Genomic DNA, 144,179 nt, shown 5'->3' with positions numbered 1-144,179 from the left:
GTGGTGCCAATAGAGATGTTTTCACTGGGCTCATTCTGGACCATGATTTTGTGTGTGGATTTGGCCCTATGGCCAACAAGCCTAATTCTCTAACCTTCCCAGAAATTCTGTGAGATACCCAATATCCTTCCTTCCTACAAATTCCTTTATCTACAGGCCCTAACTGTTGCATTTATCTTTCTGATTCTGTGTTCTTTCAGATGTTGGCCCCATAATCCTTATTATATTATTAGACTTTTAATATTTTAGAAGAACTATTCTTTAATGTTTTAAAGTAGCAGTTTTATTTCTCTTTAGTGGGAAGGATAATCCTCCATTATCAAAAGTGGAAGTCTCAACTTTTTTACTCTGATTTCCCCATCATGGATGGGTAGCCATGAGCCAGGGATTCACCTAGCCTCTACTACAGTTCTTATCAATTTCTTTTTCATTGTCCATTTATCATTGTAATGGGAACTTTTGGGGTAAATGAACAGGGTCTAATTTATTAATTTATCTCTACATCCTCAACACTTATCACAGTGCCTGGCTCACAACAAATACTTAGGAAATACTATTAGAATGAGTGGAATACTTAGGCTGTGGTTCTTAGAAGAGAGGAGCCTTGTGTGGGACCCCAAAGGATGATTGGGTTTTAGAGAGAATAAGGAAGAATATATTCCAGGTTCTCAACAAGGGCTTATAGGTCCTCTGTCATTCAGAGTTTTTAGTTGTAAGCAACAGAAACTAGCTCTATATGATTTTCTGAAGAAAGAATTAGGTAACTGGAAAATAGGTTAGAATAAAATAGAATATGCACAGAGAAACAATTGAGCAGAAAGGGACACAGAGGACAGAATGAGAAGTTCTAACCTATGTGTAATTGGCATCCAAGGAGGACACTGAAAAGGAAAGAGAAAATGGGAACATAGGAAATATTTGAAGAGCTAGTGGTTAAGGACATTATAAAACTGATAAAACTGCAGATTCAAGAGGCCTACAAACCTCAACAAGGACGAATTCAGAGAAAACCACACTAAGGTACATGACAGTAAGACTGCTGAAATAAAAGAGAAAAAGAAAATATCAACACATCCAGAATTAAATTACATGATGTTTGGGGTTTACTTTGGAATGATATAATAATACTGGAATAAGTTGGTGGGGTTAGATGAAAAAATATAGGGAACTTCCACTTCCAGAAGTAATGGAATAACTGGTACCAGAGTAGCACTCCCATAGTAAACAACCATAAAACTGGACAAAAGATATGAAACAATTGCCTTCAGGCATTAGAAACTAGACATTAGACTTTAGGCAACAGGTAGCACAAGATTTCAGTCCCTGAGAGCAAGGGAAGAGATCCACAATTGCTCTGGTTCTCTGTGTGGGGAAAATTTCCTAACTGCAGGCAAGCAAGCTGGAATCCAAATGGAGAATGGTGGTCATACTGAGGTTGGCAGGCAGAGATCAGAGTTGGGGGAAGATAAAATGGCTGTGATCTGTGGGATAGGGTACTGGACAGGAGACAGCTACAAGTTGGAGGAAGCACAAAAAGTCCATGTATTGGTGTGCTAGAGTTGTCATAATAAATTTACTATCACAAATTGGGTGGCTTAAAAAATATTGTTTCCTAGTTATGGAGGCTAGAAGTCCAAAGTTGAGGTGTTGGCAGGTTTTTTCTGAGGGCAGTAAGGGAAGGATCTGTTCTAGCCCTCTCTCCTTGGTTTGTGGATGGCTCTCTTCTTATATATCTTCAAGTCACCTTCCATCTACAGGCATCTCTGTGTCCCAATTTCCTCTTCATGTAAGGATACCAGTCATATTGGATTAGTGCCCACCTTAATGACCTCACTTTAATTTGATTACTTCTATAAAGACCTTATCTCCAAATAAGGTCACACTCTGAGGTACTGAGGGTTGGGACTTTAACCTATGAATTTGGAGGAAACACAATTCAATGGGTAAGAGTCCATGTGGGGTCCCCTGAAAGTCTCTGGCTAAGCATGGGCTATAAATAGGCAGGGTAAGATACCATCTGTAATGTCAAGTATATAATAAAAAATTACTAAACACACAAGGAACCTTGCAATTGTGAAACAAGCAGTCAGTTGAAATCATTCCTGAGATGGTCAAGATGTTGGATTAGCAAAGACTTTAAAGCAACTATGAGGGGTGCCTGGGTGGCTCAGTTGGTTAAGCATCTGACTTCAGCTCAGGTCATGATCTCATGGTTTATGACTTCAAGCCCCACACCAGGCTGCATGCGGACAGTGCGAAGCCTGCTTGGGATTTGCTCTTTCTCCCTCTCTCTCTGCCCCTCACCCACTCACACACTCTCTCTCTCTGAAAGTAAATAAACTTTATAAAAAAATAAAGCAACTATGAAAAAAAATATTCTAAGAATAAAAGGCAAATATGGTACTGATGAGTAAACAGACAGATAATCTAAGCAGAGAAATGGAAACTGTCCAGATAATCAAATGAAACTCTAGGATTGAAAAGGATAAAAACTGAAATGAATAATTCACTGCATGTGCTTAATAGTAGTTTGAAGAAAGCAGAAGACAGATCCAGTAACTTTGAAGACAAATTAACAGAATTTATCCAATATGAAGAATAGAGAAAACAAATTTGAAAAAAATGAACAGAACCTCAGGGACCTGTGGGACATCAAATACAATAATATGCTTGCAATTGTAGTCTCAGACAGAGAAGAGAGTAAGAATTGGAAGAAATAATATGTTAAGAAATAATGGCCACAATTCTCCTAAAGTTTGAGGAAAATTATGACTTATAGAATCATGGGGCTCAGTGAACCTCAAGCAGAATAAATACAAAGAAAATCATGATGAACTACATTATAGTCAAACCATTAAAAACCAAAGATAAGAGAAAATCTCAAAAGAAGTCAGAAGGAAAAATATACATAACATACATGGGAACCATGATACAAATAGTGCTGGAGCAATTGAATATCCATAACCACCCCCTCCAATTTCCACATGGATCTCTCATGTTGCCCTTTTACAGCTACTTCCACTTCCTTCCTTCCCCCACTGTTTATTAACCCTTGTAATCACCAATATGTTCTCCATTTCTATAATTTTGTCATTTCTAGAATGTTATACACATTGAATCATACCCATTTTAAAAGGCCAATCATAAATGAGATTAGCAGTTTCACTTGGGATAATTTATTCTTGTTGCATGCATTGATAATTCTTGCCATTTATTACTAAACAGTATTTCATGGTATGGATGTATCACAGTTTGTTTAACCATTCACTTGTTGAAGGACATCTGGATCATTTCCAATTTGGGGCTATTATGAATAAAGCTGCTGTAACATTCATATACAGGTTTTATATGGACATACATCTTTATTTCTCTGGGATACATGCCAAGAGGGCAATTGCTAGGTTGTATGGAAGTTGTATGTTCAGTTTTTTAGGAAACTGCCAAACTATTTTTCCAGAATGTTTGCACCATTTTATGTTCCCACAAACAATGTATGAGTGATTCAGTTTCTCTGTATCCTCCCAGCATTGATGTTGTCCTCATTTTTTTTATTTTAGCTATTTGGACAGGTTTATAGCAATATCTTGGCTTTTAATTTGTGTTTCCTTGATGGCTAATGATACTGAACATCCATTTTGATTCACCTGTACTATCTGAGTGTATCTTTTTGTATAGCTTTTTCAGTGGTTGCTCTAGGTGTAATTATATATTAATGCAATTTAATTTAAATATGCAAATTATAACTACATATATATAAAATTTATCAGAGTCTGCAGGTGTCAATATTTAACAGTTTGAAGTGTAGAAACCTACTTCCCTCTACAACCCTTTACCCTCTCCTATTTATAACGTCTTGAATATTTCTTCCACATACATTTAGAACCCTATCAGACTGTTATAATTGTTGCTTTAACTATCAAATATAATTTAGAAAACTCAAGAAAAGGAAAATATATATCCATACTTTTGCTCTTTCCATTGTTCTTTCTTTCTTGGTGATGTCTAGGATTCCTTCTTTTATCATTTCCTTTCTGTTTGGAAAACTTTCTTTAGCCACTCACTTAGGATAAGTCTGTTGGTGAAAAAATCTCTTCAGTTTTCCTTCATTTGAGAATGTCTTGATATTCGCCTTCATTCCTCAAAGGTAATTTTGCTAGACATGGGATTTGGGGTTGGCTGTTGAGCAACCTCCTTTGACCTCTATGGCTTCTTGTGAGAAATCTGCTGTCATTCAAATCGTCTTTTCCTTATAGTTAACGTGTCATTTCTCTCTTGCTGCTTTCAAGGTGTTTTCTTTGTCTACAAAGAAGTTTAATTGTGATATGTCTTGGCATGGATTTCTTTGGGTTTATACTGTTTGGGTTTTGTGTAGCTTCTTGGTAGGTTTATGCCTTTTGCCAAATTTGGTGAGTTTTCAGCCATTATTTCTTTGAGTACTTTTTCAGTCCACCCCCTTTCTCTGTCCTTCCAGCATTCCTAAGACACAAATGTTATATCTTTTGTTATAGTCCCACAGGTCTCTGAGGCTCTGCTAATTTTTTTCAGTCTATTTTTTTTATCTGTTGCTCAGATTGAATATCTACTGTATCTTCAGGTTCACTGATTCTTTCCTCTGTCCCCTCCATTCTCCTGTTGGATCCATCCATTGAGTTCTTTATTTTGGTTATTGTATTTTTCAGTTCTAAAATAACTATTTGGTTCTTCTTTTTTAAAATTTTTTTAATGTTTATTTTTGAGAGAGAGAGAGACAGAGCATGAGCAGGGGAAGGGCAGACGGAGAGGGAGACACAGAATCTGAAGAAGGCTCCAGGCTCTGAGCTGTCAGCACAGAGTCTGACATGGGGCTTGAATCACAAACCACGAAATCATTACCTGAGCCGAAGTCAGATGTTTAACTGACTAAGCCACCCAGGTGCCCCTCTATTTGGTTCTTCTTGATATCTTTAATTTTTTTTTAATTTTATTCATTTTTGAGAGAGAGAGAGAGAGACAGAGTGCGAGCAGGATAGGGGCAGAGAGAGAGGGAGACACAGACTCTGAAGCAGGCTCCAGGCTCTGAGCTGTCGGCACAGAGCCTGATATGGGGCTCAAACCCATCAACTGCAAGATCATGACCTGAGCCAAAGTTGCACACTTAACTAACTGAGCCACCCAGGCGCCCCTGGTTCTTCTTGATATCTTTTACTGTTGGCATCAATTGACTGTCTTTTTCATTCAGTTTAAGATCCTTCTAGTTCTTGGTAAGATGAGTGGTTTTGAACTGAAACCTGGATATTTTGGGTTCTATGTTATGAGACTCTAGATCTGATTTACACCTCCTGTTTTATCTGGCTTATTCTGATACCAATTCAGCAGGGGAAGAGGGAATTTATACCATCTCTTTATTGCCAGAAGGGAAAAGTTCAGGTTCCCTATTCAATCTCTATTGGTGTTGAAGGTTGGGGGCTCCTTGTTATTGCTGACCAGGGGTGGGAGTTCCAGCTCCCAGCCAGGCTTCCACCAATACCTCCATGGCTAGAAGGTGCTTTGTTACTGCTCTACATGTGGTTTCCACTCACTCCACAGAGTGGAGCAGTGGCCTTGTTACTTCTGGGTGGTGATGAATGTCCTGAATCTCCACTAGACTTCCTAGGCCACAGCAGGGAGCCTATGGGGGCCCTTATTACTTCCTTAAGAGGCTGGAAGTTCAGGCTCCCCAGGTGGTTTCCACTGACACTACAGTGGGAGGAAGTAGTTTACTACTGGCTGAAGTGAATGTAAATCCTAGCTACCCACTCAGCCTTCTCTGAGCCTCATTAGAGCCTGGAAAGGGTGGAAATCTAGGCTCCCCATTCAATCTATCTATGATGGTGTGAGTATGGGTGGCGTCATAGTTTTTTCCTGTGATATTTGGCTAAAGTAGAAATGTCATTGTCTAAAAGTTTTCTGTCTTGCTGGGCTACCCCTATACGGGATTATTTTGTATTTTGATTGTGGGGTTAGTTATACCAATTTATACTTGTGTTAAAATTCACAGAACTATATACAAAAATGTTAATTTACAAATAAAATGTTTAAAAATGAAGAGCAAAATTGAAGGACTTATGCTAACAGACCTTAAAGACTATAGTGAAGATTGAATAATCAGGAAATTGTGGTATTGTTGTAAGGATAGACAAACAGATCAATGGAAAAGAATAGAAAGTCCAGAAATAGCCTCTCACACATTGGCCAATTGATTTTCAACAAGGGAGCCAAGGTAATTCAATAGATGATGGCACAGATTTTTAAAAAATGGTGTGATTACAACTGAATATTCATATAGGAAAAAATAAACCTCAACCTTCATCATACACCATCTACAAAAATTACTTAAAATGGACCATAAATCTAAACATAAAAGCTAAAACTATAAACATTTCAAGGGAAAAACAGGAAAAATATTTCCAAGTTTGGGATAGGCAAATATTTTCTCTATAGGACACAAAAAGGATGAACCATATAAGAAAAAAATGATACATTGGAATAACTGGATCTCTTCAACTTTGCATTGTGGGAATGCAAAATGGTATGATCAAATGGAAAACTCTGGCAGTTTCTTTAAGAGTTTAACATAATATCTGGGGCTTCTGAGTAGTTCAGTTGGTTAAGCATCCAACTTCGACTCAGGTCATGATCTCGTGGTCTGTGAGTTCGAGCCCCACGTCGGACTCTGTGCTGACAGCTCAGAGCCTGGAGCCTGCTTCGGATTCTGTGTCTCCCTCTCTCTCTGTTCCTCCCCCACTCACTCTCTCTCTCTCAAAAATAAATAAAGATAAAGATTAAAAAAAATTTTAAGTTTAACGTATACTAACCATACAGCCCAACAGTTCCATTACTAAATATTACCCAAGAGAAATGAAAATATATGTTCATACAGATATTTGTACACAAATGTTCATAGCAGGCTCTTTTGTAATAGTCAAAAACTGGAAATAACCCAAATGTCATAAATAGGCAAATGGATAAACAAGTGTTCCATGATATGGAATACTACACAGCAAAAAACCCTGCTTATTCATGCAACAACGTGAATGGGCTCAAAAAATTGTGGTAAGCAAAAAGAAAAAGAAAGAAAGAAAGAAAGAAAGAAAGAAAGAAAGAAAGAAAGAAGAAAGAAAGAGAAAAAAAAGAAAAAAAGCTTGAGGCAAAAGAGTACATATTCCATTTATATGAAATTATGAAATTCTACAAAAGGCAAGACTTATCTATAGCGACGGAGATCAGTATTTGTCTGGGGCTGGGGTGGAGGGGTTTGAGTGCAAAAGAGCATGAGGGAGCTTTTGAGGTAATGGAAATGTTCTATATCAATAACATGGATCAATCTTGCAAACAATAGAAGGAGGCCATGCACAAAAGAATACATATTGCATGATTTCATTTATATTTGGTTCAAAAAAAATAAGCAAAGCTAAAGCACTATGCTCAAGGATCCACATGTAAGTAGTAAAACTAAGAAGATAAGCGAGGAAGTGATTGTTGGAAAAGCCATGCTAGTTGTCTCCCATAGTAGGAAGTGGGGGCATAGTGCTTGGGAAGGGACATGTGCCAGGTGTCTGGGGTGCCAGCAATGTTATCTTTCTGATGTGGATGGTGGTTATGTGAGTGTTTGCTTTATGGAAATTTGTTTATATGCAACGTTTTGGCTATGTACATCTTTGTTATATTTTACAACTAAAGACATTAAAATAAAAAGAAGAATAAAAATAGTAATAGTCAAGCTGAGACTGGTACAAGGGAATGAGACCTGAAGAGGTAGCTGCACAAAGCAAACAGCAAGGGCTGTGAGAATGGTCCTGTGAAGTATTTTTAGGGAAACCCTTGAACTTGGTGGGGGCAGCTGCATGCCATCTCCTTTAACTGCTGCCCCATCGTATACCCAGCAAAGGGAATGGGCATACAGTATACTTACCCAAGACTTGTGGATACACTGGTGGTATTAGGGTATGCCACTACAACATGTCCATATTGGACCACATTCTCCAGAGGCCACCTACTAAAAAGCATCAGACTTGAAGGCAAGAGTCCTGGGTTAAGGTGCCAGCCATGTCACTTCTAGCTACATGACCTTGGATAGGTCATTTCACCTCTCAGTATCAGTTTCTTTATACCGGCCCTGGCTATGAGGAGCAATGAGAGATAGAATGGATATATCTATATATCTATATCCTTCCACATCCCAACCTAGCCTTTAACAAGGGCCAGTGCAGTAAAGTTTTGAAGTAATAACACCAAAGGCCTCAACTTAAGGCAGCCAATTGGTTCCCCTCACCGATATGGTCATCCATGGGTTTAACTGCCTCTGGGTGTGAATTAGCATGGTAATGCAAGGGGCTATTTCCAGCTATTTCAAGCTGAATATCTGAAAAGGTGCCAATTATGAAGGGGGTAGCAGGAATGGTGGGTGTGGGGAGATATGAAAGCCAAATGCTTTGAACCTCTGCTAATTTCACTGTACACAGTACCAAGGTGTAATTATCCATGTGTCTGGCTTGAAGATGGGAGGAAGAGACACAAGGTTGATATTTGTCAGGCCAAGCAGAACATCAATACCAAAGGTGCTGCATGAGATGGGAGTCGCCAGTGCTGCCTCCAAAAACTGTTCTGTCACATACTCTGTTACTCCTGGGCTAAAGGGGACCCTGTCTGATGGTGGGAGTTGGGAAGCTCTCTGCCTACAAGGGCCCTGACAATACCAATGGACATTCAAGCTTGGAACTTGGGACAAGCTTTTTTCTCTTGTTTGGGGAAGAGTGTCCTCTTCCTTTTTTTTTTTTTTTCCATCTGAGAGAAAGGTTCTGGATTCATCCTTGTTCACTGATAGGCAAGAACCATTTGCAAATTAAAGACTTAAGATAAGGGCTGGCTGGCAATATAGGAATGGCAACAATGGACCAGATGCTACAGCCTTATCCATTTCAAAGGTTCATGAATAGCCAGCTGTATCATGGAAGGATCCAGGCTTCTTTTTAATAACATGTCATGGTCCTGATCATGCATCAAATGGCACCAGCACCTGTTTGCTTCTTGTCCCTGTTCCTCATATGTATACTTTTACTCTCAAGTGGATATAGGAATCCACTGCAAATAGAATTAGTTTTGGGGAGAAATTATGTGTAGATTCCTCCAACACACACACACACACACACACACACACACACACACTATTCCATTTGGAAATGTGAAAACAATATAACAATTATAAAGACATTTTAAAAAAAAGATATCACCCAGATCCCGTCACTCTAATACAGCTCTTTATATTTGGGCATTTAAGTGCAGAAAGTGTTTGTAAGTTGCAGGATCACAATATAAATACAATGGTACTTCTTCACAAAGCCTTCTATTCCATGTATTCCACAGGCTGCTGCATGTTTCAGAAAGAACATATTAAATGGCCTCATAATATGCAATGGAATGGATATGCCATAATTTAATTAACCACCCCTTATTGCTGGGCAATTCATTTGTTCCCAGTGTTATATTACTACTGCCGATCTCATAATGAACATCTCCATGCATGTATCTTCTTAATTCTGCTGAAATGCTTTCTGAGGAATAAAATCTCAGGAGAGGGAATTATTGGGTTAAAGGGTAGGAACAACCCCAGGGCTCCTGCTTCAACTGACTGGGCTGCCTTCTGAAGGGGTGGGCTCCTTCCTGAAATGTGCATGCTTTCAGCACTAGCCAGCCTTCTCCTTTAGCCCCGCAAAGCTGTCCCACTCACTCTTGGTGCCTTAGTTACTGCCTGTTGTGTGGGGATCAACTTCTGTTTGCTCTCTGGGTGTCCTGCACCATGGTTTCAAAACAATGCAAACTTGTTTTGGGAAACAGACCGAGCTGATGTGGAATAGTCTTTGAGCTTCAACAGCTGAGAGTCCACAGTAATTATCTTTGGGGGATGCCAGTCTTGGGAAGTAAGGAGCAGATGCGCTTGTTTCCCTAAGGCTACATGGCAGAGAACTTTCCCCCACACCCTAGACAAGTGAACATAATGCTCTGACACAGGCAGCCTTGCACTGACTACCAGACTCCCCTCAGCACCTACTATATGCCAAGTCTGGCCATGAACCAGACATGGCCCTTGCCTTCAAAGATCCCAATAACTCTGATAGAGCCAAAGGAGTAAACAACTAACAGAGATGCAATGTGGTGTCATGGTCAAGAGCAGGTGCATTGCAAAACAGGCTGACTTGGGCTGGGATCCTAGCTTTGCCACCTCTTTGCTGCATGGCCTGGAGCAAGTTAATTTATACTTTTTTTTTTTGCCTTGGTTTCACCTTCTACAAAATAGGGATAATATTAGTACTGACCCTCGTTGGGTCATTATGAGGAGTTAATGATCCAGTGCATGGAAAGCATGCAGTACAGTGCCTGCTGTGTAGTAGATAGAGTAAGCGTTCAATACATTGCAACAACTAGTAATGGTATTGCATTACAAAAACAAGGTAGAAAGTGAAATATTTCCTAAGAGGGACTCTGATAAAGTACATAAAACCTCAGTCTTCCTGCCTGGGCAAACAGGAAATGCTTTTTGCTCCCCCTTTCCCCTGGTAGCACGAGGGGCTAGGAGACACCAGTAGGCAAGAGGATCTAGTCTCTCTCCCATCAGACCCAGGATAGGAAGGTGTGTTGGTGAACTCCGGTGGGAAGCCTTGAAGGCCTGGGGAGGAGAGGGCCTCAATGGCTTGGGGCTGCCTAAAAAACCATTCACAGAAGCTTCCGCTGTTTCTGCCTATATTATTTCTACCAGGAGGGGAAAGTAATGTGGCCCAGCTGACTAGTCTTTCCCAAGCGCTAAATTGACCTTCTTGATTAGAAAAACACAGCCCTGGGCTGACAGCCTTGCCAGCAATCAGTGCTAATGCAAGGCCCAGCTGAGGAATACAGCAGGCCAGGCCCCACGCCCAATGCCACGAAGCCTTCTGCCTTGTCCAGGACATGGTCCAGAGATATAAAAGAGCTGCTTTAATAGTAGAACTACTTAGAGTCAACATTTACAAGTGCCAGTGATGCCTTATGTGCAATGAAAGGAACATGAGTGGGGTAGCTTCTCCTCTTGCCACCCAGGAGTCCCTGAGGTTAACTTTCCCAAAGGAAAAATCCATTGAGAATGGCCTTGAACTATCATGACCAGCAGCACAGGCATACAGGTCACATACCTATCACACTGTGGCTGACATGCTCTGTCTATCAAAACTTTGTACTCATTTCTTTCTGGGAACAATCTGGTTTCCTCTCATGGCTGGTAATTATTGTCTGCATCCAAACTAGCTGTACTTTCTATCCAATTTACCCATTTCTTATTGAACGTCCTGTTTAATGCTCTCTGTCTGGGCACCTACTGTGGCAGATGTAGACCTGAAACAAATGTCATCCTCTTCCCTCAAAAGTAACTTCAGCAGAATCATCATCTAGTAGAGCAATGCAGTTCCTAGGTAATCATCCACTACAGCATTACCCAAAGTATATTCTACAAATGTTGGTTCCACAAGATTCTAATAGATGCTCAGCTCCAAAAGGGTTATGTGATGACAAAAGTTTGAGTAAAGCGAAGTGAAGGTAAGTTAACAGATTTTCTTGATTGCCACAGAGCCTGTGACATGCCAGCATGCATTATGACTCTCCAATATGGGCTATTGAATGCAACATTCCCCAAACACAGTGAACTCCAGATTCATGTGGAAAAAGCATTTCATGAGACTAGCAGTCCAGACACCTGTTGGGAAGCACAGAACTATTCCAATCTCCTTATTTTTTTTAGATGAAGGGACTGAGGCTCATAGAAGGAAAGGGACTTACTTGAGCTTACCCAGGGAGTCTGGCAGGACCACACTAATGCTGCTTGTAGTGCCTTCAAAAAGGCCGTCTCTAAAACCCTCAGTTTTTCAGATTGGGGAGCCATCAGAAGGTTTTAAACAAGGGGGTGATGTGGTTGAATTAGCATTTTAGGTAAATTGCTCTGGTCCATGTGTAGAGTAGGATCTAGGGGAGCCAATGAAGGGACAATTAGAGTAATACAGGCAAAATATGATAAAGACCTATGACAGGAGTGTTTTTGAGGAGGATATAGGTTCTAGAAATAATTAGGAGATAGATTGTCAGAACTTTGTGGGTGATTAGACAGGGGAGATGGACATTAAGGGTGATGCTGAGAAGTGTGGCCTGGGTGACCAGGTAGGTATTGGTGCCATGCACTGGAGAAAAAGCTAGGGTTAGAGGGTGTTGAAGATTTCCATCCCAGTGGCTGTGGGATGTTCAGTGTAGATATCCAACAATCATTTGGCTTCATGGGGACAGGTTCAGGCTGGAGACTAAAATTGGGAAGATTACTGCATATAGATGGAAGTTAAAGCACAAGAATGGAAGAAATGGTCCAGAGAGAACCTGTAGAGGGAGTAAAAGCGATGGGCCAAGGAACTCAATTCCGGCCTCCAGAGAACTAACCACTTAAACCTTACCCTTCCTTTGAAGTTCCCCTCAAACAGCACCTACTTCAGCTAGACTCACCAAGAAAAAAAAAAAGAGAGGGCTCAAAGAAATGAAATCAGAAATGAAAGAGAAGTTATAACTGATACCACAGAAATACAAAGGATAATAAGAAACTACTACAAACAAATATATGCCAACAAATAAGACAAACTAGAAAAAATGCATAAACTTCTAGAAACACACCATCTCCAGGACTAAATCATGAAGAAATAGAAAATCTGAATAGACCATTTTCTAGTAAGGAGGTTGAATCAGTAATCAAAAACGTTCCAACAAACAAAAGCCCAGGACCAGATGGTTTCACTGATGAATTCTACCAAACATTTAAAGAAGATTTAATACCTAACTTTTTCAAACTCTTCTAAAAAACTTAAGAGGAGGGAATGCTTCCAAACTCATTTTAAGAGGCCAGCATTACCTTTATACCAAAACGAGACAAGGACACCACACCACAAAAAAAGAAAGTAACAGGCAAATATCCTTGATGAAAATAGATTTAAAAATCCTCAACAAAATATTAGAAAAAACAAATTCAACAATGCATTGAAAGAATCATACACCATGATTAAGTTGGATTTATTCTAGGGAGTCAAGGATGGTTCAACATCTGCAAATCAATCAACATGATGTATGACAAAGGAGCCAAGAACATACGATAGAGAAAGGACTGTCTCTTCAATAAATGGTGCTGGGAGAACTGAACAGCCACATGCAAAAGAATGAAAATAGACCACTATCTTACACCAACATAAAAATTAACTCAAAATGGTTTAAAGACTTGAATGTAAGACTGAAACTACAAACTTTCTAGAAGAAAACATAAGTGGTAAGCTCCTTGACATTGATCTTAGCAATGTGTTTGTTGACCTGACTCTAAAGGCAAGGGAAACAAATGAAAAAATAAACAAATGAGACTTTATCAATCTAAAAAGCTTCTACACAGCAAAGGAAACCATCATCAAAATGAAAAGGCACCTTACAGAATGGAAGGAGATATTTGCAAACCATATATCTGATAAGGGGCTAATATCCAAAGTATATACAGAGCTCATACAACTCAACAATAAAAAAACAAAACACAACAAACAACCCAATGAAAACTTGGGTATGAATAGATATTTTCCAAAGAAGACATACAGATGGCCAACAGGCACATGAAAAGATGTTCAACATCACTTACCATCATGGACATGCAAATCAAAACTGCAATGAGATATCACCTCATACCAGTCAGAATGGCTAAAATCAGCAGTACAAGAAAAATCAGGTGTTGGCAAGGATGTGGAGAAAAAGTAACCCTTCTGTACTGTTGGTGGGAATGCAAACTGGTGCAGCCACTGTGGAAAATAGTACGGAGGTTCCTCAAAAAGTTAAACTTGGAACTACCCAATGATCCAGCAATCACACTACTGGGCATTTACCCAAAGAATACAAAAACACTAATTCAAAAGGACACATGCACACTTTTGTTTATAGCAGCCAAGATATGGAAGCAGCCCAAGTGTCCATCGACTGATGAATGGATAAAGAAGATGTGATATTATATGTATTTATATATATGTAGCAATTTGCAACAACATGGATGGAGCTAGAGGGTATAATGCTAAGCAAAATAAGCCAGAGAAAGACAAATACCATATGATTTAACTCATATGTGGAATTTAAGAAACAAAAAAAGCAAGAAGGGAAAGAGAGAGAGAGAGAAATTAAGAAATAGACCCTTAATTATAGAGAACAAACTGATGGTTACCAGAAGGGAAGGGGATGGAGGGATGGGTTCAATAGGTGATAGGGATTAAGGAGGGCATTTGTCATGATGAGCACCAGGTGATGTATGGAAGTGTTGAATCACTATATTGTTACCTGGAAAAAATATAACACTATATTAGCTAACTGGAATTAAAAACTTTTAAAAAGACAAGAAATAATTAGCGTTGGAGAGAATGTGGAGAAAAGGGAACCCTTGTACACTGTTGGCGGGAATGTAAATTGGTGCAGCCACTATGGAAAAACAGTATGGAGAGTTCTTAAAAAACTAAGAATAGATCTACCATATGATCCAACTATTCCACTTCTGGGTATTTATCCAAAGAATATGAAATCACTAACTTAAAGAGATATATGCATATCTATGTTCACTGCAGCATTATTTACAATAGTCAAGATAAACAACCTAAGTGTCCATCAATGGGTGAATGGATAAAGAGGATGTGGTGTGTGTGTGTGTGTGTGTGTGTGTGTGTGACAGAGAGAGAGAGAGAGAGAGAGAGAGAGACAGAGAATACTATTCAGTAATAAAGAAGAATGAAATCTTGCCATTTGCACTGACATTGGTGGACCTTGAGGGTATCATGTGATGTGAAATAAGTCAGATGGAGAAAGACAAATACCATATGATTTCATTACATGTGGAATCTAAAATGAAACAAAACAAATGAACAAACCAAACAATAAAAAACAAATGCATAGATACAGAGAACAGATTGATGGTTACCAGAGGGGAAGGGGATTGGGAGGTGGTCAAAATAGGTGAAGGGGGTCAACTGTATAGTGATGGATGGTAACCGGAGTTGTCATGGTGACCACTGTGTAGTGTATACAGATTTGAATTATAATGCTGCACACCTGAAACTTACATAATATTCTATACATACCAATTTTACTTCAATAAAAAATCTACATATAAAAAAGAACCAGAAAAATGTAAGAAAAACTCAAGAGAAAAGGCAATTAACTGAGCTGACCCAGATGTTGAGATTAGCAGACAAAGGTTTTAAAAGAAGCTATTACAGCTATGCTGAAGGACATAAAGTGTAATATGCTTGTAATGAATGAAAAGACAGAAAATGTCAGAAAAGAAATAAAAACTATAATAAAGAACAAAATGGAAATTTTAGAACTGAAGCATACAATATCTATAATGAAAATTTGCTGCATAGGCTTAACAACAGAATGGAAATGACAGAAGAGTCAGAAAAAATTAAGGTAGATTAATAGAAATTATGCATTCTGAAGAACAGAGAGAAAAAATAAAGAAAAAAACCCCACCCCAGAGCCTCAAGGACTTATGAGACATTGTGAAAATATCCAAAATATATATAGCTAGAGTCCTAGAAGGAAAGGAGAGGGGATAAACTAGAAAAGAAATATTTATTTGAAAAAAAGAATGGAAGTAAATCTCCCAAATTTTATGAAGGACATAAAACCATAGATTCAAGAATCCCAGTGAATCCCAAGCAAGATAAACACAAAGAAAATCCTATCTACCACATCACAACCAAGCCACTAAATATCAAAGGTCAAGATAAAATCTGAAAGCAGCCAGAGGAAAATGACATACAGAGGTATCAAACTCAGTACACATAAAATATAATAAAGACTCAAAGACAGGGAATAATATCTTCACAGTAATGAAAGAACACAATCAAGAATTTTATATACAGCAAAAATCAAGAATGAAGATGAAATAAAGTCCAAGGCTTTTTTTTTTTTTAAGATAAAACATAATGAACGGAACTAATCACCAGGAGATTTGCATTACAAGAAATGTTGAAAGAAATTCTTTGGGCTTAAGGGAAATTATACTAGATGAAAACTTGGATTGATAGAAGAAATGAAGAGCAGAAGAGCATTGGAAATGGTAAATATAATTTTCCTCTTAACTTCTTTAAAAAACATATGATCATTTAAAGCAAAAATTCTACCATTGTATTATGGAGTATATAATGTCAGTAATATGTAATACACATATGACAATTATAGCAAAAGAATTGGAAGAGGGTAGACATACAGAGTTGCAAATTCTCCATGTTTGACATAAAGTGGTACAATATTATTTAAGTACATTGTGGAAAGTTATGAAGGTAAAGAGGTATGGCTAAAATGAATGAATGAAATGAAATGAAATGAAAATCTATAATACAGCCAAATAATCCAAGAGAAGGCAGAAAAAGAAGAACACAGCAGCAAACAGAAGGGGAAAATAGAAAACAAATACTAAAAACAGAAGACCTGAATCTAAACTTATCAATAATTCTGTTTAAAGTTGTTACGAGCTCAACTGTGTCCCAGCCAAACTCATTTGATGAGGTCCTAACCTGTGTCCCTAAAAATGTGACTGTATTAAGTTAAAATGAGGTTGGGAGGATGGGCCCTGATGCAATCTGACTGTTGTCCTTGTAAGGAGAGGAAATCTGGACACTCAGAGACACCAGGGATGTGCATACAAAGAGGAAAGACAATGTGAGGATACAGCAATAAGACGACCATCTGTAAGCCAAGAGAGAGGCCTCAGGAGAAACCAAACCTGCCCACACCTTGATCTTGGACTTCCAGCCTTCAGAACTGTAAAGAAATAAACTTCTGTTCTTTAAGCCACCCAATCTGTGGTATTTTGTTATGGCAGCCCAGGCACACAAATAACAAGTGTTAATGGTCTAAAAGGCAGACTATCTTGCATTTTAACCATAAAGATACAGACAGACTGAAAGTAAATGGACGGAAAAGGACATATACCATGAAAATAGTAAGTACAATAAGGCTGCAATGCCTGTATTCATATTAGATAAAATAGATTTCAAGTCAAAGATTACTATCAGAGACAAAGAGAGACATTTAATAATGAAGAGAGGACTAATTTATCAGGAAGACATGGTATTCGTAAATGTATATGTGCTGAATAACAGAATTTCAAAGTGAAAATGGGCAGAATTATAGAGACAAACCAGAGCTAAAGATTTTGACAAACTGTTCTCAACAAAAGATAAAATAACTAAACCAAAATTAGTAAAGACATAGATGATCTGAATAACATTATCAACCACATTGACATAAATAATATTTATAAAGCACTACACCCCCCAAAAAGAAGAATACATATTTTTTTTTCAAGTATACCTGGTGCATTCAACAAGACAGATTGTATGCTGGGCCATAAGCCATGTCTAAGTAAATCTGACAGGAATGAAATCATATAGTGGGTTTTCTCAGTCCACAATGGAATTAAGTAAGAAGTCAATAACAGTAAGATAGCCAAACCACCCTAAAATATTTGGAAATTTAGCAATACACATCTAAATAGCATAAGGTTCAAAGAATAAATCATAAGGGAAATTAAAATATATTTTGAAGTGCATAACAATAAAAACATGATATATTAACATTTGTGGGAAGTAGGTGAAGCAGCGTTTAAAGAAAAGCTTGTAATTTTAAATGTTTATATTAGAAAAGAAAAATGGTTTAAAATTAATGACCAAGTTTCCACACCAAGAAGGTAGAGAAAGGTAAGCAAAGTAAACCCAAAATAAATAAGAATAACTTTATAGTGGAGAAACCTGGCAAACACTACCTCAGCCAGGGATCAAGGTCAATATCAATAGTGATAAGCCATGTTGGTATAATGTGATGAAAATGGCCCTCTACCTCTGTGGTCTTACATAAACCCACAAACCCAGTCCAATCATGAGAAAAACATGAGACGAATCCCAGTAGGACATCCTATAAAATACCTGACCAGTACTTCTTAAAACTATCAAGATCATAAAAAATAAGAAAAGTGAGAAATTATGTCATCCAGGAGGAGTTGAATGAGACAGGATAATTAAACGTAATATGATACCCTTCATAGGATTCATAACAGAAAAAGGACATTAGGAAAAGGACAAAAGGAAATATGAATAAAGTATAGGTTTTAGTTAATAATAATGTATCAATCTAGGTCTATTAATGGTCACAAAAGTACCATACTAATATAAGGTATTAATAACAGAGGAAACTGGGTAAGAGGTATATAAAAATTCTCTGTATTATCTTCTCAATTTTTCTATAAATCTAAAACTGTTCTAAATAATAAAGTCTTTTTTTTTAAGACAGTGTTAAGAAAATGTACAGATGAGTCACTGACTAGGAGAAAGTACTTGTAAAATATATATCTGACAACGGACTGGTATCCAGGATATTTAAAAGAAAGACTCCTGAAAGTGAGTAATAAAAAGACAAACAACTCAGTAAAAATGGACACAATATTTATATGGACACTTCATTAAAGAAGATACACAAGTGACCAATAAGTATGTGAAAAGACACTCAACATCATTAGTCACTAGGGAAATGCAAATCAAAACCACAATAAGATATCATTAGGCCCACTTGAACAGCTAAAATTAAAAATAGTAGGGTGCCTGGGCAGCTCAGTTTGTTGAGCATTCGACTTTTGGTTTTGGCTTGGGTCATGATCTCACAGTTTGTGAGTTTGAGCCCCCTGTCAGGCTCCACGGTCACAGTGCAGAGCCTGCTTGGGATTCTCTCCCTCTCTCTCTGCCCCTCTCCCACTTGCATTCTAAATAAATAAATAAATAAATAAATAAATAAATAAAAACTTAAAAAAAGAACAAAGACACCAAGCATTGGCAAGGATATGGAGCAACTAGAACTCTTACACATTGTTGGGGTGAATATTAAATAGTACAACCACTTTGGAAAATGGTCTAGTCTAGTTTCCAATAAATCTAAACATACATCTACCCTAGGATCAAGCAAATTCCTAGGTATTTACCAAAGAGAAATGAGAACATATGTCCACAATCAGTTTTATGAAAGAATATTCACAGCAGCTTTGTTCACAAAAGCCAAAACCTGTTAACAGCCCAGGTGTCCATCAATAGGAGAATGGGCAAACAAATTGCGATAAATTCTTACAATGGAAAAAGGTCTGCAATAAAAAAGAAGCAAATAACTGATATATGCAACAACATGGTTGAATTTCAAAATGATGTTGAAGGAAAGACGACGTTTTAAGAAGTACATACTGTATGAATCCATTTATATGAAATTCTAGAACAGACCAATCTAGTTTATGGTAGGAAAGAATCAGAACATTGGTTGTTTATGAAATATGGGAGCAGGGATCAACTTGGAAAGAGCATGAGGGAACTTGCCAGGATAATGCTGATGTTCTAATTCTCGATAGAGATTTGGTTACGCAGGTGTATGTATTTTTCCAAACTTGTCAAATGAAACAATTATGATTTATGCATTTCATTATATGCAAATTTTATCTCAGAAAAGAAAAAGAACTGTAAACGCATATTAATGGTATTCATACTGAATGCAACTTCGAAATGCATCAATAATAAGATGGACTGATAGGCTAATACAGTAAAATGTTAGTTTGTAGAACCTAGGAGGTGTACATGAGTGCTGACTGTATAAGCCTTTCGGCTTTTCTGTATGTTTGTAAATTTCCATGACACATATTTCAAAAATAAAAGCTAATACAGTTTGGGAGAACATATAAAAGGAATGAAGGAGTAGTATCCTAGAATATACAATGGCTCCTATAGATCAATGAGAAAAAGGCAAACCAGCTCACTATAAAAAGTAGCACTTGGTTGGTGGTGAGGTAAAGGAGTGGTTTTTGAAGCACTGCTCTGGAGCCCTTAGCAGCATTTAGATGGGGCTGAGAACCTCATACTGGACTTATAGACCAGCAGGTCCTTGGATAAGTCACTTAAACTCCCTAAAGCTCACCTTGCTCATTTGGAAAACAGTGAGTGCCCGCCTCCCCAAACTCTTGTGAGGGCAAATACCACGTTGAAAGCTCCGCTTGGCATGGAAAGCACTATCCACACATAAGTCATGTGCAGTCAGGAACAGTCAATGGCAGAATGGGACTCCAACCCAGGACTCTACCATCTTCCTCACACCACTGTCCTCAGAGTGGATCTCTCTGCCTTATGCCCCAGTGGCTACTCACATGGAATGCCACTGACCTAGAGAAGCTGTCATGATGACAAAACCTAAGGTAACTCCATCTGCTTTCTTCCCAATGGAAATTATACCATCAACAAACACTGTCACCAGCTCCTCACACCCCCAGGTGATGATGCACTGTGATGGACCAAGAGTGAAAAAAAGTTGTAGTTAATGAGGGATTGATAAGCTGCAAGTCCTCAGATGGTTTTATGGATGGGTGATTCTAGAACGGCTCAATACATACATATACAAATGGCTTCATATACACAAAGCTCCTGACCATATGAAGGCACCTCTAATAGCCTACTAGTTAGTTGGTGAACTCTCCAAATTGTGCAATTCTGTTCTGACCAGGGTTGGGAGAGTCCACCCCAGGAAGGGCCCACTATGCTTATGACACTCATTAACCCTGATAGTAACAGCTGGCACAGCCAGATTTGTGTCATCTCTGAGTGTGGGACAGTTTGCCATATTCAGACTGACCCAACACTTCACCTATGGCCTAGTCCAGGACTATACTTGGTTATGTACAACTAATATGTAGGAATCAATCCTCAAAAATATCCCTGAGAGGCAGGTCTCATCATTCTCACTCATCAAATGAGGAAAAGGAGGCTTGGGGCTGGTGAAGGGAATTGCTCAAGGTCACAGAGCCAGCCAGTGTTGGGACCAGGACTTGAAGTTGCAAGCCCGTCTTGGTTTCTTTCTTGAGAGTATGAGCCAGTGCTTCTTCTACACTGTGTAGCCTGCATGAATATATTCTAGGGAAGTCCAAATATGATGAACTTGGCCTCACAGCTTATGACCAAAAGGGCCCAAATGCTATTCACTCACTCATTGACCCCATCTTTAAGTAAACTAGATACACAGTGTTCTCCTGCCCATCCCAGGGCTGCCAGCAGGAAGTATGCAAAAGATGCTTGTCAAGCCTTCCCCAGGCTCATGCACATCTAGCAGTTTGATTAGTTATTGGTGGAGGCTGTGCTAGTCTGAATGGAGGACAGCAGCAAGCCATAAGCCCACACAGCATTCATTAACAGGATCTCCATTCAGGAGTGTTCACCTAATGCCAGCCAGCCAGTCCAAGGAAAGCTATTCTGAAGCCAGGAATGCCACCTGGCTGAGACAATGGCCTGAGAACTGGTGCCCAGACATGCTGGGTGTGAAGCAGAACATCAAATGGCTCTTTTCTTTGTTACAGACCCCATTTCTACTCCACACAAGCTGAAGCCACAAGGACCCTCAAATTGATCAGAGCTTTTGAGAATGGTTAATGCACAGTACAGATGGAAAGTCCAATGGAGGACTCCCAGCTAAGTAAAGGCAGGAGAGTGAGTCGGGAAAGTTAAATGTCATTACCTCCTTCCTCTGCCTTCCTGATTCCTACTTCTGCCTGTTGCTCTCCCAGCCAATGGAATCTTCTCCTGAGAGACCAAGCAGCAGTTGGACTAGGGACTGGCACACGCAGAGAAGTCCATGTGACCCAGAAGCCTGGCACCAGCTTCGAGGTGGGCATAGGCCAATAGTTTTTGGAGGCAAGGGCAGGCAATGACAAGTTTCTCATGGGAAAATGCCCTAAGGACAGTTAACTTCCATAGTGGCTCAAGAAAGTTAGGATTATCCCAGGTCCCCAACTGAGGCAGGGAGAGAGATTCTAGAATTAAAGATGTCACAACTAGGGAGAAGCCCTTGGAGATAGGTTATTATTGGCCAGATAGAGGCCTGCAGCCCAGTCACAGAAAGGGACAACCAAAAGTCACCCAACAAGCTAGGGACAGAGCCTGACCCAGACCTCATGCCTTTGACCTTGTGTGACCCTGCACCCTGTCTAGTCCTCTGATCTTCAATCTGGCCAAGCTGACTCCAGCAGTGCCAGAGCCAACAAGAGCCCTAGCAGACAGCACTGACATCATGCCCTGGCAGTGTGTGCTTGGTGTGGGGCTAGAAGTTGAGGTGAGCTCTTTCCCAGTGAGGCCTCAGCTTCCGCCCTGGCTTTAGGCCCTCCCCCTGACCTTGCAGGCACCTCAGGAAATCCCATTCTGGCCACTATCTGCTTCCTCCCAGCATCCGGGCCCCTCTGCTCTGACAGGCTTTCCACCAACCCATCCCCCAATTGCTCTACCCTTGGGCCAAAGCTGGTTCAGGGTCCCCAGTGCCCTGGCCAGCAATTAGACTTGTTTCCCAGATTCTCCCCAGGGTTCTGAGGAGAGAGTGGGGTCACTGCTGTCCTATTGTAGCCAATTCCTCCTCTGCAGGGCCCACGCCTACAGCTTCTCACTTATGAGATGAAGACTGGAGAAAGCCAGAATTTTAGACACTAGAGGGCCAGGCTGCCAGTGCTCACCACCTCTTTACCCATTGTGTGACTTAAGGCAGGCTGCATAAGGTCTGCTCCCCATGGGGCTAAGGGAACTCAATGAGACAATGCATTCAAAAGGCCCTGGCAACATGCATGGTACTCACAAGGGGCCAGTTTTCCTTCCATGCAGAGGGCTTCTTAACCAGGGCTCCCAGGTGGGCTCCAGAGTGCCAGGAAGCCCCCTAGATTGTCTACATTGTGTGCACATGAGTGTTGTCCTGGGTAGAAGCTCCATGGCTTTCATGGGAACCTCAAAGAGGTTCCAAGACCCACCAAAGGTTAAGAACCTGTGATCTAGAGGGTTCCCTCCCAATATAGAAGTTTGTGGAACCTAGTCAAGAACCAGCTACTCTTTTCAGGTGGAGGGTCGGGGGGGGGGGGGCACCTGCACTGAGCCAGCACAGCAGGTCATAGGGTTCTGAGCTATAAGAATAGAACCATTCATAGAGCTCCTGGGCTGGATCCCAGAGACCCAGATGTGGGAACAGCTGACACTGCAGTGCAGAATGACCCAAAGGTACTCTGACTGTGGAGACTAGAGGAAAGAATAGTCAGGGTGGGGGAGGCAGTGTGGCAAGGGTAAGTCAAGGCATAAGTGGACCTTAAGAGAGAAACTGACTTCCCCAAGGTCAGAGCAGCAAGGACAAAGATGCAGATGGCATAAGACAGAAAAGTACAGGATATTTTGAGAAGTGATCTAATACAATGGTTAAAGCCATGGCTCTGAAGCTAAGAGCCTACATTTGAATGCTGGCTCTGCTTACCACTAACTCATCAGTGACTTGGGTAAGGTACTGCACTGCTCCAAGCGTGCTTCCTTACGTGTAAAATGGAGGTAATTATGATGCCTACCTATAGGTTTGTTGTGAGGATTAAATGAGTGCATATAGGTAAAGTCCTTAGAACAGGCCCTGGAACTTGGCAACTACTCTGTATTTGCTTGCTGCTAGTATTCCTACCCAGTCCAGTGAGGCTAGAGGGCAGGCCTTGTGGATGGGTCCAGTGAGGGGTGAAGCTGTGCCTGCAAGCTGGTTCAGATAGCCTGGGCTGAGTCTGGGATCAAATCTATTAATTCAGGGGTGCCACCGTCTCTGAAGAGAGAACTGACATGAGCTGATGGGTGTTGTATGAAGGTCATATGAATAAGATGGACACAGAAGCAGGCCAGTCAATCAGCCAGTGAGACAGTCATTCTTTCACTAAATTCTTGCCTGCACCAGGCCCATAATAAACTCAAAAAAAGAGTTTTGGAGAATTAGATGCTTCAAATACCACATGTGGGGCTGATTCTGTGCCCTGGAGCTGCTTGCACTTTACCCCCTTCCCCTAGTGGCCCAGCACCCCTCTGCAATGGGAGGCTGGGGCCTGGGTAGTCACAAGGTAGTCAGAGATGAATCTATTCATGGTCAACAAAGCTCATTCTGTTAACACTATGGCCTTGTAGGCAGAAGGAGTCTGTGGAAGACAGATAATAGTCTCCAAAGATGTCCACATCGAAATCCCTGGAACCTGTAAATATGTTACCTTACATGGAAAAAGGTGCTTCACAGATGTGATTAAATTAAAGATTTGGGGATGGGGAGATTATTCTGGATTGTGGGTGACTTCAATGTAATCACAAGCGTCCTAGTAAATGAAAGATGGAGGCAAAAGAGTGGGTCAGTTTGTGATGGAAGCAGACAAACAGAGAGGGGTGGAGGCATTGAAAATGAACAGTCTACATCACTGGCCTTGAAGATGGAGGAAGGGGCCATGAGCCAAGAAATGGAGGTGGCTTCTAGAAGCTGGAAAAGGCAAGGAAGCAAACTCTCCCCTAGAGCCTTCTGAAGGAATGTAACCTGCCATAGCTTGATTTTAGCCCAGTGAGGCTCACTTTGGACTTCTGGCCTCTGAAACTCTCAGATAATAAACATATGTTGTTTTAAGCCACTAAGTTTGTGGCATTTTGTTATGGCAGCAGTAGGAAACTAATATGGAGTCTGAGGTCAAAAAAAGGAAAAGTAAAGCCTGTATAAAGATGTATTTTAGAAATAGTATCAAACCAGGCAAAGAAAAACCTCAGGGGAATTAAAGCTTATTTAGCAAGTGCCCTGGGGGAACCTGGATATGAACACAAAGGAAAATCCAACTAAATCTTTACCTCTCCTTGAATAATTCAATTTGTTCCAGATGGGTTAAAGAATGAGATATTTGGGGAGAAACTAGAAGGGAGAACAGGATGGTGAAGTGTGTGTGTGTGTGTGTGTGTGTGTGTGTGTGTGTGTGTGTGGAAGCCCATGGTTGTCGCTTCCACCTACATCCAGAGCTGTCATGGGAAAGAGTCACAGAACACAGGACAAAGACTGGTAGGTAGACATTTTAGAGAGAGAAATTCCAGCTCAGAGTAAGGAAAACATCATAAACAATTGGCATTGTCTGAACCTGGAACAGACTGCCTTAGGAAGTAGGGGGAAGCATGTCTTTAGAGGTATTCCAGGACAGACCTAATTCTGGACAGGGGGGTTCCTGTACCCAGCAGAGGGTTTTAGAAATGATAGGCCTCTTCCAGATTCTAGGTTGTGCCAGACACTTTCTGAGCTTCGTGAGGATTGAGTCAATTGGTGCTCATCTCCATCTGGACTTGAGATAAAAAAAGAAACTAGTGTCAGTCCGGGGACCAATTCCTCTCAGCTTCCTGATACAGGCACCACCAGAACACCCAGAATCCAGGAAGCCTGAAGTGAGTCCATGGACATCACCTCTCAAAGAATTCCTCAGTATTCCTGGGAATTAAAAGTAAAGGTTAACAGATGTGCCTAGATAGGTTGTGGCACCATGACAAATGGATTCATCTCTGCAGCGCTGCATCCTGGGAGTCCAGGCAAGTGCCAAGAGCAGAGAGGCTTCACTGTGGCTAGGATGGGGGACAAGAGAACTTCAAGGTCGGCGCTATGGTGGGACAGGCCAGACGCCTGCCCTGACCCAGCTTCCCTCTCATTTCAACGTGTTTGGGTGACCTACCTCCTGCCCTACTAATTAACTTCACAGCCAAGCAGGGTCATCCTGAGGCCAGAGCCTTCCTTATGTTCCTCTACTTCTGTGGAGATGCCAAAAACAACCTAAATAAGAACCGTAAGCACTTGACTTAGACTACTTTGCAGATGAGGACACTGATGCAGGGAGGTTACAGAACATACCAGAGTCAGGAAGAGGACATGACGTTGCTCAGACTGTGACTTACGGCAGCTTGCTAAACAGCCCACAAAATCATGCCACATGAGAGTAAAAGGGGCCTGAGAGGAGCTATCCCTTCCCCTCCGTTTGCATAGGAAGAGGCTAAGTCTCTCACTGGACTTAGGGCATGGCCTCCCTCCTGTTAGGCCTTCCTTCCTCATTTTCACCCCGCCCTGATTTATCTCCCCAAAAGAATCCCACCTTAAATACCAGACAAACTCTGGCTCAGTTCTGAAAGATGTTTACTTAACCTCACTGAGATTTGAAAGTCACAAAAACTTGATTCCCCTTACCCAGGGGTTGCATGCCTCCCCTCCCTTTACTGGATCCCCCTTCCTGGTTTCTTCTGGCCTGGAAAATGCTTCTAAACCCCATTTTCCAGGAAGGCTACTGTGGGGGAAGAACATGGTAAGCCAGCTGCTTGGCTGGCTTAAGTCAGTCTGACAGTGAAGGTCTGTGAGGTATAATTTTTCCCTTCTTCATGCAAACACAATTTGCAGTCCCCACTATGACACCTTGCTGGCTGATAGTCCACATAGTTCATTGACAGCCTGTGGAACATCCCTTCTTAGGAAAACTTTCTCTCGAGCCCTGGTGATATTCAAGATCAGCTGAATAGTAGGCTGGAGGTGAGGCCTGTCTTCAGTTCTGCTCTTGTAAATGGCCCAGAAAAGGCAGAAACAAGTAAGGAAGTATTGGAGACCTGGCTTTTGTGGCTTTTGTTACTTCACTGGACCCTCAAGATGGCCCTGGGAGGTCACCCAGGATGACCAATGGCAGGATGCTACTGCATCCAATTTACAGAAGAGGGAACTGACGCTCAGAGACATTAAGTGACTTGCCCTGGATATCTCAGCTAGGAAATGTGGGAGTCCAGGGCCCACCCTCTTAACTGCTTCTGTTGTGCTGCTCCCCACTACTGCCTCTTGAATGGCACATTTGCCTGTGAAAACTGCTTTACGGAAGACCATGGTAATGCAGGAAGCCCAGGTAAGAGCCCCGGGGCTGCCAGGGCCAGGAGTCCAAATCTGCGCTGGGCCCCACTCACCCCGTGCTCATCAGAGCTGGGCAAGCACATGCACCCATGAGGCTGGTGAGCTTGTACCACTTAATACATTTCACTTTTCAAATATGATAAAAGGGTGTACTAATCATACTATGCCAAAGCAAAGAAGAAAGAAGAAAAAGAATGTTGGGAGTTAATTTTATGGATTTGTGTAAGAGGCTTGAAATGATAGAAAATGCCTTTCAGAGCATGCACAGTATCACAGCAACAAAAGCGAAGGAGAGCAAAACAGAACGACAACACTAGGTTACTGTTTCTCCTTCACATCTTTGGGGGTTAGCCACCACTGAGGAATGAGAGTGCATGAATTTGTAATTTTTTCTCTGGTAACACCCGAAGTGCTAACCTAATTTGATATAAAAATGAGCCCATTCTAATTCACTCTCAGTATGTGCTTTAACACAAAAGACTTTTTACTGTTACCATAAACATTTTCTTTCCGTCATTCATTTACCTATTCATCATTCATCCAATAAACATGTGCTGAATTCCTATTCCATGCCAGGCCCTGGCTGGGCCCTGGAATTAGGGGGAGAATACCAACGTGCATCAGGCTTAGGACCTGACCTTAAGCCTTTTGGGGTAATGGAGGAGACAAGGCAGGGACCTAAATAATCAAGTGGAACGTGGTCACAGTGCCCCTACGAACCACAGGGCACTAGGCGGGAAGTTCTGAGGAAGGACAGAGGACTTGCTGCTAGAAAAAGAATGTAGGAGGCCTGCCCAACCCCTGGCTTCTCACGATGACCAGGAAAAGGATCTAAGCCTGCCTGGCAACATGGGCCGGAAAGAGTCCTGCTTGCCAGGCCCGGCTTGGCAGCAAGCTAAGCGTGCAGCCTGGGGCAAGTCCCTGCTTCCCTCTGGGCCTGTTTTCTCAAGTGTGAGCTAAGAGCTTTGGACCTCACAAACCTGACAGGCACTTCCAGGGTGAAGAGCCTGAGCTGAGTCCCAGACGTCCGCGTTTCAAATCCCCAGCCTTTCAGCCATCCTTCTGTTTTTTCCAACCACACAGCAACCGCCATCAGCTCAACCTCTGAGTGGTAACTACAGAGCCTGGGAAAGAGGGATGAACTTAGTAGGTGGCCGAACTACTTTCTGTTGCCCTCAAGTCTTGAGGACATCAGTCGAAGACCCTTGTTCCCAATGTGTCTCCACACACGAGCGACGCCAATGCCAATAATGTCAAAATGTCCATCAAACAAAGACCCCTCTCTCCCGCCACTCCCCCCATCCCCTTTATCTGGTAGGTATGAAACAAAATACACCAGAAGTGATAAAATACAGCTCAAGCGAACCAAGAGGTAAATTAACTGGAATGCAGGAGCCCTCTAGAGGGTCATTATGACTGGCCACTCTCGGGGTTTCCAGGATACCACTGGGAACCAAGGCCCCTCTTGAGCGGCTTAGCAGGCAGATGGCTCTGCCATTCATCATGGCCTCTGAGCACTGGGCTAGAAGCCTCTGCATGGAGAGGGCTGTGGGCCTGAAGGAGCCACTCCTTCTACTCTCCTGGACACTTCCAGAGAGTCGGTGGTATTGATACCCACCCCATGCTGACCTCGACCCTCAAATGTCTTTGAGGAGCTATGGTACATCAAGACCACTGGGGGCTTGGTCCATATATTCATTTCCTAGGGCTGCCATACAAATTGCCACAAACTGGGTGCCTTAAAGCAACAGAAATGTGTTCTCTCACATTGCGGAGGCTAAAAAGTCCAAAATTAAGGTGTCAGCAGGGCCACACTCCTTCAAAAGGCTCTGGGGTAGAATCTGTTCCATGGCTACCTTCCAGCTTTGAGTAACTGTCAACAATCTTCGGCAGTCCCTGGCCTGCGGGCATACTGCTCCAATGTTTGCCTCCATTTTCACATGGTCTTCTTTTCTTCTTCCTCTCATGACACTTGTCATTGGATGTAGGACCCATCCTAAATGCAGGATGATCTCACCTAGAGATCCCTAACTTAATTACATCTACAAAGACTATTTTCCCAAATAAGATCACATTCACAGATTCTGGGTGGACATATCTTTGGCAGAGGGCACCACTCAATGCATTATACCTCCTTCAAAGCCACTGTGCCTTTTGATAGCCAGTTGGCAGCATTCAGGCAAAGAGAGATCCTGGCCCGGGCACTCAGTGCTCTCATCACTTCTATTGGACAAGAGCATTCTGAAAGATTCAGCTTACAAGACCCCTTGTAATAGAGCAAAGCATGAACTCTGTAGCCAGGCTCCCTGGGTTTGCATCCTGGTTTTGTTGCTTCCTAGATGCTGTGTGACCCTAGGTAAATCACTTCACCTCTCTGTACCTCAGTTTCCTCATCTGTAAAATAGGAATGATAGCAGTGCCTACCTTGCAGGAGGTGTAAGGCTCTGTAAGTGTTTGCTTTTGTTCCCAGTAGCATGTTGTGATCACCTCTGAGGCAAGCTCATACCATCCAGAAGCAGAATTGTAACTGGAACACAATAGAACCAGAAGCAACCATAGAGGCTACTGACTCCCCAACAGCCTCAGTCAATAGAAAAATGGGGACTGACAGGGTGCAATGGACTAGATATTTACATGGGTGCCTTTCATACAGAAGGTGGTGTGAGAATGAGACTGCTTTCAGGCAAAGGGACCAGAATTTACACCAAGGAAATGTCTCCTTTCAGTCATTCCCTTGCGAGGCCTTATGCATTTTCTCAGAACTACTGTTGCTCCAACACCAGGGGGCTGTGGAGGTGGTCCTCAGAGACAGTTTATGAATCACACCAGCCTTTGTAGCCAGATCCAGTCTTCCCTGGCTTAACCATCCACCATCTCCGCATTCTCTCAGAAAGACTTTTGGGTTACTGAGCCGTTCTGGGAATGGCTGGCCAGCTCTGAAGGCATACCCCTAAGACAAGGCCCACAAACACTACAGGCACCGAGCACCCACTTAAAACCCTACGGCGGCGGTGGGGGGGGGGTAATTACAGTGAGCCTGCCACCGTATCCCAGTACTGCCACATCCCTGATCTCACTTTGTCTCAATAACGTTGTGGCTAGGGGTGCCTGGGTGGCGCAGTCGGTTAAGCGTCCGACTTCAGCCAGGTCACGATCTCGCGGTCCGTGAGTTCGAGCCCCGCGTCAGGCTCTGGGCTGATGGCTCAGAGCCTGGAGCCTGTTTCCGATTCTGTGTCTCTCTCTCTCTCTGCCCCTCCCCCGTTCATGCTCTGTCTCTCTCTGTCCCAAAAATAAATAAGCGTTGAAAAAAAAATTAAAAAAAAAAATAACGTTGTGGCTAAATGCTCTCCCGTCCCTTTACTAATGAGGTAACTGAGGGCCAGAGAGGCTGATCAGCTTTTCCAAGGTCAAACAACTAGTCTGTGGCAAAAAGGAGAGTTGAACTTAGACTTCTTGCCTCCAAATTCATCAATCTTTCTGCCACCCCAGGATGAACACAATTGAGTCCCATTACTTCAGAGGCATCTCTTACATGTGTAAAATAATTTTCTGGTTGTCTACTTTGTCCTTATTCCCAGTATGAACTTGGGGAAAATAGGGATTGGTTAGGCTCTGGCTGAGCCTGGTGCTTTGCTTTGCAATCAACAACTGTGTGTGCAAATACTAAGCAATACCAGCACAGTCTAGCACCATTGGCATTTCCTAGTTTTTACAGTCCTAGCTTACCCTTTGTCCATTTGTAAAATGGGCATAGTGATAACAGAAAAGAGACACTTGGCTTCAGAGAGATTTTGTGAATCCTGGGCTTTCCTAAGACTAGCAATTGGAAGTGTTCTCCAGTGGGGGTAACAGGGACACCTTTGAACTGTCCTACCAAGAACAGCATTGACCCTGGAAGGAGGTGGCACTCAGTCCTGGCAGCTAAGTAAATGGTCTTGGATGGGTCACCAGCAGGAGACGCTAGAGAGCAGACCACCACCGAGGTGTGCACGTGATCCCTGAGGCAGAACCAAAGCTGCTCCTCAGGATGGTTTTATGAAACTGGAACAGAGTGAGAGAGGGAGGGAAGCAAGAGGGTGGGGGACAAGTACATTTTCTTATTCTATGCAGAAAAATAGGACATTTTAGGATGGAAAGAGGCCAGAAAGCCCACAGAGAGCTGCCTCCTCTTTTCCAAGCCCTGAGTTCTGGCACAGCATAATTTCCCTCCTAATACTTGTCGAACCATTTTTAAAAGCAAAAACAATCGTTCCCACTAGTGGCTTCTATTATTGCCTTTGGTGAATTTTCCTGCCATTCTCCATCCCATTTCAGAATAAAACCCTAGTCCCTGGATCATTAGAAGGGACATCTTTTCTCCTAAGAGGACCAAGGACCTTCACATAGCCATCTCCACAGGAAAACTATCCCTCACCCCAGAGGGAAAAGATGTCTAGGCCTCTCTGGGAGTTTCATTTTCCCACGAGTCTTTGCTGCCAACTTGGAGAAAATTCCTGGGCCCCCAAGTGAAGTTGTCTATTTCTGCTTTCCCCTGCCCAAGGCCCTTTCCCACCCTGCTGGCTTCTGGCCTGTGTCAGAGCCAGTCCACACAGACACTTCTGTTCTGAGTGCTTGGGCTTAGTCCTTGGTCCCAGCTGTGAGAGTGAAATCAAACCAGCACTCCTGAGGAGCCTAGAATTCCCTATGCTTTTCCTTGATGTGCCCTCCACCCACCAAATGAAGTTCTGTGTGTGAGAAGAAGACTACACCTACTGAAGGAGGTCAAGAGAAGAGGTAAGCATCAACCTCCCTACTGCATCCTGGCCAGAAGTGCTAGTGGGCTGCCCTTCCCCCAGGAAGGGGCCTCTGCTAGGTGGGGCGCCCTCCGCTGGGCTCTGGTGCTGCTCTGCACGCACTTGGCCTTCGTCCTTGCCATGCTGCGCTCCACTTGTTTACTCATCTGCCCACCCCAGTAGACAGACAGAAGTCTTTGAGGAGACAGTCACGGTTTCAGTGTCACTAGTCTGCTCGGAATAGAGCACAGGGCCTGACTGGAGCAGGTGTCTAGTAAATAAATACTGGTTGAATGAATGAGGGAAATGTATGCAAATAATCTTTAATATGGTGCCTAAATGAAAATAATAAAGAACTAAGAGAGAATTGGGTCAGCCAGTTTGTTGGTCCCTGTTGATGCCTGTCCCTCACAGCCAGACTCAAGGCCTTTTCCCGCAGTCCCAAACCTGATCTTACCCTAGCCCCAGCAGGGTCCATTCAGCAGCTTATGTTGTTGCCCTACAGCAGGCAGTTGGGGGCAGGGGGCGCTAGGGGAGCCCCATTGCCCTGTGCCTACGCTGTAGAGTCACTGCCTTTCCCCACCCCAGCCACATTGGCCAAGTCCATATGGATGGGCTCTGCTTCAGTTTCTCTGCTTAGTACTCCAGCTCCTTCCTGGAGCCCTGCCCTAAGCCCCAGTGTGTTTGAATCACGTCCTGCCTCCCTTCCCAGCTTTTGTTTGGCCCCTTCACCAGAGGTGACAGACAGTCCCCCTCTTCCCAGTAGCTGCTTGGCAGGCTTCTGCTGCAAACAGTTCAGCAGCTGGCAATGCACCTCCAAGCCCCGGACTTGCAGTGTCCCCAAGCTCCCATGCTGACCCACAAGATGAGCCCACCTCAGATACTAATATCTGCACAAACCATACCCACATTTCCTCACAACTTTTGACAACGTCTGGGCCCTTTCAACAGCTTTCAAAGGGACATATCTCTACAGCCTTGGCTGCCTCCTTGTCTCCCTCAGTCCAGCTTTCTAAAGGTGCAGCCCAGCCCAAAACCGAGCCCATGCAGGACACTGCCAGGGGACAGGAAACTGGTCCCCAAAACTCACAGAGGAAAAAGCACTAAATGTTAAACAGAAGCCCTGCCAAGTTCATCCTTATGTCATATTTAATGGGTCACCTGTCACCATGCCCTCCTCATTGTCTCCCACAACCACCAAATCACATCGGTCAAAAGCAGCTCTTCCTGGAAGATACACACTCTCCCTTACACACCAATGAGATCCGAGTAGACAGCTTTCACCAGAGTACTAAATGAGATCATTGCAGACTGACCTCACATCAACACATTCTCAGTAATAGCTACTGTTTTCCAGCAAATGGGGCTTCTGTGAACTACTCTCCTCAGGACCCAAGTCTTGGGGTAGCCTCACGGGCAAAGCTTAATTGTGAAAAAGTCCTTTGGCACTTCAGCATGTAAGTTCCCCTGAATGGAGCCCAAGAAAAGCCCGTGTATGCTGTAGTATCCTCTATATTGGCAGGACAAATAACAATAATGGCCTTTTGTTGAGTACCAACATGCACCCCCCTGTGCCTGGCCCTTCCCATTTACTCCTCAGAAACACTTTACAGAGGGTGAAGTAACTTCCCCAAGGACACACAGCTAGTAAGGGGGGCGGGGTGGGGAAGAATCAAATTTCCAACCCCAAAATCTTAGCTCTCATTGCCACACAGATTATTTCCATGTCCTTGGGCTAGCTCGAGTGGTCTGAATCAGAAGCTTCTAAGCAACACAGAGAGATGGAGTCCTTGATGATTCAAGATGTTGGAATATGGGGAGAGGACACCTCTGATAGCTACCTGCTCCCCCAAACACAGTAGCCTGTGGGCCTGTCTGTGGGTAAGCAAGCATGAGGCAGCTACTTATGATCGGAACAGATACTCTGCTAGCAGTGGCCCAATTTCTCTGGTTGCTCAACAGACTAAATTCCTTGAAGGTAGGTCTGATTCACTTAGGACACACTGTAGCACTGAGTACAAGGCTTGACAAAGAGCAGTGGTTTTGGCAGGATTCATGGTGAGCACAAGGGAGGGCTGAAGGGCTACAGGGACTCAGACGAAAAGCCATCACATCAGGCTGGGGGTTCAGATGGACACTCTTGGTACTGGGTCTTGAAGATTAGGTCTGATTTTACACAGGTGAACATGATGTGGAAAGATGTTCCAGGGAAAGGGATGAGCATAAGCAAAGGCTCAGAGAGTGGTAGGGTAATAGCAGGACTAAATCTGGCTGGAGCACAGGGCGTGCGGAGGAGAAGATGAAAGTCTGGAGGGAAGTTGGGGCCAGACTCTGCAGACAGAACTGCAGTGCTCATAGCTGAGCAGCCACGATGGGTCAAGCACTGGGCCAGATGTTCTGCATTTATTATCCTCTCTTCAACCCTCACAACAGCTCCATGAGGCATTATCATCTCCCTTTGACAGATGAAAAAAGAGGCTCGGAAAGAGATGTATAGTAACTGTCCAAGTCCATGTATGAGATAGAGTTGGCATCTAAAGTCAGATCTGCTTGCATCTAAAACCAACCATCCTCCCTACTATTTCATACTGAAAAGATGAAGTAGGGAAGGCTCTGAATGTCGGGTGAAGGACAGCCTGTTCTTGGGAGGCAGGAGGGGACACATACAAAACCTGAGGGCAGGAAGGCGCCAGCTTTCTGCACCAGCAGCGATTCCAACCACACTATCAAAATGGCTGCAACATGGGCTCTATCAGGACACAGGGGTGTGAGGAGCAGAAGCCTTCTAGAAGGCCAAACCCCACAGCAAGGCTAAGAGGAGTCCCAGGGTAAAGTTTCTGCAGAACTGTTTCTAGCATGGTCTGGGAGCTGCTAAATGGAGGAAAAGCATAAGCCCTTCAGATATGATTCACGATGATCAACAAGAAGTTTCCTGTGTATTTAAACCAGTCCAATCAGAAATATGTCAATTTTCAGCTAAATGCCTTGGTCCTTCTGATTCTGGCAGTTTCCTTTGGTAAACTGTCCTGAGTCCATAGCCTTGTGTCTATTTTATCCCAGGGCTGGTTTGGCCTGGGAAATGGTCTCTAGAATTGTCCCAGGCAGAGGTCCTGTGTGATGGCACTTCTTTGTGCCTCCCTGGGTCAGCCCGGCTGATCTCATGCTATTTGCCCACAACATTGACCTGCTCTGTGGCAAATGCCAGGCTTGAACAACGTGAACTGCAGATAAACCTGATGGCCAAAAGGCTGGGCCTATATAAACCTGGAAGTTTCTCCGTGCAAAGGCCCAGTAAAATGAGAAATCTCTGGAAAGTGTGATCAATGTGTACCATAGAACAGGCTGCCCTATGAAGTCAGAAGAGCAGGGAGTTTTAAGCCCATTTTTGCCAAGGAGAATCCTGAGGCTCCAAGAAGCTAAGAAACTCACCCAAGGTCAAGTGGAAGAACTCAAACTTGAGCTGAGTAATTCTATTCCAAGTCTAGTGTTCTTTCTACTCCCCACAGCCTTCTCTGTGAGAGGTACCAGTGAAATGAGTTTCTGCAAAACTGGATTGTGGTATTTTCCAAGCTGCTCTTGGCTGAGATAAGGCATTTGCATGTAACTTTGTCCCCTCAGAAGCTTCCTAGAGATGGCACCTCCAGCTATCTGGGGCCCAGCATAACTGCTCTAAGTCCCAGCTAATGCTGCACTCTGCTCCAAGATCACTTTGGGACTTGAACTGGCTCTTCCACCCCACCCTCTGTTGAATAACAGACTCACATGCAAATGAGTGGGACATTTGTATTTGCATTTGGGGCAATGCAGCCAAATCAAATATGATGACCACATCAACTAAATATCATAGGCATTTCCTTTCCAGTTTTCCTGTCTGTCACCCACTCAATCTGGTATAGAAGGGCCATGCAAGAATGTGATAAATAGCTTTTCCTTCCTAAACTGGGATTTAGCATGAATAGAGAAAGATCAGAGAGACAGAATTAACTGTTGAAATATATGTGGGAAGGAGTTAGGGTCATTCAGGACCAAGCTATCGCTAGGGAGAAATCTATGGTCACTGATAACAGTGTGCCCAGCAAAGAGGCACTAGGAGAGATCTAGGACCTGTTTGCAATAAAAATAAAAGAAGGACCACCTCGTGAGAAGCCCTTTCCCATTGTACTAGTCCTTCCTTCTCAGATATGCTGCATTCAAGGTTCACCAAGTCTGGACTTCACTCCTGGAGTCTGGCCTAACCAGGCCTTACTGTGGATCTGATGGGCCCACATTTCACTCCAGGCAGCAGCCTTCTAAAGGAGTAAACAGGTGGCACTAGGAATATGGTTTTTGAGTAAGTGACTGACAGATTGGGCCTATTTGCCTGGTGTGTGTGTGCGTGTGTGTGTGTGTGTGTGTGTGTGTGTGTGTGTGAGAGAGAGAGAGAGAGAGAGAGAGAGAGAGAGAAACAGAGGAGGGAGGGAGGCAGAATATGAATGAGGTGGTAGTAGATGCTGATAACCCAAAGGGAGGTTTTGAAGGGAAAGCCTGATGAAAGTTCTGAGAGGGAAGGTGTTCTCAGGATTTGCAGTGTGAAGTAACTTAAAATGAGGGTGGGACTCTCAAGCAGGAAGGGAGGGGACACCTAAAGGTTGGCTTCTGTATCATGTAGGACACCAGGGCCATGGGTTAACTTGGAGAATGTACACTCTACAAAGCACTTCCTGACAGACTCCCTGGTTTATCTTTCCCAGTGACCCTGAATGGATGTGTTTGTGTGTTTGTGGAGGGGGTGTATATTGCCCCCATTTAACTGATAATGAAAACAAGGCTCAGAGAGTTTAAGTAACTTCCCATGGTCACATAGGCAGCATGAGGCAGACCAGGACACAAAGCCAGGTCTTCATCATCCCTTATCCTACTCTCTTTTCATTAGAGACAGTTAGCCTAGGGGATAGGAAGCAGGTTCTAGAATCAGAGAGAGATCTGGGCTCAAATCCCAGTTCCACTACTTCCTGGAGTACTTACTTACCTGATATGGTATCTGTCACCATTAAATGAAACAGTATATGATGACAGTTTATATTTAACAGAAGGCCCAAAGACCCTTCTTGCTCTTCAGAAGTGAAGTCAGAGGGAAGCCTGACTGCCAACATTGCCTTCAGCCTCCCAGCACCAGCACTCTGGTGACTCCAGTCAAGGCAGGGGAACACGGACAGGAGAGACAGCTCTTGTTGTCTTTCTTTCTCCCTATACACCCATGCCTGCTGCTTGCCTTTGCCCCACACCACACTCTGGATTTCAGGCTCCTGGACTCACCCCTCTGCTCCCACACCTCCCAGCCCTGGCCAAGTGCTCACCTCTGCAGCCTGCTTGGGCCACTCCACATGGACGCTGATGAGAAGTAGGTCAATGATGTTTCCTGAGCCTCTGTTCACCTTCCACACCCACATTTTGCTTTTTCTTTTATGTCCCTTTCATAAGGGAAGGAAATCCTTTTCCCCTCAGCCTGGGATGTGGAAGGAACTCCCAGACCCTCCCTCTGAAGTCACAGGCACAGCTGGCAGAAGGACTTGCCATGGAAGAACACCACTTCCCTTGCCATTGATTCAGTCACTTGTGTGTCACTCAGTGGACCCTCACTGAATGAGTGCAGTTCCAGACCAGCTCCCATGCCAGGATCTGCAAGGACAGAGGTCAAGGCACTCCAGCCTTGGCTGGTTCCACAGCCTTTCTCTGCATATTCTCATTTAAGCTTCATAATCACACTGTAAGTGTTACCATCCCATATTATGAAATAAGGAACCAGAGCTAATGCAGAGATGGGCCTTATCTGTCCATAAACACAAAGCCAGTAAGCAGCCCAGCTGATATTTCAATTTAGGTCTCTCTGTGCCCTAAGCCTATGTTCCTTTGACTCACCAGACTGAAGAAGGAAGGAGAGAGACAGTAAAAGGTTTATGGGAATCTCTCCCTTTCCCAAAGAGGATCTGGGCCAGATTGGAGGAAGCAAGGGGCATGGGCTTCTCAAACTAGAAGATGTCATGGCCAGGCTGACAAAGAACCATATGGTACCACATGGCTGTGGGTTTAAATCCATGTCTGCTTCTTACTAGTGGTCTGCTCAATTAAAGACTGGTCTTGGTCATGGTCGTCCTGACTGACAATGTGCAGTGTTGGTCAAGAGAGCAAGAGAACATGGGCCAGCATGTGTAGCCCTGTTCTGTGTCCCAATAGCATTCTGTGAAGAATTTCCGTCCCTTTAGAGCCATTGCTCTAAACTGCCATTACCCATTGTTATAGGCTGAATTGTGTCCCCCCTGGCCCCCCTCCCCCCGCCGCACCAAATTCACATATTGAAGTCCAAGTGCCTCAGAATGTGACTGTATTTGGATATATGGTCTTTAAAAAGGCAACTAAGTTAAAGTGAAGTCATTAGGGTGGGCTCTAATCCAATATGACTGGTGTCATTTTAAAAAGAAGAGATTAAGACACGGGCATGCACAGATGGAAGGCCATGTGAAGATGGGAGCCACAGAGACAGGGCTGGAACAGACCATTCCCTCTCAGCCTTCAGAAGGAACCAACCTTGCCAACACCTTGAGTTTGGTCTCCCAGCCTCCAGAACTGGGAGGCAATAAATTCCTGTTTTTCAAGCACCAAGTCCATGGTACCTTATTACAGCAATCACAGCAAATAAATATACCTATGTAGAAAGATCTATCTTCCTTGCTTGACTGTGAGCTCCTTGAGTGCAGAAGCCCAGCAACAGTCCAGTGCCTGGTGCCCAGTGAATGGTCAGTGACCATTGCCTGGGGTGAGCAGAGAGGATATTAGCCTGGGAGGCTGGCTGTCCCATTCCTCTCAGGACAGGTCTGGAAGGCCTGCCTACTGGCCCCCTCCCTAGATCTTCTGCCAGGCAAAGAAGGCACCCTTGCTCATGGAAGAGGGTATGAGCATCATCCTGATGAACAAGCAGCCAGCAGAGCCTGGGTAGTCCATGTTTCTGAAGACTCCAAGGCATTCTGGATAATACTCAGTGCCAGTCCTCTTCACCAAACAGCATGGAGTAAGGTTTTGAGGATTCGGCTCTGGTCTCACTCTTCCCTGACCTGAGAACAAACAAACTCTCTGGGAATTAGAGAAAACTTCATAAACTTGGTTATGTCATAGCCATAGCTTGAAAAATTCATTGGAAATAACTTCAAGGAAGAGGAGGAGAATTCTAGACAATAGGAATTGCATGAACAAAGTAAAGCAATGTGCATATACATGGGATGCTGGGATGGCTGAAGCATGAATATTGTGGAAAGAGAGTGGCCAAGATCTTGGAGAGCTTAGTGGGAAGTAGAATACTGGGGTGGAGAGGGGCCTGAATACCAGCCCTGGGCTGGGACTTCATCCTGAAGCCAGTGGATATCCAGCCCTTCTGAGTGAGAGGCAAGACTTTGCAGTGGGAAAGAAGTCCTTTACACTGGAGGCAGTGTAGGGGATAGCTTGGAGCAACAGTGACAAGTGAGGGGGCTTCTGCCAGCACCCCTGTGAGATATAAGTAGTCTGAACCCGAGAAGTCAAATGGTGAGTGGCAGTGAATGGAGAGTGAGGAGTTTATAAATGGGCAGCTGGGGACATGGTGGGCCTCTTGGCCAAGACCTAAACCCATCTAGACCGGCCTGCATGCTTCCCAAGGTCAGAGGAACTTCCATTCTCTCCACAGAGCCCACTGCTAAGCTCAGCTCAAGGGCCCAGCAGAAAGTGAAGAGTCTCTCAGAAAAAGTTTGTGGACCAAATTAACATGCAGAAGAAGGAACAAATGCTAAGCTTATATTTGAACACCACAGAAAAATGCTCTGCCCCACAAAAGACACAGGGAATGAAAAATGAGAAGACTTCACTGTGAAAAGCAGCCAATATTTAAATCCCAAACTTCAGAAGCACTCATAGAAGTCAGTGTCTGATAGTAAGGAGGAGTTTAAACTTAGGAAGTGCAATAGCTCATTGTGATTTACATGGTCATGTAGAAGGGGAAGAGAGTTCATCTAAAGTGAACCAGCTCCATCTAGCAACATTAATCATCAATGGCTTGGCATCTATTTTGGCCTAATAATACAGGAATAAAAGGCCTTCTCAGGGCCAAGGAAAAGTCTGCTTTCAGAAATAGCCCTTTACTTATCTCCAAAAAACCCCCAGGATGAGTATGTCCCAGGAGCCCCTTTCTCTGGAAGTTCTGCAAAGCCCTGAGGGGCATGCAGCATGAACCCCATACCCTGGAAAGACGTTAAGTCTCTGCAAGATGTGCAGAAGACAAAGGGTGTGTGTGTGTGTGTGTGTGTGTGTGTGTGTGTGTGTGAGTTTCTGGTTCTCTTACCCTAATATATACACTCTGGCATATAAATGACATCATATGCCACAGAAGATTAGTGAGAGAAAAGTTGTAGCTCTTCTGGAATTTGTGCTCAGCAGAGCAGGCAAAGCTTTCAAAGACTGGGGTCCACAGAAGCGGGGTTGGTGGTAGAGCTGTGAGTACAACCCAGAGCTCTGGACTCCTGGGCCAGTGAAAACTGGACCATACTGCCTGTCTCTCAGATTAGACCCATAAATCCAATTGGTTTGACTATCTTGATAGAATCGTCTGGTCAAGTCAGTGACCATTAATTTGGCTAATTTCTTTTTTTACCCAATGATCAGTTGTTTGCCCTGACAGGAAATTAGTCTAAATGGACTGTTTGTTCAAATAGGTCCATGTCTATTGTTGGCATAGAGAACTTTGTGATTTAGAACTGGGGACTGTCTGTCATAGTTAAGTGGTCCATCAAGGAGCAACAGATTACGAATAGGGCTAAGTGGTACATCCAGACAATGGAATACTACTGAGCAATAAAACGAAATGAGCTACTAAGGTATGAAAAGAAATGGACAAACCTTAAAAGCATATTGCTAAGTGAAAGAAGTCAGTCTGAAAAGGCTACATTATCATATGGTTCAATATATATGACATTCTGGAAAAGGCAAAACTATGGAGATGCAAAAAGGTTAATGGTTGAAGGAAGAAGGGGAATGATGAAAGGGTGGAGCACAGGGGATATTTAGGGCAGTGAAACTATTGTGTATGATACTGTGATGGTGGACATATGACCTTATGCATTTGTCAAAAACCACAGGATTACACAACACAAAGGGTGAACCCTAATGTAACTGTGGATTTTCGTTAATGATAATGTATCAATACTGGTTCATCAATTGTAACAAAGACATCACATCAACACAAGATGTCAATATTAGGGAAAATTTGTACATGAATGATTATAGTAGCATTATTCATTACAGCCAAAAGATGGAAACAATTCACATAACCATCAATGGATGAATGGATTAATAAAATGTGGTATATCTACATAATAAATATTATTTGGCCATAAAAAATGAACAAAGTACTAACATACTGCAGTACGGATGAACATTGAAAACATTATTCTAAGTGAAAGAAGTCAGTTGCAAAAGACTACATACTACTATATGATTCCATTCATATGAAAGTCCAGAATAGTGAAATCTATAGAAACAGCAAATAGATCAGTGGTTGCTTAGGTCTAGGTGCAGTGGGGAGATGGAAGGGTTGACAGCTAAAGCAAACAGTTTCTTCTTGAGGTAATGAAAATGTCCTAAAATTCACTGCAATGATGGTTGCACATACCTATGAATATATTAACAACTATTGAATTGTATACTTTCAACTATTGAATTCAACTATTGAATTGTATGGTATGTGAATTATATCCTTAAAAAGCTGGTAGAGATACAGGAGTGCTAATGCATAGGGGCACTTGTACCCCAATGTTTATAGCAGCACTCTCAACAATAGCCAAATTATGGAAAGAGCCTAAATGTCCATCAACTGACGAATGGATAAAGAAGATGTGGTTTATATATACAATGGAATACTACTTCGCAATGAGAAAGAATGAAATCTGGCCTTTTGTAGCAACGTGGATGGAACTGGAGAGTGTTATGCTAAGTGAAATACGTCAGGCAGAGAAAGACAGATACCATATGTTTTCACTCTTATGTGGATCCTGAGAAACTTAACAGAAGACCTTGGTGAAGGGGAAGGAAAAAAAAAGTCAGAGAGGGAGGGAGCCAAACCATAAGAGACTCTTAAAAACTGAGAATAAACTGAGGGTTGATGGGGAGTGGGAGGGAGAGGAAGGTGGTTGATGGGCATTGAGGAGGGCACCTGTTGGGAGGAGCACTGGGTGTTGTATGGAAACCAATTTGACAATAAATTTCATATTTTTAAAAAAGCTGTTAAAAACCTATATGTTGGAAAATTTCCAGATATCTGTTATTGATTTCTTGTTTGATTGCTTGGAAGTCAGAGAACATCCTTTGCATGATTTAAATTCTCAAATTTGTGAGAATTTTTTATGGTCCAAAATATGGTCTTTCTTGGTGAACATTCTGTGTGTACTTGAAAATGATGTATATTCTGATCTTGTTGGATAGAATGTTGTATAAAAGTCAATTAGATCAATTCAGCTGTTAATGTAATTCGAATTTTCTATATCCTTACTAATATTCTTTCTGTCTATTCTATCAGTGACTGAGGGAGGTATATTGAAATCCCCAACTATAATTATGGACTTGACGATTTCTCCTTACAGTTCTTTCAGCTTTTACTTCACATATTTGAAACTCCCCCATCAGTTGCATACACATCTTGGACTGTTATGCCTCTTGATGCATTGACCTCTTTATTATTATGAACTATTCCTCTTTAACCCTGATAATATTCCTTATACCCAGATCTACATTGCCTAATATTAAAGTAGCCACTCCAACTTTTTGTTAGTGTTTGCTTGTTATGTATTTTTCTTTTAAGCCATATGTTCCCTTATATTTATTTATTTATTTTTTATTTTAGTTTTCAGTAACCAGAATCATGCTATATGTAGTGTTCCAAGCCTAGCACACTCCTTTTATGCATTACATATTCTACATACTTAGTGCCCCCATTGGGATTGATTCATTCTGCTGTTATAATAATGCCCACTTTTGCACACAAACTTGAGTACAGGGGCTGGAATTTGAGGGGGAGAGTGTCATTTTGAGTCCCTATCTGAGGTGAAGGTGTGCTTACTTGGCATGTTGACTTGTGAGCAGGTGGCAGGCAGTACATGCTGAGATGGGCAGGAGGGTGGCTGGAAGGTTGATGGCATCATGTGTGATGGGGAAGTAGCTGATTTTGCTCTGACTCATGAATTCCTTTAACTTTTGTTCATCTGGCAAACTCTATCTATCCTTCTATTCTATACATACATATCTATATCATACACAATGATAGCCTTGCTGGATAGAGTAGTCTTGGCTGCAGGTTTTTCCCTTTTAGCACTTTGAATATATCATGCTGCTCCCTTCTAGCCTACAGAATTTCTGCTGAAGAGCCCACTGATAGTCTTATATGATTTCTCTTGTATGTAACTGCTTTCTTTTCTCTTGCTGCTTTTAAAATTCTCTCTTTATCCCTAGTTTTTCCCATTTTATTTACTGGGTGGCTTGGTGTAGATCTCTTTGGATTGGCTTCATTAGGGGCTCTCTATGTCTCCTGAATCTGGATTTCTGTTTCCTTCCCCAGATTCAGGAAGTTTTCAGGTGTTATTTCTTCAAATAAATTTTCTGCCCCCTTTTCTCTCTCTTCTCATTCTGGGATCCCTATAATGCAACTGTTACACTTGATGGGGTTGTTGAGTTGCCTAGGTCTATTCTCACTTTGCATAGTGTTTTCTGGCTCACCTGCTCAGCTTGATTACTTTCCATTACTCTGGCCCCTGTCTGGGCTGCCTGCACACTGCTAGGCTTGTGGTACCGCTTCAATGGGATCTGGCCAAGAGCTTACTGGAAGGGGTGGATCCACAACGTGCACAGAGGCCAGAGGGGCAGTCTTAGCAAGGTTTGGTCTCCTGTGGGAGGGTCCCTGAAACCCTGGGACTAAGGCAGGCCAGTCAGAGGGGTGGATCCACAGAAGCAGAGAGCTGGGGGGTTGGGTGGTGCAAGCAAGTTAGGTGGCAGGTGCTGGTTCCTGCCAGTATCTAGGCTAGGGGGCAGGGGAGAGAAGTGGTACCTGCCAGCATCTTTGTTCCTGGAGGAGTCCCCCACCAATCACTGTCCTTCTGGGACACAGGTTGAGATGAGTCAACAGCTCTCCCTCCTGTAGGCCCCAGGCATTTTTCAAACTGCTGGTCTGCCTAGTACCTCCTTGGGCTCTTTGTCCTGCAGTCTCTTTGGAGCAAGATTGGGTCTCTCTTCGGAAACTCAGCTTCCTCTCATCCTCCCTGCTCTCTGAGAGTAGAGCTGATGACTTTTAAAATTCCCGGTGTTAAGTCCTACTGGTTGTGAGAACTCACGAAATTTGGCCCCTCTGGTTTTGCAAGCTAAATGTAATGGGGATCTGTCTTCCCGATGTGGGCTTCCCTGGAGTGAGGGCCTGCCCCTCTCCCCTCTCCATAGCTCACCAGTCTGTTTAGCACCCACCATCTCTCTGCCCTTCTTACCCTCTTGGTTGTGGCCTCTTGTCTATGTTTGGCTGCAGAGAGTCTGGTCTGGCAGTCTTTGGGTAATTTTCTGGGTTATTTATGCTAAAGTGGATGTAATCTAGGTAGCCTCAGGCCACAAGGTGAGCCCAGCATCCTCCTACTCCACCACATTCCCAGCAGTCTGTGTGCCCTTATATTTAAAGTGGGATTCTTATAGACAGTATAAACTTAGGTCATACTTTTTTACCCAAACTGACAATCTTTGTCTTTTAATTGGAGTGTTTAGAGCATTCATATTTAATGAAGTTATTGATTTTGTTGGGTTGAAATCTACAACCTTGCTGTCTAATTTTTGTCCTATCTGGTTTTGTTCCTTGTTTTTTTTTAGTCCTGCTTTATTTTTGATTAATTATCTTTATGATTCATTTTTATCTCCAGTATTGGTTTTATTAGTGAACCTCTGTTTCATTTTTTATTGATTATTCTAGGGTTTATAATAAAATCTTAAACTTAGCACAATCTACCTTCAAGCAATATTATACCATTTCATATATACATCTCTTTCCCCTTCTTGTCCTTTGTGCTACTGTTGTCATATATTTAATTTCTACATATTATAAACACCACAACACACTGTTATCATGTTTTATTTAAACAGTTAATTTTCTGTGAATGGTGTAAGAAAGTGGTCTAGTTTCATTCTTCTGCATGTTGCTGTCCAGTTCTCCCAGCACCATTTGTTAAAGACACTGTCTTTTTTCCATTGGATATTCTTTCCTACTTTGTCAAAGATTAGTTGGACATACTTTTGTGGGTCTAGTTCTGGGGTTTCTATTCTATTCCATTGGTCTATGTGTCTGTTTTTATGTCAATACCATGCTGTCTTGATGATTACAGCTTTGTAGTAGAGGCTAAAGTCTGGGATTGTGATGCCTCCTGCTTTGGTCTTCTTCTTCAAAATTACTTTGGCTATTTGGGGCCTTTTGTGGTTCCATATGAATTTTAGGATTGCTTGTTCTAGCTTCGAGAAGAATGCTGGTGCAATTTTGATTGGGATTGCATTGAATGTGTAGATAGCTTTGGGTAGTATTGACATTTTGACAATATTTATTCTTCCAACCCATGAGCATGGAATGTTTTTCCATTTCTTTATATCTTCTTCAATTTCCTTCATAAGCTTTCTATAGTTTTCAGCATACAGATCTTTTACATCTTTGGTTAGATTTATTCCTAGGTATTTTATGCTTCCTGGTGCAATTGTGAATGGGGTCAGTTTCTTTATTTGTCTTTCTGTTGCTTCGTTATTAGTGTATGAGAATGCAACTGATTTCTGTACATTGATTTTGTATCCTGCAACTTTGCTGAACTCATGTATCAGTTCTAGCAGACTTTTGGTGGAGTCTGTTGGATTTTCCATGTATAATATCAAGTCATCTGCAAAAAGTGAAAGCTTGACTTCATCTTTGCCAATTTTGATGCCTTTGATTTCCTTTTGTTGTCTGATTGCTGATGCTAGCACTTCCAACACTATGGTAAGCAACAGCGGTGAGAGTGGACATCCCTGTCCTATTCCTGATCTCAGGGGGAAAGCTCTCAGTTTTTCCCCATTGAGGATGCTATTAGCTGTGGGCTTTTCATAAATGGCTTTTATGATTTTTAAGTATGTTCCTTCTATCCCGACTTTCTTGAGGGTTTTTATTAAGAAAGGATGCTGAATTTTGTCAAATGCTTTTTCTGCATCGATTGACAGGATCATACTGTTCTTATCTTTTCTTTTATTAATGTGATGTATCACGTTGATTGATTTGCGAATGTTGAACCAGCCCTGCATCCCAGGAATGCATCCCACTTGATCATAGTGAATAATTCTTTTTATAAGCTGTTGAATTTGATTTGCTAGTATCTTATTGAGAATTTTTGCATCCATATTCATCAGGGATATTGGCCTGTAGTTCTCTTTTTTTACTGGGTCTCTGTCTGGTTTAGGAATCAAAGTAATACTGGCTTCATAGAATGAGTCTGGAAGTTTTCCTTCCCTTTCTATTTTTTGGAATAGCTTGAGAAGGATAGGTATTATCTCTGCTTTAAATGTCTGGTAGAATTCCCCAGGGAAGCCATCTGGTCCTGGACTCTTATTTGTTGGGAGATTTTTGATAACTGATTCAATTTCTTCGCTGGTTATGGGTCTGTTCAAGCTTTCTCTTTCCTCCTGTTTGAGTTTTGGAGTGTGTGGGTGTTTAGGAATTTGTCTATTTCTTCCAGGTTGTCCAGTTTGTTGGCATATAATTTTTCATAGTATTCCCTGATAATTGTTTGTATTTCTGAGGGATTGGTTGTCATAATTCCATTTTCATTCATGATTTTATCTACTTGGGTCATCTCCCTTTTTTTTTTTTTTGAGAAGCATGGCTAGAGGTTTATCAATTTTGTTTATTTTTTCCAAAAACCAACTCTTGGTTTCGTTGATCTGCTCTACAGTTTTTTTAGATTCTATATTGTTTATTTCTGCTCTGATCTTTATTATTTCTCTTCTTCTGCTGGGTTTGGGGTGTCTTTGCTGCTCTGCTTCTATTTCCTTTAGGTGTGCTGTTAGATTTTGTATTTGGGATTTTTCTTATTTCTTGAGATAGGCCTGGATTGCCATGTATTTTCCTCTCAGGACTGCCTTCGCTGCATCCCAAAATGTTTGGATTGTTGTATTTTCATTTTCGTTTGTTTCCATATATTTTTAAATTTATTCTCTAATTGCCTGGTTGACCCATTCATTCTTTTTTTTTTTTTTTTTAATTTTTTTTTTTCAACGTTTATTTATTTTTGGGACAGAGAGAGACAGAGCATGAACGGGGGAGGGGCAGAGAGAGGGAGACACAGAATCGGAAACAGGCTCCATCCAGGCTCTGAGCCATCAGCCCAGAGCCTGACGCGGGGCTCGAACTCACGGACCGCGAGATCGTGACCTGGCTGAAGTCGGACGCTTAACCGACTGCGCCACCCAGGCGCCCCAACCCATTCATTCTTTAGTAGGGTGTTCTTTAACCTCCATGCTTTTGGAGGTTTTCCACACTTTTTCCTGTGGTTGATTTCAAGCTTCATAGCATTGTGGTCTGAAAGTATGCATGGAACAATCTCAATTCTTGTATACTTATGAAGGGCTGTTTTGTGACCCAGTATGTGATCTATCTTGGAGAATGTTCCATGTGCACTCGAGAAGAAAGTATATTCTGCTGCTTTGGGATGCAGAGTTCTAAATATATCTGTCAAGTCCATCTGATCCAATGTATCATCCAGGGCCCTTGTTTCTTTATTGACTATGTGTCTAGATGATCTATCCATTGTTGTAAGTGGGGTATTAAAGTCCCCTGCAATTACCACATTCTTGCCAATAAGGTTGCTTATGTTTGTGAGTAATTGATTTATATATTTGGAGGCTCCTGTATTTGTTGCATAGACATTTATAATTGTTAGTTCTTCTTGATGGATAGACCTTGTAATTATTATATAATGCCCTTCTTTATCTCTTGTTACAGCCTTTAATTTAAAGTCTAGTTTGTCTGATATAAGTATGGCTACTCCAGCTTTCTTTTGACTTTCAGTAGCAAGATAGATAGTTCTCCATCCCCTCACTTTCACTCTGAAGGTGTCCTCAGGTCTACAATGAGTCTCTTCTAGACAGCAAATAGGTCTTGTTTTTTTATCCATTCTGATACCCTATGTCTTTTGGTTGGCACATTTAGTCCATTTACATTCAGTGTTATTATAGAAAGATATGGGTTTAGAGTCATTGTGATGTCTGTAGGTTTCATGCTTGTAGCAATGTCTCTGGTACTTTGTCTCACAGGATCCCCCTTAGGATCTCTTGTATGGCTGGTTTAGTGGTGATGAATTCCTTCAGTTTTTGTTTGTTTGGGAAGACCTTTATCTCTCCTTCTATTCTAAATGACAGATTTGCTGGATAGAGGATTCTCAGCTGCATATTTTTTCTGTTCATCACATTGAAGATTTCCTGCCATTCCTTTCTGGCCTGCCAAGTTTCAGTAGAGAGATCTGTCACTAGTCTTATCGCTCTCCCTTTATATGTTAGAGCACATTTATCCCTAGCTGCTTTCAGAATTTTCTCTTTATCCTTGTATTTTGCCAGTTTCACTATGATATGTCGTGCAGAAGATCGATTCAAGTTATGTCTGAAGGGAGTTCTCTGTGCCTCTTGGATTTCAATGCCTTTTTCCTTCCCCAGATCAGGGAAGTTCTCAGCTATTATTTCTTCAAGTACACCTTCAGCACCTTTCCCTCTCTCTTCCTCCTCTGGAATACCAATTGTGCGTAGATTATTTCTCTTTAGTGCATCACTTAGTTCTCTAATTTTCCCCTTATACTCCTGGATTTTTTTTATCTCTCTTTTTCTCAGCTTCTTCTTTTTCCATAATTTTATCTTCTAGTTCACCTATTCTCTCTTCTGCCTATTCAATCTGAGCTGTGGTCACCTCCATTTTATTTTGCAGCTCATTAATAGCATTTTAGCTCCACCTGGCTGTTCCTTAGTCCCTTGATCTCTGTAGCAACAGATTCTCTGCTGTTCTTTATACTGTTTTCAAGCCTAGCGATTAATTTTATGACTATTATTCTAAATTCACTTTCTGTTATATTGTTTAAGTCGTTTTTGATCAGTTCATTAGCTGTCGCTATTTCCTGGAGGTTTTTTTGAGGGGAATTCTTCCGTTTCATCATTTTGGATAGTCCCTGGTGTGGTGCGGAACTGCAGGGCACTTCCCCTGTGCTGTCTTGAATAACTTGCGTTGGTGGGCGGGGCCGCAGTCAGATCTGATGTCTGCCCCCAGCCCACCACTGGGGCCACAGTCAGACTGGTGTGTGCCTTCTCTTTCCCTCTCCTAGGGGCGGGATTCACTGTGGGGTGGCGTGGCCTGTCTGGGCTACTTGCACACTGCCAGGCTTGTGCTGGGGATCTGGCATATTAGCTGGGGTGGATCAGCAAGGTGCACAGGGGTGGGAGGGGCAGGCTCCGCTGGCTTTTCCTTCGGAGATCTGCTTCAGGAGGGGCCCTGTGGCACCAGGAAGGAGTCAAACCCGCGGAGGGATGGATCCGCAGAAGCACAGTGTTGGGTGTTTGCGCGGTGCAAGCAAGTTCCCTGGCAGGAACCGGTTCCCTTTGGGATTTTGGCTGGGGGATGGGCGAGAGAGATGGCGCTGGCGAGCAACTTTGTTCCCCGCCAAGCTGTGCTCTGTCATCCGGGGCTCAACAACTCTCCCTCCCATTGTCCTCCAGCCCTCTCGTTCTCTGAGCACAGCTGTTAACTTATAACCTTCCAGATGTTAAGTCCCACTTGCTGTCCGAACACACTCCGTCCGGCCCCTCCATTTTTGCCAGCCAGACTCAGGGGCTCTGCTTGGCCAGCGGGCCGCTCCTCCACCCTGGCTCCCTCCTGCCAGTCCGTGTAGCACGCACCCGCCTCTCCGCCCTTCATACCCTCTTCCGTGGATCTCTTGTCTATGCTTGGCTCCAGAGAATCCGTTCTGCTAGTCTTCTGGCAATTTTCTGGGTTATTTAGGCAGGCGTGGGTGGAATCTGAGTGATCCACAGGATGCGGTAAGCCCAGCATCTTCCTATGCCGCCATCTTCCCAGAAGCCTCAACAGTTAATTTTCACTTAAGGAGAATATAAAAATGATTTTTGAAGTGTCTGTCATATATACTCACATGTCTACAAATTCAGTGATCTTTGTACCAAATTTGATCCAAATTTTCATTTGGTATAATTTTGCTTTTGTCTGAAAAACCCCCTTTAAAATGTATTGTAGTGCATGTCTATTTTCTATAACTTGTCTCAGCTTTTGTCTCAAAAGTCTTTATCATAGCATCACAAAAGAAGACAAGAGAGGAAGAAAGGAACAAAGGAACTACAAAATAATCAGAAAACAATTAACAAATGGCAATAGTAAGTCCTTACCTATTAATAATTACTTTAAATGTAAATAAATTAAATTCACCAATCAAAAGACATAGTGTGACTGAATGGATTAAAAAACAAGATCCAACTATATGCTGCCTCCAAGAGACTCACTTTACCTTTAAGAACACACAGGCTGAAAGAGATGGAAAAAGACATTCCACGCAAATGGTAGCCAAAAGACAGAAGAAGTGGCTATATTTATCCCAGAAAAAAAAATAGATTTTAAGTAAAAAATTGTCGCAAGAGACAAAGAAGGTCATTACATAATAATAAAAGGGTCAATTCATCAAAAGGGTATAGCAATTATGGATATACATGCACCCAACATTGGGGCCGTAAATATGTTAAGAAAAATACTAACAGATATGAAGGGGAAGAAAGACAGCAATACAATAATAGTAGGAGTCCTCAATACCCCACTTTTAACAATGGATAGATCAAGCAGACAGAAAATCAATACGGAAAAAGTAGATTTGATTAACACCAGAGACCAAATGTACTTAACAGACATATAAAGAACATTCTGTCCAACAGCAGCAGAATACACATTCTTCTCAAGCACACACAGAATATTCTCCAGGATAGATCATATGTTAGGCCACAAAACAAGAAGACTGAAATCATATCAAGTGTCTTTTCTGATTACAATGGTATGAAACTAGAAGTATTAAGAGAAAAATTGGAAAATTCACAAATATGTGGAAATTAAACAACATACTCCTAAATAGCCAATAGGTCAAAGAAGAAATCAAAAGGGAAATAAAAAATATCTTTGAGACAAATGAAAATGGCAACAAAACATACCAAAACTTACAGAATGCAGCAAAGGTAGTTCTAAGAGGGAAGTTCATAGCAATGAAATACATTAAGAAAAAAGAATTATCTCAGTAACCTAAATTTACATCTCAAGGAACTAGAAAAAGAACAAACTAAACCCAAAATAATCAGAAGGAAATAATAAAGATTAGAGTAGAAATAAATGAAACAAAGGCTAGAAAAACAATAATAAAACTCATCTTCATTTCTGAAAGATTTATTTGCACTGGGTTTGGATTTGTAGGATGACTTCAGTACATTTAAGATGCCACTCCATTGTCTTCTAGCCTGCATGCTTAGTGACAAGAAGTCTGATGTAATTATTATCTCTGCTCCTCATGTAATATGTCTCTTCTCCTATGGTTGCTTTTAATATTTCTCTTTTTCAATGTTTTCAGCAATTTGATTCTGATGTGCCATGATATAGTTTCCTTTATATTTATTTTGTTGGAGTTTGTTGGTATTCTTGGATCACTGGATACTTAATTTTCATAAAGTTTAAAAATTGGGGCACCTGGGTGGCTCAATCAGTTAAGCGTCTGACTCTTGATTTCAGCTCACGTCATGATCTCACAGTTTGTGAGATTGACTCGCACTTCAGACCTCTCTCCTCTCTCTCTGCACCCCATCCCCCCTCATGTGTGCTCACTCTTTCTCTCTCTCTCAAAATAAATAAACATTAAAAAAAATAAAGTTTAAAAATTATCCAGCCTTATTTTTTCAAATATTTTTTCTGCCCTCCCACTGTCCCAACACTCCAGTTGGGCATATGTCTGATCACTTTATGCTATCCAGGTCACTGATGCTATATGTCTGAGCACTTTATGTTATCCAGGTCACTGATGCTATATTCATTTTTCTCTTCAGTCTTTTCTCTCTGTACTTCATTTTGAATAGTTTCTATCACTATGACTTTAAGTTGCCTAATTTACTGTTGTTCCTATTCTGTTAATCCCATCCAGTGCATTTTTCATTTCATATATTTTTCATCTCTACCAGTTTGATTTGAACCTTTTTATATCTCCCATTGCTTTATCACATCCAGGTTCCCTGCACCTTTATAATCATATAGAGTGTATTTATAATAGCTATTTTAATGTTTTTGTCTACTAATTCCATTATCTCTGTCATTTCTAAGAGTCTATACCGTTTGATTAGTATTTCTCCTGGGTATGAATCACATTTTCCTGCTTCTTTGTATTGTGAATACTATTTGATGGGATACTGAATATTGTGTGTTTTACATTGTTGGGTGCTGGATTTTGTTTTATTCTTTTAAATATTGTTGGGTTTTGTCGTGGAAGGCAGCCAAGTTACTTAAAATCAGTTTGATTCTTTCAAGCCTTGCTTATAAGCTTTGTTAGGCCATGTGTATAGCAGCCTTTAGCCCAAAGATAATTTAAGTCTACTACTTTTTAGGACTCTACCTGATATCCTAAGTACTACACAGGTCTTTCCACACTGGTTAGTGGGAACATGAACTATTCCTAGCCTTGTGTGAGCTCTGATAATTATTCAGTCTACTACTTTCTGGTGTCCTTTCAATAACTAAACAGTTTTTCTTACGCATGTGTAGATCAGAATTCAGTCAGAGACTCAAGGAGACTTTCTGTATATCTTTGAAGTTGTCTCTTCATGTACAGATTCTGGTTCCTTAGCATTGATCCTTGCAATTTCCAACCTTCTTGGCTTCCACGAACTCTATTTTTGTCTCTCCTATTGAACAAGGTCTCTAGGATTGTTTTGGGTTCCCCCTTTCTCTGCTGAAGCCTGTGACTCCAGGCAATAAGCTATGACACTCCTGGGGCTCACCTTGTTTTCCCTTTGTCAGGAATCACCATTTTACATTTTTGTACTGTCTGCTTTCCAATCTCTAAAAGCCATTATTTCATATATTCTGTTTGGTTTCCTGGTTAAGATAGAAGGTAATAAGTCCCTGTTACTCCATCATGGCTGGAAGAGGACGTCCAACTTTATATTAATTTTTGCATTTTTACAAGCACAAAATGTTTAAAAATTTTAAAAATACTTTTTAAGAAAACAATTCTTTTGTCCCTGACAGTATTTTGTGCGTGTGTGTGCCACACATCTAGCCACCAAGAAAAGAATGATCCAAACCAGTTTCTCAACCTCAGAACTACTGACATTTTGGACTAGAAAATTCTTGAACATGGGGAGCTGTGCCATGAACTGTAGGATGTTTGGGAATTGTAACAACCAAAAATGTCTCCAGTCATTGCTAAATATCACTGGGGGTGGGGGAAGCAAAACTGTCCCTGATTGAGAACCAAACTTTCAATATCATAGCAACCCAGAGACCATCCCCTTTTATATAAAAGTTGGGAAGCCTAAAAAACTTAACAGGGGCATACTGAACGGGCACAGAAGCCAACCTGAAAGACTTCCCAATGTCTAAAGTTGAAACAATCTGAGCTATAAGCAAAAAATAACCAAACCACGAAATAAAATCCATGAATTCATATTGACACAAATAAATGTGGAAGAAAGTACACACTTCCTAATAGAAAAATTCTAATCAATACACATAGAAGGAATGAGGGAAATAGAAAATCACCATTCGAGCACAACAGTGATAAATACTGAAGGTGGGATCTACCAGTGGTGCTGTAGTAAGTCTTATGGACAAAAGTTTAAGCAGAAACAGTATGTCTGCTTAATCTCAAAGTATTTCCCCCATAATATTTAGTAATTACAGAGGCAAGGAAGGAAATAATAACTTTATGAGAAAGAATCCTGGAAGAAACCACTTTAGCCAGGGATGAGGATTAGTCATATATATCTTCAGTAATACATATCGATACCATGCATCCCCTGATATTATTGACTTGTAAATGCACATCACTTCAGGGTAGCCTTCCCCCAAATGCACAATGTCAATCTAATCATAAAAAAATTCAGATTAAACTAAACTGAGGGACATTCTACAACATAACTGATTGGTGTTCTTCAAATTGTCAAGGTCATAAAAGACTGACGAACTGTCATAGATTGGAGGAAACTAAGGGATATGATGACTAAATGCCATGTGGTATCCATGACTGGATCCTGGAGCAGAAAAGACACATTAGTGGCAAAACTGGTAAAATCCAAATAAAGTCTGTTTATTTAATAATAGTTTTGTTTATGTAAAGATAATAGTTTAAATAATAGTATTGGACCAAGGTTAATTTCTTAGTTTTGAGGAGTGTGCAATGGTTATGTGACATTTTAACATGGAGGAAGCTGGCTGGAGGGAGGACAGCAGTTCTCTGTAGCATTTGTATAAATTTTCTATAAACCTAAAATTATCTCAAAATATGAAGGTTTTAAAAATTGGGGCATCCTGTAATCTCAAAGTAGATATGTATCTGTGTATTATAAAGATCTTATTAAACTAAACACTGGAACCACAGAATGTCAGAGTTGGAAGGGCCCCTATACATCACCTGGTTCAATTCTTTCATTTTACCTTTGAGGCAAACTTGGTATGGGAAAGAAATGGGATCTGCCCAAACTGATTGAAATAGTGACAAAGCAGGGTCTGGAAACCCTTTTTCTGCTCCTAGGTGAGAGGTCTTAGGATATTTTCCTCATAGTCTTTTGTTCTCATCTTTAAAACATGTGCAAACACACCTAAGATGCTTTGGGTACATGTTATGTTGGACATCCGTTCTTTAGAGCAGGGGGTGGCAAACATTTCCTGAAGGGCCACAGTAAATATTTCAGTTTGGGGGAGATATCTGGTCTCTGGCAACTACTCAGCTCTGCTGTTGTATCATGGAAGCAGTCATGGACAATATGTAAACACATGGGTGTCTGTGTGCCAATAAAACTTTACAAAAGCAGGAGGTGTGGTGTATTTGTCCTATGGGCCATAGTTTGTCAACCCCTGCTCTAGATCTTTGCTACAGAAGATCAGGGGCAAGCACCTAAGATGCATCTCATGTAGTATGGTGAGTGGAAGATATATGCACATGTCCCCAGCTGGGCAACAGTATTGAAGAGGAGGTCATGAAGGTGAGATCTTCTAAAATGATGAAAGAACGGCAATAAAGGTCTCTTTTTCCTTTGTGTTAGTTGGCCCAAGCAGAGGATGATCAAGTGGTATAAAGGATGTCAAAGACAATAAGCCCATAAATGGAAAGATGAACAGCCATCCCTCTGACATTTCATTATGCCCTTCTGGCTAGGTGGGGGACTTTCTACACAAATAACCAGAGGTGTGGAGCTTTCAAGTTTCAAAGATAATGAATTAAATCTAATTTCAAAATAGTGGGTCTTTAAGCTAAAACACACACACACACACACACACACACACACACACACACACACACAGGAGCAAAGTATTGTGATCTAAAGTGGTTAGAAAAAAAATGACAGAATCAAAAGAATAATTCTATTAAGAGAGCAAGATTTATTATAACTCTGTTTAGTATTGATGGAAAGGAGGCAAGAGTGAGCAGTCTGAAAATGGGATAAAGAGTATTTTTAAAATACAATGTTTAATCTTATTTCCAAAGAAATGTTTCCTAACTTGACTCTTCTTTCAAAATGTTTTTTCCAGAGCACCTGGGTGGCTCAGTCAGTTAAGCATCTGACTTCAGCTCAGGTCAGGATCTCACCAATCGTGGGTTTGAGCCCCGTGTTGGTCTCTGTGCTGACAGCTCAGAGCCTGGAGCCTGCTTTGGATTATGTGTCTCCCTCTCTTTCTGCTCCTCCTCCACTCACTTTCTCTCTCTTTCTTTCTCTCTCTCTCTCTCTCCCCTGCCTTTCTCTCTCTCTCTCTCTCTCTCTCTCTCACACACACACACACAAACACACACACACAAACACACAAATAAACATCAAAAAAATTTTTGTAATTTTTTTTCTACTTAACAATGGTTACTACCTATTTTAAAGAAGTCCTGTGATGAAAATAACCTTTTGAGATGAGGTAAAACCTCAGTAATATATTTCCTTTTCATTTTTTTCACCTATCTGCGACCTTTAACCACAAAGTAAAATAAACAAGAAAAATACTAACAATATTGAGCATGCATTTAAATAATTTCTACTCCTGACAGTTACTCGACATCGACATAATGCTTCCATGGGTCTGATTAACTTGTTGCTTCTCAGGTTAAATATTTCATACCCAGATTTTGCTTCCTTCTCTATTGGACTACAACCTTACATGGAGACACACCTTTTTGTTCCATCGTCAATCCCTGAAGTACTGTGGCTCAGTTGGTTAGAACAATGTAGACGGCAGTTTCAGTCTGTCTCAGGTTCAGCTAGCATACTGTATCCATGAATCCTGCGGGTCACCTTTGAGGTGGGAGGCTACTGGAGTAAATGACAAGAGGGCAGTAAATCAGGGACAAGAGTCAGTAAGGACTCAAAACTATGTTATCCAAGAATACCAGATTTCCTGGGACAGATCCACTTCCAATAGTAGGCCTCATCGATCATGCCCTAAATATATTTGTTGTTGTCAGATTACAGATTTAGAATTTTAACTTCAGGGCTAGGAGACTTCAGATCCACAAGAAGAGGTGCAACAGGGATTAAATGAGACAAAAGCTGTGTGAGGCTGCCAAAACCTTGGGCACCTTTCCCTATTTGGGATGGTTGCTCTCCCCTTCCTACTTCCCATTAGGGACTGACTGGCAATGAAGTCCCTAAAATTAAAGAAATGTTAACCTGGAAGTGGAACCTGAGGTAACAGCAGCCAGGGCAAAGCAGGGAAGACAAGTATCTGTGTGAAAGGTCACTGAGTCTCTCTGAACATTCAATTCTTCATCTATCAAATTTGTATATAATACCCATGCTGCCACAGTGGTTATGAGCATATAAGACCAGAATGCATGGAAAAAGCCCCTAAAAACTCTGACACAAAAAAAGCCCATATGTTTATTAGGAGTCCATCCCTGGGGCTTATGGGAAAAGGGATCCTGGGTAGCCAGCCCAAGACAAGACATAGCCCCAGAGCTTATCTCTTAGGAAACACGGGTGGGCTTTCCAGCCACCTCAGTCAGCTGCCTCTGCCCTACCATAAGATGAAGAGTTTGGAGAATGGGACCTTTGGGGAGGTGGTCAAACAGCTTTCCTTATTCAAAAGCCAATGCCTTCTAAGTGAATAGTGCCATGTAATGAATAATGAATAATGCCTGTTCACTGGGTACATTGGGGGAAGCAGACATTAGGTAAAAGAATTCTCCAGCAAGGTCTCTCAAAATCCAGTTCACCCTAGAATAGATAGATGCTGAGCTGAAGACCATCCCAGGATACTACTTAATTGAGGAGGCTCTCCCTCATCACTCTTTCTAACTTCATCCAATATCTTTTAGTTTCATTGTTAAGAGGTTGCACTCTTTGCAGGTGCTGCTCCTCCCCTGTGGCTGCCAGGGCTGGAACACTGAGACTGCCTGACCATTTCATAACTCTTGATCCTAAGTTGAGGGAAGCACCATAGCAACACGTGAGTATCAGGGCAGAATATCTAGCATAAACACCTCATCTCAAGTTGCTTCTGTAGCTTGTTCAGAGATACTTTCTGTGACCTTGAGGAATGAAAAGCCATTTTAATATTAGTGTAAGTAAAGCTAATTTAAGAAAGGAAATCTGCTATATATATCAGATAATGTCTTTTAAACTGAAATGTGTGACTTTGGAGTAACTCATGAACTTGGATTATCCTTTTGAATTACCTATGCTTCTATTCTTTCTTTAACACAACTGAAAGCTGGCATCATCATCACACCTCAGTTCTCGGGGGTAGGGCAGAGATGGTGAGAAGGGATCTATTTACTAATATTTGGACACTAATGAATGGACACTCTGAAAAACAAAGAAAAATACTTTTTGAAAACAATGTCATTAAGACAATGCCTACTTTCACAGAGCTTAACGTGTGTTGGCATCAATTATTTGATGACATCAATCCTCAAAGTCAATTTGCAAGTATGTACTGAGTATCTACCATATGTGAAAGAAAACACTCCATGCTGTAATTATAGAAGCCTAAGTAATTCTAGAGGATGTGATGTTGTCACTTGAAAAAGAAGAGAATAGGAAATGGAGAAGGAACATGAATTTCTGAGTACCTACTATGTGTTCGTGTGTACTTGTGTGTGTGTGTGTGTGTGTGTGTGTGTGTGTGTGTCCTTCTTAAGAACCATGGAAGATAGATGCCATTAGTTCATCATTAGTTCATTATAAAAATGAAGAAACTTAAGTGGGTAGGTATTAAGATTGTCTATGGCCATACAGGCAGTGTGACGTAGGGCGAGGATTCCAAAAGGACTCCAAAGACTGTGCCCTTTTCACTATACTGTGTTGACATCTATAAATATGGTTCTTTATATCTGGAGTAGGACATGTACATGATGATCCTGGACTATCTTATACACAGCAAGAAAATTTTCAAAGACTACTAGAGTCATGTAAAAAGGACTAAGGGACCAACTTAAAGAGTTTCCCAATGGCCAATGCAAGCCTCAATATGAATAAGAACAATGTATTACAGGTGCCTTGGTGGCTCAGTTGGTTAAGCATCCAGCTCTTGATTTTGGCTCAGGTCATGATCTTCTGGTTTGTGGGATCAAGCCCCGCATCAGGCTCTGAGCTTACAGAGCAGAGTCTGGTTGGGATTCTCTCTCTCCCTCTCTCTCTCTCTCCCCCTGCCTCTCGATTAAAAAAATAACAATAGAGGCACCTGGGTGGCTCAGTCAGTTAAGCGTCTGACTTCAGCTTAGATCATGATCTCACGGTTCGTGGGTTCGAGTCCCACATCAGGCTCTGCGCTGACAGCTCAGAGCCTGGAGCCTTCTTCGGATTCTGTGTCTCCCTCTCTCTCTGCCCCTCCCCTGCTCATGCTCTGTCTCTCTCTCTCAAAAATAAATAAATATACATTTAAAAAAAGAAAGACTTGGGGCGCCTGGGTGGCGCAGTCGGTTAGGCGTCCGACTTCAGCCAGGTCGCGATCTCGCGGTCCGGGAGTTCGAGCCCCGCGTCAGGCTCTGGGCTGATGGCTCAGAGCCTGGAGCCTGTTTCCGATTCTGTGTCTCCCTCTCTCTCTGCCCCTACCCCGTTCATGCTCTGTCTCTCTCTGTCCCAAAAATAAATAAACATTGAAAAAATAAATTAAAAAAAAAATAAAAAAAGAAAGACTTTAAAAAATAACAATGGAGGGGCGCCTGGGTGGAGCAGTCGGTTAAGCGTCCGACTTCAGTCAGGTCACGATCTCGCGGTCCGTGAGTTCGAGCCCCGCGTCAGGCTCTGGGCTGATGGCTCAGAGCCTGGAGCCTGTTTCCGATTCTGTGTTTCCCTCTCTCTCTGCCCCTACCCCGTTCATGCTCTGTCTCTCTCTGTCCCGAAAATAAATAAACGTTGAAAAAAAAAAAATAAAAAAATAAAAATAAAAAAAAATAACAATGGATTAAAACACCATTAATTCATAATAAAGTCCATTCATTCATCATTATATTTTAAAAAATAATCACTCATTGGTTTTATTAGTGAATGCTGGCAAACTAGCTCATTATTTTGAATCAGGCCTTTATCTTGCCTCCTTATACAAACTGTACCCTGGATAAACAAGTAGTGGATGTATAGATATATTCTAGTTAATAAATAAAGAATGAAAAAAAAAAGAAAAACATCACCATGTTGCACTCCTTAATGAATAAATGAATCTAGACTTATATCATCAAAGGCTGATAACATAAAAATAGAGAAAGCCAGATAGTATGTGTCACTTAATGGAGAGCACAAAAGCATACATGAAGTAATCTCACCAAAAACAAAACAAAAGGGGCACCTGGGTGGCTCAATTGGTTAAGCATCGGACTCTTGATCTCAGCTCAGGTCTTGATCTCAAGGTTGTGAGTTCAAGCTTCACGTTGGGCTCCACGTTGGGCATGAAGCCTACTTAAAAAAACAACAAAAATAAAATAAAATGCTAAAAAAAACCCTTTAACCTGAATCTAATTAAGCCTCTAAAATCAATTACTAATTTAGAGAAAACACAGAAGTCTGGGGATACGTAGACTACTTAAGTATGAAACTTAACAATGGGCATACAATCAGCAAAATCCAGAGTGTGGGAAATGCTACAGCCTACTTAAAAAAACAACAAAGGCATTGTCTCAATTATGTTGTCTTAAAAAAGCATTTTTCCTTTATTTTTCAGAGTGTCCATTCAAAAATAGTAATAAATAGATCCTTTCTCACCATGTCTGCCCTACTCCACAGAACTGAGGTGTGATGATGCCAGCTTTCAGCTGTGTTAAAGAAAAAAGAGATGAATGGATAATTCAAAATGGAAAAAAACAACCTATTTTCTTCCAAAAATCAATTGCAAGAAGAAAAAGGATTGAAGGGGAACCTATAGATTAAAAGAGACCAAAAGGCTATTATCAATCAATTATAGTATCTAGCTCTTACTTAGAGCTTTAGTCAAGCAAATAAGAATCCATTTATCCCAGCTGTAAGATAATTGGAAACTAGAACACTGACTGGATATTTGTTTATTTTAATGAAGTTCTGTTCATTTTAAGGTGTGATAATTGCGTTGTGAATGTTTTTTATAGAGTCCCAATCCTTTAGAAGTACATACTGAACCACTTACAGATAAAATGTTATGATGTCTATGACTTGCTCCAAGATATTACAAAAAGAGGAAAAATGGGTGTGGTATAGATGTGAGTGGCCATGGGTTGATCATTTTTGAGGCTGGGTGATGGGCACAGGAGTCTTATTATAGAATTCTATCTGCTTTTGTATATGCTTGAAATTTTCATAATAAAAAGATGTATCTATAGAAAGCACACACATATGATTTGAAAATACATGCACATATATATGTGCCCAAATACCAACTCAGGGAATTGATGATATGGATATACAGTGGAATCACAGAATATGCACATATGAGTTATAACAATTTAAACATAGGCACTCAGCATACAGACAGGGACAGGGAGAACAGGGGAGAGAGAAAAAGAGACAGAGAGACCAAGATATAAACAGAAAGATAGAAGAGAGAGAGTTGACATAGAAAAGACAACAACTAAAATGTGCCTCTCAGAAAGTGAGTATCTCACTGCGAATCTGGTGTTTAAAGATGTATATATGTCACTCAATTTGGCTCATAACTACAAGTTCATCTCTTCATCAGGTGCTGAACCAGACTCAACGATCTACTTCAATACTGGAGGACAAACAGGCAAACAGGGATGATAAAGATATGGTATGCCAGCATTCTCAAGGGAATTTTAAGGATGTTTTTGACTCTATGGGATTTTCACCTACAATTAGACAATTTATAAAAAGATGCAAAAGTCCACTATACCTCATACATGTGTGCAAGGGCATGTGTAAAAAGATGTTTAATGTATCACTGTAATTTTTTAAAAACTGGAAAATCTTAAATGCTCACTAATAGAGTATTGGTTAAACATGGTGCATCCTCATAATGGAATTCTTTATGGAGCCATTAAAAAGAAGGTAGGTGGCACAAAAACAGACACTCAGATCAATGGAACAGAATACAGAACTCAGAAATGGACCCACAAATGTATGGCCAACTAATCTTTGACAAAGCAGGAACGAATATTCAATGGAATAAAGACAGTCTCTTCAGCAAGTGGTGCTGGGAAAACTGGACAGCGATGTGCAGAAAAATGAACCTGGACCACGTTCTTACACCATACACAAAAATAAACTCAAAATGGATGAAAGACCTAAATGTAAGACAGGAAGCCATCAAAATCCTTGAGGAGAAAGCAGGCAAAAACCTCTTTGACCTTGGCCGCAGCAACTTCTTACTCAACACATCTCCGAAGGTAAGGGAAACAAAAGCAAAAATGAACTATTGGGACCTCATCAAGATAAAAAGCTTCTGTACAGTGAGGGAAACAATCAGCAAAACTAAAAGACAACTGACAGAATGGGAGAAGATATTTGCAAATGACATATCAGATAAAGGGTTAGTATCCAAAATCTATAAAGAACTTATTAAACTCAACACCCCAAAAAACAAATAATCCAGTGAAGAAATGGGTGAAAAACATGAATAGACACTTCTCCAAAGAAGACATCCAGATGGCCAACCGACACATGAAAAAATGCTCAACATCACTCATCATCAGGGAAATACAAATCAAAACCACAACGAGATACCACCTCACACGTGTCCGAATGGCTAACATTAACAACTCAGGCAACAACAGACGTTGGCGAGGATGTGGAGACAGAGAATCTCTTTTGCACTGCTGGTGGGAATGCAAACTGGTGCAGTCACTCTGGAAAACAGTATGGCGGTTCCGCAAAAAATTAAAAATAGAACTACTCTACGACCCAGCACTTGCACTACTAGGTATTTATCCAAAGGATATAGGTATGCTGTTTCAAAGGGGCACATGCACCCCAATGTTTATAGCAATGCTATCAACAATAGCCAAGGTATGAAAAGAGCCCAAATCCATTTATGGATGAATGTATAAAGAAGATGTGGTATATATATACAATGGCGTATTACTCAGCAATCAAAAAGAATGGAATCTTGCCATTTGCAGCTATGTGGACGGAACTAGGGGGTATTATGCTAAGCGAAATTAGAGAAATAAAAATATATGACTTCATTCATATGAGGACTTTAAGACAAAGAACAGATGAACATAAAGGAAGGGAAACAAAAATAATATAAAAACAGGGAGGGAGACAAAACATAGGAGACTCTTAAATATGGAGAACAAAAAGAGGGTTGCTGGAGGGGTTATGGGAGAGGGGATGGGCTAAATGGGTAAGGGGCATTAAGGAATCTATTCCTGAAATCATTGTTGTACTATATGCTAAATAACTTGGATGTAAATTTAAATAGATGATAGGTAGATAGATAGATAGATAGATAGATAGATAGATAGATAGATAGAAGGTAGGTATTTTCCATGCACTGATCGAAACAGATGCCCAAGACATAGTGTTACATGAAAAAAGCATGTGTCAGAATAATGTATATAGTGTGTTTCCATTTTTGTAAATAAGAAAAAGAACAGAGATATATCCATAGATATATACATACCACTATGTTTTTACTAGAAGACTTGTTTCTGGAAGAATAATGAGGTATTACAAGAAACTGGCAATAGTTATAGACTCTGATGAGAGGGAAAAGGATTTAAAGTAGAAGAGTGACTTCATTTTCATTATATACTTTCTACATACTTTGAAATCTTATTATGTACATGTAGTCGCATTTAAAATTTTGCTGAAGTATAACACACATGAAGAAAAGTGTACAGCTCACACCTGTATAGCTTAATAAATTAACATACCATGAACACGCTCCAGGCACCAACACAGAACATTACCAACACAGAACAAGTCTCTAAAAGTCCCATCATGTCCCCATAATTTTCCTGTCCTCCATTTTGAAAGTTAACCATTATCCTATTCTAATATCACAGTTTAGCTTTGTCTGTTTTTTTGAACTTTATATAAGCTGAAATAGCATGTATTTTTTAGGGTCTGATTTATTTCAATAAATATGATGTTTGTAAGAGTCTTCCATATTCTTGTATCTAGCTCTAATTTTTCTCAACTGTATTGAATTGTATAAATGTACGACAATTTATTCATGTATTCACTATTGGTAGATATTTGGGTTGTTTCCATTATTTGACTGGTACTAAATAAATAATGCTCTAATGGACATTCTTGTATATATATTTCAGTGAACACATGCAGTGGAATTGCTGGGCCATTGGGTAGGTTTGTTTAGCTTTAGTAGATACTGCCAAACAGCTTCCCCAAGTGGTGGTCAGCTAGCAGTGTATGAAAGTTGAATTAATTTTCAAACAAATAATAAGAAGAAAAACAAAACCCCTAACTCAATTAATATAAACAGTGATGATTTGAGTTGTATTTCTGTGTTATATTCTGTGTTGAATTTTTACAAATTAAAGTTAAAAACATAAGTCACTATGTTACCTAATGTGCTTATACAAGGTTTCTATGACAAATCCCAATTTGAATTTCATGTCAGGGAGAAGCTGATCTTTAAAGAGGAATATACCTGCTTTCTAGTTCTCAGGTAATATATACTAGTGTAACCCTTACCCTTGACTGCCAAAAACTCAGAGTCATCGTCAGTGCTCAACAAGGATAGCATTCCACTCATGCAAGGTATCTGGTAATATCTACTCCTTAAAATAGACAATTCTGTTCTATGTCTTACTTTGCATTATGTTTAAACTTGCAAGCTTCTTAAAATCCTTTTGCAAGGAAAGGAAAGAGGATAAATCGTAAATAAATAAACCAAAAATAGTTCTAGCCCCAGATGGTGAAGTTTTAAAAGGAACTTTAAGAAATTAAGGTTAATTCAACCCAAACAACAAAAGTACAGAAAGGAAGCAGATAAAATGCAGTGTTCTATAATGTAAGATTAGCCAACCAACCTGTCACATGGCTGGTGGCCAAGATAATGTCAGGTTTATATGAGTTCTAGGTCTCCAAGAAACAAAATGACATGCTTTATCCTAATGGGGAAGGTGGAAAAAGCAATGCTCTCCTAGGATTTGAGACCTTTTGGCTAAATACTATTAAATAAGTCCTTTCCCCCAGAATCAAGTCTGATTTCTTCTCCTTAAAGTGGAATTAAATCCATCTTTGGAAGGAACACACAGTCTGCACAGTCTACGATTGTATCTCTCAGTCAAGTATTGCTACCTGGAACATATTCCTAGTTGTTCCTTCAGACAGATAGAATCCCACATCCTTGTTGGTCACTATCAAAAAGAACTCAAACCAATCCAAAGGTCCTTCACCTTTGGATGCTATTCTGGTATTCAGTTAATGCTTGATAAATGTATCAATGAATTTATTAGATCTCATGGTAATGACCTCATTCAACAAGATCTTTCCATTTGGTGAAAGGCTAAGTCTGCTCAGTTTCAAATGGATATCACAAAGAACAGGAGCTCAAGGGAGGGAGACAGCTTGGGCTAAGGTTTCCAGTAAGGTTTCCAAATATCTGGAATTTGAGTGTAACTTTGAAGAGGAGGTAAGGTATAAAGGTAATAATTAATGTGATGTTTGGGAAATCAAATATGCAGATCAATGTATCCATAGACCAAAGCAGAGGGAATGAATATCAGGAAAGGAGATTTGGCTCAGTTAATGGAGGCCCTTGAATGCCAAACTAGGGAATTTGGATTGTATGCTACTATTGAAGATTTTTTAGTGAGAATAGATTATGATGAAAGCGATGTTTCAGGAAATGATTCTAACCATGGTGTGTAGCACAGACTGGACTGGGGAGAAAAATAAGTAGGGAGTCCACTGCTATTGCTATATCCCAGGCAAAGACAACTAGTGTCTAAAACTGGGTGACAACATAAGGGATAGAAAGGCAGAAATAGAGAAGAGTAGAAAGGAAGAATCACCAGGGTTCAGAAGTGATAAGGTGTACAAAAGGAGGCCGAAGGAAGAGTTAAGAATGCCACTGAGGATTGGACTGAGGACAATCATGAAACAAATACCTCCACTACTTATGGTAGCATTTTTTGTAATAGAAAAAGACTAGAATCGATACAAATATCTGTCAACAGGGACCGACAAGCTGAACAAACTACAGTTCCTCTTTTGGAGAGCATACTATCCAGTCATAAAAAAGGAACAACGAAGATCTCCATACATTGATATAGAATGATCTCTAGAGCATAATGTTAAGTGAAAAAAGGGAGCAAAACGGTTTTTATGGTATGTGCTAAATTTTTGTAACATATGGGGGTGAAATACAATTACTTATTCTCTTTTGTTTAATATTCAAACACATAACGGATGGATAAGCCAAAACCTAATTAAACATAGAGGGAAGGAGAAAAAAGAATGAGGGCAGGATGGAAGTAAGGCATTTAGAATATCTCCTGTTATATGGTTTTGACTTTGGAACTCTGAAAATGTTTTACATAAATTAAATGTAAAATTAAATTTCAAAAAAGAAAGAAAACAAGCTGTAAAACTGAGGAAAAAATGAAGCAAATGAATCAAACTATGTATCAAGTTGGTAACATAACCACACAGAGAAGGAAATTACTTTTTAAGTGACTGAAACACAACACTTTGACTACCTCCTTAGTAGGATTTATTCTAAGGGCAAAAGGAAGAGCAAAGAAATCTTAAACTGCATTCAGTAATCTTAGTAGTAACATTGGAATTGCTCCCTTGAAACTGTTACAGATATAATATAGGGTAATTCAAGTAATGACAATGTCATTAGGAACCAAGACTTTCAGAATGAGAGAAATGAGATACAGTTACAAAATAAAAAATGTTAAGTAAAACCCCTATACTCTTAAATTCAGCTTCGAAATATCAGTAGGAATTCATCATGTTTCCTTTTTTAAAAAATAGGCATTTTCCAGCTCTTTTGCTAAAAAGATAAAACCTGACAACCCAGCCACAGTGAGGAAACTCAGTCCTCAGATTGGGCTTTCTTAATACCATTTCCTATCAAAAGGAACAAGAGAGCTCCTTGGCAAAATGGTTAACTCCAGGACTGGGTTTGAAATTGTATAAGATGAGCCTGAAACCAAACCAAAAATCAAGAAATCTATCAGGACAAAAGGAAACAGAAGCCAACCTGAAAAGACCCCCAGTGGCCTAAGATGAAATAATTTTAGCAACAAAATGAATAATGACTACGTCAAAACATACTAAATATATAAAAATCTATGAGTTTATAACAATATGTAATAGACTTGATTGGTCACCACTGGAGGCTGCTAGGATACCAACTCATTCTGAAAATTGATGTTTTTATAAGGGAAGGTATCAAATATTTATCTTGCCCTTTTTTTTTTTTTTGGTACACTAATTCAAGGTAACTAAATGGTTGAAGAATAAAATTATACAAAAATCCCAAGTAATGAATGTAGAAGCATAGCAGAATTATAAAAATGCCATTTTGCAACTCTTAATGAAATAATAGACCAAAACAGTAATCATCAATGGCTGTTAAAACCATCAGGTGAAGGGTTCATGGGGACCTTTATAATGGAGGCCTCCAGGTGATACCATTTAAACCCACTGATCAATCTTAGTAACACTAAAAATGAGGCACCTAGATATGATTTGCCTCATGAGGTGATGTAATACAAAGTACACAGCACTGGCTGTGAAGTATTCTTACCCAAACACCTCAACCTGAACCTAATCAAAGCCTCTAGACATAACTACCAGTTCAGAGGAAATATAAGGGATAGAGAAACAAGTTCAATGACAACATGAGAAAACAAACAAATTGAGAATATGAGACATTCTTCAGGGCAAATGACCTGGTTTCTCCAACAACTCAAAAAACAATAAAAGACTTATAAAACATAGCCAAATGCAGTGTGTGGGCCCTATTTGGATTCTAATTTAAAAAAACTAATTTAAAAAACTAAATTACATCTTTGAGAAAATCAGGGAAATCTGAATATGGATTGGGTATGAAATGATACCAATAATTATCGTTAATTTTGTTAAATGTGATAATAGCATAGTAATGTGTGTGTGTGTGTGTGTGTGTGTGTGTGTGTATTAGTGTATGTATTCCTTATACATGTATATATACAAGGAAGGGGTCAGAAAAGCATGAGGAATTCCAAAGTAGTTTGGTCTTAAAGACGCTAAAGAAGTAAAGCATTTCAAGGTAAAGGTGGTCAACAGTGTTAAATTCTGGAACAAGTCTGATTTAGGCCTCAGAAAATGGAGCTATCTGTTATCCCACATTCCTACTATATTTCCAAATTAATTCCAAGCTGACTATGACCTCAATAATAGTAGCAAGCCTGTAAGAAAGTGTCTCAGTCCTCAGTCTTCCCCTGTTCCCCATTCATTTCTTCCCTCACTCCCCTACTCACTTAACCATCATTCCCTGAGTCTCTACTCCAAGCCACACCTACTACATCCTGCCAGACTTGCTATGTTCTGCATATACTGAGACAAAGATTTGTACTCTGGAAGCTCACAGCTTAATGAGGAAGACAGATCTGGAAAAATAATCACCACACAGTGTTAACATTTCAGCAACAGCTTATATACCCTGGGCCAGGCACTATGGGAGGCACTAGAGATACAAACATAAACAAGTAGTTCCTGCCCACCAGAGTTCAGAATACAGCTTGGAAGGCAACAGAATCACAATATATTAAGATATGAACTAAAAATAAATGTACAAATTATATGAAAGTACAGAGCAGGAAATGGGGCTAGTAAGGAAGCCCTGCAAGATGGGGACTATTCAATATGCCCATTTTACATATGAGAAAATGGAGTACAGGGAGGTGAGTTGACTGGCCCAAGGCCATGCAACTGTGTGTGGCACAGCCAAACTTTAAGGGCCCGTTTGTGAGACTCAGGAGTTTGGGTTTTATCCACTCTGTCACATTGCCTGAATGCCTCTTCCAAGACTCTCCATTCTCTTACCACTGTGATTCCCTGGTTGTACCCCTAGAGGCACAGAGCAGATTCTCAATGAGCATTTGCTAAGTGAATAAATGGGTTATGCAACCTCATAGGGTTGTTGGAAAGGTTCACTGCGATAAGTACTAGGCTCATTAGAGGTCACTATGTAGAATCACTGTGGCAGGTGGCAGCTAAGGATCGCTCCTGTGTGGGCCACTATTACCCAAAAGAAAAGACACATCCAACAAGTGTGTCGGGATTACTAATGATTGGCATCAGGGAGCTCTGAAGTCAGTGGACAGGGCTTCAGTCACTAGGGCTGGGAGGGTGAGTGGCAAGGGCCAGGCAAAGTCCCAACCCTAGAGGGCTCATGCTCTGAATACAGGGGTTCAGGGACTCAGATGTAGTTATTTAAACTGGGTCACCAGCTCAGAGCCAACCAAGCCATTAGCCTGAGGTTCTAGAAAGTCCTCCAAAGATGAAGGTGGATGAAAAACAGAAGAAGAAAGCACAGGAGGAGGAGAAGGATTTACCAAATGCTGCCTGTGGGCCAGGTGCTGGGCTGAGTGCTTTCTAGGCAGTGAGATAACCCTCACAACCATCCTATGAGGCAGATATACTAATATGAACTTCTCCACTTTGTAGATGTTCCCCATAGACATTTAGTAACTTACTTGCAGCCACAGAACCAGAATCTGAACTCAGGCAGCCTGACACCCAAGGCACAGCTCTAATGCACTATATACCTCACAGGGTCTCGGGGTCTTACTGAGATGGGTCTTACTCGTAGGGGCAAGGGGCTCTACACTCCTCTTCCCGCACCCATCTGAACCCTGCCTTCAGGTAGCAGTGACCCTGGCTGATGGCTGTATGGGAGACTAGTAAACACAGAAGAAAACTAAGAATCTGTTCCAAAGGACTCTTTCGGGTTGCAGAGAGAAGGAACTGGGGTGGGGAGGGGCAATGTTTCTATCTCCTGTGAGCTGCTGAGGTTGCCTGTCCCATGATCTGTAACAATGAAGATGTTAATAAGGCCTTGTGCAGGGGTCCTGCCCTATAGTTACAAAGCCTTGTATATATATTACTTGATTAATATGTCACTTTGGAAAAAAAAAAAACTATTAAAAAAGGAGCTGGTTCTTGATATTGGAGATCTTCCCCCAGAAGACTTAAGTATTTCTCTCCACTTCAATCCACATATATTTCTCAGATGTCCTCTGGTCTTCCTGGAATTGCTACTAAGAATTTCAGCTATCCCAACAAGAATGTTCAGACATCACAGTTTCTACCAACATATGAAGCCCAGATCCCCTGGCTCCAAATTCATTTCCCTTTCAATCACAGCTGGGCCCAATGCTTCCAAAGGAATGGTAGAAGGAAAACAGGCTCCACAGGAGCTGGGGTGCCATTCCTAGGCTTTGTTCCATTAACCCCCAGTTCAATTCCCCTACCCTACTCAGACCACCATAGCTAGACCCCACTGATCCTTTCAGCTAAAGGCTCAGGCCCAGTGTATTTCCCAGACCAAGTCATCCACAGGCACAGGGTCAATGCTCAGCCTCAGCCCTAGGGCTGGGGGATTAAGAATAGGTTGCCCTCCCAGATTTGGTACCCCTAGAACAGCTGCCTGAGAGGCTGTGATGCTTTCAGACTAGAACTTTTCCCAAAACCACCTCTTAGACTGATCCAGTTTTAACAGCTGGCCTTCTGCCTTGATTACCATCCCTAAGTTCTATGTGTTGTCCTGCTTACAACTTCAGCCCCCTTTGAAACTAAGCCTTGGCCTGAATGAGATATTATCTTACTTGTGTCTTCTCCCAACACCTGGCACAGAGGATGGTCCTCAATGCATGCCTGTTGGGTGGATAAGCCCCTCTTCCCTGACTTGTTCTTGTCCACCCTTGTCTCTTGAACTGGCACCTTGGCCCAGGACTGGGGTTTTGACTCTACAGAGAGGTCTTCTAGATTATGATTGCCAATTGGCTGACTATCCAAGTAATATCCATATACCCACCCCTTAGCTGTGTGATCTTGAACAGGTTGCTTAACCCCTTGGTCTCTCAGTTACCTCATAAAGTAGGAAATGGCACTGCTACCTCACAGGATTTCTGTGAAGGTTAAAAGAGCGAATCTATTTTAAGTGCTTAGCACAGTGCCCATGTAAGTGTTTGCTTTTGCCATTGTTGTTGAGCTAGTTACCGTGGACTCCTCAATGTTAGCCATTTCCCAGAATGTCATTGTAGCACCAATCTCCTTACCTACTAGCCTGTCTCTGTCTGTAACAAGGCCATTAACTCAAGCATGTGTCCTGGTTAGTGGCCGTATCTAGTACCAGGGCTTAATACACACAAGTGCTACATTAGGAGGGACACCCATTTCTAACAACCTAAGTTTGAATAATCAGGCTGTTCTCTCTTGGGCTGGGAAGTCCCTAGAGTGAGCAGAGGTGGGAGGAAGCACCAGTATGGTTCAGGGAATCAGCAGGCCTGGAGGAGTAAAGCAGAGGCAGAACTAGGCCATGTCTCTGGGAACTAGGTGTGGTTGGCCAACCTTCCAAAGACTGGAAAGACCACTTCCCCTGATGGCAGAGCCACCCTGGGAAGAGTTTGCAAAGATAGCAGGAAGGCAGCTGAGCTATGCAATTCGTAGGAGACAGGGGTTCTTCCAATGTGGCTCCTGACATAATCAAAACTAAATCCTAGCATCTGAGAGATTCAGGGGCACATTCTAAGAGAGAACAACGTCCTAGCAAAAGCATTGTTTGCATCTCAGAGCCCCAGAGGAGCTGGTACTGCAGATTGCTAATCCCAGGGGATGTCTGACACAAGGGCACCCACAGAGCTCATTTAGTCCACTGCCTTTCTTCTACGGGTGAGCAAACTGAAGACTTGTTCTGCCTTTTGCCTGACTCTTTCGATGGAGTTGGCCCATACACACCCCAGGCCATGAGCAGTACATCAAAACTAGCTTCAAAGAATACCTGGTCTTGGGGTGTCTGAGTGGCTCAGTCAGTTAAGTGTCTGACTCTTGGTTTCAGCTCAGGTCATGATCTCATGGTTTGTGAGATTGAGCCCTGCATTGGGCTCTGTGCTGGCAGCGCAGAGCCTTCTTAGGATTCTCTCTTTCTCTGCCCCTCCCCTGTTCTCTCTCTTTCTAAATAAATAAATAAATAAATAAATAAATAAATAACAAGCATTAAAAAAAAAAAAAAAAAAAGAATACCTGGTCTTAGCAACAGGCCCCAAGCACTTCACTGCTCCATTTCACAACTACACTCCTCACCCCCATCTGCCACCTGAATGCCTGCTACATTTGGTCCCTCAGTCCAGGCAATGCACTCGGACTTCCTCTGGCTTGTGCACTTGGGCTGCCCCTTAGGTCCTTTCACTGACTGTGCTGCCTCAGGCAGTGTCTGCAAAAAGAACCTTTCCTTCTGCCCCAGCCCAGCCAGTCTCCTATCTTGCCTCCCCCCATATGCACACAGCTTCCAGGTCATGGGATTCAGGCACTGTGGCCCAGAAAAGGAATAATAATAGTAACACAAGCTCCTTGGCAGAAGGTGAGATGTTTTTAAGTTTTAAAATAAAGAACAGAACCTTGGTACAAATTTCAGCTTCAGCTCTGCCTAGCTTCATGATCCTGAGGAAGTGATTCACCTTCCTTTAACTTTAGTTTCCTCATCCATAAAATGTAGAGTAAATGGGATATTGGACCTAATTGCCTGGCAATAGAAAGAGCTCACTAAATTGTAGCTAATATTAGTAGTAGTAACAGGTAATCTAATAACTTCTACATCTTTTCCATCTATCAAGCTTGTGCCCCAGAGCAGTTACTCAGTTAAGTGCTCAGTAAAAAACATGTTTCTTTACCTTATTGTCACAACTACCAGGGGAGGCAGGTAGGGGAGATCCTGGTCTCCCTAGAGATGGAGACCTTAGGCTGAGTGGCTAAGTGACTTGTCCCAAATCACAGGTACTGAGCAGCAGAGCCTGTACTGGAAACTTCTGTTTCCTGACTCTCTGTTTTGTATTTACTGTTTTAGGTCACCTGATCAAATTTAGGGCCAGAAAGGAGTTTAGAAATAATCTAGTATAACCCCATCATTTCAAAAACTGAAAACTGAGGCCAGAGAGACCAAGGACATTTCACAAGGTCAAGAGTTAGTCAGCTGGGCAGTAGAACCCAGGTCTCCTGACTCTCAGCTTAATGCTCTATCAATAACCCAAAAGCTTATCTTGAAAAAATCATCTCACTGTTCCTAGTTCAGTAAGCATGGTCATCCTAGGCCCAAAGCTACCATAGATTTCTAGAAAAATGCCCAAGCAGTAACAGCAAAGGCTTCCTGCAATGACAGGCCCACCTTTAGAGTACCAGGTTCATTCTTCATGGAGGGTGCATTTCCCATGTGATTTAAAAGAATGTGTCAATGTGACACCCAGTGACCATCAAGAGTACACCAACAGTCCCAAATTTCACGTGCGGAGTACCATCTTTGAAGTGGACCCTATAGTATTTCTGGAATGTCAAGCATGAACTCTGAGAAACACCCCACTTGGCAGTTCCTTCTAAAGCAACAAAGGCAGTTAAATGAGGCCCAAGTAGCACAGGATATTATTGTTTACATGCGACCCTTATCCCATGGCTGTGGGAAATGGAGCCAAGTTCCACAAGCTCTTTTCTTGCAAAAGACACTTTGCAAAACAGAGAAGGACAGCGCTGTTGCTTGGTTTCCTGTTCTTTCTTGATGTCAGCTTCATTTGAAAATGAAAAATGATGTCCTCAGAATTTAAGCTCCAACACTGGGGGGATGTATTATGTTGTCCCACTTGCAGTTAATCTGAGGATGCAAAAGTTAAATGAACATCGTGTTTGCCTCAAATGAAGAACATAATGGGGAGGAGACAGAGGTGAGTAACTCATTTGTCAATGTAACTAAAAAGGGATCTCCAATACTTTTAATTTAAAAGGTTTCAAAATTTGAAGGGTTTCTGATGAAACCGGAGGGGGATGTTTTCTATAGAAGAAAATCAACACCTTGGATTCTAATAGCACTCTTTTTCCCCCCTTGAAAATATCACCAAAACACATTTGTTATCCACCCCTGTGCTGTTGGGCAATGGCAGCTATAGAAGCATGTGATTGATGGAAGAGGCCTGTCTCTGTGCCCACAGCATGCCCTGGCCAAGCACACAAATCAGGAGTACCTTGCCCTACTCCCCCAAGAACAGGCAAGCTAATGCCAGCATCCACGGGCTCAATAAATGCCATGCTTCTTGGTTCCCTCTGCTCCCAATATAAATAGCCACAGCAAGTCTTAGATAAGTGGTCTTAGCATGCTTGCCTGGGTCTTGGGAATAAAGGAGAAAGGGCTTTTTGAAAGTATCATCTTTGTGGCCAATCTCCAAAAATGATAACATTTCACAGTTGGTTTTACTCTTACTGCATTCACCTAACATTTACTACAAGCTAGGTTCAGAGCTACGTGTTAGACACAGAAAGAAGAATAAAGAAGGAAGCAATCAATTCTGTTTTGCGGAGGAGGCACTGGGCTCCTACTATTTGAGCTGGTCTGAGAAGACATGAATAGTGCTTCAACAGGAATGGGGGTGGGGATGGTATACTAATGAGAGAGAAGATATAAGAAGGAAAGAAGCCAGCTAATGGCTCATGCACTCATTTGCTTAAACAGTTGGAATCAGTAGATTGTAAATGGTTGGGGCTGTTTTCTCAAAGTGAATGAGTATATTCACGGAACACACACTTGTTATTAAAATGATGTGATGCCTTTTACAAAAGACTTTATGGAGTAGAAAACAATGGGCTCCCATAACTATGTTAGCACTCATTTGTAAGACTTCTGAAGCTTCTAATAAACAAGAATTTAGTCTTTGTCTAATTAGGTTTTAATAGCTCAGACAAAATTAAGAACTAGAGGAATTTGATATGGCTTTTTTTTCATTCAAACTTTCTATCAGCCTAATCTCCTTAGAAGCTATAAATTATAACTTACCCTCATAAGACTATATGCAAAGCTCATAAGCAAAGGAAAAAATAATCAGATATTGTTACTTTATTAGATAACAATAACATATTGCAATCACAGCCCTATGTCTGGTCAATAATGCCACAGGAAAAGTCTTCATTACTCTTCTGCCTATTGATGAGATGGTTTATGAAAATCAAAGTTGTCTCCTATACTGTTAGAACATATGTTTGCAAAGTTGCACTTTATATCTATACCCCAGATGGTGATCTCATGTCTATGTCATTAACTGGGGAAGCACCCAAATCTGGTGATCAATTATTCTTCATTGTTTGAAATTCTCAAAGGTCTTCTAGGGTTCAGAAGGAATTTCTTGTTAAGTTCCAATGTCCTGAAATATATATCTAAAAATTTTTAGGTATTTTCATTTTTTAATGAAAAGAGATAGCTATTCCAGTTCTTATTAAAATTGTGAAATTGTGAACTGGCCCTCTCTCCAGAACCCAACCCTGGACATGTCACAGAATTCAGAGATAGATGATTCTATCAAAATAGCATAAAAACAGTGAGGAAACCTCTAAGAAAACAAAAGGCGGATGAGTAAGATAGGATTGGGGAGAAAGTAAGATATCTTATTGAGTAAGATAGGACTGGGGAGAAAGAGCCCAAAAAATTAAAGGACAAGAAAAATGTACAGGAGTTAAGGTGATAATTTTTTCAAATGTGCTCCTTTTTCTCTCCTTATCATTGTCCTGAGATGACCAATTTTCTCTCCCTTTGCCATTGGGAGACATTAAGCGATAGACTAGTGTCCACCATGAGTGGCACGGTAACTTTGGGATGCAACTCAGGGCTGGCCAGTGTGATGGTGCTAGGTAATAAGTGCATATATATTGGCTGGTCCCTAAGAGTTTCCCTCTGCCTGCATCCACACACCAGTACCCTAAAAGCTAGAGGACTGCAACTGGGAGAGGCTTCTTTTGAAAGAAAGCAACATGAAGGCTGAGTTACCATTTGTAACACTAGAGGTTTTCTCTCTGGAGGCATATCTTCTCCCATCAAACTCATTGGGGGGGGGGCACTAGCCAAGACTTAAGGTTTAGTTTCTCCCCATAGTTATACATTACAACCGAAGATAGCCAATAACACAAGCAGAATAGGAACTCACAAGGAAAAACAGCCAATGGGTATTCACTGGAAAGCATGGTGGTATAACTGAGAAATATCAGCTGAAAGTAAGTGAGGCTCTACACTTTCCAATACCAAGTGAGTGAAGGCACTGGAGGAATCTAGCCCCTATGAACTCTCAACACTGACCTGCCAACGCTCCCTTCTGGGACAGAATCCCACGTTAAGGACAAATTGGCAGTAGTGAAATAAAAATTAAGCAAGATAGTTTCTTCTGCTCTGCTTCTGATATGGCTGAGTAAACTCCTATTGATCCTGATCTTCCTGTTGACAGCAACTATAAACTCAGGGGAAAATGTTAAAAACAACAATATGAAGACTAGAGAGTGAAAAGAAGCAGGCATGTTCTGAAGGGAAGCTGGCACAAGGTGAGTTACCCACTTTTAAAATAGCTTTTAGAATGAGGGCAAACTAAAGCTTACAGGTAGTTTAGACACCAAGAATAATTAATGTACCAATAGAAAACCCACAATCTATCTGGTATGAAGAACTACAGGCACACCTCAGAACAACAACAGCCATTGGAAACTAAGGGGGAATCCTGGAAAGGAGAGAGCCAGATCCAGGGAACCCCAATTTCTGTCTACAGACTCTATCCCAATCTTAGCTGACTCCTGAACCACACATATGTGGGACAGACTTCCGTTAAAGATCAAAGCACTGAACTAAGATTTCAACTACCACCAAAGAGGAAAAGTTCAGAGTTTGAATGTAACCATATTAAAGTATCCACCAAAACAATGGAATCAATATTTTTCAGAGGAATACATTAGAATCCAAAATCTCGATTCAAAATATATAGGATATAATCCAAAGTTACTCAACTCATGATGAACTGGGAATTTTTGATCCATTTACAAGAGCAAATCAACTGAGAACAAACCTGAGATGACCCAAATGCTGGAATTAGCAGACAAGAATTTAAAAGTGATTATTATAATCACTCAAGAGAGTAAAGGAAGATATGCTTACAATGAATGAAAAAATATAAAATCACAGCAAAGAAATAGGAGCCAATAAAAAAAGAACAAAATAAAAATTTCAGAAATGAAAAATAAAGTATCTTAAATTAAAAAAATATCACTGGATAGGCTCGAACAGCAGGATGGAAATGAGAGAGGAAAAGTTTTAGTAAACTTAAGATGGAACAACATAAATATCCAATGTGAAGAACAGAGAGAAAAATATATTAGGAAACAAAAACACGAACAGAGCTTCAGGAACATATGGGACAATATTCAAAGGTCTAATATACATGAAATTAGAGTTCTAGAAGGAGAGGTGGCAGAGAATGGGGTAGAAAAAAACATTTAATGTGCAATGGCTTAAACTTATCCAAACTTGGAAAAAGATATAAATTTAAAATTCAAGAAGCTTAGTAAACCCCATGAGGATAGAAAACAAAACTCAGAAAATACCACAAACTGCTGAAAAAACAAATATAATTAGAAAATCAAAAGCATCCAGAGAAAAACAGCACTTTATATACAGAGGGGAAAAGTTTCAAATATGGCTGGTTTCAGAAACAATGGAGGCCAAAGAGAAAAGACCACCATCTTTAAAGTGATTTAAAAAAAAAAAAAAAAGCCAACCCAGAATTCTATACTCAGCAAATATATTCTTCAAGAATGAAGGCAAAACAAAGACATTTTCAGATAAAACATAAGTAAAAATAACTTATTTGCCAGCAGACCAGAACTACAAGAAACACTACAGGTATAGAAGAATAGCTGTACCACACAGTGCCCCAATAGTATTTCTGTCACCATACATACCACTTAGTCAGGGTTTGACCACAATCTGACCTGTGCCTTCAGAGAACACCTTGCAACTCTTCCTGGAGAAGGGAAATAAGCAACCTGGTAAGGAACTATCACAAGACTGTTCTCTCCATCTCCTGAATGTCAGTTGATCACCCTGCCCCCCTTCCCTTAGGGTACAGCTGCATGCTATAAAAATGTCTGCTGTAGTTTAGAATTGAGTCCTCAATAGCAGAGTAGCCCATTGTGCCACCTATCATCTGGATCCTCTGGTTCAGTGTCATCCTGTGAGACTAGAGATGTGGAATGTTAATGCCATGCTGATCTTACTATTGTTGTATAATCAACTGAATCCATTTGGGCTTACTGTCTCCTTACCAGATGAATCTATGTAAGTGTGACAAGCCAACCTCATAGTTGTATTAGTGACCCTACTGGCTTCATTAGCCATAGCACTACTGCCTAGATACTACTTGACCTCGGTTTTTTTTTAATGTTTATTTACTTCTGAGAAGGGGGAGGGGCAAAGAGAAAGGGGGACAGAGGATCCAAGGCAGGCTGATGGCAGAGAGCCTGATGTGGGGCTCGAACCCATGAACACTGAGATCATGACCTGAGCCGAAGTTGGATGCTTAACTGACTGAGCCACCCGGGAGCCCCACTACTTGACCTCTTGACCAAAGAAATTCTTCATCAGGCTGAAAGGAAATGAATCAAATGAAAATGAGATACCCATTTAAAATTTTTTTTTAACGTTTATTTATTTTTGAGACAGAGAGAGACAGAGCATGAACGGGGGAGGGTCAGAGAGAGGGAGACACAGAATCCGAAACAGGCTCCAAGCTCTGAGCTGTCAGCACAGAGCCCGACGCGGGGCTTGAACTCACGGATCGCGAGATCATGACCTGAGCCGAAGTCGGCCGCTTAACCGACTGAGTCACCCAGGTGCCCCGAGATACCCATTTTAAAAATAAAGGTTGGTGCACCTGGCTGGCTCAGTCAGTAGAGCATGCAACTCTTGATCTCAGCATTGTAAATTTGAGTCGCATGTTGGGTGTAAAGATTACTTAAAAATAAAAGAAAAAAAAAGGAAAAAATTAAAAAATAAAAGCAGAAATAATAAATATCTTGGTAAATATAAAAAAAACTAATGTTCCTCTTAATTTCTTAAAATATGTGGCACTTTTTAAAGCAAAACTGATGTTCTCATCTTGTAGGCTTTATATATAGATATAATACATATGACAAGTTATGAAAAATGGAGAGGGGTTAAACTACCTCTAATTTTTCAAAGTTTCTACATTTCATATAAAGTGCTGTAATATTATCTTTACTTAGACTGTGAAAAGTTGGAATATATGTAGTAATCTAGAGAACACATACTAAAAACTAAATACTAAAAAAGGAACATCCAAGAAGCCAATAACTCATGTCATGCAGAAAATCTGGAATAAAATGCTTAAAAATAAAGTAAGTTTGTTTGCCCTAAACTTGATATAGGCAAACATTAAACTCCCATGTGCTATCTTGGTTGATAAAAGCAATAAATGACAAACATTTTTTCAAGGCAATAAATACATGAACATGAGAAGACAACATCGTAAAGGTGTCAATGACTACCAAACTAATTCAATGTGTAATTCAATGCTATTCCAATTAAAACTCTAGCATTGCTTTTTAAATTTTTTTCTTCTGAAATAAATTACAGACTTATAGGAGGTTGCAAAATAGCTCATAGAGTCCGCTGACTGGTCTCCCCAGCCTCCCCCATAGTGACTTCTTACATGACTATAGTAAAATACAGCTAACTAGACTACAGCTTATTCAGTTGTTACCAGTTTTTATATGTACTCACATGTGTGAGAGAGGTATAGTTCTATGGGATTTTATCACATGTGTAGATTCATGCAATCACAATCAAGATAAAAGACTGCTGCATTACCACAAAGGCACTCCCAGATACTACTTCTTTAAAGTCACTCTCACCCATCACTCCTGCCCCTGTCTCCTGGCAACCACTAATCTATCTTCCATCTTTACATTTTGTCATTTCAAGAAACTTACATAATTAGAATCATACACTTTTGATCCTTTGAGATTGACATTTTTTCACTAAGCATCAAGTCTTTAGTATCCATCCAGGATTTTGTATGTATCAGAAATTCATTCTTTACATTGTTGAGTAATGTATGGATGTACCAGAGTTTGTTTATCTATCACCCACTGAAAGACATTTGGGTTGTTTCTAGTTGGGGTTATTATGAAAAAGCTACTATGAACATTTGTGTACACATTTTCATGTGGCATCAGCTTTCATTTATCTGGGATAAATGCCCAAGAGTACAATAGCTCTAATATAGTGATTGCATGTTTCATTTTATAAGAAATTGTCCTACTTCTTTCCTATGTGACTATAGCAGTGACTATAGCATCTTATATTCTCACAAGCAATGTATGCAAGTTGTAGTTTCTCCATATCCTCACCAGAATTTGATGTTATCACTATTTTTTTTTTATCTTGGCCATTCTAAAAGGTAAATAGTGATATCTCATTGTGGTTTTAACTGGCATTCCCTAAAACCTGATGATGTTGAATATATTTTTCATGTGTTTATTTGCCATCTGTCGATCCTATTCAGTGAAAATCTCTTCATATATTTTGCCCATTTTCTAATTGGATTATTTGGGTTTTTTTCCTGTTGAGTTTTCAGAGTTCTTTATATATCATAGATACTAGTCCTTTGTTGGATATGTAGTTTGCAAGTTATTTTCTCCCAGTCTATAGACTGTCTGTTATTCTCTTAGCATGGTATTTCACAGAGCAAAAGTTTTGCATTTTTTTTAATTTTTAAAGAAGTTTTAATTCTGATGAGTTACAATTTATAAATATTTTCTTTTGTGGATAATGCTTTTGGTATCAAGTCTAAGAATTTTTTTTTAATTTTATTTTTTTAATTTACATCCAAATTAGTTAGCATGTAGTGCAACAATGATTTCAGGAGTAGATTCCTTAATGCCCCTTACCCATTTAGCCAATCCCCCCTCCCACAACCCCTCCAGTAACTCTCAGCTTGTTCTCTATATTTAAGAGTCTCTTATGTTTTGTCCCTCTCCCTGTTTTTATATTATTTTTGTTTCCCTTCCCTTATGTTCATCTGTTTTGTCTCTTAAAGTCTTCATATGAGTGAAGTCATATGATATTTTTCTTTCTCTGACTGACTAATTTCACTTAGCATAATACCTTCCAGTCAAGTCTAAGAATTTTTCACCAAGCCCCAGATCTGGACATTTCTTTCCTATGCTTTCCTTCAAAAGTTTTATATCTTACATTTTACAATTATATCTGTGAATCATTTTTATCAAGTTTGTTTTAAAACACATTCTAACTAAAATGGTCAAAGGACGAGAATACACAATTCAATTCTTCACAGGAAAAAACACAACTACTAAACCAGCAAGGAAAATTCAGTCACACTAGTTATCAAAGAATGCAAAATTTCAACAGTAATTAAAGCTATACTTTTAACCAATTAAATTAGTAAAAATAAAGCAATTCGTCCTGTAAATTTTCCTACACTCTAGGTTTGGTTGATTGCATTCTTATGGTGTTTTAAAATGTAGGTTTTATTATTATTTAGGTATAGTGAGATCAGGAGACAACTGCCATTGAAAACATATTTTGGGGGCGCCTGGGTGGCTCAGTCAGGTGAGAAACTGACTCTTGGTTTTGGTATAGGTCATGATCTCACATTTTATGGGTTCAAGCCCTACATCAGTCTTTGCACTGACAGAGCCTGCTTGGGATTCTCTCTCCCTCTCTCTCTGCCCCTTGCTCTCTCTCTCTCTCTCTCTCTCTCTCTCTCTCTCTTTCAATTCTAAGCAGGCTCTACACTATCATTGCTGACATGGGGCTCGAACCCATGAAATGGTAGATCATGACCCGAGCCAAAACCAAGAGTTGGTTGCTCAACTGACTGAGCCACCCAGGCACCCCATCAAAATAAATAAACTTAAAAAAATATTTTGTGACAGTTTCCAAGAAAGGGACATGCCACATCATGAAGAGCCATATGGGGAAGCACCAGGGTCAGTCAGAAGGCAAAAGGAGTAAAAGGAAAGCATAGGCAAAAGCCTTTATTGTGGTTTTCTGAGAGAAGAAGCTAAAGGGACAGGGCAAGCAAGCAGCACAGTAGGTTTAAGAATATGTTTAAGATCAGATAGTTTGAATAACTTTGACAGGCTCTAGGCTATCGAGCTGGTCCCTAGCTGTCTAGTACCTAGCCCTAGGGTGATTTAGTTAAGAGGGATATGGTCCTGGGCTCTAGAAGCCTGATAAAAGAAGGGTGGGATATGGACTCAGGATTAGTTGGTTTGCATTAAAAGATGTGCTGCAGGCAAGTTGTCTCTAAAATTAGCTAACTCTGGGAGAAGAAGTCCCTCTCTGGGTCCATAAGGGTCCAAAATGTCAAAGTATCATAAATACAGAAAACAAAAACCATCATTAAACACAGGTGTTGTGGGAGTGAGAGTTTTGGTACTGGAGTGATTAGTGTGTCTTTGCAGTTACTGCATCATGAGTTTGCCAAAGGTAATAAATACAGAACTGAATCTCCTCCCATAATGGTGAGATATTTCCTCTCTAGGCAGTCCATTTGCAGAATCTGCTGGTCCCAATGAAGCCAAAGACAGTGTTTTAAAAAGAAAGCCAACCAACAACAGTACCTGGGCAAACTACAGGAATGCAAGGCCAAGTGTACTGAAAGTGAGCTTTCCATAATCTTCCAAAAGTCTCCAAAGTACTGTCTGCTTCTGGCCTACCATGCATAGGCATCTCCTGACTGGGAAGATTCTGGATTAAATCCTGAACTGCATGGGATTGAAGTTACCACCACTGGACTGTCAGATTAGCAATGACTATACCTTCCCTTTATTCTGGCTTTCCAGTTATTGCACATTCTGCAATAGGATTTTCCACTAGGAATTGTGGAAATTCCTAGTTGCAGGGAACTTGCTGGATGCCAGATAATGAGAGAGAATGGGTATAAACATCCTCTTATTTAAAGATATTGAGAAATGGACTCAAGCATATATGGAAATTTAGTATAAAAGTGGCATCTCAAACCATTGATGAAGATGCATTTCAAGTCATTTTTAAATAAAATGTTCGGGGATGGGGCACCTGGGTGGCTCAGTTGGTTAAGTGTCCGACTTTGGCTCAGGTCATGATCTCACAGTTCATGGGTTTGAGCCCTGCATCGGGCTCTGTGCTGACAGCTCAGAGCCTGGAGCCTGCTTCAGATTCTGTGTCTCTTTCTCTCTCTACCCCTCTCCCGCTCATGCTCTGTGTCCCTCTCTTTCTCAAAAATAAATAATAAAACATTTAAAATAAATAAATAAATCATTCAGGGACCATTGGAAAACCATAAGATCCATACTTCATACCATACATGAGAATAAACTAAAAAAAAGGGGGGGTGTGATCTAAATGTAAAAACTGAAATCATACAAGTACTAGAAGAAAACATATACAAATTCCTCTTTATCATGCTGCAGGGAAAGGCTTTATAACTACGATGAACTCAATATCCAGTGAAAACTGGAGCGCCTAGGTGGCTCAGTCAGTTAAGCGTCCAACTTCAGCTCAGGTCATGATCTTGTGGTTTGTGAGATTGAACCCCACGTCAGGCTCTCTGCTGACAGCTCAGAGCCTGGAGCCTGCTTCGGATTCTGTGTTTTCCTCTCTCTCTGCCCCTCCCCTGCTCGTTCTCTCTCTCTCTCTCTCTCTCTCTCTCCCTCCCTCCCTCCCTCCCTCCCTCTCCCTCTCTCTCAAATAAATAAACATTAAAAAAAATCACGGGCACCTGGGTGGCTCACTCAGTTAAGCAACCGACTTCAGCTCAGGTCATGATCTCACAGTTTGTGGGTTCGAGCCCCGCATCGGGCTCTGTGCTGACAGCTCAGAGCCTGGAGCCTGCTTCAGATTCTGTGTCTCCCTCTCTTTCTGCTCTTCCCCCTCTCATGCTCTGTCTCTCAAAAATAAACATTAAAAAAAAAGAAAAAAAATTCAATGTCCAGTGAAAACTAAAGACTAACAAATTGATCAATATAAAAAAGCAAACCTCCACACAGCAAAAAAAAAAAAAAAAAGATGAAAAATAAAGTAAAAGAACAATTGATAAACTGGGAGAAAATATTTGCAGCATATATCACAAAAGGCTAGTTTCCTAAAATATGAAGAACACTCAAACATTGAGGGGAAAAGGATCAAAAATTGATTGAAAAGGGGGTAGAGGCATGAACAGATAATTCATAAATTATCTATCCATCTAGATATCCTTTAACATGTGAAAAGATGCTCCAACGTACTCAAAATTAGAGAAATACAAATTAAAACAACACCAAGGTACTATTTCTTACCTATAGATTGATGAAAATGTAAAAGAATGAAAATATATTTTATTTGTGAGACTGCAGAGAAACAGGCACTCTTAAACATTGCTGGTGGGAATGTACATTGGTACAATTCTCATAGAGGAGAATTTGCCATTGGCCAACAAAACTAACATGCACTTACCTTTCAACTCAGCAATTCTAAGAATTAACCATGAAGATACACCTCTGACAATAAAAAATACATATGTACCAGGTTTTTAATTGCAGCGTTGTTTGTTATTTCAAAATTTTGAAAAAACCCTAATGCCAATAACATAGAAGAATGTTTAAATAAACTATGAAATATACGCAATGCAGTTCTAAGACATAAAAGAATAAGTAAGATCTCTATGAACTGACATGGAGTGATTTCTAGGATATACTGTTAAGTGAGAAAAAGCAAATTGCAGAAGAGTTTCTATATTACTCTATCCTTCATGTGGGAAAGAATGGTATATAAAAAAGGGTACATGCATCTGCTCATTGGTGCAAAAACACAGAAATGATCAAGCAGAAATGAATGAGCTTGCTTACTTAAAGGGGATGGGCAGGAACAGGGTGAAAAGAAGGGAGGTAAGAGCACTATACACTAGGGTTGATAAAGTTTGTGAATATACTGTACATAATGAATGTTGGCTTTCTCACTGTTGGAGAGAAGAGGTAAAAATAAGGAAAGGAGAAAGGTCAGAAATGAGGCCTGTGCTGTTAGGTTGGAATTTGAGGTATCAGTATGAACTCATGGTGTTTAAAATAGATGGAGAGATGCAAAAATTAGTGGGAAAAAGTATAATGACAAATAGAATATTTGCATCGTCTCAAAGTATCTCTCCCCAAGATTCTTTTTTTATTTTTTTAAGTAAAATATATGCCCAACATGGGACTTGAACTCCCAACTCTGAGATCAAGACTTTCATGCTATACTAATTGAGCCACCAGGAGCCCCTCTGCAAGATTCTTATCAATTATAAAGAGGAAAATAGTAACTTTATGATGCAGAAACCTGGAAGACACCTCCTTAACCAAATAATCACAGTTAATGTCACCATTAATGAGACGCATAGATATCATGAACCCCCAGATATGATACACTGAGGGCAGACATACTTCTGTGGTGCCCTTGCCAGAAAAGCATAAACTCAATATAATCATATGAAAACATCAGATAAATCCAAATTGAAGGACAATTTACAAAATAACTGATGAATACTTTTAAGAAGTGTCAAGGGTATGAAAGACAAACAAAGACTGAAGAACTATCCCAGATGGAGTGGGATGGTGGATTAGATCCCTAAACAGAAAAAGGACATTAGTGGGAAAACTGGCAAAATTGGAATAAGGTCTGTAAGTTAATTAATCATATTGTATCAATGATAATTTCCTTGTTTTTAAGTTCTACTATGATTATGTAAGGTGTTAACATTTGGTGAAGCTGGATGAAGTGAATTCTATGTACTATTTTTGCAACTTTTTTGCAAGTCTAAAATTATTTCAAAATAAAATCTTTTTTAAAGTTTCTGCCTGAACCAATATCAAATTCATTAAGGGATCCTCAGGTTATCTTTTATGTGGAAGGTCAAAAACTGGATTGCATCTTAGAGGTTCTAAAGATCCTAATATGCTGCTCCTTCTGGATCCCAAACCAAGGTTGTTAAAAGAGGTAGCTAACTATCAAGTGAGGGCAAGAGGGCCTTCCAGTTTCTGTATGAGACTGAGAAGGAAGATTACACCCATAAGCAATTAATGAATCCTCTTTTTATGCCAGAAGAGAAGCTACATAAAAGACCAAAACCAGGGGCACCTGGGTGACTCAGTCAGTTAAGTCAGACTCTTGACTTTGGCTCAGGTGATGATCTCACGGTTTGTAGGCTCGAGCCCCGCACTGGGCTCTGCGCTGACCGTGCAGAGCCAGCTTGGGATTCTTTATCTCCCTCCCTCTCTGTGCCTCCCCCACTGGTGTGCTCTCTCTCTCAAAATAAATAAACTTAAAAAAAAAAAACATCGGAAAAAAAAAGAAGACCCAAACTAAAGAATTAGTCAAAAAGATAACAGGGGTTTTAGCTATCCAAGGTAACACAATGGAAACTGAAATTTAAGCAATCCAATTTTACAGTTAGACAAAGTTTAGATTCTGAACTTCCCTCCTCAGAGGTAAAACAATGTGCAGTGGTAAGAAATCAGACAAAACAAAAAGGATCCCCTAAAGTGGAAATTCTATACAAGAGTCCTAAGAGAAACAGAGAGGTCTCTTTCCTACTCAGCCCATTCTCCAAACAAGAAGGGACAGAACAAATGAGGAAAGAAGAAAAGTTTTGGAGCTGTTCATTGGTCTCTAATTTGCCGATCCCTTACTGACCATTTACTTCCTGTTACAGGGAAATCCCTTTCCCCTTAACTTTACAATCTGCCACTTTAAGTTTAGCATTCTTCACTTAACATGTAAGGCTCTCCATAGCATGGTCTGAACCTTGCTTTCTAGTCACGTTTATTTCTGAGGCATAGAGCGTAATGGTAAATTGATGGATGTTAACCAAAGTTATTGTGGTAATTGTTTCACAGTATTTACATATATCAAATCGCCATGCTGTATAACTTAAACTAATACAGTGTTATATGTCAATTATATCTCAATAAAACGGGAGGGAGGGAGAGAGAGAGGGAGAGAGAGAGAGAGAGATGGAGGAAGGAAGGAAGGAAGGAAGGAAGGAAGGAAGGAAGGAAGGAAGGAAGGAAGGAAGGAAGACTGGCTGGATTTGGAGCCCAACAGAGCTGGGCTTTGCAGGTGACCAAGTTACTTAATTGCTTTAAGCCTTAGTCTCCTGATTTGTATAGTAGAGATGATACTGCCTATAACTAATGAGATTGCTGTGAGTGGCAACAAAAGAGAATGCATGCAAAGTACCTAACACTATGCATGGCACAGAATAATGACTCAATACATGACGACTATTACTAGCCCTAAATGGATCCTAAGATTTCTCACTTTTGTTACTTTTACTCAAGCTGTTCTTGCCTCCTAGAATGACTCTGCCTGTAGAAATTCTATCTGTCATTTAATGCCAGTCCCCAAGGCCACCTTCTCAAGAATTCTTTGTTTCACAAGGATATATTCTATCCCTTATTTAAAATTCCTGTTCATTTGTACCCCTCCCCTGGTACCTCCTTTACACTGATAAGTGTACCTGGGCACTGCCCAGAGCTGAGACTTCACTGCGCAGGTGCTCCATGACTACTTATTGAATTAAATCCACATCATGCCCAAATGTTACATGATTTCCTAGAATTTTTAAAACTCCAAGTACCTAAGCAACAACTCAATTAATTCCAGATGCCAGAGTTTCTGCTAACAACCTCAACTCAATGTTAAAAACACATGACCAAGAACTGAAACATGAAAGCATAGAGCAGAGGATGGTGGGCTGGGGATCTGCTGGCATTTGCTGCCAATGATAATGTTGGCCTCCAAAATGCACATGGTCAATACATGTATTCTCAGGGCCTGCTACTGTAATTTTATGTTCTGGCCAGCAACTTATCTTTGAGATTTGCAACAAAATAATTAGTATGGAAAGTTTGAAAACTCTTCACAGGCAAGTATCTTAAATATACACAAATGCTTTTTAAGATGGGTGGTAAAGATGACATTTGCCTACAAGAAGGGTATAAGGGAATAACTCTAATGCCCTTCTCAGCCCTGGTGCCTCTTGTTCTGTCCGCCTCCAAACACCAACAAATAGTATCAAGGGAAGGAGAAGTGTGTATTACTACCCACCCACCCAACTCTTTCCTGAAAGGCAAAGGTCCCTGATTCAAAACTAAACTTTTAGGGTTTGGATGCCAACAGGTGTGCATTACCCATACTGTCTCAGTGGGAAATTGTTGTACAGTCACAGAAGAGCAAAAAGAACTGCCTCACTGAAGGGAGATTTTCACCAACTCGGTGGAGATGTATTGACAAATTCTAGACAAAACAAAACCCTTGTGGATTACTTTCCCTTCTTATTCCTGACTTGGGAATATTTACTGGCATGCAAGAATATCACTTTCCATTGTTAATGACTCAGAGGGAGTTTGAGGGTCATGGAAAATCAAGTAAATGATCAAATGGAGTCAAAATAAGCAAGTTGCCTTTAATATTTTGATAGTGAAATGAATAATGCTCAACTATCTTTGAATCACTTGAGTCAAACTTAACATTGGAAACATGGTCCACTGAAGTGAAAAACACTGACACACATTAGGAGGTCACAAAAACAGGATAGAGCAGCTATTCTCTTGAATGGGAAAAATCATACCTTCATGTTCCAGCCTTAACCCCCCTTCATCCTGTCTTATTCTCTTCCTTCCTGGAATAGACATCTAATGAATACCTACCATGTAAAGGACCCTGTGACAAGTACTCCTGGGAATAGAGAAATAAATATTGTGCTCTCAGGTAATTTGTAAGCTTAACAGAAAAGACAAGACTGTAACAAAAGCAGAAATACACCCCTCAAGGTTTCTACAAAATAGCATACAGACTCCAGAGTGGCTCCCTTCAAAGAACTCCATCCTGGAGATGCCACCAAAGAAGAGTGTTGATGCATCTGATAAATTAAAGAAATACTTGTGAGAGTCATCTGGGGAAGTCCACTTATTTATACCTATTGTATGTATTATTTTATTAGACTTATTAAAAAAGGTTTTTGGTAAACTTTTTGAGGCCTTCAATGCCTGAGAATATTTCAAACTTACATTTAAATGATATCTAGCTGGGTATAAAATTCTAGTTTCCAAGTTTTTCCCCCTCCATACTTTGAAACTTAGCACTCCACTGTCTTCCTGTATTTTGAGTATTGAGACTTCAATAGGATTTTGTTCCTTTGTAGATGATATGCTCTTTCTTGCTGAGAAGTCTTCTATTTGTCTTTTATTTTTTAAAAATTTAATACAATGTGTCTGGATATGGGGTTTATCTTATATACCCTGTTTGGCAAACTCTGAATTCTTTTAAACTGAGGTCATCCATGTTTTACTAAGAGTGGGGAATTCTTGGTCTTTATTTCTTCAAATACTTACCTTTCTTCCACTTACTTTATTTTCCTCTCCTCGGGTTCTTGCTGTACTGACTTGACACTTTCCATCCACTATATCCCTAAAATTAAAAAAAAAATTCCAACTATTTCTCCCTTTCTGATTTCTTCTGAGAAAATTATTCAATCTGGTCATTCAGATCATTAATTCATTTTTCATCTGTATCCATCTCATTATTAACCTCACCCCCAATCAAGTTCTTTACTTCAACTAATATTTTTCATAGCTTGTATTTATGAATGCTTCTTGGTAACTGGTTATTCCTACTTCATGTTACCAATATGTTCCTTAGTACTTCAACGATATTCTAGTTTATTTTCAATTATTGTTTTGACTAGTTCATTAATTCTGCTTTGTCTAATAGGGTCTGTTAAGTTGTCTTTCTTTTGTAATAGTTACACTCCTTATAAGACATGTTATTTAAGAGGACCAATGCTCAGTAATTTCTAAGGTTACAACAGCAGTTTTCTGATTGAGCAGACCACCTGGGTTGTCACTTTCTCAGATGAATAATAGAAGCTCCATTATTATTCTACTTGGTTTATGTTGTACATTCACCCTTCCAAAGGTTTATTCACCTATCAAAGAAAAAACGTGCAATTAAGGTATCACCAACTGGTAGCATCTGCTATAATTGCACAGCTTGAAGTATCAGTTGTGTGTGTGGCTGCTTTAAACAGATAACTACGTACTGCCAGATATTGCTATTTAAACTTGATAATATAATATTTCAAAAACTGCTAAACAGAGCAACATCATTATGTTTAAGGATGGCACATAGAAAAAAGATGTAATAAAATAAATGCCATCTTGGCATTCTGTTTTTCATTGTGACCTTTTCACATCATGCCTGATACGTTAAGGATTCTGAGAAAATCCTGTGCAGACAGTTTGGTTCATTCCAGATGGTCTGCTTTTTACTTGTGATAGCCACTGGCAGTCACTAGTGGTAATATATGGACAAAAGTTTGGACTCTCTTTGGGCATGCCTAAACTAAGTAAAATCGATGTGGGGTGAAAACAGGACTTGCCTGGGAATTGGTAGACCTAAGTTCCAACTATAACTCTGTCACATAATAGCTGTGTGATCTTGACATGACCTAACTCTCTAGACTTCAATTTCTTCATGGGTAAAAGTAGGGTTGAACTACATCTCTAATGTCTCTTCAAGCTGTACAAGTTTGTCATTCAGTTTCATTAAGATATACTACTCCAAACAAACATCAGTATTTTATGTAGAGGAATCAATTTCTCTAGAACAAAAAAGTAAATAAATATACTTTTACATATACACCATGCAATCTCATATATAGCAATCGAAAAAGAAGAAAGTCTTTATGCAAAGGGTCCAATTTGTAACTTACTCTGTAATAAAGCTCAGTCTAACCATTTCCTTTGTTAACTTTACTCTTAACTATAGGCTGCCTCAGGGCATTTTCACAGCTTTTACCAATATGTCCTTGTTTAGCTTTAGCTGTTATGTCTATAGACTCCTAAAGCTAAATACTACATTAATAGGTCCCTACTCAGCGTTCCAATATCTCAGCTACTTCTTGTGCTCCCAGCTTAATCTTCTCCGTTGTCTTCCCCAGTAATCAGCCTTTGCATAGTTCCCAAGTCTCAGCCCCTTTCTCCAATTCCCATTATTTTTCTCTCCTTTTTGAATCAGAGTTTCTGAGCTGCCTTTTATGCTAGAGGCATATGATGTCATTGTGTCTACCCCCAGCTGTTCTTAATTTTCTCTCAGATCAGCTCTCTTGAAGGACTCTCAGCAGGCCCAAAGACACAGCCCTCCCTTCTAGGGTGCAGATGAAAAGCTGGGGTGGAGGGGGAAAAAGGGCAGTTCACCAACCCATAATGACTAATCCTAGCAAAATAAAGGGCAGGGCCCTCTTAATAAACACAGCACTCCAGGAAGAGGGTGGAGCCAACTGAATAAGCCCCAGGCTCTGATGAACTGAGTGTGCTCTTGGAAGCTGTCATAGCAACAGGAGTTTGCTATCCAAGATGTTGACTATCACTTCCTAAGGCAGTTGTCTAAGACTGAAGCATCACCCTCTATGGTCGTCCTTCCTTTTCAAGGTCTTGAAGCACCTGACTCTAACCACACACAATGTCAGCCTCCTGCCTCCAACCAAGGGCCAACCTTCTCTGTTTAGATAGTGAAAATGGATTGTGGGGGACTCTAGACAAATTTATCTTTCTCGTCCATGGATGCCCAGTGTTTTGTGGTGTTACAGGAAAAGTCCTGAAACACCAATTCACATGACTCATAATTCTTATTGAATTCATGTTCCAACATCCATAAGTGCTGCTTGAAAAATGATGTAATGATGCTTTACGCAAAGGAATGAACCTCTGAGATGGAAATTCTTACTATATAATGGCACCAGGCTGGAGGAGATAGGCTAGTGCCCATGCTAGTAACTTTAGAGTGAATTTCCTATTAGGATAGTGGTAGAAAGATTTTTCTTGCCTCATCCTGTTTAGGTCGGTAGCCAGTTGAGAATAAATCCCTCCAGAGCATGGCAACTTTGATGGCGGAAGGGAAGGGTAGAGTAGGAGAATACAGTGTAGACCCATGAGGCAAGGCCTAATGGATGAATTAGCAGCAATATTCAGCCCAGGCTACACATTAGAATCTCTGGGTGTGTGTGTGTGTGTGTGTGTGTGTGTGTGTGTGTGTGTGTATTTTTTTAGTATTTTTAAATAATTCTAAAATTACATAAAAGCTGAAAAAACAGAAGAGACAGCTGTTGCACATCCAGCATTCCCTATGCCAAAATCTTATATAACCATAGTACAGTTATCAAAACTAAGAAATTAACCTTGGTACAACACTATTAACAAAACTATAGATTTTATTTGGATTTCACTAGTTTTCCACTAATGTCCATTTTCTGTTCCAGGATCCAATTCAGGATACCACATTGCATTCAGTCGTCATGTCTCTTTAGTCCAATCTAGTTGCCTTCAATCTATTGCAATTTTTCAGTTTCCTTATTTTTCATGGCCTTGACAATTTTAAAGATTACTTTGTAAAATGTCCTCCAATTTGGGTTTGCCTGATTATTTTCTCATGATTAAATTGGGATTATGTATTTTCAGGAATAATAGCACAGTGGTGAAGTGCCTTTCTCATCACATGGTATCAGGGGGTTCATGATATCAACATGACATCCTGGTGATGTCAGCCTTGATCACTTGGTTAAAGAGTCATCTTTCAGGTCGCTCCACTATAAAGCTACTATTTAAAAAAATGTTGTGTTGATATAATTGTAGCTGCACATGAAGTTGAAAATATAATACAGAGGGGTGCCTGAGTGGCTCAGTCGGTTGAGTGGCCAACTTCGGCTCAGGTCATGATCTCACGGTCCGTGAGTTCGAGCCCTGCATCGGGCTCTGTGCTGACAGCTCAGAGCCTGGAGCCTGTTTCAGATTCTGTATCTCCCTCTCTCTGACCCTCCCCCGTTCATACTCTGTCTCTCTCTGTCTCAAAAATAAATAAACGTTAAAAAAAAAGAAAATATAATACAGAGAGGTCTTGTGTATCCTTCACCCAGTTTCCCCTAATGGTACATGAGTATATTCTTGTAACCACCATCATAAACCAGAAACAGAATAATTTCACCACCACAATGATCTTCCTCGTGCTACCTCTTTATAGTCTCAATCCTTCTCCCAACATCCCTAACCCCTGGACACCATGCATCCGTTCTCCAGCTCTTTAATTTTATCATTTTTGAGATTTAATCAATCAGTATGTGACCTTTTGAGATTGGCTTTTTTTCACTCAGCATAATGCCCATAACATCCATCCAATTGTTGTGTGTGTCTAGTTCATTCTTTTCATTGCTGAGGAGTATTCGATGGTATGGATGTACCAGTTTGTTTAATCATTCACCTATTACTCACCAAAAGAACATTTGGGTTCTTTCCAGTTTTTTTTAATATTTTTTTTTTAATTTTTTAGAGAGAGAGAGTGCAAGTGGGAGAGGGGTAGAGGGAGAGAGAGGGAGAGAGACAGAATCTTTTTTTTTTTTTTGAGAGAGAGAGAGAGAGAGACCATGTGGGGCTTGATCCTACAACCATGAGATCATGACCTGAGCTGAAATCAAGAGTCAGACCCTCAACCAACTAAGCTAACCAGGTGCCACTCCAGTTTTTGATTATTGCAAATTGCTCTGTTATGAATATTCATGTATAGGTTTTTGTATGGATAGAAGTTTTCATTTCTCTGGGATACATGCCCAGGAGCATGATCGCTGAGTTGTATGGTAAGTTTATGGTTAGTTTTGTAAGAAACCGCGAAACCATTTTCCACAGCGGCTGTACCATTTTACTTTCCCACCAGAAATGTATGAGAAATCCAGTTTTTCCATATCCTTGCCAGCATTTGGTATTATCACTATTTTCATTTTATCTATTTGAATAGATGTATACTGGGGCACCTGGCTGGCTCAGTCAGTGCAGCATGTGACTCTTGATCTTGGGTTGTGAGTTTGAGCCCCACACTAAGTGTAGAGATTACTTTAAAAAATCAAATCTTAATTTAAAATTAAAAAAAGATGAATAGATGTACAGTGACATCACATCATATTAATTTGCATTTCTGTAATGACCAGTGATGTTGAACATCTTTTCATGTATCTATCTGCCATTTACATATCCTCTTCAGTGAAATGTCTGCTGCTATTTTTCTTATTTTCTAATTGGATTGCTTTTTATTCTATTGAGTTTTGACAGCTCTTTATTCTTTATCATATATGTTATTTGCAAATATTTTCCCCAGTTGTATTTTCATCCTCTTCAACAGCATATTTTACAGAGCAAAAGTTTTTAACTTTGATGAGTTCCAATTTATCAACTGTTTTCCTTTTATGGATCCAAGATCCAAAAATCTTGCCTAGTCCTAGATCCAAAGGATTTTCTCCTGTGTTTGTTTTCTGAAAGATTTACAGTTTTACATTTTGCAAACTTACATGATCCATTTGGGGATTATGTCAGCATAGGATATGAGGTTTAGGTCAAGGTGGTTTTGTTTTGTTTTTGTTTTTGTTTTTGTTTTTGCTTATGCATGTTCAATTACTCCCACATCATTTGTTGAAAAGACTATCCTTCCTTCATTGAATTGCTTTTGCAACTTTGTTAAAAATCAGTTGGGTATATGGGAATGCAAGCTGGTGCAGCCACTCTGTTAAACAGTATGGAGGTTCCTCAAAAAACTAAAAATAGAACTACCCTATGACCCAGCAATTGCACTACTAGGCATTTATCCACGGGATACAGGTGTGCTGTTTCGAAGGGACACATGCACCCCCATATTTATAGCAGCATTATCAACAATAGCCAAAGTATGGAAAGAGCCCAAATGTCCATCGATGGATGGATAAAGAAAATGTGGTATATATACACAATGGAGTATTACTCAGCGATAAAAAAGAATGAAATCTTGCCATTTGCAACGACGTGGATGGAACTGGAGGGTATTATGCTAAGTGAAATTAATCAGAGAAAGACGGAAATCATATGACTTCACTCATATGAGGACTTTAAGAGACAAAACAGGGGCGCCTGGGTGGCGCAGTCGGTTAAGCGTCCGACTTCAGCCAGGTCACGATCTCGTGGTCCGTGAGTTCGAGTCCCGCGTCAGGCTCTGGGCTGATGGCTCAGAGCCTGGAGCCTGTTTCCGATTCTGTGTCTCCCTCTCTCTCTGCCCCTCCCCCGTTCATGCTCTGTCTCTCTCTGTCCCCCAAAAAATAAATAAACGTTGAAAAAAAAAAGAGACAAAACAGATGAACATAAGGGAAGGGAAAAAAAATAATATAAAAACAGGGAGGAGAACAAAACAGAAGAGACTCATAAATATGGAGAACAAACTGAGGGTCACTGGAGGGGCTGTGGGAGGGGGGATGGGCTAAATGGGTAAGGGGCACTAAGGAATCTACTCCTGAAATCATTGTTGCACTACATGCTAACTAATTTGGATGTAAATTATAAAAAATTAAAAAATAAAATAAAAAAAAAGACAGAAAAAAATCAGTTGGACATATTTGTGTGGGTCTCTTTCTAAGTTCTTTGTTTAGTCCACTGACCTATGTGTCTAGCCGTCTGCTAAACCACACTGTCTTGGTTAATATAGTATAATAAGTCTTGAAACTGGGTAGACTGATTCTTCCTACTTTACTCTTCTTTTTCAAAATTGTTTAGCTATTCTAGGACCTGGGCCTTTTCATATAAATTTTGAAACAGTCTTTTAATTTAATCTCTGATAAGAACTTGGAGGTCAACACTCCCATTTTTACAAAGAAAACTGAACAAACTGAAAATTCAGTGACATCTTAGACCCATCAAAGAAATTAGGTTGCAGGGAAAACTACCACCCCCAAATCTGGAGAGTCAGGAACATCCAGCTGCAATTTACTTACCTAGAAAAGAAGCTTTTGGAATCATAAGCTAGCAGCAATACCAAAAACGGTCATTTCGAAAAATTACTGAAGGCTGAGTGTGCACCAATGTGAGAGTGGGAAACTTCTGAGGATAGCAGGCACAGGGGAACCCCAAAATTCCAAGAAATCCACTAAGTTCCCACAGTAAAGATCTGAATAGGATCCTCTTGTGGATCTTGGGAGGGAGAGGGGAAGAGGAATCATTGTGAAATATGCTTAAAGCATCTCCATAACTCTACAGGGAAAGAGACTGCCAGCACCTTATCCCATCTGGGGGAGGGCATTGCTCTCACTGCAGCCCTTCTCTAGCCAACTGCAGAAAGACAAAGACAAAGAAAACATCTTTCAAGAAGACAGAGTGGGGAGGGATGACACTTATAAAGGAATAAGCATAAGAACTGCATCAGACTTCTTGTCAGAAACCATGCAAACAAGAAGAGAGTGAAGTGAAATATTTATTCAAAGAAAAAACCATCAACCCAGATTCTATATCCAGCAAAATTTCCCTTAAGAAGTGAAAGAGAAACAAAATCTTTCTCAGAAAAATAAAAACTGAGGGAAATGAAAATAGACTTGCCCTGCACAAAATGTAAAAAGAAGTTCTTCAGGGGGAAGGAAAATAATACAGGTCAGAAACTCAGATTTACATTTAAAAAAGGAAGAGTGTGTCAGAGAAGGGATAAATGAAGGTAAATTAAAATCTTTTATTTTTCTAATTCTCAATTGATCTAAAAGATAACTGTTTAAGTAATAATAGTATAAATATATTGGTTGATTATAGCATATGGATAAGTGAAATAAATTACAATCCCACAAGGAATGGGAGAGAAGATCCCATAGCACTCTTTTATAAGGCACCTGCACTACAAGTAAAGTGGTGTAGTGTTATTTGAAGATGGATTCTTCGTTTAAAATGTATATTGAAAACTCTAGGGCAACCACCAAATATTTTAAAAGAAATGTAACTGATAATCTAAGAGAGAAGATAAAATGGAATTACATAAATTCCCAATTAAAACCGGAGAAGGCAGGACAAAAAGCATGGGAGTCATTTTCTTTGTTCTGAAGTCTATCTGATAACAGCCGGGGCATCTGGGTACCTCAGTTGGTTAAGTGTCTGACTTTGGCTCAGGTCATGGTCTCATAGTTCTTGGGTTTGAGCCCCACATTGGGCTCTGTGCTGGCAGCTCAGAGCCTGGAGCCTGCTTTGGATTTTGTGCCTTCCTCTCTCTGTTCCTCCCCCACTCATACTCTGTCTCTCAAAAATAAATAAAAGATTTTTAAAAATTTTATCTAATAATCACCATTCCCACTTTCTTTTTGATAATATTTGCATGGCACATTTAAATTTTTTTTTTTTACTTTCAACTTACTTATATGTTAACTAGAAAATATAAACAGTAAATGGTAAAACTATTATATTTCCCTTCCTATACTTTGTTAGTACTAAGTCCAGCCCACACTCAATTGAGGGGAATTAATCGCCACCTCCAGAAGGGAGGAGTATAAAAAATTTTGTGGACACATGTTAAAACCACCATAGTAATTGACAAATATTTGTGGGGTAATACTTTGAAGCTCTGCTAGTATCTTGCCCCCCCCCCAATTATTACTAGGCTTGGTTCTTTTTATTTGGGAATGGCATTTAGAAAACAAAATGTGATACTAGGTGAGCTGATTTCTATTTGAATGTTGCTGTTTCTAGGCCCTGTCAGTGGACAGAGCTAGGAAACACATGCAAGTAAAATAATCCCTGTATATATACACATCAATGTTCACTTATGTATCTATCTTTACATGTATATATATATTTCTATGTATAGATATAGCTATACGCTTTTTTTTAATGGATATCTCTGACTTTAATCTAGTACCACAGGGTTTATTCTAGGTTTCCTTCTTTGCTTACTCGTAATTTGTTTCTATGGCAGACTCTCTGAGGTGTCTTTAAAAATACAGATGCTTAGGGCTCTATCCAATATCAATTAAATTGGATGTAACCATATGTTTTAAATATACACCCAAGCACGACTGGACACATAACTTGTAGAGCCCAATACAAAATGAAAACGTGGAACTCCTTGTTCATAAAGCAGGGGGAAAAAAGTCATTAAAGGTACTAAAATATAAAGATTTTTCCTTTTTTTTTCCTGTGGTCTTTCATTTAATTCGTCATGGTGTTTTCTATTTACAATTCAATGTCACTCTAAGTCAAGAGAAAGTATAATTTTTAATTAACATACATTTTACTGTTCATCTTTTTATTGTGCAATGCCAGTTTTAAGTAAAAATATCAGACCATTTAGCTCATGCAGAATCACCAAAATTACACAATTTGTATTTCATGCCTTATCCCCAGAAGGTGCCTTGAGCTGACCAGAAGAGAGGCACAAATCATATTCAGGAAAGCTGGAAAGAGGAAGAGAGGGTCACCCAGATGTGTAATAAGCCCAAAGGACACTCTCTAGGGCACAAAGATACTCATGGGGCAAGCATAGTACCTCAAAGGCGCCTGGGAACCCCACCCCATGACTTATGCCATGTGTGTGCTTGGGTCTAACAACTGTTAGGTTCCCTCTTCCACCAGGTGCTGGACTGACATGCTGTGCTTTATCAGAGGGCAGGGAAATTGAGACAGGCATCTCCCTTCCCATGAGCCTGCTACCCCAACTAACAGCATATAAGCACTTCTCAAGGGTATGATAACCTCTTCACAAGGATGCACTAGGGACTTGGATAAGGGATGGATAAGAGGCTCACCACCATTGAGTTGCCCACTGAACATGCCTGGTACCGTGAACCAGATGCAAGGATGGTTATTGTCATGCCCCACCCTGAGGGGCTTTAGAATACATACATGGACCCTCCCCACCTCTAGGCTCCTGCTGGGTAATGGATGGACTTGGATGAGGAAAGGTAAGGGGGGCCCAGAGTACCAAGAGTCAAGGGAGTGACAATCAAGAACCCATCTTGAAGATATGGGGCAGTAGGGGGAGGTGAAACCATATGTGAACCAAGGTTCCAAGACCCCAGTGCACTCTCTGTTGTCCCACTGGCCTTCACTTACAAAACACAGGTTCAAAGATAAAATTATTAAGATTTTTAAATGGTGGGTATTGTTGGGGTGATGGGATAAATGGGTAATGGGCATTAAGGAGGGCACTTGTTGGGATGAGCACTGGGTGTCACATGTAAGAGATGAATCACTAGGTTCTACTCCTGAAGCCAAGACTACACTATATGTTAACTAACTTGAGAATAACTTTTTAAAAAAAGAATAAAAAAGAAAAGAACTTAAATTGGTAATCACGGAGCATTAAACCGCCAGCATAGGGCCCCTTTCTGAGCATAGGATCCTGTGTATCACACTGGTCACATGCCTATGAAGTTGTGATTGCCCCCTGTTGATTCTAATGTTCAGCCAGGGAGAATTACTGAGCTAGATATTGCAAGAAGTGGTGGTCAAGGTGGTCTTTCTTGCTCAAACCAGATCCTAGGCCACCAGAGACTGCACAGAAAACCATGGATGGAGAGACCAATCCAACAGAAGCTAAGAGGAGGAGACCAGACTGGATGTCACTGCCTGAGGCTATCATCATAGAAATCGTAGTAAAGAAATAGGGAGATCAAGCCCTCAGTTTTGCAGAGTTTCTCATTCCCCTCTCTCTCGGAGCCCCCAGCTCTACCTCAGTGCCTGCTGGTTGCATGTTGCCCTGCCTTGCCCAATGTGAGGAGCTTTAAGATACAAGTTATATACATCTAAGCAAATTATAGGTGCTGGCTAAGTCATGAGGGTCACCTCTCAGCTCCTTCTCTTCTTACCTACTTTACCCACCAGCAGGCCAGGCTCTTAGCAAAGACCATGGAGGCTGCTCAACAGCCACCTAGGTCTGGGTCCAGTGCTTATCAGCTGAATTACAGAGTCAGAATGCACAAATCCTTTTACCTCCAGTCCCACAGCATGACACAAGCTCCTTGAGGAACTACTTTCCATCTTACTCAACCTCGGCTCCTTTTAGAACCTTTTACCCTCTGTCAACTTCTGTACTTGGCACACAGCAAACACTCACTTAATATTTTGATCCTGACTAGTTTGCTTAAGGCCTGCTTGTAGTTCAATTCTTACATTCTCACCCCTAACTTCTATCAACTTTCTTGGCTCCTTACACAGACAGAACTCTTTTCACTTCCCAGCATTCTTTTTTTTTTTAATGTTTATTTTTGAGAGAGAGAGAGAAAGCACGTGTGTGCACATGTGCACACACAGGGGAGGGGCAGAAAGAGGGGGACAGAGGATCCAAAGAGGGCTCTGCACTGACAGCAGAGATCCCGACCCACGCAGGGCTCGAACTCAGGAACTGCAAGATCATGATCTGAGCCCAAGTCCGCTAAGCCACCCACATGTCCCTAGCATTCTCTTTCTAACCTTTCTCCAATACCCTAATGCTGCTTTATTATACCACAGTGACTACATTTACAGGGCAGGACAAAGAAAAGTAAAATGAGATCATATACATCTTGGGGGATTTATCACAGGCCCTTTCTGACACTTTGACCCTAAAAGGCAGTCTCTTGGAGCATGATAGACAAGTGTAGTGTCAAGAACTGGATCTCTGGAATTTGAATCCTAAACCCGCCTCTTACCAGGCTGCCATGTGATCTTGGATAAGTTACTATACATCTTTGTCCCCTAGATTCACTCTATTCTGCTTTCCTCACCAGGAAACTGTCTGGTGTGGATTATGTCAATAGGCTTTGCTGGCTGCTGGCTTCTGATTGGGTTTGGCCAGAAAGAACTCTGGACTGTGATCAAAGATTAGGAGAGGGGCGCCTGGGTGGCTCAGTCGGTTGAGCGTCCGACTTCGGCTCAGGTCACGATCTCGTGGTCCGTGAGTTCGAGCCCTGCGTCAGGCTCTGGGCTGATGGCTCAGAGCCTGGAGCCTGCTTCCAATTCTGTGTCTCCCTCTCTCTGCCCCTCCCCCGTTCATGCTCTGTCTCTCTCTGTCTCAAAAAATAAATAAAACGTTAAAAAAAATTAAAGATTAGGAGAAAAGTGTAGCTTCCTTCTAGCTTCCTCCCTGTGGGGACTTCGCTATTTACTTTGACCAAAGACCACTTCTCATTTCAGTGCTACCTGCTCTAGAGATCTCTCCTTCAAGACACCTTTCCTTCATCCTTTGGAGCCTGGGTGGGGGTGGGGAGTAACAGCCCCACTGTACTAGCCCCAGGGTTTCACTAGCCCTTGTGGTTACCCTACACACTGCCCATACTTTGTAAATAGCTTCCTCAAACTATCCTAATTTGAATGTATCATATCTTTCCTATTAGGATCCTAATACAGAGCCTTACTTCCCTCAACTTTAAAATGGAGACTGTAACTCCTATATTACACGATAACTGTCAGAATTTAAATGAGACAAGTTATATGAAAGCATCCAGCAGTGTCTGGAAGAAAATAGATGCCGAATTAGCTCCCTTCTCACTTTACCTTCTTCTTCTTTAGTTTTTAGGTTTGAGTCCTAGCATTGTCACTTATGAGCTAAATAATTTTCAACAAGTTGTTTCACCACTCTGAAACTTAGTTTCCTTATTTGAAGTGGAGTTCATCCTACCAATATTCATCCTACCAATATTAACTTACATTTTCTATGTACTATGAACTGCTCTGAGAAGTGAGTTAAGCAAAACTGTCTTGCCTACTTCATAGAGTTATTGTAAAAGACAAAAAGGCAATGAGCCCTTAAATACCCTAAACTACCAAAACTCATCCAAGATGAAATAGGTGAACTGAACAATCCTATCTATAATCATTAAAGAAATTTAATTTGTGGTTGAAGGCTTCTGAAAAAGAAATCTTCAGATGATTTTACTAGCAAATTCTATACAGCGTTTGAAGCAGAAATAATACCAGCTCTATACAATCTCTTCCAAAAAAAAAAAAAAAGGAGATGTTTGGCAACTTATTTAAAGTGGCAAACCTGGGGTGCCTGGGTGGCTCAGTCACTCAGGTGTCCAACTCTTGATTTCAGCTCAGGTCATGATCTCACTGTGTGAGTTCATGAGTTCGAGCACTGCAGTGCTCTCTCTCTCCCTCTTGGGATTCCCTCTCTCCCTTTCTCTCTGCCCCTTCCCTGCTCTCTCTCCTCAAAATAAATAAATAAACAAACTTTAAAAAAGTGGTGAACCAACACTGATACCAAAATCAGACAAAAACAATTCCAAAAAAGTAAACTGGAGACCAATAGCGTTCATGAATATGGACATAGAAATCCTCAAAAAATTTATTTAAATTCCAGCAATACATAAAGAAATAATACAGTATAATCAAGTGGGGTTTATCAGGGATTACAAGGTTGGTTCAATAATAGAAAAATCAATCAATGTAATCCACAGTATTAACAGTCTAAAGAAGAAAAACTATGTGATTATATTACTTGATGCAGGAAAAGCATTTGAGAAAAGTCAACATAAATTAATGATAAAAATTCTCAGCGAGTAGGAATAGAAGTAAATTTCCTCAACCTGATAAAGAGTGTTTCCAAAAAAACCTACAGGTAACAGCATACTTAATGGTAAAAGACTAAATGTTTTCTCCCTAAGACTGGGAAAAATTCAAAATATCCTCTCTCACCACCAATTCAACATCATATTGGAAGTGTTAGCCAATACAATAAGGCAAGAAAAATAAACAAAAGGCATAAACATTGGAAAGAAAGAAATAAAATTCTATTTGCAAGCGATATAACTTCCTACACAGAAAATCCCAGGAAATCTACCAAAACAAAATAAAACAAAATAAAAACTTCCAACAAACAATAAGTGAGTTTACTAAGATCAACACAAAAAGATCAATCATATTTCTATATACTCCTAACATATCACTGGAAACCAAATACACACACACACACACACACACACACACACACACACACACGTAAATATATACATACACACATCATGACAGTAGCTCAAACAAAATGAAATACTAAAATACTTAGGTGTAAATCTAACAAAATACTATACAGATTTTGTATGCTGAAAACCATAAAACAATGGTGAAATAAAACAGATCTAAAAATATCTAAATATATAGATATACTGTGTTCGTGTACTGAAAGAAACAACACAGTAAAAATGCCAATTCTCCCCCAAATGATCTACAGATTTAATGCAATCAATATCCCAACACAACTTTTTGTTTTTGTATTTTTAGGTAAATGGATTGTAAAATTCATTTGAAAAGCAAAGGAACTAAAAGAGCTATACAATGTTTTAAAAAAGAATATAGTTGGAAGAATAATACCATCTGATTTTAAGACTTACTATAAATCTAAAATACTACTAGGACTTCGTCAAAATAAAAAGCTTCTGCACAGTGAGGGAAACAACCAACAAAACTAAAAGGCAACCTATGGAATGGGAGAATATATTTGCAAATGACATATCGGATAAAGGGTTAGTATCCAAAATCTATAAAGAACTTATCAAACTCAACCCCCAAAAAACAAATAATCCAATTTAAAAATGGGTAGAACACATAAATAGTCATTTTTCCCAAGAATCTATACAGATAGCCAACAGACACATGAAAAAATGCTCAACATTACTCATCATCAGGGAAATACAAATCAAAACTACAATGAGATATCCCCTCACACTTGTCAGAATTGCTAAACTCAACAGCACAAGCAACAACAGGTGTTGGAGAGGATGTGAAGAAAGGGGAACCCTCTTTCACTGTAGGTGGGAATGCAAATTGGTACAGCCACTCTGGACAACAGTATGGAGGTTCCTCAAAAAGTTAAAAATAGAATTACCCTATGATCCAGAATTGCACGACTAGGTATTTACCCAAAGAATACAAAAATACTAACTCAAAAGGATACATGCACCCTGATGTTTATAGCACCATTATCTACAATAATGGGAATAGCCCAATTGTCCTTTGAATGATGAATGGATAAAGAAGATATGGTATATACATATACAATGGAATATTATTCAGCCATAAAAAGAATAAAATCTTGCCATTTGCATGATGTGGATGGAGCTAGAGAGTATTATGCTAAGTGAAATAAGTCAGAGAAAGACAAATACCATGATCTCACTCATATGTAGAATTTAAGAAACAAAAACAAATGAGCAAAGGGGAAAAAAAGGCAAACCAAGAAACAGACTCTTAACTAGAGAACAAACTGATGGTTACCAGAGGAGAGGTAGGTGGGGGGTTGGGTGAAATCGGTAATGGGGATTCAGGAGTGCACTTGGCTGTGATGAGCACTGGGTGTTGCATGGAAGTATTGTACACCTGAATAGTACACTGTATGTTAACTAACTTGAATTTAAATAAAAACTTAAATAAAACTTACTATAAATCTAAACTAACTCAGACAGTATGGTACTAGCAAAGGGAAGGGACCACAGATCAGTGAAACAGAACAGAGTCCAGAAATAGACTCACATAAATATGGACAACTGATTTTTGACAGAGGTACAACAGCAATTGAATGGAGAAAAGATATCACTTTGAACAAATGGTGCTAAAACAATTTTATACCCATAGGCAAAAAATTTAACCCTGACCTAAACCTCACACCTTATACAAAAATTAACTGAAGGTGGATTACTGATCCAAACATAAAATATAAAACTATATAAAATATTTTAGGGAAAAAAACACAGGAGAAAATCTTTAAGACCTTGGGTTAGGTAGAGCTATTACATATGATACCAAAAGCATGATTTATAGAAAAAGAAGTTTATAAAATTGGACTTCATAAAAATTTACATTTTACTCTGTTAAAGACATTGTGGAGATAATAAAAAGACAAGGTACAGACTGGGAGAAAATATTTTCAAACCACATATCTGACATAGGACTTGTAAAAGGAACTCTCAAAAGTCAACCTGTTATCTTCTAACTATAAAGTCATTCTGATTCAACTTGTTCTCATCAAGAATGTGCTCTTGGCCACTAGATACTTTCATATCCAATGTCTCGTTAAATCCTTATACCAACCCTTAGAGGTAGGTAGTGATTATTATCCCCATTTTAGGATGAGAAAACTGAGGTACCAATAATAAACAGAGAACAAATACTAAATTAGATGGGAAACTGGATAGTAAAACACTTCAGTCTTAATCCCAGATTACACCATTTTGATTTCCCATTACAAAGCCATGTTATGATTCATGGAGTTACTAAGGGTTTTTAGAAAGAAAAAACAGTTTTTGCTGGAATAAGTAGCACTCTAGGTAATGGAAACCTGTTCATCTGAACTGAGCCCAAATTAGGGGCATTTGTTCAAGCTGGTGGCTTCCATGCCTGCAAAATACAGCAGGAGAGACATCAAGTGATTTAAGGAAAGACTTCCTGGGGGACCAAGGGCCTCCATGTTCTAATGTATGGATGTGGGAGCTCATGGATTCTTTGAAGGACAAGGCATATTCTCAAGTTTCCTTTAAGATTCAGGGATAAGAGAAAATCGGGAAAGTAAAATAGAGAAGTGGAAGAAAGAAAAGATATCCAAAATGCCATTTTTTCTGCCTTAGCAAGGTGCGTTTAACACATTATCGTATTTTCCCCCTTGCATCCTTTCTAATCCCACTCTTTAGATTACAGATAAAGTATTTAACTTTATTACTTTCATTAAGACATGACCATTAGTGTGAATCACAGGGTCAAAAAGCCCAAGTACCTTTTGGGAAATCTAACTTAACCAGGTTTTTTCTTCCTCAGCCTCAAAGTATAAACAGTGATGTAGTGATGGATAATTTGTCTATCCAGGATCATCAATCCCATTGCAATTGTTAAATACCTATCAAAAATGGTGTTGATAAGTGGACATACTGTCTCCAATTTTATTTTTTTTAATGTTTTTATTTATTTTTGAGACAGAGAGAGACAGAATATGAGCAGGGAAGGGGCAGAGAGACGGAGGCACAGAATCTGAGGCAGGCTCCAGGCTCTGAGCTGTCTGCACAGAGCCCGACGCAGGGTTCGAACTCACCGCAAGATCATGACCTGAGTTGAAGTGGGACGCTTAAGTGACTGAGCCACCCAGGAGCCCCTACTGTCTCCAATTTTAAACAGACCTTATAGCATAAATAATCCAACATCAGACATCATTCTAGTAACCACTGACCAAGCCAAAACTCTATGCAAGGTAAAGGAGGCCCCTGTGTTAGGGAGAGTTTGAACCACACCACATTCAGCATAAAGGTTGGTTTTCCATTTGGCAGGGGCAGATTTAACATAGTCCATTTAAAACAGGCTCTTTGCAATTCACTGGGGGCTTTAAGAAAGGTGGAAAACCTTAAACAGGTATACTTTATTCTAGAAACCCTTTGTTGGACACCTGTACACATACAAAGATGACAATCAATAGCAAGAATAAAGTTTTGTTGTTTTTTGTTTTTAAATCTCATTTCCACAATACATTTTCCTTAATATGCCTCCAATCAGCAGTATTCTACCTCTGGAATTCCAAGCTCAACTTGTATCTAAGCACTGTCAAATGAAAAGGAGATAATAAAATTACTAGTGTGTTGCAAGGTGATTAAATTTACATAATGACTCTGGATTTGATTAAATGCCAGATCCCCCCTCCAAAAAAATTACCTGTAGAGGCATTAAATCTTACAGCCACACACACTTCACTGCATTTACGCTGTATCCACAGAAGCTCCAGTTTATCTTAGCAGAGATTACTGCCATCCCTCCACAGGAACACAGCATGCAGGTAATGCCTGGAAGCTTATTCAGGGAAGTGGCAGGGGCTCATGAAGCTGATTTGCAGAATAAATATCAGAAAAATGTGAGACAGATAGTCATTGTGTTCATCCAGAGAAAAGATCATACCACAGGCTCAGAGGCAGATTTTCTACTCTGTCGAAAATGAAAAGGCTTCTTAACATGCCATCCAAATACTTTCTCCTGAAACCCAAGGCTTCCTCCCACTAACAAACTCTAAGGAGCTCACCATGCGCTTGTTGTTCCAGGAGTATACTGGTGAGGAGCGAGACCATGGTGTGCCAGATTTGGAATCCATTCCTGTCAAATTGGTACGTAACTTATGCATGTTCTCTCATCCTGAGTATTACCTCAATATTGGATTTACACAGTGGGGTATTTTCTCATTGTTCAGTTGCTGCACGGCCCTGGACAGCAGTCTTTGGAATAAAAATGCTCACAAAAACAAGTAAAAAACCTGTGCATTATGGTCATGACAGGCACCAAAGCAAAAGGCACCATGATATAGCTTTCAGATTATCCACCATACCTAATGAAAAAGATTATACAACAAAAGCATTTTTAAATATCATTTGCCTCTAGACCAAGCCATTGGAAGGGGGTTGGTACTGGCTCAGAAAGGAAAAGAGGTCTTACCACTTTCCAACGGAGCATTAAGAAGAGGAACTGTAGCATCAGCTTGTTGCTCATTCCCTGGATCAAAACTGCTTCAGCCAGAGAAGACTGATTACTTCTCTGCTATGAATGATGTAACCTAGTCCTTCCACATACCTGTAGCTTCAGTAGCAGGTAGAGTCTTGGCTGGGCAACCATAGATATCTACACCCCACCAAAGTTCTTGGTATTGTTCAATGTTCTATACCTCCATCCTTTTTAAGGCATCCAACTGCTTGTTATCAAATGTGCATCAATCCTTGCCAGTCATTCACAGAGATTCAGGGGTAGCTATAGTCCACCTACAGCCTTCCTACAGTGCACCTGCACTACATTCAGGAAAAGTAAGACTCAGGTCAGTGCACTATTGCTAAGTTGTAAATAGTTAACCACAACTGCAGCAAGCAGGTTGCCTCAGCAACCTGAAACAGTACTTTAGCATATGTCCAACAAACAGTACTTACAAAATAACCTTTTAAAAATTGCTGTTATTGGGCTATTTTTCAAGTGTGCAACAATTTGAATATAAAAAGACCAAATTTACAGTTGCCAGCACAAAATGAGGACTATAAACTATTGGATTAACATTTTCTACACATCTGCTATAGTCTTTAAAAATATGTGTGAGTGCAACAATAAATAGTTTTAAAGGACACAGGATGCCTTTTACTATTTCAGAAAAATCATATTATTTGTTAATTTTTATAATAATCATTTGGAAGGCTAAAACTGAAATTTGTTTCCCTGCAAAATGTTTTTCTTTATCACACTGGTTTATTATGTTAGAGTTGCTGTGAGTCATGAAACTGCCTTGATCCATTTTTCTTTTTTTAAAAAATCCCCAGGGAATTCAGGGAATTAAACTCATAAATTTAATTTCAATATCTAGTAAGCTGTGAGGACAATTATTAAGGCAGTCATTTATGAGTACCTAGGGGAAACCCAAGTGATAAACAGTAGTCAATATGGATTCTTCAAACACAAATCACACCAAACGAAGCTAACTGCTGTTTGTGATAGGATGCCAAGCTGAATGGTGAGAGACGATGGAGCAAAGTTAACCTATCTTAGAGAGAGAAGCATCTGATATAATTTAATATGACATTCTTATAGGAATACCAGAGAAAGACAATAAATAGAGCTAGTAAAAGAAAAACCTGATGGAATAACTAGAACTAGTTTCGTATAAGCACAAAGTAAGTGGAGCCAATGACAGAGGAGGATAAATTTCAAATACAACACCACCCAGATCAAGAATAACCACTGTCGGGTTAAATCAACATGGATTGTAATCTTAGTCAATATAATCAAAGTACATGTAGTTACATACACTACTGGGGAGAAAAATAAATTCAATGCATTATTGATATATTGGAGCTGTTTAAATCAATCCCATGTGGTGTGTTTTCTAAAGTCAAGTATTTCTCATGTAGAGAAGCTTCATCAAATAAATATGACTATAACTGGAAGGTATCTGTACAAAGAGAACCAGAGTCTGTGATAACAGGGAAAAGATTCTTTTACGATTGAGGGAGAGGGTGGTAATCCAAGACTTTTTTGGTCTAAAGAACAAGTCCAAACCCTTAGCTAGGCATCAAGGCTCTTCATAAACTGGGTCAGACTCACCTCTCCAGTTTTATTTCATACTGTTCTCCACCCTACCAGACCAATCATCATTCCCTGGGCTTTTTCACACCTGCAGGGTATGTGGTTCCTCAGCCTAAGCTATCTTTCACCTCAATGACTTCCTATTATAATCTCATCCATCCTTTAAGACCAAGCTCAAAAGCTGCTTCTTCTGGGGCGCCTGGGTGGCTCAGTCGGTTGAGTGTCCGACTTCAGCTCAGGTCATGATCTCACAGTTCGAGCTCTGCATCGGGCTCTGCGTTGACAGCTCAGAGCCTGGGGCCTGCTTCGGATTCTGTGTCTCCCTCTCTCTCTGCCCCTCCCCCATTCATGCTCTGTCTCTCTCTCTCTCTCTCTCTGTCAAAAATAAACATTTAAAAAGCTGCTTTTTCCAAATATAATCTTTCCAGATTCCCTACTTAAACTTTTCATTCCTCCAATATTCCCATAGCACCTTGTTTAAACTTCTACATATACATTTATTATTATCTTCCGTGGATGACAATTAATAGTATACATGTTGATTTCCCTGTTAGACTGTGAACTCCTATAGAGTGAGAGTCATGTCTTATTCATTTTTTATCTTTTTCACAGCAGGCGTTCAACAAATATTTGTTGAACTGAAGTGGATTGGAACTGAAACAAACATGCCACCTAGACATGTATTATTGACAAAGTCCCACAATTCCAGGGCAATTGCTATTGGTTCGGCCTTTCCCTTTCTGGATTTTCAGGTTTATTTCCCAATGCTGGGAATAAAATAAAGCTAAAAACCTGAAATTAAGTATAAACACTCTTCCTACCATTTAATTTGTACCCAATAGTGAAGAAATAAAACGCATTTACCTGACATCTGGAATGACCTTTCTTTTGGACTCCGAGCAATGTAGAAATGCTCAATTCAGTGCCTGGGTCACGATCACACCCAGATCCTAAATCCCCAAAGCATGAAGGGAAGACAGTGGGAGAATGAGGATTGTAGACCACCAAAAGGAGGAGTCCAGGACAGAAATCTTCTCCTAGGTACCATGTGTGTTCTCTAATGTGCCTCATTCAGATAAATATGAATTCAAAGAGGCAATACCCAAGGTAGGCAGCATTGATACAGAAAGTGGAGAACTCTGATCTGGAAAGTAAAATAAAAGACTGTTTCTCTCTTGTATATTGATGGATGGGTCAAAAGTAAGAGTTCCAAGCTTGTATCTGTAACTGAAGTGGAGCAGGAAGACATTAAACAAAAATGCCCAGCAGCTGCTGATTCTTATAACATTACTGCACAGGAAGGATTGTGAGGCTTCATGATATGGGAATCCTTTTTTCAGCTTGAATTATAAGCAGGAAGTGCTTCTTCCAACACAAGATCCCTCCCGTGATTTAGCTTGTAAGAAGATGCTATTCCAGTGTGCGAGTACTCAGCACCACCCTCCTGCACAGAGCCTGCATGCAGAACATACTTAGGGAGTGGGGGTTGTGGCTTGCCCTTAGAGAATTACAGGCTTACAGAAAGGCTAATTTCTGTAATTTCTTACAGAAAGAAACAGTTGCTGACTTGAGGGAAGAAGTACATGTGCTGAGTAAAAGCATAGCTTTTAGGGTGCGATAAGCCTAGGTTCAAATTCCAGCTCTTCCACCTACTAGTTGTGTGACCTTGGACAATGTCATTAGCCTTCCTGTGCCTCATCTATCGGTTAAGGATAATTACTGCATGTCCCTCACAAGTTTGTTGAAGGGATTAAAGGAAATTGGGTATACATGTTTGATGTACAATAAATGCTCAAATAAGAGTGAGCTGGAATTAGCAGGTCTTTGAGGGAGGAGTCACATTGCACATGGGCAAACGAAAACTAGTGACGACAGAACATGTGCAAATAAGCAAAAATTTTATAGTCAATAAGGCCAGATCAGAAAATGTAGGCTGAAGTTGAAGGAGAAAACTCTTTCAAAAAGGAGAAAAACTGTTATCAAGTGTTGGGATAAGCTCTGGGGACTGGTTTGGGAGCTACCTTGAGTGTGGCCCAGGCCAAAGTAGATATATAGTGTGTGGGGAGGGAAACTGATTGAGCTAATTTTGATTTCCTGAAAACATCTGCAAGCCACTGAAATCCTTCAAGTGTCAGAATGCATAACTGGATAATGATCCAGTATAGAAAACGTAAGAGAAATCTGAGAGCAGTGAATGAAAACTGAGTTTATATATTCAAAATTGGCCATCCTTAGTGCACTCTATAGAAAATTCATCAGAACCTCAGGGCGTTCCTAAAGTTATGTTTTAACCACGCAGCCTTAAAGGGAATCAGCAGGACTGCATATGCTAATATGGAAGTAGACCTAAAAAACTGGTTTTCAAATGCTCCAATCAGTGTTTCCTGAAAAAACATATATGTGTGTGTATATATGTATATATATGTATGTATATATATGTACACACATACATATGTATATATGTATATATACACACACACACACATATATATATGAATGTATACATCACACATATTTTTATATGTATAGAAAAGTTCTGGAAGGATAAATAAATCATTGCTGATGATTATGCCTAAGGAGTGACAGACTAGGGCCTTGAAGGAGCTCTTTGTTTCTTTTATATCCCTTTACAGTGTCTGTATTTTTACTATGAACATGTATTATGTTTATAATTTAAAAAGGAACAACATTACCAGAAAAGAGTAACTTGAAAAACTCAGAACACTGCACGGTGTTTTGCACAAAGTAGGATTTGGTGAATGTTTGAATGAATGGATGAAAGTCAGTCAATCACCCTATCAGTTGGTTTATGAGAAGGGAGAAAAGGATATAAAAAGAAGAGAAAGGAAGATAAGGGGAAAATACAGAGATCACCGAAGCAACATACAGCAGGTTTCACTATGTCAGAGGAGTAAAATAGAAGGAAAGCCACCAAAGGAAAGAGTTGATGAGTACCGTCCCCACCCCAGTGGCTCCTGTTGGCCAAGATTCCAATGTGCTTTGTAAATACTGTCTGCAGATCTGAGAGGGTGTAAACAAACGGCTCTTTAAGGAGCTGTTTGATACTCCAAACCAGGAAGGGACAGAACAGGGGTTAATGTCCTCCTCCTGGCCACAAAACATGCTTTGCCATGAGGATGCACTTCAATGAGGAGCCAAGGGACTCCACAGAAAGTGCAGTAAGGCATCCCATATCATTAATATATGCCATTACAACAGTGCTTTCCCAAATGTGAAAGTTTATTATGAAATGTATTTCTACAAAGAACAGTAGAAATTAAAGGTAGAAAACCCTACTAGGTCATCCACTCTCTTAGACAGCCTAATGCAGACTATATTCTGCCATATAAATCCTAACACTTCCCATGATGTATAAGGGGGATTTACACTAATAAATCCTAAGTGGAAAACACAGGCACAAAGGAGCAATACTGAATGCAAAGGAAAGAGAGTCACCTTTACTGATTCATCTTGACACATTCCAAAGTGATTATGAATTGCCAGCATGTTTTTTATTTTTAAAATAAATTACAATTTCATTGAAAGTTTAACGGATGAAGCCATCAGAGTTAAGTTAGAACAAATGAATACATATGTCATTTTCACTGATCAATTCAATTTAGTATGCTCATGGAAGATAAACAAATTCCTGAGCAAATGTGGGGAGAAACAGGGAGCTCTGATCCTGCAGCAATCAAACGTGTACCTTTAACACGGGAAAACATTCTTTGGGCCAAAAGAATAAGGTAGCTGGACTGAGTGCAGTGGCTTTTTTGCTACTAGAGAAGCCCATGGGAAAGCTAATTTGGTCTTCGATGAAACCCATTTATACTGATCATCTTCAATTTTGTGATTTAGCAGTGAAGGCCCTTATAAATATGTTTTCTATTTTCTTTCAATTTACTTTTCAGACTCTTCTATTTTCCTTTCTTTCTATTCAGCTGTGAAAAATAGGATGCTGCCTAACTTTGGGACAATTACTCACCAAATGGCCCATAGAAAAAGCACAATGGGAATCCAGACTTCTCTTTATCAAACAGCCTTTATCTTTCCTTCTCCTTTCTTTTCTTCCTTAGTTATTGTCTGGAAATCTAAATGCTAGGCCTGGCTGCACCACCAACTTGCTATGTGGCCTGGGGAAATGGCTCCTCCTCTTTTAGGCTCACTCTCCCCATCTGTACAATGAGAAGCTAGACCAAATGACTGCTAATTTTATATGGCATTGACTCTATTAACTCTGAATGAGATGACCCCTCAGAAGTCCATCGTAACCCCATTATCAACCTAACAGAGCTAGAGGCCCTCTCTAGTCAGATCCCCACCCCCTGGTGCAGCCTTCAGTGCTCTCCTCAGGCAAAGAAATCTTCTTTGACATAAAAATGAGGGCATTCCACTCAGGTTCTGAGTTGACCTCTCAGGGATCTGAGGTGACAGACATTGTACCAACAAACCTCTATGGCACAATAGATACTCACTTAGTAGACACAGGAGAGACTCAATTAATACTGTGTGACTGACTGACAACTTCAGAAAAAGAACTCATGATGACAACTCACTCAAGGCCGTCCATGATCCTGCAATTGTCTCTGCTCTAAGCTACACTGCCATCTTCATGGTGTCTGTCTCAATCAGGGTCCTCCAGAGAAACAGAACCAAAAGGATAGATATAGATATAGATGTAGATGCAGATTCAGAGATGTGTATACACACATACATATAGAATATACATATACATGTGTGTGTGTGTCTATATATACATAGAGAGAGAGAGAGAGAGAGAGAGAGAGAGAGAGAGAGAGAGAGAAAGAGAGGGAGGGAGAGGTGGTGGAGGGAGAGATGGGGGAAGGGAGAAAGATTTATTTTAAATAATTGGTTCATGTAATTGTGGGGGCTGACAAGTCTGAAATTTGTAGCACAGGCTGATATGCTAGAAATTCAGGTAAAAATTGATGTTGTGGCCTTAAGTCAAAAATCTGCAGGGCAGACCAGGCAGGCTGGAAACTCAGAAAGGGTTTCTATGTAATAGTTTTGAGACCAAATTCTTTCTTCTTTGGGAAACCTTGGTCTTTGATCTTAAGGTTTCTCAACTGATTAGATGAGGCCCACCCACATTATGGAGGGCAATTTGCTTTACTCAAAGTCAACTGATTTAAATGTTAATCACATCTGAGGCACCTGGATGGCTTAGTCGGTTAAACATCTGACTTCAGCTCATGTCATGATCCCATGGTTTGTGGGTTCAAGCCCTGCATCGGGCTCTGTGTTGACAGCTCAGAGCCTGGAGCCTGCTTCAGATTCTGTGCCTCCCTTTCTCTCTGCCCCTCCCCATCTCATGCTCTGTCTCTCTCTGTCTCTCAAAAATGAATAAATGTAAAAAAATATGTTACATGTTAATCACATCTAAGACAATACCTTCATAGTAATATCCAAGTAGTGTTTGACCAAACAACTGGACACCATAACCTCATTGTCACAGCGTCCAACTATGACTCAAGCTCATCTAGGCTAATCTTACTACTCTCCTTTAAACAGGATTTGCCTTGGGGTGCCTGGGTGGCTCAGTCGGTTGGGTGTCTGACTTCGGCTCAGGTCATGATCTCACGGTTTGTGAGTTCAAGTCCCGTGTCGGGCTCTGTGCTGATGGCTCGGAGCCTGGAGCCTGCTTTGGATTCTGTTTCCTTCTCTCTCTGCCCCTCCCTACTTGTGCTCTCTCTGTCTCTCAAAAATAAATAAATGTAAAAACAAATAAACAAACAGACAAACAAATAAACAGGGTTTGCCTTGAGCTAGCTGATACTGGCCTTGTACCCTTTTTGCTGGCCCCTAAATCCTGCCAGTACTTATAAGAATAGTCCCTCACATTTGGTCTGCTCTTCCTCTACCCTATTAACTTCTTCCAAAGGAGCTTCAGTCTAAGCTGCTAGACCAGCAACAGCAGACACCAAACAAAAAGAAGTCAGTAGCCCCTGTGCTCTAGCTCAGGAAATTCCTCTCTGCTCAGGAAATTCCTCTCCTTCAAACTTCCCCATGTATCGTCTCTGCTGGCTCCCCAAAGCACTTGGCTTTGTGTACTGTCTCCCTAGCCTCATCTGGCTCCATGTCAGGCCGTTTGCCTCATTTCTGATCTTTTATTCCCTAAGGGCGCTGATCCCAATCTTTGCTGTCTACCAACACTAGGCAAGAGGTTCCATGTCCGTGGCTCCCACCCACCTGGGGAAAAAAAAAAGACCAGATAATCTGTATGATGCATTACAGTTCTTAAAACACTTTCACATCCACTATCCACTAACTGGTATTCTTAATACCACCTTGAGAGTTTATAAATGAGCAGAGATACTATCTCCACAAAGCCTCATTTGGCAGATGATGAACTTGAGGTTCAGAAAGAGTAAGTCCTCAGCACAAGGGCACATAGCTAACCGGTACACATGCCCCTGCTATTGGGGCCAGGACTCTGGGTTATTTCATTAGGCCAGAAGCACCTTTGCAAGGAATTGAATTGAATACAGCTAGGCTATTTATTAACAATAACAATGTCATCTTAGATTCACATGCAACTTTACTTCCAAAAAGATCATAAAGGTATTTTTCACCTTTCACCTAATGATCTCTTGCTGGCTCAAAAATTCCCAACAGTATCCCTTCTCCCTATCTAAGCTGCAGAGATACAGAAATTCTCTTCATTGTCCATTTCAGAATTTTAACTTAAATTTAGCCTACAAAGTCACTGACTTCATAGTTTTGCAAGGCTCTTTGTTAACCAACGCAGAGTGGGTGAGTCTGGACACAATAGCTTCCATCGTGAAGGATGGGCCAAGATAGGACAACCTGGCCCAAGAAATGCCATACAGACTTCGTAGGCTATAACTGGAAACTGGCTGGGGTTGGGATAGACCAGCCTAGGGAGACCTAGAACCCAGACACCAGGCAGGCCTAGGAAGGCTTTGAGAGTGGGGTCTTCAATGACAAGTAGAGGCTAATAGTCAGTGTCAGGGAGCCCCAGAAGTGAGTTAACACAGCAATGCCACCGCAAAGCACACAGAACACACCTTAAGAAGGTCTGGTGATAAGCAGTAGGCAAAGGCCCAGGCAAGGGAGCAGCAGCTTTAGTGAAGGTCAGCAGTAAGTAACAAGGGGCTGTGCTGGACAGTAGGCTAGGGGGCATCGTGGATTCTCGGGCACAAGTATTGACAGAGATCTCTGCAGATAGGCTCATGGGCAAATCCAGACAGTTCTGGCAGTAGCCAAGCTCAGACCTGAAGAAGACTGAAAACAGCAACAGAATTCCAGGTTCAAAGGGCAAGGACACCAAGGCAGGGACCCAGGCTCTCTGGTAAAAGAGAATAGGTAATAGACAAGGAATGAGCTCCCAGATGCGGAGGAGAAGGCAAGGGGTTGGTCACAGGCAAGTATCAAGAATTTATTTATTAGGATCAAGGCACAGAATCTATGAAGAACATACAGCCACATTGCCTCAGTGACCCTGGACCCTTTAAATCACCCTTGATTATGGACAGGATGGGGTTCAGGCCCTTGCTGAATGGGATGGAGTGGGATGATGACCTATATCTGGGGGTCATCTAGGCCTATCTGGAGGTAAAGGAGGACTGAGGAACCATGAAGCCAATAATCAGTCCCCTTAGAGGGACTGTGGAGTGGAGAGAGCACCTCCCTAACCAGAGGAAAACCTGTAAGGAAACCCCAGTTGTACATGTCACCACCTCTCTGATCCATATTCTGGGATGTGGGTCTCCCTTTTCTCATTCCACAAGATGTTAGTAAGTATTCTGCAGAGCCAAAGCATGGAGTAACGTAACCCTAAATATTCCAGAACCCTAGAATGGGAGAGCTGGAAGAGTTCAGCTCACAAGCACTTAACAAAAAAAAAAAAAAAAGAAAGAAAGAAAAAAAAAAAAAAAGGAGAACCTGAGACCCAGAGTTCCTTTAGAGACCTGCCCAAGATCACATAATGATCTAGTAACAGAGGCTGGGACTTAGGTTTCCTTACTGTCAACCAAGGTTCTTTCCACTAAACCCAAAGATAAATATTCCAACACCTATGTGAATCTGAAGATAGCTTTTGTATAGCCCAATTTCCAGCCATGCCTTGGACAATCAAGCTGATTTATCTCATTTGGTTTCAAAACACACATTTATAGATGTAGATCAAGGAGGTAGGGAGACTTCAGCAGCCATCATATATAATAAATTAATTTTCCTTCCAAAGCCTGACTTATTTGATATTTGAAAAATAAAGGAAATACCTGCAATATGCACCCCGCCACAAAGTGTGCTATATTTAGTAAATTTCACTAGCATGCTAAACTCAAAATTCCAATATTTCCCCGTTGCTATAGTTATGGCATCTGGTTAAATCAGAGTTCAGCAGCTGTGAGCAACGCTAACACTAACCCTGGCCAACTTTGTGGTTTGTTTCTAATGCAGGACAAGGAAAATGGGAGCAAAACAGCCACTCTCCCTCCCATCCCCTCCCAGGAGCAAGCCCCTTAGCTAGTCTGGGTTATACTACAGATTGACTCTCAGCTAGCACCAATACAACTGTAGCTGTGAGTCCCAAGGCACTGACTTGATGATGCAGGCAGCTCCAGGTCTATGACTGTGGGTTACACGTTCAGGATGTGTTAATATGCCAAAGCTGTAATCTGCTCAACCAGGATTTCGATGCCTAGTATAGCTGGATGCTTGCGTGTCGATTCCTTTTACAAATAAACCATTTGAGGATTCTTGAACAGGACAAAATGAGGGCTTTCAAATGGAGTTGCCACTTTAGCTCCACACTTTACCAGTTTTGAATTTTCATTTTGAACTCCTATTATTTGAGGGCTTCTTTTGCTTGCTTTTCAAGAGAAGCTGTCTTAGGCAGGTTTCTTAGATCAACACACTGAACCCATTATTGGGCTCTAACCCCTCTATTTCCTTGACTCTGAATAGTGACTTGTTCTCCAAATGTTATTTTGAACATTCATGGACCATCATAAATATACATGACAGAGCATTTCCAAAGTTGTGACAATAAAATCAATATCATATAAATTATGCCATAGATTTGTAATGGCAGGCTATCTTATAGGACTGGAATGTACAGCTAGGCCCATTTTTAAAAAGGGCATTTAGCAGGTTTTCTATAATCCTTTCTAATGCTAATATTCTCTTCAAATTGGTATGTCTTATGGGTACACGTTTTCTGGAAAATACGATCTATATCTGAGTTTAAATGGGCTTTCCAAAAAATCATTTTTACATACCTACTGAGATTGTTCCATTGATATCTAAGCAAATTGATAATGGATACTTACTCGTAAATAAGTTCTGGCAGCAGACTATAGATAGCATATCCCTGACAGAAGCATGTTTTCAAAATGACCCCTCCTTTCTCTGACCGCTTTAGACTGGGATGCACGCCTTTTGGGACCAACATGTGCTGGTTTCTGGTAAAATGACTACAGAGCTCATGCAATGTGTTACATTCATCTAGCCTGGGCTGGTAGACAATGACGATAAAGTGAATCTGCCTTTAAGCTGGAAGACTTTGATCTGGCCACACTGCTAAGTGCTCACAAGGCTCTGGAAGTCCTTCATGAGACAGAACCAGGCCTGGGTCATCTTCATACAAGGTCAATGGCTCACCTCAGTTGCTGTAGTTTCCACCTGGAAGCCCTCACAGCTAGAGAGGGATCTACAGTCATGGGAGATCCACTAATGTGACTTTTTGGGGCACTACATAAATGTGAAATCTGAAGATTGTCAGAGATTGGCTTTTTTCTCCAAATAAAAAGTATCCAGAGTGCCTTCAGAGTGTGTGCCATGTGTCCAATACCCCAGAATCTTAGCAACAGCTCCCATTTCCAATACTTGATAACTCATGTACACTGCTCACATGTCAGGAGGAATTTTACCATTCTGAATTTCTATTTATACTGATTTTACAATTATATGATTACATGGCATCAGTGTGTCATCACACAGTAATATGCATTATTGGCTAACAGTTCCATTTCAATTTCTAAATGTCTTATCAACATTCCCATATTATTTAGACATTCAGTACACAAATTCCTTGCAATACTGGGGACTTATCCAGGGTTCACGTCAATTCAATGTTCACGTCAATTCAAAACTCCAAATAACATGAACTGCTAAGTCTTTGGTGAATGTGGCAGGAGTGCTTTGGAGAGAAATTCAAGAATCTTTAATACTTTCTCATATAATTCCATACTATTTGAAATATATTTCAGAATGAAATAGAATTTGTTGATAGTGATCAGAGATAAGGTAGTAAAAGGGTATCCTTTTTAGACTGGACTCTTGCTCGTGTCCCAAGTTAAGGAAGCACATAGTGTAGAAGAAAAGCATTGAATTGGGAATCAGAAGACCTAGGTTAGTTTTTGCTCTGCCACTTACTAGTTGTGGGACATTTGGCATGTCCCTTGCTTCTTCAGACCTCAATCTTCCCATCTGTAAAATGATGAATTTAGACCAGCTGATCTCTAAAAGCCTTTCTTACCCCAGAGCTTATGGTTTCCTAACACTTTCATTCTGCAAATCACCTCCAGTTTTCTGACATCCATGTTAATGGCATAGCACTACCAGTCCTAACCGATTGATTCAAAGGTCTAAGCTTCTGAAATTGTGTTATCAGACTGGCCTTTATTATCTCATTCTCAAATACTTCCATATGACTTCTTTCCAAGTTGCTTTTAATTTGAGGTTCCTTTCATATATATCATTGAGTTTATCTAAACCAACAAAAAAGTCATAAGAAAAGGAAGTGACACATTTTACTCCATAGGAAGCCTTTTGTGCCCTCACAGATGATAGATGGGTGGGAAACAATGTCATCTGATGATCAGCTAAAGGAACTTTAAATATTTACTTAGACATGAGAAGACAGAGCTGCATATGAAATGTGCTTTTAAGTATGTGTAGATCTTACACACTGATAAAGGATTTGCCTGGGTCTGTGTGGCCTCAAGGAGATTTAATCTAGGACCAAGTTAGTAGAAGATATCAGTTGATAGATTTTGGTGCAGCCTAAAGAAGAACTTTCTAATAGAGCAACCTCAAGATGAAGTAGGCTGCCTTGACATGTAATGAGAGCTCTGACACTGGACATACTCAAAGAAGAGGCTAGACTACCACTTGCAGGGATGCAACCAAAGGTGCTTAGCCTAGACTAGCTGATCTTTGAGGTCCCTTCCAACTCTGAAATTCTATGGCTCATTTCCAGCCTCACTCCCCCTCTTCCATCTTCTCATTTTCCTCCACTTGCCCTCCCCACCCACTCCAAATACTCATCAGTCAGACAGGTCATCTAAATGCACCCCTTCTCTCTATCCCCACTGTTCTTGCCGTAGTTCAAACCCCCATCCTTTCTCATTTGGGACTAACGAAACAGCTGATAACTGGTATCCCAGCTTCCAGTGTCTCTCCCTCCATCCAATTTCCACACTGCTAACAGAATAAGCTAAAATAAACATTTGGTAACATCACTTCCATACTTAGAACTGTCCAGTGCTCTCCTATTATTTTACAGGGAAAAGAAAAACAAAAATCTCTTAGTAGGGAATAGAGGTCTTTCAAAGCCTGTCTTTAGCCTATCTTTCCAGCCACACACTCCATGCCTTTATCAAAATGGACCATCCTCCCATTACCAGAACAGCCCAGGGAACTTCTTCAATTCTGCACTCTTCTCATAGGTTCCGTCTGCTCAGAATGCCCTTCCCCGCTCCTGTACGGCCAAAAAGCCCCCGTTCAGCCTTCAAAGTCTAGCCCAGTGTTCTGTAGGTGTTTATCACCTCCCCAGATAGAATCAGTCACCCCTTTATCTGTGTGATGTTACCATTTTGTAAATACCTCGACATATCTTATTCTCTGGAGACACATTTGGTGAACTGTATATGTGGTCATGTCTGGAAACATGGGATGCAAATGTACCCTAAATGAATTCCCAATCTACTGGATTTAATCTTCAATGTGGCATTGCTGAGTTTGTAAACTATTTAGCTTCTTTAATAATACTTCTCTATGATTTGGTCTCAATTCAATTTTTAGATGCTTAGGATGGGAAGGTTTTATTATTATGACTTTTTCTGAGAATTTTAAAACATTAGTTGCCACAGCATCCTGAAGAGAAAGATGTTGTTGTGAAGAAAAATGCAAATGGCTTTCTCACAGAATACAGTGAGTCAGGAGCAGATGAACAGGCGTAATTTAATTTTGCAGGGTTAGACAATATAGAATGGAAATAGAAACTAGAAATGTTTTTGTCTTTCTAAATGATGAATTCTACTTCTTCCTGTTCCAGATTAGGGTATTAGCAGGTTAGGGCAGCAGGGGAAGAGCAGGTGAAAAGTAGAGAATGAAATCACAACAGGGTAGCAAAGAAAGCTTGTTCCAGGGAAATGACCAGAAAGCAAAAGGACCCACATATAGATGGGAAGAGCCAGATGGGAAGCCCCAAGACCATGCAAGTATCTGTATTTATGCTTGTGAGTGTACAGTCTCACTCTGGAGGGAGCCACAAGAAGGTGGTTGTGGCAGCTTCCTCTAGAGGAGGGAACCAGGGGACACATGATCATCTAGAAGAGGAAGGCTTACATTTCACTGAATACACTTATTTCATTTGCATTTTTATTATATGTGTCTTATTTTACTAGGAAAAAAAGATACATATAAAAAAGAGACAAGTCAGCAACTGTGAGTAGTGAAAATGTTGAACGGATAGCACAAGATACTCAAAGGCCAGAAAACCAGCAAGGCCATCCTGACCAAAGCAAACAAGGCAGGCTAGAAAACAAGGCAATGCCCCTGCCCTTGACCCTGACCTTGAGGGCAGTGCTGCCTAAATTGCAGGTACCTATATTTATTTCCTTCCTATCTTACTGGAAATTAATTCTAAGCAAGCCTGATCTGAATGCCTGAATGTAACTGAAAGTACACCTTTGGCTGTGCAAAAGGTGAGGCAGGGAGCATGAAGTTTTCTGACAGTGTGATGGTTAATTTTATGTGTCAGATTGACTGGGCCATTGGATAACCAGATATCTGATTAAACATTATTTCTGGGTGTGTCTGTAAGGGGGTTTCTGAAAGAGATTAACATTTGAATTGGTAGACTGAGTAAAGCAGATGGTCTCCCCCAAAGTGGATGGGCATTATCCAATCCATTGAGGGTCTGAATAGAACAAAAAGGCAGAGGAAGGTTGAATTTGATCTCTGTATGACTGACTGAACCGGGACATCAATCTTCTGCTTTTGATACTCCTGGTTCTTAGGCCTGTAGACTCAGACTGGAATCTATACCACTGGCTTTCTGGTTCTGAGGCCTTCAAACTACACTACTGACTTGACCAGTCGTCTGGCTTGCAGATGGCAGATCATGGAATTTCTCCTATTACTTCTGTTTCTCTGGGGAACCCTAATACAGAAGGCTTTGATATTTGGGCTCCTTAGTGTACATTAAGCATATGTTCTTGCAAAAGATCTGATATTCTAAAAACCAAATACAACAATGGGCATTTAAAAGGTACTGGCCACTTATGTCCTACATGATGACTCAATCCCATCTTAGTGACAGATACAATGCATGCCATATAAGCAGGGTCCAGAAGCTCTGGTAATGGTGTGGTCAAGGCTAGCCCTAGAAGCAAATCACTATCACCATCTAGGAAAATATCCTAAAGTAAATGACATGCTGAAGGGAAAAGGCATCAATGATCTCTGCTTTGAATACAAAAGTCCATACACCATGACGGAACATGGGAGGGAACTACCATTCTCTCAGCAATTACATGGCAGACTACACTTAAAACAACTCTATCAGATTGTGATTATTATCCCCATTTTTACAGATGAGAAAATTTGGCTTAGAGGGGTAAAACAAGCAAGTACAAGAGTCCCTTCAGAGCCAATTATGTTTGATTACAAAAACTATGCCTTTTTTGTTCTAAGAACCTGGATCTAGAAATCATATTCTGTGCAGGAAAAGCCAGTTTTGGAAGGAAACCCTACCAGAAAGGATCATCAGAGCTTCATATAAGTCCACCAGAAGGTGGTAGAGGGCAAAGTGTGGCTGTCCAGAACAGGTTTAGGTCATATAGTCCCCAGTCAAGGGCTGCCACAAATTATTCCAAAGGATAAGACACAGGCAACAGGAAACGAAGGTTCATCCATCAACATGGTTGTGATAGCTTAAGTCAAAAGTTAACAAGGGAGAAAACCAAACCTTGATGCGGGAAGTACCACATTGCAGCCCTCGACATCAGACTGAGCCAGGGTTCAGCAGAGGCAAGCATAATCTGGCTGGCAGGAAAGGGACTGGACTAGGCCCAGATGCTGGCTCTGCCCCCACTGTTCCTTAAAGAAAGGAATCGTGACCCAGCCTGGGAAAATCTTGGTGGGGGGGCTCTAACAATAAGAGAAAAGACACCGCTGACAAGACTATATCCACATGTTCAACTAATGTACCAGCAATACTCACTTATGTCCTTAATAAACATTTACTAAGGTACTATTTTATGCCAGGCATCGTGGTAACTACAGGAACAATGGCACAGTCCCTGTCACTACCTCTGTGACTCAGAGTTGGGCATTTTGGGGAACACTCAATTCATTTGTGATGATCCCTTCAACATCTGCCTTCATCTGGTTAATCCATGTATGCGGCAACCGTATCAGTCTGAATCACCCCAGTATATGTAGCTCCCTAAGAGAGGGCCTGATATTTAGCTGACATTTCCATTGTAAACATGTCTGATGCATTAACAATACATCTCTGTGAGGGGAGGCAGTTGGAAAGTCAATAATCAAGGATCACAATAAGATATGTTAAGTAATGATGGAGATAAGCTGGGGGTGGGGGTGGCTAAGGGAGTCTAAAGGAAGGCATCTGAGTCCAATTGGGATGAGGGTGGTCAGGAAAAGTTTCCCAGGAAGAGGGGATCCTTACAATGAACTCTAAAGAATAAGTAAAAATTGCCAAAATAAAGTAGAGGGGGAACTGTCCAGTAGATGGAACAACAATGCCAACACTCTGACTGGACAAGCCTAAATAATTAGTAATTATTAGCGAATCCTCATTTCAAACAATTGGATTTTAACCAATCAAAATGATGGAGGTAGCTATGTGTGGACACATGGCTGGGCACTGTCCCCAATGATTGTGTATCAGCCAACAGAGGTGGTTGTTTGCTGGTGTGATGGAATACTGAGCAAGAGATTGGGGGTTCAGTCATAGGAACCCCCCAGGAGAAGACAAGGGAACAACTCCAGACCCTCCGCTGCTTGGTGATAAAAGGGTACTCACGATACAACTCAATAGACTTTCTAGTCATTTCCTCAAGGTAGTCTGGGCCCCTGGATTATTTGTTGACCAGTCTGCTTCCAACCGCAAAGGTATATAAATCTCCTCAAGGAGAGCAGTTCTGTCTGTCTGTGATGTTAAAGATGGCTGCCAAGTCCTTGCTATTTCTTTCACTAAGAGGTGGAATCTAATCACCCTTGCCTTGAATCTGGATTGGCCCTTACTGTCTTGCTTGACCAAGAGAATGCAGTGAAAGTGACATTCTGGGACATAAAGGGTCATGCATCTTCCACCTGGGTCACTAGGATACTAGTTCTTAGAGCCCTGAGCTGTCACCTAACGACTCCAATCACCCTGACACCACTATGTTGGTAAGGCCACATGTAGGCACCCTGGTTGATAGGACCAGCTGAATCTATCCCTCCAGCCATCCCTGCCAAGGCAGCAAACATATGAGTAAAGCTGTGGTGGGCTCACCAGATGAGCTGAATACTGCTGAGTGATCTCTGTCGATGACAAAAGTCTCTCAGCTGAGCCCTGTCCAAATTCCTGAATTATGGAATATGGTAGAATGTTTGTTGCGTCAAGCCACTAAAGCCTGAGGGTGGTTTATTGCAGAGCAATGCATAAGAGGAACACTGTCATAGGGCACCTGGGTGGCTCAGTCAGTTAAGCGTCTGACTTCGGCTCAGGTCATGATCTCAAGGTTCGTGAGTTCGAGCCCTGTGTCAGGCTCTGTGCTGACAGCTCAGAGCCTGAAGCCTGCTTCCGATTCTGTGTCTCCCTCCCTCTCTGCCCCTTCCCCAGTCACACTCTGTCTGTCTGTCTGTCTGTCTGTCTGTCTGTCTGTCTCTCTCTCACACAAATAAATAAACATTAAAAAAAAAAGAGGAATAGTGTCTTAGTTACCATTATACACATGGTGCTGGCACTGTGTGTGGCACACAGCTGACCTCCAGCACATAATCGTTGACTAAAGGAACAAGTGTGGGAGAGAAGGACAGGAGAAAGGGCCAGCAGAGAAAGACAAAGATGACTTACAGGTGACAGTGTTATACACAGACAGAACCTCTGATAAATGAGTCTACTTTCCTAAACAATAAGATACCTACTCTGGGAAGTTAAGCAGGATAGACAAAGCTTAACTTCTCCCGTGGGGTGGGAAGCAGGGATCAGAATGGAACAACTGAGTCTTTATCCCATGTTCCCTGCCATAAAATCCAGCTGTCCACTGGATTTCCCTTTAGCCCAAGATCTCAGGTTTTTCCAGCTCTCATGATATGGACCCTGTCCAGTTATACTTAATATGCTTTTCTTTTCCTTCACTGTAAGACTTTTGCACTTTTCTAGAAGTGATTGGCTCCAAAAAGACCAGCTAGAGCTTTAAGCGAGAGAATAATTACCAAAACAAATGCATTTCCAAGTTTGGCTTCAGAACCAGACCCACCTTGCAAAGTATATACAAAGATTATGCCTCCCAATGGAGATATATGGACTTTGATTGTAAACGTAACTAGGTTTTACTTCCCTCACCTTTAATTGCCTAGAGTTTAGACTGAAATTCAATCAGTAGACTATTGTTTTCTGCTTCCTGGGAAGCAAGTCGCAGCTGAAAGGAGAGCTCAGGGAGAACTGGGTGGGGTTGGAAATCTGAATCTTGGCGTGACTCTTACGAATTTTCTTTTCCATTTTACTCACCTCCTTTCTGGCTCTGATGTTATCAGTAATTTCCCGAGACAGAGAAAATCCAGACTTCCTTAAAGAGTTCAACTACCTGCCTCAGCAAAATCCAAAATGGGGGGAGACTAGCTGCCCTATAGAAACTCCCCTCCTGTGTTTGTGTCCAAGGAAACGCACACAAAGGAAACACACTGACAAGCCTCTTTCATTTCTGCCGTCCTCTAGTTGGCTAAGAGGCAAAGCCTGTGGTGATTCTGGGCAGCCCATGCAAAAGCCAGAGTGGACAGGACACTCTTGCAGCCAATGAACAGACAGCAAAGGAGAGAGAAATTCAAGCCACTTCTGATGTATTCAAAGGCATGAGCTAACCAGCACCAACAAAACAGATGATAAGCTGGGCAAAGGGCAGAGTAGAAAGCACACTTACTTTAATTTTCTCAGCAAGTCCAATGTTAGTTTCCAAACAGCACAAATGTTAAAATACCAAACCTGGCTTTTTCTACCTAGTAGTGCACTTGGAGTCAAGAAACCTGGCCTCTAGTACTGCCTATGCTATTGACTGACTGTGTTATCCTGGACCAGCTCCCTCCACCATGTGGGATCAGTTCTATCATCTGCAAAGTAAAGAACATGGACAGACAGTGTTTAAGGACTCTAAACGACAAACACAGTCATATATTCATTATCCAAGCACAGATTCTCATGAGCGTAACTCCTCTGTGCATAACTTTGCCTTCAAACTTACAGATAGCACCCCTTCTGATTAGTACCTTTCCTGCTTAATTAAGGCATTGTCATTTCAATGTCTTCTTTACTTTGTATTCAGAAGCATCCTTTTAAATCCATACACTTAACTACCCAATATGTTGTAAAGGAAGTCTTAGAGAGCAATGTTTATGTCCATTCTAAGAGAAGCAAGAGATGAGGGGCCTATATCCAGGGATCAGTACAAAAGCACAATCACCAAATAATAGGGACCTCGTATTAAATGCCTACTATGTGCCAAGACTTTACATGGGTCAGTCTAATCCTTACAAGAGAAATAAAGGTAGCAGCAACAGTTGTTAGTGAGAGCTACACACTGTGCTAGACACTCCAAAATACACGCTCTCCAATAGCAAACACTGCATAGCACTTACCACCTGCTGGCCCTGTTCTAAGTGCTTCATGCATATTAATTTCTTCAGTATTCACACAGATTCCGTGAGGGAGGAGGAATTGTTAATCAAATTCAGAAAGCCCAACCCCTACGACCCTTCAAGGAAGATGATGTCCAATGCATAGGGATGCTTTCAGCTGTGCATTTACTGAAAAATTAACCTCAAGATGCCACTGACTTAACACTACAACAGTTTACTTCTCACTCAGACTGCATGCTTGCTGTAAGATGAGGAGTGTCTGTGCTCCACACAGTCACCGAGGGACCCTGACTGATGGAGGCTCCACCGTGAAGACTCCTGCCAGCTACCACAGGGAGAAGACAGACAGGCGACTGCACATTTGCTCTTCTCTGCTCCAGCCATGAAGTGACACAGGTCATTTTCCCTCCCGGCTCATTGGCCAGACTTCATCACACTGCCCCATCTAACTACAAGAGGGTGTGGAAGTTAGTCTCTCATGCTCTCAGAGGGACAGAAGCAGATGTTAGTAAACACTAGTGACATCTACCACAAGCTACGAGTATCAAACACCCAACTAAAAGTTCAGCTCTTAGGGGTGTCTGGGTGGCTCAGTCGGTTGAGCGTCCGACTTCAGCTCAGGTCATGATCTCAGGGTTCAGGAGTTTGGTTCTAGAGATGGGCCCCGTGCTGACAGCTGGGAGCCTGGAGCCTGCTTTGGATTCTGTGTCTCCCTCTCTCTCTGCCGCATCCCCACTCATGCTCTGTCTCTCTCTGTCTTAAAAATAAATAAAACATTAAAATTTTTTTTAAAAAGTTCAGCTCTACATCTAATGGCAATCAGCATTCTCTTAACAAAGGAGGAGATGGCTACTGGATAGGTAACAAACAATGCCCATCACATACCCACATCTTAAGATGAAGAACCTGAGACTTAGGTTTACTAATGTACTTAAGGTCACTTAGTAAGAAAGTGGCGAAGCTGGAATTTGAACCCTGGTCTGACTCTAAAGTCTATACTCTTTCACTCCAGCAAACTGCCCTCCCAAAGGAAGAAAGCGATTGTTTTGTGATCACCCACCAGTCAGGATTACCCACAGTGGCCCACAGAGCCAGGAGAACTGGAGCTACAGCTGGCTACTGACCCCTGCTGTGTCATACACAAGCACAGATGGCAGAACTAGAAGGGCTTTCAGACCAGAAACCAGACTACCCTTTGCCATCTCAGCACTTTTCAGACAGAAAAAATGTGGCTCATTAAGTGGAGTACTTTGTCCAAAAGTACCTAGTTGATGATGAGATAGCTCTGCTAGAGCGCTTGTGTCATCCAGGGTACTGGAGGGAAATGGAGAGCACATAAAAAACAGTGTAACTGAAGGTGTGGGCAGAGTAAAGGGGGCCAACAAGGGATTATACAGCAGGCCTGGACCAGCAGTAAGAGGCTGTTACCATCCTTAGGCCTGAAGTAGGAAGAAGAGCAGAACCCGGTAAAAGCTGAGGCTGTCAGCAAGGGAAAACCCGACAGAAGATGTGTCACAAGTAAAGGAACACAATCACTGCCAAATGTGACCTGGCAGAGAGGGACCTAGAGAAATAAATGCCTAGACGTCTCTTTTTCCCAACTCTCTGATCCTCCTCCCTCCGCCATTGGTCAAACCCACTGAAAGCCAGAGGACAAGGGAGCCTGGGCAATGCAGTCCATGGAAGCCAGTCTCCAGGGGCCTAGAGCAGGGCGAGAAGGGTAAAGAGGAGATCTTAAGTATTAAACCAAGACTATCGATTACTATCTTTCCTTTCTTTTTCACTGATTCATTCATTTATTCATTTACCATGCTCAGTGTGAGACACATTTTAATTGCCATCAACATTCAAGTTTTCTCGTTAAATTCTGGTAGTGAAAACATGTCACCTATCCAACTGTAATGCTATTTTTATTTAGAAGATCAAGGGTATATTTTAAGGTCATGTTTAGTTCATCATGAGCTAAAGAAAACTACATTTTAAAATTCTTCCACATCTTGACTTCTGATTAAACATGGCAGGTTAACCACATGTGATATATTCATTCATTTATATTCTCTCTCCCCCTCTCCTGAAGGCCCATTAAAACAACAATAAAGGAATTAAAACAAAACAAATGAAAACAATGAAAGGAGAGAGGAGAGCAAGAGGTACAGATTCACACAGATGAAGAGAATAAGAAAGGAGACCATTGTGGATGAGAACTGTCCACAAATTTTTTGAGAACGGGAAGTAAATGAAGGAATGTATATGAATTTAGAAGAATGGAGAAGGCTTTACCCTAAGTGCCTGTAGAAGGAGATGCCAATAAAAAGTGAGCCAATGAGCCCTCAAAGAATCCTGGGAAGGCTTAGTACTTAGAAATACCAGGTACCACAGCAGTTAGGAGTAAGATACAGGAAAACAGGAATTGGAAGTCTGTATGGAGGAGTGAGCTTCCACATTTTCTTCATCCCATGCAGCTAGCCAAGTAACCTCCATATACCCCTTTTGTCTCCAGGAAGCAAGAGATGTGTTCTCTGAAAACATCGGATTAGACTCACCCAGAGCACTAGGAACATCAAGGACAGTAGAGGGTGGTGTGAGGCACATAACAGAAAATAGAGGAAGTAAGGGAATGGCAAGAATATATGGAATGGCAGGAATCCAGCCAGCCTACCTCCAATCCCAAAATACCCACAAGCACACTAAACGATTCTATCTGTAAGTGAAGGTCACTAGAGGAAATTGCTGTATATACTGGCATTTGGATGTCCTCCAATAAAGTCAGTTGCTGCCAATCACTCGGCAGTGAACCCCACCACTTGACAAGCTCTGCTTTTCCATCTAACACTTCCAATTAGCTTTTGAGGGCTCTACTCTTAAATATGAATAGACTGCCAAGTATCACAAAACATTTGAGGACAGCCTCTAACATGAGAGAGGCTTCAAACAAACTGGAAAAGGGAACCCAAAGAAAACAGAAATGATGCCAAGAATAGAAGAAAACTTCACATATGTTTTATAGTATATATTACACACACACAGACACATACACACACACATTCTTCAAAGAGATAAGAGAAAAAATCCTATCTATAAGCATGAACAGGACACTATGAAAAGGGGAGACAGAAAACAAGGAAATTGATGGACACTGAAAATATGATAATCAAAATACAAGAAAAGGGGAAGGAGGAAGATTAAAATACTTGTCTCATCAAAAGAAGAACATAAAGACCAAGAAAGAAAATGATAAGGAACGTAGAGTAGCAATCAAGGAGGTCTAACATCCAAATAACTGAAACTTCAGGGGCTCCTGGGTGGCTCAGTCGGTAAGTATCCGACTTCAGCTCAGGTCATGATTTCACGGTTCGTGGCTTTGAGCCCATGTCCGGCTTGGAGCTGACAGTTCAGAGCCTGCAGCCTGCTATGGATTCTGTCTCCCTCTCTCTCTCTGCCCTCCCCCACTCATGCTCTGTCTCTCTCTTTCAAAAATAAATAAACGTTAAAAAATGTTTAAACAAATAACTGAAATTGCAGAAAGAAAAAAAACAGGAAAATTATTAAAGTAATAAGAAAATTTCTCAGAAACTAAGGATATAAATTTCCACGTTGATAGGACCCAAGGAAGGATCAGCAAAATAAATGCACAAAGATCTACACAAACTCACATCATCATTAAAATTCTGAACAGTAGGAGTTAAAAGAATATCCTTAAAAAAAAAAACTCCTAAAAGCTTTCAGAGTAAAGGAAGAAAAGTCTTCTACAGAATAATAGAAATCAGATGGGCATCAGGCTGTTAAATGACATTGAAAACTAGGAAATGATGGAGCAGTGTCTTCAAAATTCCAGGTGGGGGAGAATCAACCTATAATTGTATATGCAGCCAAACTATTTCCTATAGTGAATTGTATAATTTTGTATTTTTTTAAGTTTATTTATTTTGTGGAGAGAGCTGGGGAGGGGCAAAGAGAGAGGGAGAAAGAGAATCCCAAGCAGGTTCTGGGCTATCAGTGCAGAGCCCGACTCAAGGCCTGATCCCATGACCCGTGAGATCAACGACCCAAGCTGAAGTCAAGGGTCAGATGCTTAACCGACTGAGCCACCCAGGTGCCCCATAATTTGGCTTTACACTTCATACTTACGAACATCAGACCTGGCCATAAGATTTGCTCTGGCCAAAGAAAGATGAACAAAAGTGAGGTATGCCCCTTCTAAGCAGAAGCTTTGAGAGTCATCCCTGGTTCTGTAGGTGCTCGTTTTCCTCTGCCATGAGAAATGCTTTTCCCAAAAAGGGGCTTCTTACTCAGATAGGGTCCCAGATTGAAAAAGACCTAGGTAGAGCTGTAGCTGATCCATGAAGGACACAGGACACGAATAAGAAAAAAACCTTGTCGTATAAGCCAGTGAGATCTTAGAATCTTTTACAACCACAGCATAACCTACTAAAAAAGCTGACTAGTACACTTCCCATACACCTTTCCTTACAAATGTATTAGAGCTTGTGCTCCAACAAAACAAGTGAGTAAACCAAAAAAGAGGGAGACATGGACCCCAGAAACCTAAGACTCTAACACAGGAAACTGGCAACAGAAGTCCCAGAATGAGACTTGCTCAGCAAGCCTAGAGAGCAACTATCCCAGACTGAAGTAGGAGGTTAGAAGACTGCAGGAAAAAACAAAATTCATAGGTTATCTGACAGTTTTTAGCATTTAAAAAATAACATGGGGGACTATTTGACATATCTGATGAATGTTGTGGAAAAAATAAGGAATAAATACAAATAACAGTAGACAAAAAATTAGGCAATTATTAGCTCTGGTGAAATAAAATATTTTTTTTAAAAAAATGGCATGTAAGCATAATGCATTGGCTTGACAGTGCATGATATTTACAAAGCTATAATAATATAAACATTGAACATTGATTTTGAAAAAAAAATATGATTTAATTATATTAGGGCAATAGGGAACATGGGAACATGGAGCAAGCTATGTGGCAGTCATTAGGGCTGGTCAAAAATTATCCAGGGCATCTCCTACCACATCCAAGGCAGGACTGCACTTTATGGCCTCCTTTCAGATTAAGTGTGGCCATGTGATTTGCTTTGATCAATAAAACAGGAGTGAAACTGACTTGTATCATAACTGGGCAGAAGCTCTGAGAGCCGGTATGCAATCCCCCTATCATCTGCCCATTCTGCAGAGATCACGGAATCAGGTGTTGTGATGGAGCCTCCATCAGTCTAGAGGACCAACATGAGCCAGAGGCTCCCTACCTACTTAGGCTGAACATGTAGCATGAACAAGAAATAAACTTTTGTTGGGTGCCTGGGTGGCTCAGTTGGTTAAGCATCCAACTTTGGCTTAGGTCATGATCTCCCAGTTCATGGGCTCAAGCCCTACATCGGGGTCTGTGCTGACAGCTCAGAGCTGAAGCCTGCTTCAGATTCTGTGTCTCCCTCTCTCTCTCTGTCCCTCCCCTGCCTGCTCACACTCTGTCTCTTTCTCTCAAAGATAAACATTTTTTTTAATTGAAAAAAAAAAAAAACTTTTGTTCTGTGAAGCCACTGGCGATCAGGAGTGGTTTCTTTGCAGCATAAACTAGCCAAGCCTGACCGATAATAGCCAGATTCTCATCCACCATCACAGGAAGTTAACAACAAATAATACCTAAAATAATGAATCAAGTAATAGCAGTATGAACATATTATATAAAATATACAGGTAAATACAAAAGCAATAGCTAGAACAGTTAACAAGCGGTTGCTCTAAAGGAACAGCCTTGAGAAGGAGCAGTGCTGGTCTGATTGTTTTTGTTGTTGCTGTTGTTATAAGCCTGAGTTTAAAAAAATTTTGTACTATTACATTGGTGAAAATAATTTTAAGATACTATATATATATATATATATATATATATATATATATATATTCTAGTGGGGATCCAGTATAAGGAACCATATACAGGCAGCAGCAAGGCTGTAATAGGAATTTTCTCCCCAGTGCTCAGGACTCCTGGTGGAGAAAACATTATTTTTAATAGAGAAAATTATCACCTGACCCTTCAGGCAGGTTGTTCCAGATTAAACACTAACTCTAAATATTTTGTAGGGACTTTCACCTCCAGGATCATAATTCCAAAAGCAGCAGTGATTAAAACAATAGAAATTGATGAATGAAGAGGGTTTTCTTTTTAAGACTTTTTATACTGAGGGACCAAGTATACTTAGTCTGTCAGAAAGACTTGGAAATTGTATTATAAAACCATCACGCTAAATTCCAGAAAGTGTTCATTTCTCCAAGGGCTGAGTAGAAAGGGGCTCATCAGGGACAGCTCTGTGACAACAGGACACCTGCCCAAGTAGACCTTGATGCTGCCTTCCAGAGATTTTCCTTCCTAGACAGTTTCTCTGCTCATGTCTGGAGGAATGTGTGCTGGGCTTTATAAAAAGAGCACTAATACCCTTTCCGCCCCAATAATTAGTGAGAGAGAGCAGCCCAGGAAGGGCCTGTCCATCTCACAGCAAAGTAATATAGAGATGAAGCCACTCTGGTGCAGCCACTCTGGAAAACAGTATGGAGGTTCCTCAAAAAGCTAAAAATAGAACTACGCTATGACCCAGCAATTGCACTACTAGGTATTTATCCGAGGGATACAGGTGTGCTGTTTTGAAGGGGCACACGCACCCCCATGTTTATAGCAGCACTATCAACAATAGCCAAAGTATGGAAAGAGCCCAAATGTCCATGTCCATCGATGGATGAATGGATAAAGAAAATGTGGCATACACACACACACACACACACACACACACACACACACACACACACTGGAGTATTACTCGGCAATCAAAAAGAATGAAATCTTGCCATTTGCAACTATGTGGATGGAACTAGAGGGTATTATGCTAAGTGAAATTAGTCAGAGAAGGACAAAAAAGCATATGACTTCACTCATATGAGGACTTTAAGATCCAAAACAGATGAACATAAGGGAAGGGAAACAAAAATAATCTAAAAACAGGGAGGGGGACAACACATAACAGACTCTTAAATATGGAGAACAAACAGAGGGTTCCTAGAGGGGTTGTGGGAGGGGGGATGGGCTAGGTGGGGGAAGGGCATTAAGGAATCTACTCCTGAAATCATTGTTGCACTAGATGCTCACTAATTTGGATGTAAATTTTAAAAAATAAAAAACGAAAATTAAAAAAAAAAGAATAATTTTCTTAAAAAAAAAAAAACCACTGGGAGAGAGAATCTTAGTGAGAGCCGTGTTTCCATGTGTACCACAGTATCCATTCAACCACGCTCCCTGTAACAGCATGGAACCCATCTGAAAGATGGTGTGCTAGGAATAAGACCAGTGCTTGTGGCTTTGGACCAGAGGGTAGTGCTACATATACCTGGATCAGGGTGTACTGTGAACAACAGCTCCAGGCTATCACGCCCCATGCATTCTTAAGTGGCCCGATCTTTGGCTGCTCTTGCAAGCCTACTCATTTGATCCTGGCTGCTTATGAAGTAGAACCAGATGAATGAGCCAAACTGGTCCTTTATATCTGAATTGGATGTGAGTTGTTCACACTTACTTTAAAAAAAAAAAAAAACTGGGGCACCTGGGTGGAGCAGTCGGTTAAGCGTCCGACTTCAGCCAGGTCACGATCTCACGGTCCGTGAGTTCGAGCCCCGCGTCGGGCTCTGGACTGATGGCTCAGAGCCTGGAGCCTGTTTCCGATTCTGTGTCTCCCTCTCTCTCTGCCCCTCCCCCGTTCATGCTCTGTCTCTCTCTGTCCCCCAAAAAAAATAAATAAACGTTGAAAAAAAAAATTAAAAAAACTTAAAATTTTTTTTTATTTTCATTTATTTTATTTTTTCTTTATATACTTTTATGTAACATAACCAACAATGCACAGGATTGAGTGGTTTTTATTCAGTTGGGTCTTTTTCTTTAAATATAATTTATTGTCAAGTTAGCTGGCATACAGTGTATACAGTGTGCTCTTGGCTTCGGGAGTAAATTCCCACGATTATTCGCTTACATACAACACCCAGTGCTCATCCCAATAAGTGCCCTCCTCAATGTCCATCACCCATTTTACCCTCTCCCCTGCCCCCTCCATCAAGCCTCAGTTTGTTCTCTGTATTTAAGTCTCTTATGGTTTGCCTCCCTCCCTGTCTGTTTGAAACTATTTTTTCCCCTTCCCATCCTCCATGATCTTCTGTTAAGTTTCTCAAATTCCACCTATGAGTGAAAACAGATATCTGTCTTTCTCTGATTTATCTCACTTAGCATAATACCCTCCACTCTCATCCACATTGTTGCAAATGGCAGGATTTCATTCTTTCTCATTGCCAAGTAGTATTCCATTGTATATATAAACTACACCTTTTTTCTGAAACTGTAATTTTATTTTATTTTATTTTAATATGAAATTTATTGTCAAATTGGTTTCCACACAACACCCAGTGCTCATCCCAACAGGTGCCCTCCTCAATGCCCATCACCCACCCTCCCCTTCCTCCCACTCCCCATCAACCCTCAGTTTATTCTCAGTTTTTAAGAGTCTCTTATGGTTTGGCTCTCTCCCTCTCTAACTTTTTTTCTTCCTTCCCTTCCCCCATGGTCTTCTGTTAAGTTTCTCAGATAAGAGTGAAACCATATGGTATCTGTCTTTCTCTCTATGACTTATTTCACTTAGCATAACACTCTCCAGTTCCATCCACATTGCTACAAAGGGCCATATTTCATTCTTTCTCATTGCCACGTAGTATTCCATTGTGTATATAAACCACAATTTATCCATTCATCAGTTGATGGACATTTAGGCTCTTTCCATAACTTGGCTATTGTTGAAAGTGCTGCTATAACCATTGGGGTTCAAGTGCCCCTATGCATCAGCACTCCTGTATCCCTTGGGTACATTCCTAGAAGTGCTATTGCTGGGTCATAGGATAGATCTATTTTTAATTTTTTGAGGAACCTCCACACTGTTTTCCAGAGCGGTTGCACCAGTTTGCATTCCCACCAACAATGCAAGAGGGTTCCCATTTCTCCACATCCTCGCCAGCATCTATAGTCTCCTGATTTGTTCATTTTAGCCACTCTGACTGGCGTGAGGTGGTATCTGAGTGTGGTTTTAATTCGTATTTCCCTGATGAGGAGCGACGTTGAGCATTTTTTCATGTGCCTGTTGGCCATCTGGATGTCTTCTTTAGAGAAATGTCTATTCATGTCTTCTGCCCATTTCTTCACTGGATTATTTGTTTTTCGGGTGTGGAGTTTGGGGAGCTCTTTATAGATTTTGGATACTAGCCCTTTGTCCGATATGTCATTTGCAAATATCTTTTCCCATTCTGTTGGTTGCCTTTTAGTTTTGTTGATTGTTTCCTTTGCAGTGCAGAAGCTTTTTATCTTTATGAGGTCCTAATAGTTCATTTTTGCTTTTAATTCTCTTGCCTTTGGAGATGTGTCAAGTAAGAAATTGCTGCAGCTGAGGTCAGAGAGGTTTTTTCCTGCTTTCTCCTCTAGAGTTTTGATGGTTTCCTGTCTCACATTCAGGTCCTTCATCCATTTTGAGTTTATTTTTGTAAATGGTGTAAGAAAGTAAACCACATCTTCTTTACGCCTTCATCAGTCTCCATCCATTCCATCAGTTGATGGACATTTAGGGCTCTTTCCATAATTTGGCTATTGTTGATAGTGCTGCTATAAACATTACAGTATACATGTCCCTATGAATCAGCACTACTGTATCCTTTGGATAAATCCATAGTAGTGCTATTGCTGGGTCGTAGAGTAATTCTTTTTAATTTTTTGAGGAACCTCCACACTGTTTTCCAGAGTGGCTGTACCACCTTGCATTCTCACCAGTAGTGCAAGAGGGTCCCCCTTTCTCCACATCCTTGCCAACATCTGTTGTTTCCTGAGGTGTTAATTTTAGGCACTCTGAACAGTGTGATGCGGTATCTCAATGTGGTTTTGATTTGTATTTCCCTGATGATGAGCGATGTTGAGCATCTTTTCATGTGTCTGTTGGCCATCTGGATGTCTTCTTTGGAAAAATGTCTATTCATGTCTTCTGTCCATTTATTCACTGGATTATTTGTTTATCAGGTGTTGAGTTTGGTAAGTTCTTTGTAGATTTTGGAAATGAACCCTTTATCTGATATGTCATTTGCAAATATCTTCTCCCATTCTGTCGGCTGCCTTTTAGTTTTGTTGATTGTCTCCTTCACTGTGCAGAAGCTTTTTATCTGATGAGGTCCCAATAGTTCACTTTTGATTTTATTTCCCTTGCCTTTGGAGATGTGTCGAGTAAGAAGTTGCTGCAGTTAAGGCCAAAGAGGTTGTTACTGTTTTCTCCTTTAGGGTTTTGATGGTTTCCTGTCTCACATTTAGGTCTTTCATCCATTTGAGTTGATTTTCATATATGGTGTAAGAAAGTGGTCCAGTTTCATTCTTGTGCATGTTGCTGTCCAGTTCTCCCAACACCATTTGCTAAAGAGACTGTCTTTTTTCCATTGGCTACTCTTTCCTGCTTTGGCAAAGATTAGTTAGCCATACATTTGTGGGTCAAATTCTGGGTTCTCTATTCTATTCCGTTAGTCTGTGTGTCTGCTTTTGTGCCAATACCATACTGTCTTGATGATTACAACTTTGTAGTAGAGGCTAAAGTCCGGGATTGTGATACCTCTCACTTTGGTTTTCTTTTTCAACATTACTTTGGCTATTCAGGGTCTTTTGTGGTTCCATACAAATTTTAGGATTGTTTTTTTCTAGCTCTGAGAAGAATGCTGGTGCAATTTTGACTGGGATTGCATTAAATGTGTAGATTGCTTTGGGTAGTATTAACATTTTAATAATACTTGTTCTACCAATCCAAGAGCATGGAATGTTTTTCTATTTCTTTGTGTCTTCTTCAATTTCTTTCATAAGTTTTCTATAGTTTTCAGCATACAGATCTTTTACATCTTTGGTTAGGTTTATTCCTAGGTATTTTATGGTTCTTGGTGCAATTGTAAATGGGATCAATTTCTTGATTTCTCTTTCTATTGCTTAATTATTGGGGTATAGAAATGCAACTGATTTCTTTACATTGATTTTATATCCTGTGACTGTGCTGAATTCATGTATCAGTTCTAGAAGCTTTCTGGTGGAGTCTTTCAGGTTTTCCATGTAGAGTATCATGTCATTTGAGAAAAATGAAAGTTTGACTTCTTCTTTGCCAATCTGGATGCCTTTTACATCATTTTGTCTGATTGCTAAGGCTAGGATTTCCAGCACTATGTTAAACAATAGTGGTGGGGCGCCTGGGTGGCTCAGTCAGTAAAGCGCCTGATTCTCTCAGGTCATGATCTTGTGGTTTGGGAGTTCGAGCCCTGCATTGGGCTCTGTGCTGACAGCTCAGAGCCTGGAGCCTGCTCTGGATTCTGTGCCTCCCTCTCTCTCTGTCTCTCCCCTGCTCGTGATCTGTCTCTCTCTCTCTCTCAAAACTCAATAAACATTTAAAAAATTAAAAAAAAAAACAGTGGTGAGAGTGCACATACCTGTCGTGTTCCTGATCTCAGGGGGAAAGCTCTCGGTTTTTCCCCACTGAGGATGAAATTAGCTGTGGGCTTTTCATATATGGTTATTTGAGAGAGAGAGAGAGAGAGAGAGAGAGAGAGAGAGAGAGAGAGAGAAAGGGAGGGGCAGAGGGAGGGAGAGACAGAATCCAAGCAGTCTTCATGCTCAGCACAGAGACTGACACGGGGCTTGATCCTACAAGCCTGGAATCACGACCTGATCCAGAATCAAGAGTTGGATGCTCAACAGACAGAGCCACCCAGATGACCCCACACTTACTGTTAAATATGGATCTCTATATGTTCTGGGACATGACAATATTTCAAGACAGTAATGAAATCAAACTATAAATTTCTGACTGGGGAGTAGGTACAAAACTATCCAGCTTTGCTATCCTTCCTTCCCAACCTTTCCTCCAAAGCAAATCTTCTCTCCCTTCCTTAAGCCAATGATATATCACACGCATCTCAGACTAGCATGTTCTAGCTCCAAGCCATATAAGATGCTCTAATTTCTGACTCACAAGGTCCCTAGAGCTGAGAATCACTGTTTCAGTATTAATAGCTCTCTCTTTCACCTCCTGCTAAACTAAACAAAGGTTCTAGGAATGTTGACAGAATTGTTACTGTGGATCCAATACCTGAATTCAAGGGATACCCAAATCATCTTCAGAAAGCTAAAAATCTGAACTCTTGAAAATATGACCCACATCTACGTCCCAGTCTTTTCTCCAGTAGCTTCCTGCCAACATCCACACCACACTCCACTATGCTACATTGCTTGTGATTCTCCAAGCAAATCGTGTATTCCTCCTGCCTTCAACCTCTGCTCATGCCGGTGCCCTGACCTGGAATTTTCTACCCAGCTGTTAGTGTTACAGTTATTTGTTGATGTGTCTGTCTCTCTCTTACTAGACTGTGAGACAACCCAAGAGCAGGGACTGTACCTTTCTCATCTGTGAATTCCCAGCACTCAGCACAGCTCCTCACCCATAAAACATACTCAATAAATATGTGCTACATAAATCTTAGAAGGTACCACAAACCATTTGCTGATTTCTTGAAGTAACAAATATTCCAACTGAAGTATAGTAGTCCACAAAGGCTTCAAAATGGTCAAAATCAAGACTTGTATACCCCATATATGGGCTAAAGAACCTAAACAACCAAACAAATTGAGATGCTCACAGATCTTTTTTTAAAAAAGGGGAAAATTTACTTCTCAAAATACTACTTCAGTGTGGCCAGAAAGCATGAGGAGCTCACGGAAGCCTTCTGACCCCAAAACAAATGTACAATGTAAGTTTCTGGGCCCTCCATGTGCCCTGAGCCTGGAGCCAATGACTCTACTCTAGATTGGCCTCTCTTTCTCAACTGGGCATTGGGAAATCATCAATGTGGCAGGAGAACATACCATAGTTCTATTATTATTATTATTATTATTATTATTATTATTATTATTAAAGTATTTATTTTAAGGACCACCTGGGCAGCTCAGTCAGTTGAGCATCAGCCTTCAGCTCAGGTTATGATCTTGCGGTCTGTGGGTTCGAGCCCCACGTTGGGCCCTGTGCTGACAGCTTGGAGCCTGGAGCCTGCTTCAGATTCTGTCTCTCTCTCTCTCTCTGCCCCTCTCCTGCTTGTGCTCTATTTCTCACTCTCTCTCTCTCAAAAATAAATAAACATTAAAGAAATTTTAAAAAAGAACTTTAGATTAGATATGTTGTGGCTAATGTACAAGTGGCACAGTGCTGGTTACTGCATAGATCAAATGCCACCCTATTTTAGATGTCGCCAAAGCCTGCTGATATGTACCTTTAGACATAATTTTTACCCAAAAGTCTGTTGTCCTGAAAGAAAAATGACACCTCCAAACCTATATGGAAAGCAGTGGGAGGCAGGGGTAGAGAAAGAAGTGTGGGAGGGAGGGCCAGTGGGCTGATGGCAGTCAACAGTGATTTGTGTAATGGCACTTGTCTGGCCTTCTGAAGGACCTTGAAGTAAACCCAGCTGCTAGCTGACAGAAGCAGGAGCGATTCAAGTCCATTTACCAGAAGGGCAGGGACAAATTCTGTGGGTAAAGAAAGAAACAACACCTTTGGGTCCTAAAGAGGGACCTGGGCACAGTGACTATTGAGAAAACAAAAAGAAGACAATAATCCTAAAAAGATACATGACAGTGCCTCTTTAATAATCACAATATCCTGTGCTGAAGGTAGAAGGTATTTAGAAAATAATCAAAAACCTTCCCTAACAGCTTTGGGGGAAATGGTAGTAACCCTTTCATTGGCTTCTCCTCAGCCATGTGCCAATGACACAAGGCAGCTCTGAATTTCTCCCAATGACAATTCACCCTGGGGAGTCTATTTCACACTGGACTGCAGAAGAAAGAGAAAACTGTGAAAAATCTACAGCAGCCATATTTTGCTAAAAAATCTGGACAGTTTGCTTGTTACTACATAGCATTTTATTTCATGGGAGGCTGGCAAATTTCCCATGGCTTCTTTGGTTAATGCTTCCTCGAGAGAGGAGGCTGGAACTGTGAGTGGGTCCAAACCTTAGTGAAGTATAAGATGTCCACAGCTTTCCATGGATGTGAAACTGGAGTATGGGATAAAGCAGACTATTTCCCATGTTTTGCAGCAAAACTTTTATAGTGATAGTGAGGACTCCAAAGGCTGCAATGCCAGGAGAGCAGGAAAAGGAGAATGAGCACAGATCGAGCAGACTCAGAACTACGAGGACCAAAGAGTTGTCCCCAGTAGGGCTTACTGGCCAACTTACAAAGATTTAAGAAAAAAAAAAAAAAAAGGCAAACAAAAGCTAGCTATTTCAGAACACAATCTGTTTAGGAGAGACCCTGCAGCGGCAGTGACACTAATCATCAGGCAGGTGGCAGCACCATGTTTCCACAAGGTTTTATTTGCATTGGACCCTAGCTGGCAGCCAGCCAGCCAGAGCCCAGCACCTCAGGGAAAGGCCTAGCAAAGCCTAGGCTGGATGTCAGAGCCCCAGCAGAGCAAGATAGCCGTCAGTAGGTTCCTGGAGCACATCCCAGCTTCACTCACACTATAATGTCAAGAGGAAGGCTGCAGATTAGCAAGCCCCCATGGGATTCAGGGGCTCTTCCCAGGGGCACTTAATACTTGAGGTATCAGATTAATCCCAGATATCATCTACCACTTGGGGGGTGGGGTGCTTCTATCCTGCCAACCCTTAGTTCTGGATGTTTCAGGTACTTGGAGTCACTGAGTCTTCTGGCTGCTGACATTTAGTACCTACCCCGATAGGGGTGGGGGCAACCACAGGCTGACAACCAGGTGGCGGGACTGGAATCAGGGTAAGGTATTACCATTGCGCTCTGCAAAGAAAGTCATCAATCCACTGCGTGGGGCATCCAGTGCCATGTAAGGGAATGGAAATCAGCCTTTGATTCAATGACCTAGGGCATTAGCTCACATTATATCAATATCCAAATGATACCAGCAGATAAAGATCTAGCATTAACATTTCAGTGTCAGTGGCCTCAGAAAGAGCTTCAACACATGTACCAGATGGATTCACTCTTTTAGATTTAGTTCCCTTCTCTCAGCAAACTCCTGCAACACCAAAGGAATAATTACCGCTCCATGGAATACTGCAGAGTGCTAGCCAAAAAATAAAGTCACATCAATTTAAACCAGCAAATATGAATTTTTGGAAGAGAAGAGCATTCTCTTTCCAGAGGCAATTACTTGTCTCTTCAGAAATGTTTGCCAGTATAAAACCCCCTCCCCCACTGTGGAACTCAAAAAATGAGAATCACAGCAGTGTATCTGCTCGGAAGGGGCTGGAAGTTGCTGGGCAAAGGGGCAGAGATGGCTTTGCATGGAGCCTTGTGCATTTCTAAAGGGTGGATAACCTAAATCTAAAACTCAGGTGCAGCTGAAGGCATACTCCCAAAGGAAAGACAGCAAATGGTAGCATGATTCTCATTTCTTCATGTGTGCCCCCAACTGACAATTACAAAGGACTTTTCTATCCATTCCCTTACAGAGCTACCCAACATCTCTGTAAATTAGGCAAGGCAAGGAGCACTAGATCCATTTTACAGATGAGGAAGCTGAGGTGTGATTGCTGGAACGCAATCTAATGGGCTTCACTTCAGACCTGCTTGTCTCACAACCACAGCATCATCCAGGTGGCAGTGGACACACATTTCCCCCCATCTACCAGCCACCTCACCTCAACCACACCAGACACTGCTCTTAATTCTTTAAGGGAAACTGACTGTATCTTAGGTTTGGAGGAAGCTGTTCAAAGCCCTCCACACCCACATCCAACTGCATCCTGGTGCAGGCTGCCAGCTGGTCTAGTAGAATTGTTATTAGGTACTAAAGGAGCCACCTTCACTATGTACCTTCCATATATAAGTCCATGAATGTGCCTCCCTAGCTACTAAAAAGTTTGCTTAAAACAGTTTACTTTGATTCCCTCTTAAAGCAGTAATGGCCCCATCACTACTACTTCCCCACACCCCAAAGAGCCACCAAGACACTGACAGCCACCAAGTACTTCAAAGAACCATGAATCACCCCCACCCAACCCCCATCCACATGGACATTGTGAACACCTGTCAACAGCATCACTCTTAGACTGGGGCAACCAGGTCCCTGCCCTAGGCATCACACTTTATAGGGCCTTGTTCTGGCCCTGCTCTAGACACACCGCTCCTCATAGAGCAAGGAGTCTATGGGGCCAAGGAACTTGTCTACTCAAACTATATGCTTCCCTCTTCTAGGCTACTGTCAGAATATCCATGGCCTTAAAATTCCCTGTCCATATGCCCCAAGCCTGTGTCTGTGGCCTGTGCCATCCTCTTCCCTAGCTCTGTCTTTCTAAGGATGAACCAAGCCATAGGTGGGAACAACCCTACGCCTACTAAGGTGTTATGAAGGGTGGCCATGGGGCAGTTGCTGCCCTTCAACCCAGTAATGCTGGAGCTTGAACATGTGGGCTATAATGATCCTTCCCAAACCTGAATGTGACTGTGAATCACCCAGAATCCTATTAAAATCCAGAGCCTGGTGAAGTAGGCTTACAGCAGGCCCTGAGAGTCTGCAGTTCTAATAAGCTCTCAAGTACTGCCAATGCTCTGGACTGGGGTCAATACTCTGTGGAGCAAGGCTTGTATCTATGGCACGTGCAGAAGGCCCCTCAGGGTAAGGGACGGAGCCAAGAGGTTAGAGAGAAGGGGGAGCTGGAAGTGAGCCTACAGTTTGCATCCTTGCCACAGGCCCACCAAAGTTAGGAGTAGCCTTGCTTTTCATCGTGTCAAGAAGTATAAAGAGTATGTCAACCAGCTCTGGACATACCAAAGGAAAATGGTCAAGTCAGAAATACCATTTGTCCCTCCTCCCAAGCCCCGACATCCCTGCCATCATCACCTCCCAAGCCAGAAACTGGAAAACCATCCCCGGGGACCCTACACCGTGACACATGTCAGTGTTCGACATCAATTTCCCCTTTCCATGGATATTCATACAGTGTTTTACTATGGTGCCACAACACCGGGCTCTCAGAAATCATACATTCCCCCTTCCTCACCACTGGTCAGTATCAAAGACTAAAGACCAGGAATTCAAGTAAGCTACAGAAGACATACTAGATTCTTATGACAACATACCTTCTATCTAGTAATCTCACGTACACCCAGGCCTGAGAGGGAAAGCAGGAAACTAGGTAGAACTGACCCGTTCATACTAACACATAGCTGAGAGGCCATAAAGCCCCAGCTTCAGGCACTGCTCCACTAGCCAGTTTGGGACAATCGACATTCAAGTTACCACACCCACATGAGCAGGCCTGGAGTTTTTCTTCCTTTTATCATTGTAAAGAGAAGGGTAAAAATAAAAATAAATACAAAATCACAGAAATATTGTTTAATTGGAATATTCAACTGGGGGAGTAAACTAGTAAGTGCATTCCCTCAGGCAGTTTTCAAAACTTTTTCAACATGAAATCACTTAAATCCAGTGGCAGTGTGAGCCCATATAAAACAAATGAAAACAAAACTTCCCATACAGTATGAAGTGGGGGTTGGCATCCCAGAGCCCTGTTTTCCTGGGACCCCACTGACTGGTGGTATACACAGAAGCCCAAGGGCAGCTCCAAGAAACCTCTAGTGCTCCAAATTCCCCTTTTGGAAATCACCAAGGCAGCACATGTCACTTGTGAAGGTCATAATTTCTTCCTAATCTCACTGATTAGCACTCAGGCACAAGAGAAGCA

Source organism: Leopardus geoffroyi, chromosome X, assembly GCF_018350155.1.
Source record: "Leopardus geoffroyi isolate Oge1 chromosome X, O.geoffroyi_Oge1_pat1.0, whole genome shotgun sequence".
In the NCBI taxonomy this organism is placed as follows: Eukaryota; Metazoa; Chordata; class Mammalia; order Carnivora; family Felidae; genus Leopardus; species Leopardus geoffroyi.
The sequence above is the reverse complement of the archived record's forward strand: the minus strand, read 5'-3'. Positions refer to the sequence as shown.